This window comes from Phyllostomus hastatus, unplaced genomic scaffold, assembly GCF_019186645.2.
Source record: "Phyllostomus hastatus isolate PE091 unplaced genomic scaffold, TTU_PhHast_1.1 phas_contig_17, whole genome shotgun sequence".
Classification (NCBI taxonomy): Eukaryota; Metazoa; Chordata; class Mammalia; order Chiroptera; family Phyllostomidae; genus Phyllostomus; species Phyllostomus hastatus.
In genome coordinates, this window is record NW_025333664.1 from 18745898 (window position 1) to 18871415 (window position 125518).

The following is a 125518-nucleotide window of genomic DNA, read 5'->3' on the forward strand; positions in this document are numbered from 1 at the left end:
GTCAGAGACACTCATCCGATTTCTATGGAAAAGGTCAGCAGGACAGAGATGAAGTGGAAAAAGTGTCTTTACGTAGAGGTGTCTGGGAATCTTTTTCCTTACTTGCTAGTCACATAGTGACCTCAATGACTGGATTTGACGTAATAATTTTTGACTCAGTGAATCACCAGCTTTGAGGAGTGCCTGGGCCAGGCTGGACTGAGGAAGTTACTAATTTAGGAATGGAAATGGGATATCTCTAGTTGAGTCAAAGCTGAGGTGGGAAGACTTGTCCCCAGCATGGGTGCCACAGGAAATGTGGAGGGCCGTATGAGCTCACGAGGATCCTTCTTCCTCGCTGTGACAAGAGCGAGGGCCTCAGGACAAGCTGTGATGGGAATCCCGGGGCTGTGACTGCCCAGAGAAGGAGGGCTCCCGGCCAGACAGCGCACCAGCGCTCAGCTTCGTATCCCTTTCCTTTTTCTTAATTTCTAACATTAAAAGATCTTTTTTCACCCGAGTTTAAAAATGATACAGGGCCCATGTAAAAAAATATGAAAAATATAAATGAAGTTAGAATCGCCTGAAATCTATTTACATTGTGATAACCACAGCTGACATTTTGAGATGACTTTTCTTTCAGGTAATCCTGTGCGTATAACCACATAGGATAAGAATGTCTAGCTATACATTAATAGGATCACAATACACATATTCCTGTATAACTTGCTTTACTTTTCTTTCCATCCAGGTATAGATATATATAATTTAAATTTAAAAAATTAAAGTATTGAAGTTACAGATGTTTATAATAAAATGCAAATATGTAATAGTATAAAAGTTAGGAAAATGGCCCTGGCCAGTGGCTTAGTTGGTTAGAGCATCATCCCCATATGCCAAGGTTGTGGGTTGGATCCCCAGTCAGGGCACGTACGATAGTCAACCAATAAGTGCATGAATGAGTGGAATAATGAATCAATGCCTGTCTCTTTGTCTCCATCTCTCTCTCTCTCTCTTCCCCTTTTCCCCTCTCTCTAAATCAATTTTAGAAAAGGTTAAGAAAATTAACATTCCCCCCGCTCCTCATTCCATTCTTCAGTAGTAATTGCTTTTAATTATTTTGTGCACAATCTCCCAGATTTTGTAATGTAAATACACATGCAATATAAGTAGATCATTTTTTAATATTAATTCTTTTTTTAAGATTTTATTTATTTATTTTTAGAGAGGGAAGGAGGGAGAAAGAGAGAGAGAGAGACATCAATGTGTGGTTGCTGGGGGCCATGGCCTGCAACCTAGGCATGTGCCCTGACTGGGAATTGAACCTATGATGCCTGGTTCGTAGCCCATGCTCAATCCACTGAGCTATGCCAGCCAGGGCTAAGTAGATCATTTTTATACAAATTGGATGACATAACACATCCTGGTGTCTTCCATGAGCTTTTTTCACTTAACTGTGTCATGAACATCTTCCCATACCAGGGTATGTGTGTTTGTGCATGGGTCCTATTCCTATGCAGTGTCTGCACCGTATTCCACTGTAGAGATGGACCATGGTTCATGTAACCAGTTGCCTACTAATGGACATTTAGGTTGCTTTTAGTATATTGATATATTAATACTTCACTGCATATTTTAGTAATACATCTCGGTATACTTGTTTAGCTGTTGCTAAAACATAAATTCCTAGAAGCACATAAAAGTATATGTATGTCTAATTTTATTTGAAATATTATTAATTTATTTACTAAACAATAACTGATTGCTCAAATATTCTATTATATTGAAATGCTAGAATTTATTTAAAATGATCCTATTTTATGGTTATAGAGTTCCTGTTTTGCTATCACAAATAATACAATAAACATTTTTGCATGTAAGTCATCATCCTATCAAATAGTATTATTAGGATAGATTTCTAAAGGAGTAATCATTGAGTCAAAAAGTTTGGGTTTCTTTAGGACTTAATTCATATTACTAAAACATTGCTTTCCAGAAAAGCATATCAATTTATATTCTCACCATCAGTATTCTACTATCAGTAAAATTGAGGATGGGTATCTTTTTACACATTTACTGGCCATTCATTTTTCTTCTGTGAATTGCCTGTTTCTTTATACCTGTTTTTCTATTGAGTTGTTTGGCTTTTCCTTGTAATTTTGTAGGAGTTCATGCATCTGTTTATTAATTCATCAAGTCAATTAACACATATTGATCACCTATTATGTGCCAAGTACTATCTTAGGTGCTGGCGATAAATGCAGCAATGAAACAAAACAGACCAAAATTATACTCCTGTCAGGGCAAGGGGTACAGAAAGTAAATAGCTATATGTCTGGTGGTGGAGGCAGCACTATAAAAACAAACGAACAAAGCAGGTAATACAATGGAGAGTATAAAGCATGCTATTTTATATGGATGGTCAGGGAAGGTCTCTCCTTGAACGGAAACCTGGAGTACATGCTGAAGCAAGCCAATTAGAGAACTTCCTGGGGATGAGAACTTCAAGCAGAGGGCACAATACATTCTTCAAAAGTTCTTCATATTGACTCTTTCCCAGAATAGTACTTGTTTTTTATGGTTGTTTACAGTGTCTTATACGGAGGGTTTTGTTGTTGAGGTCAAACTTGTCAATCTTTTACTATTCATGACTTCTGAGTTTTATGACTGAAAGGAACTTTCCTACCTCTGAATCAAAAGTATTTTCATAGATTAATTTCTACCAATTTTATAATTTGATTTTAACAGCTTTACTGATGTATAATTTACAAAAAATTCACCCATTTTGAATGTACAATCCAATGATGTTTTGAGTTGTATAACATCACCACAATCCAGTTTTAGAACTACACTTTGATTTTGTTATATAGCCTTCAATATGTCTGAGGTTTATTGTAGCTTTTGGTGTGAAGTTAAAGATCGAACTTTTTCTCTTTCCCCATTGATTCGAAATATCTCCCTCACCACATACTAAACTTCAAGTATACCTGGATCTGTTCTGATCTCCCTGTTTGAGGGGTCACAAAGATATGGGGTTTTACTTGGCCCATGAAGTTTTCAAAATGGGGAATTTCACATAAAAACCCAGATTTTTGTTTTTTTTTTCTGAAAAAACTAGAAAACTCTGCAACAACTTGATGGAGGCGATAGAGACCACTCATTTTAAGTGGGCATGAGGGTGGAGACTTTAATCCCGGTTTTTCTGTGACAGTCCCCATATATGCCTGCTGTCCTGGTGTAAATTAATACCGTCCTTTCATTCTTAAAATTTTCTGGCTTGGGCGATAATTTATGAGCCACAGTCTCCATCATTCCTTATTGCATCATAACCAGCATTCTACTTTCATTTATAAGACCCCTCCCAAGAAAGGAAAAGGGAAGGGAGCAACGTGGTCCTATCACAGAAATTAGCCAAAAGAATGATCTCGTGGGCTGGGAGTAGAGAGAACATACTATCTGGTGGGTTAAATGAGGACAAATTTCTTCTGACAGATATGATATCGCAATCTACCAATCCCTTTCCCTTCCATTATTTCGTTTAACTTGACAACAATCTACCCAGTGTCACAAATTACCCCGTTATTGTGCTATTGCTAGAATATAAAGACTATTTGTGTATAGATTTGCTGTCTTCCCGTTTAACCTGCATTCTAAAGCAGGGACTTACTAGTCTGCTCTGCTCACCACTATTTTCAGTGACCTGCTCCGTGCCGGGCGCAGAGCAGGCCCCTAAGAACTATTTATTGGCTGAATAGGCTCCCAGGAACCAGTTATTGACTTAACTAACGAGGAAATTAACGCGCAGGTTGTCGAGGTCCGCGGTGGGTCAAGGGCAAAGAGGCAGGCAAAGGTTAGACCGAGTGGCTTCATTCTTGGCCTGGAGCCTAGGATCTTTTCCAGGCCAGGTGGCTGTAAACTCCCCAAAGAGACAAGAAATGGAAGAGTGAGCACTCAGACCTCGACCTTGACCTGGGGGACCTCGCCGAGACCTCGGATCCAAGATCCTGAAAAACAACTGGTGCAGAAAAGCCCTCACCGCACCTGCTCCGCTGGAGACCAAGACTACATTTCCCAGCAGCCCCCGCGGCTCACACTGTCCCTGCCACGCGGCTTGTGCCTCCGCCGAAGGTCCGCTGGGGGCGCTGTGGGGACCCATCTGCTGCCCCGTAGAAATCTCCGCGGCCCTGGGGCCGCTTGCTTCCTGTTTGTCGGACGAGGAGACATGGCGGCGGCGCCGGCGGCTGCTGGGTCTGGGGCCGGCCGAGGGCGATGGGCGGCGGCAACGGTTGCGGCTTGGGGCGGATGGGGCGGCCGGCCGCGGCCCGCTAACATTCTGCTGCAGCTGCGGCAGGGCCAGCTGACCGGCCGGGGCCTGGTCCGAGCCGTGCAGGTACGAAGCCAGCCCGGAGGGGCGGGGCGGACCAGGCGGGAGCTGGCGGGGGGCCGGGGAAGAGGCCTTTCCGGGCCGCCGCAGTATGGGCGCGACCCCCTTTGGCGGACCGCGAGACCACCCCGTGGGCTGCACGGAAGCTGTCAGCCGCGGTGGGGTGGTGGGCAGCGCCCGTCTACAGGCCCCCGGTAAGGGGCCGAGCGGGGCTGGGCTGCAGCGGGCATTAATGGCGTGTACGAGCCCTGGGCCCAGCTCCTGGATCCTGCCTTCCCTGCGCCACGTCTACACGTCTGGGGGACCCTGGGCGAGTTTGCTTTAGTCTCTGCGTACTTCGAGTTTCTCCCCTGTGAACTGGGCGGTGGGTCATCATTGCAGTCCCCAAACGGTTCTTAAGCTTATCATATGTCATCCTCTCAGAGAGCCTTTTCTTGACCCCCTTCCCCCCGTAGGCCCCCATTGTTACTCAGTCAGAGCCCTGAATTTGTTTCGTTCACATTACTTTCTTAGTGTGCAATTAAATATTTCTTTGTTGTCTACCCGTTTTTCTCGCCAGTTTCTCACATTAGGCTATGCTACAACGGGTGCAGGGACTGTATCTGTTTTGCCAATGTAGAGCGTCATGGTTAAGAGTGAGGAATTTGGAGAGCAGGCCTTGCTGCTCTCTCTTGCTTGGGCAAGTTCCCTTCTGTGCCTTAGTTTCCCCATTTGTAATATGTAGATAATAATTAGTAGCCTATCTCTTAAGGTGTTTTGAGGGTCAAAGGAGACGATTGTGCAAAGCATTAAGTGCATTTCTGGTGCATAGTAAGGGTAGAAGAGTAATCAGGTAATATTAATACTATATTTGGTATCTAGGGGCGCCCAATATATGATTGTTTTTCGTTTTTTGTTTTGAATGGACAAGGCCATTGCTTTAGGGTAAAGCAGGACAAATAAACCTAGGCTTCTTCCTCCTTCCCTTCCCCCTCCGTGTTCTCAGAACTTACGTTGTCAATACACCTGTAAAGCATCAGCTTAATTTAAAGACAGTTTTTGCATAAAGAAACTTTTGAAGGATACACAAGTAAGTAATGAAGTGGTTGGTGGGAGTGTGGTGTCAATTGTGTAGATGGAGGAGAAAATGGAAGTGAGACTTTTCACAGTATAATTATATATGTACGTTAATCTTGAAACATTTCAGTATTATTGGTATGATTAAAAGGACAGAATGAAATAAAGATCAGGTGGTCTCTTTGGAGGTTTACAACTGAAGAAGCAATGCTGGGTGAGCAGTATTTTCCTGGACATTGGGATAAGCATAGATGAGTAACTTTTTCCCCACTGGCATTCTCTATCTGCCTTGAGAAGATCTGGAAATACTTGCTCTGCCCTTTAAACTAAAATACCTTACTGAGCTGGGTATTAGGGACAGGCAGAAAGGGAACTAACTCACCTTCACTGATCAGATGCAGTACTTTGGCTGAAGCATTGTGTAAGGTTCACAATGTTTTTATTTAATCATCCTTCTTTTGAATTTGGTGTCAGCACTCACCCATTAAACCAGATGAGAAAACTGAGGCACAGAGAGGTCAGATAATTTGTTCCTAACCACCATCTTGATAATCCTCTATGTTCTGAGGGCGTTAGGGAGCCACAGGAGTTCTTCAGCATAATGAATGAAGGAATTTTGGACCCTTACTGTTTTTGGTGTTGAATGACTTGGAATGGGAGCAGACTGGAGGAGCTCACTGGCTAGAGGGCTGCTGGAATATTGGTTTAGGCTGGTTATGTGGTGATCGATAGTTGTATACAGGTGTAGGAGCTATATCAGAGGTTGAGATAGAGACACCTTACCAGAACTCCAGTGAGGATAAAGTAGGGAGGGACCTTTATCTTTCAAATGTATCCTTTCTGGGTAACTTTCCTTGATATCGTCTTCCTTGCCACACCTCCCACCTCCTCTCTCCCTCACATTGCAGACTAAATTAGTTCTTCACAGGTGTTTCTGTAGCACAGTAAGCATGTCCATTATGGTATGTGGTATACTGGGAAGGACCAGATTTCAGAAAAAAATATTTTAATTGGGCTTAAAAATATATAATGTAAAATTTACCATCTTAGTGATTTTAAGTGTACAATTCAGCAGTGTTAAGTATATTCACATTGTTGTGAAATAGCTCTCCAGAATTTTTTCATTTTACAAATCTGAAACATGATGCCCATTAAACAACTCCCCTCTCTTCCCCTCCCCATCAGCCACTGGTAACCAACCACCATTTATATGACTTTCTGTTTCTATGAACTTGGTTACTTTAGTTATCTCATATAAGTGGATTGTTCACTTAGAATAATGTCTTCAAGTTTCATCCATGTTATAGCATATAACAGGAAATCCTTGGAAAAGACCAGATTTGCGGGAGGGACCTGGATTGAACCCTAGTTCTGCCACTAGCCGAGTGACCTACATTATGTTATTTGACTTCAGTTTCCTTATTTCTAAAATGGCAGTAACATCTACCTCATAGTGTTTTTGGGAGGAGTAAGTGAAATAATGTGTATAAAATGCTTGGCAATCGTGTGGCTCATAGTACATGTCCATGAAATAGTTGTTATCAGGTTGTAGCTATTAGACTGGGCTTCTTGAGGGACTTTGTCTTATTTTTCTAAGGATCTGCAGAGGCAGAAACGGTGCCAGGCACTTGACAGGTACTCAGATCTCAGTAAATTGTTTGAAGTGAAATACGTACTGTTTATGAGGGCACAGTCTTTCTCCTGCTCGGTCCTGTTCTGTCTGTATTCCCAAATAGTCCTGTGACTTTAAAGAATTCTGGAATCAGATTACCTAGGTTTGAGTCCCAGCTCTGATACATGCTTGCTGTGTGTCTCTCGGCAAGTTGCTTAATTTCTTTAAGTTTCAGTTTGTTCGTTTGTAAAATAGGGACAGTCATGGGGACTAACATCCTAAGGTTAGGAACAAGTGAGTTAATACATATAAAGCACCTAAAATCATGTCCGAAACACAATAATCATGCTATAAAGTTTAGTGAATATTGTTTTTAACAAACACTCTATATTCTGATGGATTCTAAAGCTGTATTTCCATCCCGATTTTTCCTGTTTACTCCTGATGGGTGTATCCAGGTAGCTTCTCCAGTTAGATATCTAATGGGCATCTCAAACTTAATATGTCAGAAATACCGTAGTACTCTTCCACCAAACCTGATCTCCCCCAAGTCTTGCCCATTTCCCTAAATGGAACTTAAGAGAAGCCTGGAAAAAGACTCCTGGCCACATGGCTTAGAATGGGCCTGTCCTACTTAGATTGTAGTGTGCCTTATTTCCATTTCCCTTTCAGTTTGCCCTCTGTCCAGGTAATAAAATATGCTGGCATGATGCTTAAGCATTTACAGAGTCTGTTCATACTTATCCTTAAAGCACATCAGATCTTAGAACTCTCTTGCTTAAAACCCTCCAAGGCTATCCCATTGCAGTTGGAATCAAATCCAGGTTTCTTACCATGGACATACAAGACCCTGCATGATCAGTAGGAATTGACAGAAGGGGGTAGACTAGGTAAATCTTAGACTCTAAGGCAGAATAACTAATACAGGTCATATCCAGCACCGCTAGAGATACTCCTTCAGATACTCCTGGGTCAGGACATCCTTGTTCTGTTTTCTAAATGCCAGTCATTGTTTCCTTGATGATTATTACCATATTGAAATTCCTGTTTTCCTGAGTGTAACTTCATGTTTTTCCCTTAGATGGAATCCTCCCTTTAAAAAAATATTTCAATAGGTAATATTGAAAGTCTTGTTTTAACTTTGTTTTAATGAGCATTAGTATTTGTGCTACCTTAGGGATTTAAGTGAAATATAATCTTTCCTTGCCTGTCAAGGGTAATTTGATACTAAAAAACCCCTGGGTAGGATAAATTCTCATAAATTAAAAATGTGAATATTGCCCTGACTTGTGTGGCTCAGTTGGTTGGGTGTCATCCTGCTAAGCAGTTGCCAGTTTGATTCCTGGTCAGGGCATGTGCCTGGGATATGAGAGGCAACCGATGGATGTTTTTCTCCCTCTCTTGCTCCCTCCCTTTCCCTCTCTCTAAACATAAGTAAAATCTTTAAAATGTATATATATAAATGTAATTAATCTTAACAGGAAGTTTTCATAATCACAGGGCATAAAATTCACTCCTAATTTTATTGAAACAAAACAAATCCTATTAAAGTTGACACAAGTATTCATGGTTCCCATTTTTCATCAGAGTAACCTAACAGAATTTAACCTTCATTAATTATCCTTTACGATAGCTATTTCCTTGCACTTAATATTTGAGGTATTAGATATCTTAAACTTAGGACTTAACAAACAAGGTATACATTGATGTATGTGGAATCCAGCCTTTAATTATTTAAAAAGAAAAGTGTGGTAAAGACAAAATAAGTCAATGAAAATGGGAAATGTCAACATTCACTAAACAGGTCGATAGCCCAGGCAGCATGATGTAAGAGATTATCACTGGTATAAACTGTCAAACCACAAGTACTCCGAGAGAAAAACCCATACGACACCTGCCAACAATTCACACTTTGAAGATGACTGGATGATGGCTCTTTCATCACAGTACTCAGCTGTTCACAAGGAAAACAAAATCCAAATGATAATTTTAAAATGAGAGTCAATGCCTTGCAAGACAGTGTAGAAGTAGTAAAGAAACTCCTTGTGAATTTGAATATCTGGAATGTGATTGGGAGGATCTCTCGGTATCATGAGCCTCATAACAAGAAACAGCAGTGCCCTGCCCCACTTTTCACCCCATGTTCGACCCCCCGGAGTCAACCACTGTCCACGATGTAGCTGGGTTTGGGGTTTTTTTTTGTTTTGTTTTTTTGCTTTTACAGGGAAGGGTCCAGGAAATAGGAGAGCCAGTATTTATTAATGACATGCTTATAAGGCTGTTTACTGGCTTTAAAATTTCCGTTCCCCCTCCTGTCCCCTCTCCTCCCCTGAGGACATGCTCATTGATGGAGAGGGGAAGAGAGGGAGAGAAACATCATTGGGTTGCCCCCACGCACACACTTTACTGGGCACCAGACATGCAACCCAGGCACGTACCCTAACTGGGAATTGAACTTGCAACCTTTCTGTTTATGGGATGACACTCCAACCAACTGAGTCAAAACAGCTAGGGCACTGATTTTTTAATTTTAGACATTACTATTTTCATCCTCCTGTAGATTAGAATTTAATCCATAGCCACCTCCATCACATGTTTTGTGTCCATCATTCTCCTGTTGTAGCTGTATTACAGCTTTGGGTGGGGTGTTAAGTATTTAAATTATGATAGTGAGGATGGTATGATTGCTTACCGCAGAGCCCTATTGTATTCGATGGTTATTTTTGTGTGGTATAATTTTTTTGTTTTTGTTTGAGTTAAAAGCCACCCTTCCCCCCCTATATTTTAAATCAAGAAAAATATAAGGAGTACAATTCACCCTTTCTGGTGTATAGTTCTATATGTAGGTGTTGATAAATGCATAGTTGTGACCACCACTGCAGTTGGGATATAGAAAATTTCCTCATAGTAGTCAGCCCCGCTCCCACCCCATCCTCTGGCAATTGCTCATCCGTTTTCTGTCCTGTTCTTATGTCCTTTTACACACTGTCATAGAAATGGAATCATACCTATACCCAAGTGTAGCCTTTTGAGTCTGGCTTTTAAAATTAGAATAGTCATCTTTTGAAATTTGCTTTGCTTTTTGTGCCCTCACAATTTATTTCTCAGTTCTAAAACTTTTTTTTTTTTTAAGAAATCCTTCTTAGAACTTTCCATCTTTCTCCTGTAGTTTGAACTACTTGTTGGGATCTGAACAGCTGAATTCTTGGGATTTCCTGTCACCAAATTCAGAGCATTTTATTTTTCTCATGTGTTAGATCCTATTTCCTGAATCCTGTCTTCCTTTTTCTTGGGGAGTACATTTTCTATTAGCTTCCTAAGAAAGAGTAAATGGGAGGTAACTTTTTTTTTTAAAGTTTGTATGTCTGAAAAGATCTTTTATTCTTATACTTGTATGTTTAGTTTAGTTGGGTATAGATTCTAGACTAGAAGTTATTTTCCCTTAAATTTTTAATGGTGGAGAGGATCACTTCCTGTCGGAGATGCAGCCCAGAAAGCTGCTAAAAAGTTAAAGCGACAGGCTATCTTAGTGGCTGAACTGCCTTGAGACACTCTGGCTCAAAGCTGTCCACTACCTCTTCCTAATCATGGAGTTCCCCTTTCTGATTCTCTGTGGCAGAATAAGGAAGTACTTGTTTCCAAGTTTGCTGAGAGATTTTTTAAATCATGTAAGGATAGACCCCCAGTCAAGATGGAGGCATAAGGTAAACATGTGGAGGAGCAGGCGCCTCCTCACATAACTACAGCAAAAAGTGCAACTAGACTTCACAACAGATATCACCCAGAATCATCAGAAAATCAAGCTGTATGGAGGTCCAACAACCAGGGATTTAAAGATGCCATATCCCTCCAGGCGTGTAGGAGGGGTAGAAACATTGAGAGGTGTGGAGCGGTGGAGATGCAGAGAGGCGTGGAGATGCAGAATAGGGGTCCCATAGCCATAGGTGGTGGATAAAAATTGGGAGGGATACCTCAGAAGCTAGGGATCCCAGCCCCAGACCAGACCACCCAGCCCAGGGTTCCAGCACCAGGAAGATAAGTCCCCATAACTTCTGGCTGTAAAATCCTGTGGAGATTGGGGTGGCGGAAGAAATTGCAGGATTTGCAGGAGACTACTCTTAAAGGGCCTGCAAGGGTCTTAGAACTTACGCAAACCCATCCCCTCTGGGATTCTGTACCAGGGCAGCAGCTGGAAGGGCACCAGTGGCACACAGGAAGAAATTGAAGTGATTGGCAATAGGGCAGGTGGTAGGAGACAGCTTCCTCCCAGGCAGAACTCCAGAGGCCGGGCAGTGGCATTGTTCCCTCTCCATGCCCTCCCCGACAGAGTCACTGAGCGGTTACGTGGGTTACCCTGCCCTGGCAATTGCCTCAGGCTCTCCAGGCTGCTCCATACAATTTAGAGATTCACTTTTCTACAACAGGTCATGCTACTAAGACAGGGAGTCAGAGCAGCTTTACATAATACACAGAAACAAACCAGGGAGGTTGCCAAATTGAGGAGACAAAGAAATATGGCCCAAATGAAAGAAGAGAGCAAAACTCCAGAAAAAGAACTAAATGAAATGGAGGTAAGCAACCTATCAGATGCAGTGTTGAAAACACTGGTTATCAGGATACTTAAGGAACTCGTTGGATACTTCAACAACATAAAAAAGACCCAGTCAGAAATGAAGTTTACATTAAGTGAAGTAAAGAAAAATCTATAGGGAACCATCATTGGAGGAGATGAAAATGAGAATCAAATCAAAGCTTGGGGACTTAAAGAAGAAAAAAGCATTCAATCAGAACAGTGGGAAGAAAAAAGAATTCAAAAAAATTAGGATAGGTTAAGGAGCCTTTGGGACATTGTCAAACAAACCAACAACCAAATTATAGGGGTGCCAGAAGGATAAGAGGAAGAGCAAGAAATTGAAAACTTATTTGAAGAAATATTGAAGGAGAACTTCCCTAATTTGGTGAAGGAAGTAGAAATACAAGTCCAGGAAGCACAGAGAGTTGCAAGTAAGTTGGACCCGAACAGGACCACACCAAGACACATAATTAAAATGCCAAAGGTTAAAGATAAAGAACCTTAAAAGCAACAAGAGAAAAGAAGATAGTGTCCTACAAAAGAGTTCCCATAAGACTGTCAGCTGATTTCTCAAAAGAAAGTTTGCAGGCTAGAAGGGACTGGCAAGAACCCACTTTTTAAAGTGATGAAAAGCAAGGACCTACAACCAAGATTACTCTATCCAGCAAAGCTGTCATTTAGAATGGAAAGGCAGATAAAGTATTTCCCAGACAAGGTAAAGCTAAAGGAGTTCATCACCAAGCCATTATTATATGAAATGCTAAAAGGAATTATATAAGAAAAAGATCAAAACAATGAACATTAAAATGGCAATAAATTCACAACTATCAATAATTGAATCTAAAAAACTAAGCAAACAAGCAGAACAGAAACAGTCATAGATATGGAGATCATTTGGAGGGTTATCAGTAGGGAGAGGGAAAGAGCAGAATGGGGGGAAAGGTGCAGTGATTAAGAAGCATAAATTGGTACAAAACAGACATGGGGATGTTAAGAACAGTATAGGAAATGGAGTAGCCCAAGACCATAGCCCAGGCTATGTCCAATGACCTATGGACATGAACTAAAGTGGGGGAGGAGTGGTTGTTGGAGGGAATGGGGGCACCAGGCAGAGGGGCAAAGAGGGAAAATTAGGATAACCTTAATAGCATCATCAACAAAATATATTTAAAAATTTTAATGGTGTTACTGCATTATATTTAAGCATCTAGTGTGACTTTGGGAGAGTCTGTTCCAACTCCCAGTCTTTTGTAGGTGACCTATTTCCCCACCCCTCACCTCCTAAAAGCTCTTTAGGATATCTTTCTGTCTGACCACTTCCCCCTCCAACTGTCTCTCTCTTCCCTTTATTCTGAAATTTAGCTGTCATATGCATTGATGAAAGTCTTTATTCACTGTGTCAAATATACAATGTATAGATATACATTAAAATATATAACAACTATAAAATATCATGTCTGTCAGCTGACATGAACCCCCTCTGCAGAATGGTTGCAGAATGTTCTCGAGTTTTATTTTTGAAAGACTTTTTGTCTCCTATGAAGTTTTACTGTCATTGCTTTGGAGAACTTTATGGAATAGGTGAGACTTTGAGTTGGTTCTGAAGAATGAGTAGAATTTGAACAGAGTAACAGATTTCTGGCACTAAGACCAATGCTGAGAAAGTCTTCATAATCGACCATTAGAAGACTGGGGAAAGTGAAATGCTTGTATGGGAGAGAGGTGAGAGATAAGTTTAGAGAGACTGGGAATAAGGTAGGGAAGGTATTTAAAAAAAACAACAACTTATTGTTAAATATTTGTCCTATAAAAAACAATAGTAATACAATATTATCACAATAACCATATACCAACTGCCAAACTTAAGACATTACCGATATAGTTAATGCCCATTTTGTGTCATTCCCTCCCCACCAGAGGTAATAATGCATTTTGAATAAGTTACATATGCACATGTACAAACAGGTCACAGAGAAAAGTAAGTCTCTCTTGCAAATAGCCCACCACCACCTCTATTAGCACCCTCCAGTTCTACTCCCAGAGTCAGCTATGGTCATTGGGTTCTTGTGTAGCCTCTAGAGGCATTCTAAACCTAGAAAAGCGAATGTGTGTGTATATCTTTTCCTAAAACAGGTTATTATCATATTGTGTACACCATTCTGCATCTGGCTTTTTTTAAACTTAGAATGTATCTTAGAGATCCTTGCATAATCAGTACATACAGATCGTTTTGTTTCAAGGAATTAAAATTCTTCTGTGTTGAAATTTACAAATAAAAATACACAAAAATGAATATACAACTCTGCACAATAACAAAATGATCAACTATGTTGCAACCATCAGATCACCTCTTGTACCACCTGCCAGCCACTCTCTTCTTCCTCTACTCCCAATGAAATTACTAACTAGCTTGACTTCTAACAGTGCATTTAGTTGTGCCAGTTTTTATGCTTCATATAAATAAAATCAATCAATATGTACTGAGTTGGCCTTTTTTTTTTTTAAATTTAACATACACTTTTTTTCTTTTTTTTTAAGATTTTATTTATTTATTTTTAGAGAGGGAAGGGGGGGAGAGAGAGAGAGAGAGAGAGAGAGAAACATCAATGTGTGGTTGCTGGGGGTTATGGCCTGCAACCCAGGAATGTACCCTGGCTGGGAATCGAACCTGGGACACTTTGGTTCCCAGCCCGCGCTCCATTCACTGAGCTACGCCAGCCAGGGCAAGCAATATGTACTGAGTTGGCCTTTTAGTCAACATGGTTAGGATCATCCATAATGTTGAAACTGTATTTCATTTTCTGTATTAACAAACCACAATTAATGTATTCTACTTCTGATGAATATTTGGGAGTTTTCTAGTTTGGGGCTGTTGTAAATGATGCTTACAGGAACATCACGTATATGTCTCTTGATTTGTATATGTACGATTTCTGTTGGGTATATACTTAGAATTGCTGGGTTAGAGGATACAGGTTCAGCATCAGTAGCCATTACAGAACAATTTTCCTAGTGTTTGTGCTAATTTACACTTCCACCAGCAGTGTGTGTGTTCCTGTTGTTCCGTGTTCTTGCTAATCCATACTGTTGCCAGTCTTTTGACTTGAACTGTTCTGATGTTTGTGCAATGATCTCATGGTCTTAATTTGTGTTTCCCTGATAGTTAATGAGGTTAATCACCTTTTCAGATGTTTATTGGCCGTTGGGACACCCTGTTTGGTGGGTTGCCTGTTTAAATCTTTTGCATATTTTTTTTTATTGACTTGAATTTTTTTAATTTCTTTTATAGTTTTGTAGATATTTTCTCTCATTTGGTAGCTTGCCTTTTCAGTCTCCAGAAAGATCTTTTGATGAACAGAAGTGCTTAATTTTAATACAACTTATGGTATCACTATTTTCCTTATGTTAGCCCATTTTGTATGTAAAAAATCTTTGCCTAGTTTGAGGACATGAAGATATTCTCTTTATCTCTTAGAACCATTATTGTTTCATCTTTCATATTTAAATATGCACTGATTTGGGACTGATTTTGGGGAGTGGTGTGAGCTTTTCCATATAGATATCCAGTTTGAGCCCATGTTATTCATTGAAAAGTCTCTTTCATCTCCCTCTACTTTTTAGTGCTACCTTTCTCCGTTTTGTGTCTTTTCTGATCTTCTGGTGTGTCTGTCCTTGTACTGATACATTGCCTTATTTTCTGTAACTTCATATGTGTTGATTTTGTCTATAGTACTGAGTGTTTTCGGACTGTAAGATGCACCGGACCATAAGATGCACCTAGGTTTTAGAGGAGGAAAATAGGAAAAAAGTTTTGAAGCAAAAAATGTGGTAAAATATTTAATAACATAAAAACAAACTGCCCCCCCCCCACACACACAGCGAGCCAGATAAGCTACATTTGGACTATAAGACGCACCCCTTCCCCCAAATTTGGGGGAGTGTGTCTTAAAGTCCGAAAAATACTGTATATAGAATAGGAGTAGCTTCTCCTACGTAGTATCTTCAAGGTTCCTTGGTTTTTCTTGGCCCTTTTCCATTTCCATACACATTTTAGAATGAGCATTTACAGTTTGACAACAAAATTTTGATTGAGATTGCATTCAGTATGCATTCAATATATTGAGCGCAGTACATTTATTCTTTCTTCCCGTCTCCCCTACCCCTTTCCCTGTTCCTCTTTTTCTCTGGTTTGGTCTTCCTTAGTTTCTCTTGATAATTTTTTATAGTTTTCTATGTAGTGATCTTGCCTAACTTTTGTTAGACTTATTCCTTAGCATTTGACATTTTCTTATGATACTGTAAATAGTTTTTGAAAATTGCATTTTCTAACTGTAGCTGTAATTTAAAAAGATGGATTTTTATATTGATTCTATATTATTAATATACTACCTTTAGATTCTTTTGGATTATGTATGTGTATAATCATCTGTGAAATCTTTGATTTCTTTTTCTTGCCTAACTGTGCTGCCGACGCAGTGAATGGAAATGGTATATTCCTGATCTAAAAGGAAAAGCCTCAAGTGCTTCACCATTGAGTATGATGTTTGCCGAAGGTCTTCTGTAGATACTCTTATTAGCTCACGTTTTCTGAGTTTATGAGTTCATTATGAATGAATGTTGAATTTTATTAAAATGCTTTTCTACATCAATTGAAATGTTCATATAATTGTTCTCCTTTGTTATTAATGCGATGAGTTACATTAAATAAAATTTTCAAATATTAAACCAAATCCAAATTTCTGCTACAAGTTTCCAACCTTTTTATAGATTGCTAAATTTGACCCACAAAGTTTTTATTAGGATTTTTTTTCTATGTTCATGAGTGAGAATGGTCTATATTTTTCCTTTCAGCAGGTTTTGCCATCAGGTTTATGCTGGTCACTAGTCATGACTTTAGTTGCCCCCCACAAGTTTTGAGATGTAGTATTGTTCACTATCATTCATTTCAGAATATCTTCAAATTTCATCTCGGAATTCTTCTTTGTGTCATGCACTTTTTTGAAGTGTATTTTATTTCTAAACATTGGGTTTTATTGTTATCTTTCTGTTGCAGACTTTGGGTTAATTGCACAGTAGTCACAGAACATAGTCTGCATTTTGATACTTTTAAATATGTTGAAAGTTGCTCTGTGGCTTAGTGACTGGTCATTTTGTAAATGTTCTCTGGGTACTTGCAAAGAGTGTGTAGAGAGCAGTTATTACATGTAGTGCTGTAGATTGTCAATTTTGTTTTGCTTATTTTCTTTTTTAAGTATATTTTATTGATTATGCTATTAAACTTATCCCATTTTTTTTCTTTCTCTGCTTTACTCCCCTCCACCCTGCATCGCCCCCCCACCAGCATTCCCTACCTTAGTTCATGTCCATGAGTCATACGTATAAGTTCTTTGGCTTCTCCATTTCCTATACTATTGTTGACCTCCTCCTGTCTATTTTCTACCTACCATTTATGCTTCTTATTTCCTTGTACCTTTTCCCCCATTCCTCCTCTCTCCCTCCTCACTGATAACCCTCCATACAATCTCCATTTCTGTGATTCTGTTCCTATTCTAGTTGCTTAGTTTGGGTTTTTTTTTAGGTTCAGTTGATAGTTGTGAGTTTGTTATCATTTTAATGATCATCTTTTTCTTAGATAAGTCCCTTTCACATTTCATATTAATAAGGGCCTGGTGATGATGAACTCCTTTAAGTTTATCTTACTTTATCTGACCTCCCATTCTGTATGATAGCTTTGCTGGATAGAGTAATCTTGGATGTAGGTCCTTGCCTTTCATGACTTGGAATACTTCTTTCCAGCCCCTTCTTGCCTGCAAGGTTTCTTTTGAGAAATCAGCTGATAGTCTTATGGGAACTTCTTTGTAGGTAACTGTCTCCTTTCCTTTTGCTTTTTTTAAGATTCCTTATTTTAATCTTGGGTAATATAATTAGGATGTGCCTTGGCGTGTTCTTCCTTGGGTCCAACTTCTTTGGAACTCTCTGAGCTTCCTGGACTTCCTGGAAGTCTTATTTCCTTGGCCAGATTAGGGAAGTTCTCCTTCATGAATTGTTCAAATAAGTTTTCAATTTCTTGTTCAGTAAGTTTTCAATTTCTCGTTCTTCCTCTTTTTCTTCTGGCACCCCTAATACTCAGGGGTTAGAACATTTAAAGTTGTCTTGGAGATTCCTAAGCCTCTCCTCATTTTTTTGAATTCTTGTTTCTTCATTCTGTTCCTGTTGAATGTTTATTTCTTCTTTCTGCTCCAAATCATTGATTTAAGTCCTGGTTTCCTTCCCATCACTGTTGGTTCCCTGTATATTATTTTTTATTTCACTTTGTATAGCCTTCACTGCTTCCTCTATTTTGCAACCATACTGAGCCATTTCTGTGAGCATCCTGATTACCAGAGTTTTGATCTAGCATCTGATAGGTTGGCTGTCTCTTCGTTGCTTATTTCTGTTTTTGGAGCTTTGATCTGTTCTTTCATTGGCCATATTTTTTTTGTCTTGGCACACCTGTTATGTAGTAAGGGGAGGGGCCTTAGGTATTCGCCAGGGCAGGGCAACCCACATTGCTTTGTGGTGGTGCTGAATGTAGGTGATGGGTCAAAGGGAACAATGCTGCTTGCTCATCTCTCATCAGTCTTTCAGTCACTTCCCCCGCTACCCACAAGCAAATTGGCCCTTCTGATGCTGATTCCTGGGTGGGTGGGCTTGTGTATGTTCTAGGACCCTGTGGGTCTCTCCCATAAACTTTCTTATGAGACTGGGAGTTTCTCTCACCTCTATAAGCCCCACAGGTTTTTACAGCCAGAGGTTTTGAGGCTTTCTTTACCTGTGCTGGAATCCTGGATTGTACAGTCTGTCTCTCTCCCCAGTTGTTCCTCCCAGTTTATCAGCATGCAAATGTGGGACCATTGGTCTGCCAGCTGCCACCTTGCCAGGGTATCCTCTCCACCCTGGCTGCCTGTCTCAGCCCCTCCTACCAGTCTAAATGAATGTTTCTTCTTTAACTCCTGTGTTGTCAGACTTCCATACAGTTTGATTTTCTGGCAGTTCTGGTTATTTTTTTGTTCTTAAATTAGTTTTTGTCCTTATTTTGGTTACAAGGAGGCAAAATGTACCTACCTATGCCTTCATCTTCAATTTTGTTTATCTTCAATATCCTTACTAATTTTGTATCTACATATATCAACTTCTGAGAGAAATTATGATTGTGAATTTGCCTGTTTTTTTTTTTTTAGCCCTGTCAGTTTTTGCTCTATGCATGTTGAAGCTGTTTATTCAGTACATTGAAATTTAGAACTGTTACATTGTCCTGGCTGACCTTTCTGCCCTTACAGAGCATCTCTATCTCTGGTAAGACTTTTTGCTTTAAGTGTCTTATACTAATTCTAGAAACACTTATACCACCTTATTTTTGGTTTGTGTTTACATTGTGTATTTACATTTACAAAATGTTGCTTTTAAAAAACAGCTTTATGGAGGTATAACTTATATACCGTAAAATGTACCCATTGTAAATATACAATTTAATGCTTTTTAGCAAATTTATTGAGTTAGGCAAACATCACCAGTTATTTTAAAACATTTTCGTTACTCCAAAAAGTTTCCTTATGCCTATAATTTAGTTTTTTTTTTTTGAAATCATGGATGTGAGGGCAACCTGGCTACGACATCTGGCTATGATCATCCCATTGAAAGCCAGGGTTGAAATCATTTTTATTTTTCAATTACAGTAGACATACATTATTATCTTAGTTTCAGATGTGCACCCCAGTGATTCAACATTATACAACTTACTAAGTGATCATGCCAATAAATCCCTCACCCATCTGACACTATAAATGAATATTATTGACTATATTCCCTATGCTGTATTTGCATCCCTGTGACTATTTCGTAACTACCAATTTGTACTTAATCATTTCACCTTTTTCACCCATGCCCCCAAACCACTCTCCATCTGGCAGTCATCAAAATGTTCTTTGTATCTATGAGTCTGTTTCTGTTCATTTGTTTCTGTTTCTGTTACTTGTTCATTTATTTTGTATTTTAGATTCAATTGATGATACATATGTATTTATTGCCATTTTATTGTTTGTATTTTTTATCTTTTTTTCTTCTTCCTCTTCTTAAAGATGACCCTTTAACATTTCGTGTAATACAGATTTGGTGGTGATCAACTTCTTTAGCTTTTTCTTGTCTGGGAAGCTCTTTATCTGTCCTTTAACTCTAAATGATAGCTTTGCTGGGTAGAGTAATCTTGGTCATAGGGCCTGCTTTTCATCACTTTGAGCAATTCTTGCCAGTCCCTTCCGGCCTGCAGAGTTTCTGTTGATAAATTATCTGGCAGTCTTGTGGGAGCTCCCTTGTAAGGTAAGAGAAATGGCTTTTTTCTCTTGCTGCTTTTAAGATTCTCTCTTTGTCCTTAACCTTTGGCATTTTAATTATGATGTGTCTTTGTGTGGGCCTCTTTTAGTTCATCTTGTTTGGGACTCTGTGCTTCCTGAACTTGTATGTCTATTTCCTTCACTAAGTTAGGGAAGTTTTGTCATTTTTTTTCAAATAGGTTTTCAGTTTTTTGCTGTCTCCTTCCAACAACCCCATGATGCAAATATTAGCACGCTTGAAGCTGTCCCAGAGGCTTCTTATACTATCCTCATTTTTTAAATTCTTTTTTTTCTTTGCTGTTCTGATTGGGTGTTTTCTACTTCCTTATTTTCCAAATCTCTTATTCGATCCTCTCCTTCGTCTGCTCTACTGGTGATTCCCATAATGTATTCATTTCAGTGAGTGTATTCTTTATTTCTGACTTGTTCTTTTTTGTTTTCTTTTTAAAGATTTTATGTGTTTTTTTCAGAGAGAGGGGAAGGGAAAGAGAAATAGAGCAAAACATGAATGTGTGGTTGCCCCTCATATCCCCCCAACTGGGGCCTGGCTCGCAACCCAGGCATGTGCCCTGACTGGGAATCGAACCGGCGACCCTTTGGTTTACCTGTGCTCAGTCCACTGAGCTACACCAGCCAGGGCTTGTTCTTTTTTGTTTTCTATCCATGTTTTATGTTTGCTGTCTCTTTGTTGAAGTTCTAACAGCTTTATTGAGATATAATTCACATTCTATACAGGTCAGCCATCTAAAGTGTACAAGTCAGTGTTTTTTACTGTACACATGAGTTATGCAGCTATCGCCACACTCAATTTTGTGTAGAACATTTCATTACCCTTAAAGAAACACCATATCCAGTTAGTAATCTCTCCTCAATACCCTTCACCATCACCTTCTCTCAGCCCTAGACACCCACTAATCTACCTTTTGTCTTTATGGATTTACAATCTATTCTGGGCATTTCATGTTAATAGAATCCAGCAATATGTGGCTTTTTGTGGCTGGCTTCTTTCACTTTACACAATGTTCTCAAGATTTGTCCATGTTGTAGCAAGTATTAGTTCTTTATTCCTTTTTATTGCCAAATAATATACCATTATACGTGTATATTATATATTTTTTATTCATTCATCAGTTGGTAGGCTTGTTTTTTTTTCACTTTTGTGTTATGAATAATGCTGCTTTGAATATTTGTGTACAGGTTTTTATGTGGACATCTGTTTTCATTTCTTTGGCTCTCTACATAGGAGTGAGATTGCTGGGTCATGTGATAATTCTCCATTTAACTTTTTGGGAAACTGCCAACACTTTTTCCAACATGGCTGTACCATTTTACATTCCCTCCAGTAATTTATGAGGGTTCCAATTTCCCCACACCCTCATCAACACTTGCTATTATTTGTCTTTTTAACTATAGCCATCCTAGTGGTAAAAAGTGAATTCTCATTTCAGATTTGATTTGCATTTTCCTGATGACTAATGATGCTGAGCATCTTTTCCTGTGCTTATTGGATGTCTGTGTATCTGCTTTGGGAAAGTGTAAATTCAGAGACTTTTCCATTCTTGAAATTATTAACTCAATATCTTTAGCAGATACAGATTTATCCGCATAGCTATTTCTCTTCATATTAGTTTTGATCATTTGTGTCTTAAAGGAATAGTCTGTTTAAGAGATAGGTGATTTTCAAGCCAGTGTGCTGCAAGAATTTATAAAACATGCAATACCTAACTATTTAGTCAGGGACACTGACCTTTTTTCCCTTAGATTTTCAAATAAAAGAATGAAATAGGACTACTGGCCAAGATGGAGGTGTGGATAGACACACTGGGCCTCCTCACACAGCCAAGATAGGGACAACAACAACTTAGAAACAGAATAACAACCAGAAATGACATAAAATTGAACTGTATGGAAGTCAGACAACCAAAGAGTTAAAATAGACATATTCATACAGACCTGTAGGAGGAGCGGAGTCAGGCGCCGGGCAGAGAGGGGTTGTAGAACAGAGCGTTGGGACCTCCATAAGGCACCTGGGCGCACAAGCAGCGGCTGGCAGACACAGTGAGGGGGCGGTTGTGATGCAAGGCACTGTGAGCAAGGCAGCTGGCTGACCAAGCAGTCCCAGGGTCCCAGCGCCAGGAAATAGACCCTCGGGTCGCTGATTAAAAACACCTGTGGGGGTTGAGGTGCAGGGAGAGGCTCCCAGCCTCACAGGAGAGGTCCTCGGAAAGACCCACGGTGTGCATTAAGCCCACCCACACGGGAATTAGCACCAGAAAGGCCCAGTTTGCTTGCAGGAAGCGGCGGAAGGGACTGAAGTCTGACGGAGAATGGAGCAAGCGCCATTGTTCTCTCTCGACCCCGCCCCCACATACAATGTCACAACCCAGCAACTGGGGTGACCCGCCCTGGTGAACACCTAAGGCTCCGCCCCTCATACGTAACAGGCGTGACCAGACCAAAGGGGGAAAAAAACCCAGAAAGATGGCTCAAACAGAAGAACAAATGAAAACCCCAGAACCAATACTTTTAAGCAACTGAGAGATAGCCAACCTACCAGGTACATAGTTCAAAACACTGGTGATCAGGATGCTCACAGAATGGGTTGATTTTGGTCACAAATTAGATGAAAAAATGAAGGCTACAATAAGTGAAATGAAGAAAAATGCACAGGGAACCAATAGTGATGGAATGAAAGCTGGGTCTCACATCAATGGAGTGGACCAGAAGGAAGTAAACAACATACAATCAGAAAAGAATGAAGAAATAAGAATCCAGCAAAATGAGGAGAGACTTAGGAGCGGCCAGGACATCTTTAAACATTCCAACATCCGAATTACAGGGGTACCAGAAGGGGAAGAGGAAGAGCCAGAAATTGAAAACTTATTTGAACAAATAATAAAGGAGAACTTCCCCATTCTGGCAAAGGAAATAGACTTCCAGGAAGTCCAGGAAGCTCAGGGAGTCCCAAAGAAGTTGGACCCAAGGAGGAACACACCAAGGCACATCATAATTACATTAGCCAAGGTAAAAATGAAGGAGAGAATCCTAGAATCAGCAAGAGATAAGGACACAGTCACCTCCAAAGGAGTTCGCATCAGACTGTCAGCTGATTTCTCAAAAGAGACCTTGCAGGCAAGAAGGGGCTGGAAAGAAGTGTTCCAAGTCATGAAAGGCAAGGACCTACGTCCCAGATTGCTCTGTCCAGCAAAGCTTTTGTTTAGAATGGAAGGGCAGACAAAGTGCTTCTCAGATAAGGTCAAGTTAAAGGAGTTCATCATCACCAAGCCCTTATTCTGTGAAATGTTAAAGGGACTTATCTAAGAAAAAGAAGGTAAAAAACATGTGTAGGCCCAGTAAAATGACAGCAAACTCACAATTATTAACAACCACACCTAAAACCAAAAGAAACTAAGCAAACAACTAGAACAGGAACAGACCCACAGAAATGGAGATCACATGGAGGGTTAGCAACAGGGGAGTGGGAGGAGAGAGGGGGAAAAGGTACAGAGAATAAGTAGCATAGATGGTAGGTAGAAAATAGACAGGGGGAGGGCAAGAATAGTATGGAAAGTGTAGAAGCTAAAGAACTTACGACACATGGGCATGAACTTAAAGGGGGGAATGTGGGTGGGAGAGGGTGTGCAGGGTGGAGGGGAATGAAGGGGGTAATGGGACAACTGTAATAGCATAATCAATAAAATATATTTTTAAAAATGACATAGCCAATACAATAGCTGTCCAGTGTGAATGAAAGTTGTAGCTATTTTTTGTCAGATCCACAAAATATATAGTATTTTGGTGTGCCACAGAATTTTAGGAATTAGTTTATATGTGCAGTGAGGTGAAAAGGTTGAAAATTAGTGATCTGGGTAATCATATTTGTGGGCATAGTTAGTCATAGTATTCTTTATTGTCCTTTTAATGGCCAAGGGATCAGTAATGATGAGCCATCTTATGTTTCCTTTTTTTAAAAAATGATGGCAGCCCTGGCCAGTTTGGCTTAGTTGGTTGGGCACTGTTCTGCAGACGAGGGGTTGCTGGTTTGATTCCTGTGTGGGGCGTATGCCTGCGTTGTGGACTAGGTCCCCAGTCAGGGCCTGTGCAGGAGGCAGCGACCAGTGTTTCTCTCTCATGTCGATGTTGCTCTCCTTCCTTTTCTCTTTCCCTTCCCCTGTCTTTGGAACCAATAAAATAAATTTATTTTTTAATTGTGGTAGCCCGGGGTGATGTGGCTCAGTTGATTGGAGTGTCGTTCCATAACAAAAGATGGTGGTTTCCATTCCTGGTCAGGGCATATACCTAAGTTGCAGGTTTGATCCCTGGTCTGGGTGTGTATGAGGAATGTAGGCGCGGGTGGGGCATGTAGTGGGGGTGGACAGGGGGAGGTTGGTGGCAACCAAACGATGCTTCTCTTTTACATCAATGTTTCTCTCTCCCTACCTCTCTAAAAGCCATGAAAAAATGTCCTTGGGTGACTGTGAAATAAATAAATACAAAACTGTGGTAAAATAACATAAGTTTACCATCTGGCTTCTTTCAGGACTTGTCTCTCTGATTTTCTCTGGTTTGGATATGATATGTGTAGAGGTAACTATTTATCCTGCTTGTTGTTTCCTGAATTTTCTGGATCTGTAGTTTGGTGTCATTAATTTTGGAAAAATTCCAGCCATTTTATTTTCACTCAAAGTGTCAATTTTATTTATCAGAATCTTCTGTTTGGCAGCTTGTAGCATCACTAAACACGCCCATAGAAACATTTAAAGTGCCCACAACAGAACTGTTTCCTTGATCAAAATTCCACCAAATTAAAATGAGAGGTACAAGGGAATAAGAAGCATAAATGGTTGGCACAAAGTAGAGAGGGGGAGTTGAGAATAGTATAGGAAATGGGGAAGCCAAAGAGTTTATGTGTATGACCCATGGACATGAACTAAGGTGGGCGAATGCTGGTGGGAGAGGGACGCAGGGAGGAGGGGAGTTAAGGGGAGACAAAAAGGGGGAAAACTGTAATAGCATCATCATAAAATATAGTTTTTTAAAAAACAAGGTACAGTTTTCTTTCAACTAAAATTTACTTTGCAGCTGTGTTGTCCGGATGTACAGCATTTTTGACGGTTTGTTTATGGAATGTACAGAAGTGCTGCTTTGGAAGACAGAGAAGCTGTTGTTTTGGCAGTTGACTGGCAATGCACTTGGAATAGTTTGTGGGACCTTGATTGGAAATCGGAACATCTGACTGACTCAGATGAAAAAGGTTGAAAATCAAAGATCTAGGTAATCAGATTTGTGGGCATATAGTTACCCATAAAATTCCTTACTTATCCCTTTAATGTCCAAGGGATCAGTAATGATGGCCCCTCTTTCAGATGGCTTTGTAAGGTTCTTTGCCAGTCATTATCCTCCTAAGCCCTCAGAATCTTTTACACAGCTTTATTTCCTGTCATGTTTCATTATGATACAGCTCTGGTTTGGGGAGTGTTATGACATTTCAATTATACATTATAAGAATGGCATGTTCAAGTTTATTAGTTATGATTCTGGGCCTTGTTCTGGATATCAATTATTTTCTTGCGGAAAAAGGAGAAAAAATGCGTGTTTTCCCACTGTGTTCTCACTGCTGGTGAGTTTGGGCATTACACCATAAGTCATTTAGAATCATCTTGTTTTTTTCTAAAGATTCAATTATCTATCTATCTATCTACCTACCTACCTACCTATATATATATTGCTAAAGAGGACTATTCAGCATTGTGCAGAGTCATCTCCCTGAGTGAAAAGTTTTTCTTCATTAAGATCTGTTATCTGAAGAGAAGATAATTAAATTACCATTGGCTCCATATCACTTTATCTTTTGTTAAATCTCTGTTGATTTTTTTATATCAATAACAGGAAAAATGTTACATGTAGAATTTGTTATTATTTCGATATAAAAGGGAGTCTGATTACCACCATACTTTTGAATGGGGATAGCAGCAGTTACTATGGTTGCTTGGCTTATACATGATTTTATGTTAGAGGTCATCACAGCAAACCTATGGTAAACCTTTACATCCAGAAAAGACAGCCCCAAGGTAGCATGTGGTTTTCACACAGATTTGGTGAGATAAAGCTGTGTGCTTGCTTTTGGAGATCAAAAGTTCTTATTCTGTAATGAATCTCACATAAAACACAGTAAAGCTCAGCTATTTTTCTCCCTCCCTCCCTCCCTCCCTCCCTTCCTTCCTTCCTTCTTTCTTTCCCAATACAAAAATTTAACAAAAGTTCAAAGTGAAAATGTACAAGACTCGATTTTCATATTGTAAAACAGGAGATGTGGAAAGGGGACACGGAAGCAGTTGGTTTCTCTGGTGAACACAGCCATTCTTTATACTCGTTCCAAGGCTTCTAACATGATGATACAATCTCCTTGTATTGCCACCATTCCAATATTGTTCTGTTGCGTACTAGTTACCATGTCCACACATTCATCTATCCCAAGATTCATAAAGGGGTCAAATCCCTGCAAGATTCCTTGGACATGTCTGCCACCATTTCATTTCAACAATAACTTCTTGTCCATAAATTTTTTTTAGCTCAGGGGGGTGAGCTTTGCTCATGGTGTCTGTTCAGTGAGCTCAAAGATACCTCCAAAAGGAATTCTTCGCCTCTTACTCTCCCCTCTTTTTTCTTCTCTTACTCCAGTTACACAATTACATATATATTATACTCTTTATAATTGTCTCAGGTTTTTAGATATTCTTTTCTGGGTTGGGTTTTTTGCTGGGGAGATGCTCATTTTTTTTCTTTGTACTTCAGTTTGGGAAGTTTTTATTGACTTATCTTCAGGAGTGATGTTTCTTTCCTTGGCCATTCACGTCCATCTACTGATGAGCCTATCAAAGGCATTCTTCATTTCTCGTGTATTTTTTTTTAATTTTTAGCCCACTGTTTATTTATTTATTTTATCTTTATTGATTTTTAGAGGGAGGAAGTATGAGAGAGAGGAGCATCAATTTGTTGTTCCACTTATTTATGCATTCATTGATTGATTCTTCTATGTGTGCCCTGACCAGGGATCAAACCCACAGCTTTGGCATATTGGAACAGTGCTCTAACCAACTGAGCTACCCAGCCAAAGGCCCATTGTTTATGTTTTAACTGGGTTATTTGTCTTTATTATTGAGTCATAAGAGTTCTTTATATTGTCTGGATATTAGGCCCTCATCAGACACTTAGGATTTACAAATGTTTTCTCCCATTCTGTGGATTGTCTTTTCACTTTCTTTATAGTGTTCTTTAAAGTGTAATTGTTCTTTTTTTTTAGTATTTTATTGATTATGCTATTACAGCTATCCCATTGCCCCCTCCATCCCCCTCCACCCTCTCCCCCACCCACATTCCCCCCTTTAGTTCATGTCCATGTGTCATAATTTCTTTTTTTAATATATTTTATTGATTATGCTATTACAGTTGTCCCATTTCCCCCCTTCACTCCCCTCCACCCTGCACACCCTCCCCCACCCACGTTCCCCCCTTTAGTTCATGTCCATGTGTCATAATTTCTTTTTTAACATACTCTATTGATTATGCTATTACAGTTGTCCCATTGCCCCCTTCACTCCCCTCCACCCTGCACACCCTCTCCCACCCACATTCCCCCCTTTAGTTCATGTCCATGTGTCGTAAGTTCTTTAGCTTCTACATTTCCCATACTATTCTTGCCCTCCCCCTGTCTATTTTCTACCTATAATCTATGCTACTTATTCTCTGTACCTTTTCCCCCCCTCTCCTCCTCCCACTCCCCTGTTGCTAACCCTCCATGTGATCTCCATTTCTGTGGGTCTGTTCCTGTTCTAGTTGTTTGCTTAGTTTCTTTTGGTTTTAGGTGTGGTTGTTAATAATTGTGTTTGCTGTCATTTTACTGGGCCTACACATGTTTTTTACCTTCTTTTTCTTAGATAAGTCCCTTTAACATTTCACAAAATAAGGGCTTGGTGATGATGAACTCCTTTAACTTGACCTTATCTGAGAAGCACTTTGTCTGCCCTTCCATTCTAAACAAAAGCTTTGCTGGACAGAGCAATCTGGGACGTAGGTCCTTGCCTTTCATGACTTGGAACACTTCTTTCCAGCCCCTTCTTGCCTGCAAGGTCTCTTTTGAGAAATCAGCTGACAGTCTGATGCGAACTCCTTTGGAGGTGACTGTGTCCTTATCTCTTGCTGATTCTAGGATTCTCTCCTTCATTTTTACCTTGGCTAATGTAATTATGATGTGCCTTGGTGTGTTCCTCCTTGGGTCCAACTTCTTTGGGACTCCCTGAGCTTCCTGGACTTCCTGGAAGTCTATTTCCTTTGCCAGAATGGGGGAAGTTCTCCTTTATTATTTGTTCAAATAAGTTTTCAATTTCTGGCTCTTCCTCTTCCCCTTCTGGTACCCCTGTAATTCGGATGTTGGAATGTTTAAAGATGTCCTGGCCGCTCCTAAGTCTCTCCTCATTTTGCTGGATTCTTATTTCTTCATTCTTTTCTGATTGTATGTTGTTTACTTCCTTCTGGTCCACTCCATTGATGTGAGACCCAGCTTTCATTCCATCACTATTGGTTCCCTGTGCATTTTTCTTCATTTCACTTATTGTAGCCTTCATTTTTTCATCTAATTTGTGACCAAAATCAACCCATTCTGTGAGCATCCTGATCACCAGTGTTTTGAACTATGTACCTGGTAGGTTGGCTATCTCTCGGTTGCTTAAAAGTATTGGTTCTGGGGTTTTCATTTGTTCTTCTGTTTGAGCCATCTTTCTGGGTTTTTTTCCCCCTTTGGTCTGGTCACGCCTGTTACGTATGAGGGGCGGAGCCTTAGGTGTTCACCAGGGCGGGTCACCCCAGTCACTGGGTTGTGACATTGTATGTGGGGGCGGGGTCGAGAGAGAACAATGGCGCTTGCTCCATTCTCCGTCAGACTTCAGTCCCTTCCGCCGCTTCCTGCAAGCAAACTGGGCCTTTCTGGTGCTAATTCCCGTGTGGGTGGGCTTAATGCACACCGTGGGTCTTTCCGAGGACCTCTCCTGTGAGGCTGGGAGCCTCTCCCTGCACCTCAACCCCCACAGGTGTTTTTAATCAGTGACTCGAGGGTCTATTTCCTGGCGCTGGGACCCTGGGACTGCTTGGTCAGCCAGCTGCCTTGCTCACAGTGCCTTGCATCACAACCGCCGCCTCACTGGGTCTGCCAGTTGCCACCCCTCGCGGAGGTCTGCCTGCTGCAGTCTTACGGCCTGGTTCCAACGCTCTCTGTATAGTGCGATCCCTCCCTGCCTGCTTCCCGGCTTCGCCCCTCCTACCAGTCTGGATGAACGTGTCTGTTTTAAGTCTGTGGTTGTCTGACTTCCATACAGTTCAGTTTTCCGTCATTTCTGGTTGTTACTCTGTTTCTAAATTGTTGTTGTCCCTATCTTGGTTGTGAGGAGACACAGTGTATCTACCTATACCTCCACCTTGGCCGGAGGTCTTCTGAAGTTTTTAATATTAAAGAAGTTTAGTTTATTTTTCCTTTGCCTGAATATGCTTTAGGTGTCATCTGTGAGACCATTGCTTAATCTAAGATTATGAAATTTATACAGTGTTTTCTTTTTAGTTTTAGCCCTTACATTTAGGGGTTTGATTTTGGTTTTATTTATTTATTAAGATTTTATTTATTTATTTTTAGAGAGGGAAGGGACGCAGAGAGAGAGAGAGAAACATCAGTGTGCGTTGCTGTGGGCCGTGGCCTGCACCCAGGCATGTGCCCTGACTAGGAATCGAACCTGCAATGCTTTGGTTTGCAGCCCGTGCTCAATCCACTGAGCTACACCAGCCAGGGCTATTTTTTTTTTTAAATGATGTGAAAAAGGGTGTCCATCTTCATTCTTTTACTTATAGATGCCAGTTGTCCCAGCAGCATTTGTTTAAAGGACTTTTTTCTTCACTGAATTGCCTTGACACCATTGTTAAAAACCCATAAATGTTAAGTGTTTATTTTTGGAGTCTCAGTCCAATTACTCAGTAGACAATTGATCTAAGTGTCTACCCTCAGGCCAGTCACAGTCTTATTGTAAACTTGGAAATCAGGAAGTGTGATTTTTTTTCTCCAATTTCATTCTTCCTTTTCAAGGTTATTTTGGCTATCCTGAGTCCCTTACACTTCTATATGAATTTTAGGATTTGCTTGTCAATTTCCGCAGTGGGGCCAGCTTGGATTTTTATAGAAACTACATTTGAATCAATATGGGGAGTATTGCCATGTTAGCAATATTAAGTCTTCCAATCCATGAACGTTGATGTCTTTCCATTTATTTAGGCCTCCTTCCTTTTGTTAAATTTACTCCTAAGTATTTTGTTCTTATTAATGCTATTATAACTGGAGTTGTTTTCTAAACTGTTTTTGTGTTGTTCATTGCAAGTGAATAGAAATTCTTCTGATTTTTGTATATTGATTTTGTATCTTGCAGTCTGCTGAACTTATTAGCTCTAAAAGTTTGTATGTGTTCCCTAATATACAGGTGGGACAGGAATAGGTTTCAGTTGTGCATGAAACACAGTTTATTCTTGTACTATTATTTATTAATTATTGTATTATTTTCCATATGAACAACTGTAAACCTACTTTGCCCCACTCTGTATTCTATATACAAGATCATGCCATCGCAAAAATAGTTTTGCTTTTCCTTTTCAATCCAGATGCTTTTATTTCTTTTTCTTGTCTAATTGTCCTGACTAGAATTTCTACTACAATGTTAAATAAAAGTGGTGACAGTCAACATCCTTGTCTTTTTCCTGATCTTAGTAGTAAGTCATTCAGGCTTTCACCATTAATTTTGAAGATAGCTGTGGTTTTTGGTAAATAACGCTTTATCAGATTAATTAAATTGATTGATCATTGTACTTTGAACCAACTTTACATTCCTGGGATATATCTTGCTTGGTCTTGGTGTGTAGTTGTTTTTATATGTTGCTGGATTTGGTTTGTTAGTATTTTTCTGGGGATTGTGTCTGTTCTCATAAGAGACGTTAGTCTGTAGTTTTCTTGTGATGTCTTTGATTTTGGTGTCAGGGTAATACTGGCCTCATAGAGTGAGTTGGGAAGTATTCCCTTGTATTTAATAGAAGGACCTGGACTTGCGCTTTTTGTGTTGGGTGGTTCTCTTTGTTTTCTATTGAATCACTAATTTGATCTCTTGTGAGCCATGAGATGTTCTGTTTTTTACCTTGAGTCAGTTTCTTTTGTTTGCATCTTTCTAGGAACTGGGCTATTTTTACTAAGTTATCTATTTTGTTGGCATACAGTTGTTTCTGGCACTCACTAATAAACTTTATTTCTGTAAGGTTGGTAGTAATGTCCTTTCCTTCATTCCCGAATTTAGCGATTTGAGTCAGTGTAAGTAAAGTGTTTATTTTTATTGCTCTATTCAAAGAACCAACTTTTGATTGTGTTGATTTTTCTGTATTATTTTCCTGTTTGGCAATTTTACAGTAATCTTTTTAATTTCCTTGTGCTTGCTTTCTGTTTGGTTTACTCCTTTTTTTCCTAGTTTCTCTTGGTGGAAGTTTGAATAAGTGATCTAAGATCTCTCCCTTTTTAAAATATGAATGTTTACAGCTATAAATTTGTCTGTAAGCACTGCTTTTGCTAAGTCCCATAAAATGATGTTTGTTTTCTTTGATTTCCTTCAAGGAAAGGAAAGAGGTTTGTCCATTGTTTTCGGACTTGGATTGATTTGAGCTTACTTGATGGTATGAAATTGCTAATAGTTGATCATTTTTTACTTGTAGAAATTGTAATTTCCCATGGTTCATACTAATACAAATTACTGTCAAAAACATCACCTCCCATTACCTTAGAATTATCTTGTTTTTACAGTTAAACAAAACGTGCTCAGGAAGGATAATGGGACTTGTCTAGGTTGCTAGGACCGATGTGTCAGGATAGACTAAGACATTATTGAATACCTGCATATCCTATAATAACAGTTACAAGGAACTTCTAATCTGATTGAGGGACAGGCGCACATGAAAATAATTGACATCCAGCCCCAGATAATGGTTGTCCCACTAGTGTTAGTGGAAATTGTGCCATAATTGATTAATGTATCTGTTATTAAACTAATGCCTGGCATTCTTTGAGAGAAAGAAGGCATGCATGACAAACAGTTTGGTACCCTCTGAAGGAGCTTGTGTTCTACAGGAGGAGGTGAAGAAATGAACTGTTAGTTATGGTACAGTAGGATAAATATTAGATGAGGGCCCAGCGGAAGGGTGCCAACTTACTCTTTTAGAAAGAAGAGGTGAAGGCCAGTCAAGGAAAATTTTGGGCCATTTGGATTGCATTTTGAAGATGGAGAAGGAGCTTCCAGATAGAAAAGACAGGGAGAGGGTATTTTAGGGGAAGAACATGTGCAGAGGGGCACAGAGAGGGAATATATTTATTTGGAGCCTAGAGTGTGCATTGGGCAATGGATGAGGCTAGAAAGGAAAGTAGGTAATAGGATGTGAAGGGTGTTGTATCACAAGGCAAGGGGTTGACTTTTAGCTTATAGGCCATTGGGGGAGCCTTTGGAGGTTTCTAGAAAGAGGACTTTGAATTGCTTGTCCTGGGTGGATTTGGGAGACAGCTGCCTTCCTTTGCCCTGTATGCTAGTACAGTTGTCCCTCAGTATCTGTGGGGCATTGGTTCCAAGACCCCTGCAGATAACAAAATCTGCAGATGCTCAAGCCCCTTATATAGAATGGCAGAGAACAATGCGTACAGGCAGTCCTCCACTTCCATGGACTCCCAACCACAGTTCAGAAATACTGTTTTCAGTCCGCAGTTGGTTGAATCTGTGGATGCGAAACCTGGGGATGCAGAGGGCCGACTGTGTATTTACTGAAAAAAAATCCACATGTAGGTGGACCCACACAGTTCAAACTCATGTTGTTCAAAGTCAACTATAGTTCTTTCTTCACTGTAAAATGTTTCTTTCTCTTTTCTTTTTTGACTCACAGTTCACTGAGACTTTTTTGACAGAGAGGGACAAACAGTCCAAATGGAGTGGAATTCCTCAGCTGCTCCTTAAGCTGCATGCAACGAGCCATCTCCACAGTGACTTCGTTGAGTGTCAGAACATCCTCAAGGTAATTCTTTCGGGTCTTGGAGGGACTGCAGTTCAGGGCCTCCAAGTGATACAAGATGTCGGCTTTTTTTTTTTTAGTCTCTCTTTCAGTCTACTTTTCAAAATAGCTTGTTTTTATTACATAAGCTGTAGAACATTTGGGAAGTTCAGAAAAGTGCAGAGGAAAATAAAACTAACCTATAAAGAAAATAAAACCCTCCCACCCAGGGATAATCACCACTGAGTTCCCTGTGTATGTCCTTCTGGGCTTAGCTTTGTGTCAGTGCTTGCTTAATTTGGGAGGTCAGCACTGTGCCCTGGGACTGAGATGGCTTTCTTTTCGAATGGGGTTTAAAAGATCCCATATGGCTGAAGATTCATGGAAGTGGCCTGTGTGGTTGTTGATAATTACAACTCACATAAGAAGATTGAAGGGACTAGACTTGGTGGTTGGGGGAGAGATAGAAAGAATGCCGAGAAATACAATAAAGCTGTTCTCAAACTTGAGCATGTGTCAGAATCACCTGGAAGGCTTGTTCAAACAGCGTGCTGGACCCCACTCCTGGAGTTTCTGATTTAGTAGGTCTGGGGTTACCTTATCTAAACTTCAACTTGCGGAATAGGTCCACATTTGAGTTTAGAGCATGAGCTCTAGCTGCTGTTGAAACCCGTGCAGGTTATATTTGGTCATAATGAAATTTAATGATACAGTGTTCTTCAGAGGTGAAGTTTTGGTTATTCTGTCATATAATAAGTCATTCTAAAATATAATGCGCTCCAGAATAAGCTTAATCTTTACCTTTAAGAAGAGATGTGTTGGGCCTCATCCACTGCGAGGATGAAGACCACTCTCAGCAATTACTGTCGACACTTCAGAAAATGTGGGCATCGCTCTGAAGGGCTACACAGTTACTGTGAAGGGCCCTAGAAGCATGCTGCTAAGGGACTCAATTGTATCAATGTAGAGAACTCAGTCTCTTTGGAAAGAAAAAGAAGAGACTCCAGGTTGATAAGTGGTGGGGAAAAGAAAGGAACTGGCCACTGTTTGTACCACCTGCCGTCATGTACAGAACGGATTGAGGGCGTTAACGCTGGGCTCCCATTACAAGACGAGGCGTGTATGTGCTCACTTCCCCATCCATGTCATTATTCAGGACAATGGTGCTTTTGAAGTCAGAAATTTCTTGGGTGAAAAATAATATCTGCAGGGTTTGGATGAGGTCAGGAGTTCCTTGTTCAGTATCTCAAGCCCAGAAAGGTGAGTTAATTCTTGAAGGAAACAACTTTGAATTTATATCAAATTCAGCTGCTTTGATTCAGCAAAGGCACAACAGTTAAAAACAAGGATATCAGAAAATTTTTGGATGGCATCTATGTTTCTGGAAAAGGAACCAAGCAGGCTGATGAATAAGATCTAAGTTTGTTCAGCTTCAGAAACGGCAGGATGCTGAATGATTCCTCATACTTATTTATGATATTTTAAAGATGCAATAAAAGTCATGTATTGATTTGAGGGGGCAGAAAGATGTTTTGTATTCTTGATCTTCTCATAATCTGATTAGGATAAAAATAATTATAGCCTCTTTCACTTGTTTAAAAACACTTTGCAAAGAGTTATATATTATTTCATTTGATTCCTTTAAAACCTCTGCATTATGAAAGAGGAGGAGGAGAAAGAAGTAGAAGGGAAGGAGGGAAATTAATATTTGTGAATGCTTGTTGTGTGATCATCATTTCTTTATTTCATCCAGCAAATACTTACTTGAAATTTACTGTGTTCCAGGCATATTTAATTCTTACGGTAACTTCATGAGATGGGTGGTACTTTTCTTTGTGTTAGTCTGGAATATTTTGATTGTCAGTAACAGTACCTCCCTCAAATTGGGGGGGGAAAAAGATCTTTTATTGTCTCACATAATTGCCAAGCAAAGGTGTGAATTCAGGAGCTGAACAGAATTAGGTTGTCCATTTCTTATCTTGACATCTGTGTGTGACCTCAAGTTCCTCCACGTAATCATAGGTCCAGGGTGACATTTCTACAACATGGGCTAGCCACCAAGGCGAGAGGAATGAAAGACTATTGGTTAGGCCTGATCACCCGCTCCTGGTGACAGCCCCAGCAGAACCATGTGGAAAGTGGGGAGGGACATTTCCTCTAACGAAACGGGGCTGTTAACCTGAAACAGAGAGAAAGCTGCTGGGCAGGAAAAATTCAGATGCTTTTTATATTCTCCTTTTTCGGTTAGAAAAAAAATGAAACTCAGCCAGAACCCTGTGGCTGTTGTATGATGAGCCCAGCTTTGTCTTGTCTAAAGAGAAGCTTCCACTGTACTAGGCTGCCAGCAGGAAGTGCTTCCTGGCTTTGTAGATTAGAAAAATGAGATCCAGAGAAAGTGGTTCAGTCACTAATTATGTGACCCGAGGCAACTTTGTAAAATGAGTAAAACTGTACTTACTTGATTGAATTATTTTAAGGATTAAGTGAACTAAAATACAAAAGCCCAGTGCCTGGCATATAGCAGGTGATCCGCAAGAGTGAGTTCTGCTTTTGTTGATGTGTGGTACCTGGACCAGCAACATCAGCATCACTTGGGATCTTGTTATAAGTGTACTTTCCCAGACCTCACCATAGACCTATTGAAATCCTGCAGTAGTATGAATTTTAAGAAGCCCTCCAGATGATTCCAGTGCTCACTGGTGTTTGAGCAAACAGCGTTTGCTCTAGCCCTTTGTGATCCATGTTCCCTCACAGGTTCCTGAGGAGACAACATAATGAGGAGGGTTCTGGATTCTTCCTATACTCTCCCCTGTTTCATCCAAAATAGTTTTGTTTTCTTCTGTAAGCACAGACTCTGGAGCCAGACTTCTGTGGTTCAGCCCTGGCTCTACCACAGGTGACACTGACAAGCTTCCTTGTTTGTAAAATTGGGATAAGTTACTGTTGTCTCTCACAGGGTTGTGAGGATTAAAAAAGATAATACATGATGTGCTTAGAAGCAGATATTAAATAAATTAGCTATTACTACTACTATTACAGTTTTCATTATCATCAACTTTTCTATAAGACTTACTTTTTTCTATTGCCCCATTCTCTATGAACAAAGGGTTCTTTGGCCTCTCCCAATCTGACACCCTCTGCACTACATTGGCTGTGTTAAATGGCTGCTATGTCTTGGGACCTGAGGCTCATACAAAGAGGAATCCATTTCAGTCTTCAAGGAACATTTAATCTAGGGGAGAAATAACATATGTTTGTGAAGAGGTACAAAGTCAAAATGCTAAATACCACAATGAATTACAGATTGCTTTGGGGGTTCAGAGGTATGTTAGAATGCCTCTGGCTAAGGGGAATCAGAGAAGACTTCCTGAAAGAGGCGGTACTTGAGCAATGTTTTTGTTATCTGTTGCTGCAGAATCAGCCATCCCAGAGCTTAGTAGCGTGAAATAATAATCACCATTTATCTCTAACAATTTTAGAAGTCGATTGAGTGGTTCTTTTGCTTCATGTGATGTTGGGTTGGGCATTGAATCATCTAGAAGGTCCAAAATGACTTTACTCACATGCCGGTAGGTTGATGCTGACAGTCAGCTGGTGATCAGCTAAGGCTATCAGTCCTGGCCTCAGTTCTCCTCGTGGCCTCTGGAGGTGTCCATGTGGGTCTTTTCAGGGCGTGCTGACTGGGTTCCAAAATGGCAAAAGCCAACTTTGCCAATCTTTCTTAAGACTTAGGCAGGATTGGCATAGTGTCACTTCTGCTGCACTCTACTGGTTGAAGTGAGTCACCCAGACTCAGTGTGGGGGATGATTCTAAAGGGGGTGTGAATACCTGGAAATATGGTTCATTGAGGGCTGTCTTTGGGCTCACGGGGATTTAAGTTGTGATTAAAATGCAGACTGTTGCTTGGGTGTCTGGTTTGTATTAGATACAAAAACTGAATGTCTCTCTGTGCACTTTCTTTAAACTAGGAAATTTCTCCTCTTCTCTCCATGGAGGCTATGGCATTTGTTACTGAAGAGAGGAAACTTACCCAAGAAACCACTTACCCCAATACATATATTTTTGACTTGTTTGGAGGTGTTGATGTAAGTAGTTGTTTATTATTTCTACTGCAATTATTACTACCTAATGGTTTGAGAAGTTAACCCTTGAAATGGAAGACAGGACACATTTCAGAGTATATAGGAAACATTTGAGAATTTTAACTTTTAAAAGCTCAGTAGCACTCACCTGTTGAAATAGCATAGCTTTTACTTTAGAAGATTTGAATTATTTGACTTGATAGCATAGCCACCTTTGCTTTTGTAAAGCACGAAGTTAAAGGAATGTGTCCTACTTCCCCACTGTCTTCTCCTCAAAGGCAGCTGTGATTACTAGTCCTTGCAGATGTCCTTCCGGAGATGGTGTGTGTGTGTGTGTGTGTGTGTGAGTGAATAACCCCACTACCCCCGCTTTAGGTTTCTTTTCTCCCCATACAGAGGTGGCATACACAGGTATACACAAGTACATTGCTTTGTACCCTACTTTTCCATGTAATTTTCTAGCTTGGGGATAGTTTCATTTAAACGTGTAAATCTGCCTCATTTTAAACAGCTCTGTAGTATTCCGTGGTATGACTGTGCGATAATTTATTCACCCAGGCCTCAGGGAATGAGCATTTAGAATTTTCTCACACCTTTCCTATTACAAACAAATTGCAGTAAAGGTTTTTGTACACAGTTTTGTGTACCTGTGAATATATACTATACCTTTGGGATCAAAGCATCTGTGTCTTTTATTGTTTATAAACTTGTCAGTTTACATACTGAAGAGGTTTTTTACAGCTTACATCCCAGTAAGGAAGGGTAAGAGTGTTCGTTCACGCACATCATCACCATCACAGTGTGTGTGTACGTTTTCATGGACTTCGCAACTGAAGTAGAACTTGTACACAGAAAAGCACACCAGTAACACCTGCGGAATAAGTTTACCTTTGCTACTACCACCTGAATCACAGAACAGAACATTACAGGTGCCCACTAGCCTCCTTTACCAAACATAACATTTTAAGTATTTTAAATGTACTCACTAAGTAGGTATGAGGAAATGGTATTTCTTCATAGTATATTTACAGCTTTATTGAGATATAGTTCACATACCACACAATTCAGTCATTTAAAAATGTACAATTCAGGGGTTTAGTGTATTCATAGATATATCCAGCCATCACCACAGCCAGTTTTAGAATATTTTATCACCCCCAAGAAGAAACCCATGTTTTAGCTGTTACTCCCCTAGTCCTCCAGCCCCCACCCCCAGCACAGACAACTGTCACTCCATTTTCTGTCTCTACAGAATTTTCTGTTCTGGACATTTAATAGGAATGGAATCATGTAGTATGTGATCAGTTACAGGCTTTTTTTACTTAGCTTAATATTTTCAAGGTTTATCCGTGTTGCATGTATCAGCACTTTTCCTTTTTATGGCCGAATGATGGTTTATTGTATGGGTATACCACATTTGTATATCCATTCTTCAGTGATGGACATTTGGGTCACTTCTACTTCTTGGCTATTATGAGTAATGAATGGTGCTGTTAACATTTGCGTACAATTTTCTGTGTAGACTTGGATTTTTCATTAATTTGGGGTATGGAAGTGGGATTATGGTGTCATGTGGTAACTCTTAGGTTTAATCCTTTGAGGAACCATTAGATTGTTTTCCAGAGCAGCTGCACCATGCCCACCGGCCATGTGTGGAGGCTCCAGGTTTTCCACGTCCTCATCAGAACTTGCTGTTATATGTGTTTTTGAGTATATCAGTCCATCCTAGTGGGTGTGAAGTGGTACGTCGTGGTTCTGATTGCATTGGCTAATGGTGTTCACATCTTTTTATGCGCTTATATAGTATTCCTATGTCTTTGTTGGAAAAATGTCTCCTTTTCTCATTTTCTTTTTTAAAGAGAGGGAAAGAAACATCAGTGTGTGGTTGCCTCTCACGTGCCCCCCACCACCACCACCACTGGGGACGTGGCCTGCACCCCAGGCATGTGCTCTGAATGGGAATCGAACTGGCAACTCTGTGGTGCGCAGGCTGGTACTCAATCCACTGAGCCATACCAGCCAGGGCTCCTTTTCTCATTTTTGAATTGGGTTATCTTTTCATTATGAGTTCTAAGGGTTCTTTATATATTCTCTCCATAGTTTTTAAAATTTTCATTCTTCTATGAAAGAGATTGAATATCTTTTTGTGTGTTTATAAGTTGTTTCTTTTCTACTGATTGTCTGTTAGTGGCTTTTGCATTCTTTCTATTTAGTTATTAGGCTTTTCTCTTACTGATTTTCTAAGTTCTTTCAGGTTGCTATAATAAATGTTACAGACTGGGTAGCTTATAAACAACAAGGAATTTATTTCTCACACTTGTGGAGCCTGGGCAGTATAAGATCATTGCACTGGCAGGTTTGGTGTCTGGTGAAGGCCCCTTCCAGTGGGTAGGTTGCAGACCACCCACTCCGTGGGAAGGGCTAGGGATCTCTCTGGAGCCTCTTTCATGAGGGTGTAATCCCATTCATGAGGTCTCTGTACTCATGACCTCATTACCCCTGAGGCCATCACATTAGGCAGTAGGGTTTGACATAGGAATTTGGGGTGGTTACAGACATTCAGACCATAGCAAAATGCAACTACTCTTCATTTTTAAAGGTCCTTTGGCTTATCTGTTGTGATTTTTCCTAGTTGGACAATTGAATTTTGACTTTGTTTATGGTCATTTTCAATGTAAAAAGGTTTACTTTTTAGGTTGTCAGATTGATCAATCTTTTCTTTTTATGGCTTCAGAATTTTGTTTCTTGCTTTCCCCACTGTTGGATTATAAACTGTGTCTATGTTTCCTTCTAATATTTTAAAGTTTTTATCATGTATGTTTAAATTTTTGCATTGTTCCCAATTGATTTTGAATGAAGGACTAGGACCCTCCTTTTTCCCCGGGATACCTGTGCTTACACCCGCCACTGGGATGGCGATGAGGGAGGCTTCCGGGGTTGTGCGGTTCTGCATCCTGATGCGGGTGGCGATCGCACAGGGATGGTGTTCACTGTGTGGAAACCAGAGCTGTACCTGCTGCACCGTGTTATACTTCAGTTTTGGAAGAGTTTTCTTTCCTTAGGGATGCCATTTTCTACAAAAGCAAAGATCGAATATTAAACATTTGCATACATATTGTTTACCCATAGACTTTATTCTCGAATTTCTTCTCAGCATTTGCTCTCCTCGGCAGTCCGAGTGGCCCTGTACATTTACTTGCTAGTTGGCTCGAGAGAACCCCCCACCTTCACTTCTGAATCATTCATCAAGGAATTTACTTAATAGAAAGCAATGTGTTTATGGGATGAAAAAGAATAATGTGGGTCTCTAGCCTCATGTCTGTTTTTAGTGAAAATGTGACTTTCTCTAGCAGGTGCCTGTTCCACCTTAGGACATCATTGGATCAATGGTTCTAGACTTCATGGTGGTTTTCTCTCCTACAGTGAGTTAGATTGGCTTCTCCAGGAACCTCAGTCTCTTCATAAATACGGGCTTTTGGGTCATTTTTGCCCATTGCTGACCTCTAGTTGGGTCCACTTTTCTTGACAAACTCCCTCTGTTGTTTATTGTGTTTAAGTCTTCAGTTTTCTTTGCTATTGCTTAGTTGTCTATTATTGAATGTAGGGTATTGAAGTGTTCAGCTAGGACTTTTGAATTGTATTTCCTTGAATTTTGCCAGCTTTTGCTTCATTTATTTTGAGGGTTTGTTACTAAGTACATCTTTGTAATTATTATATCCTCTTGGTGAATTGACCCTTTTAAAGTTGTAAGTTGTCCTCTTTTGTTTCAACAGAATGGGTTTTTAATGTATATGCTCATTGTAAATAGTTTAATCAAAATTGTGTTGTATTTAAATATGTAAAATCAAAAATGAATTCATATCATCCCTAGTCCCTGTAGAAATCAGTATTGGCAATTTATGGTCTCTCTTTTGAGATTCTTTTAATAAAAACTTTATAAGAGAAAACAGATGTTCTTTAAGCAAAAAAAGAATCTTAGTGATATTCTGCAGCTTTTAAAAAATTAAGCCACATTGGATCCCAAAGATTACCTAATCTAAATATGCTTATTTTTTAAAATGAGAAAAGTGAGGCCATTATAGGGGCATTGACTTGCCCAAGTTTTCATGGGGAATAGGAGACTAAGCTGGGACTAGAACCCAGGTTTTCAAATGGTGTCGAGCTCATTGCCCTGAGCCTCGCTGCCATCTGCCTGTGTTGGGAACAAGAGGCTCTTGTAATACTGTTACAGATATTTGGGCTGTGAGTTAGCACAGCAGATTGTTTTATAAGTTGTGCTTTGAATTAATTTTGAAGATTTAATCTTTAAAAAATTTTTTTTGTAGCTCCTTGTAGAAATTCTTATGAGGCCTACAGTCTCCATCCGGGGACAGAAACTGAAAAGTAAGTATACTTGTCAGCCACTTCCTCGTTTTCCAGCCTGCTGATAAATGATGGTGGTTTCCAGGAGTTTCTCTTCGTTCCCTTTCTAACTCTTAACAGTGAGAATGTGCTTTACATCCAGCTGCAGGATGCTCTCTGCAATCCCAGCTAACAGCTCTATTTGTTCAGTTTGTACTAGGTAGAAATATAGGCTGGTGCTTTAAAAGAAAAAGTGTGAAAACCACTGGGATAACAGAATTACATCTTCGTACTTTTCTAATAGTCCTTGGGTCCAGGTTTTCTGTTTTCTTGGAAATTCTTCTCATACATTGTTAATTGAGAGAGTAACCTAATAAGATAAAAAAAATATTTTTATTGTTATGAAAGTGATACATGCTCTTTGTAACAAGTTTCGTCATTACCAGAATGCATATAGTAAAAAGTAAAAGGGTTTTTTGATAGTGCATTATTTCTTAAGTTGGGCAGTAGGCACATGGGTATTATTTTGTTATTCTTCTTTATCATTTATGTGTGTTACAAATACCCTTTTTAGGTATTCAATATTTAATTTTAAAGAAGAGTAAGTGCACTTTACTTAGCATTAAAAGCCAGAGATCGCTTAATATTTGACGAGCACTCTTCTACAAACATCACGTATATATTTTTTAATTAAAACAAAATTTCTTCCCTAACATCAACATGACATACTTTATAAGACCTCATTCATAGGTACAGTAGCAGTGAAGAGGATTCATATTCATCTTTGAATATTCATATTCAGCTTTTTATTCCCATCTGCATTGGTTCTTCTGTTCTCTGTCTACCCACATAATCTTCATAGCAAGTAACATCTGGTAATTATTGTTGGAATACTTATTTATTCTCTCTCTCACTAGATTTATAAGTAAATCTGCTCTAGAGTTGGTGCTGAATAAATACTTGTTGCACTAATGAATTCTAATTCTCTTCAAAAATGAAAGGTCTGGAAATACTGAAATATACTTGTCTGGTTTTCTGCCTGCTTCGAAGTCATAAAATAAATAAACCAAAAAGTCCCAGCAGGCTGAAAGGTAGAGGTGAGAGGTAACAGGACACCTGCAGCATCTCCAGGTCCTCTCAGATAACCCACCTGATCAAGCTAGCTTGTCGGGACTGCCTGTTGAGATGTCATAAGGAGACCCAGCATTTTTAGAGGTTGTAAGAGCATAAGGATAAATGGAAACAGTTTTTGAAAATAAAACGAATGCCAGACAAAACACTTTGTCCATGGCTCATACTCAATTTTATCATTTTCTAGTTTGGGGGGTCATAAAAATTTATTTTTCCTTTTTGTGCTACTCTCCTATTCCCACTCACAGGGAAATAGCTAGTTTTTTATTAGATTGATAGGTCGGGTATTGAAAGCCATTTCCGTAACGTAAATAACTAAAACCAAAACAAAACAAAATACCTGGTGAGTCTGTAGTAAAAATGTTGTAATTGTTTGCTGCTAGTAGAACTTTCTATAGAAATTTATAACAAGAGGTGTCAGTATGCTTATACTTTGGATTCTAATAATTTAGCTTTTGAAAATGTATCTTGAGAAACCAGTTCAACACAAGCATAAAAAGGCTACTCTTACATATTAAATTATTTATTTTTTGCCTATTTAAATAGCAAAATATAAAAAAACAGCTAGAACTAAAGCCTTGGGTATATTCTAAGCAAGCTATTGTACAAAGGGAACATGGCATATTTTAAATGATGATATCACCACAGATTGAAATTATGAAGACCTGGGAGCATAATAAGAAAATGGCTACTATATCAAACCAAAAGCAGCCTACAAATTGGTTTGTAGGTTCTGATGAGCCATGAAAATCTTTGGTAAATAAGGACTGGAATGAGATATGCTTACAAAAAAATAATCATCTTGGAGGAGATTATGAGGAATAGTTGTTTTCAAAAAATTTAATATAAGTATACTGTCTTTTTAATGATAAAAATAACCAGTTATTATCCATTTGCTTGCAGTAAGTGATGAAATGTCCAAGGATTGCTTGAGCATCCTGTATAATACCTGTGTCTGTGTAAGTACCCTGCCTCTGGGCCTGCATTTTTCTCCCCGCCACATTTGCAGTGCATGAGAAGGGAAGATTCAAGTGAGGGTGGTAGACATGAGAGCTGTCTTCAAACATTGGAGGAATGCGGCATATTTATGTGGTGTGAGAACCAGAACTAACAGGTGGAAATTATGGGGAGGCAGTTGACTCCGAAACAACATGAGTTTGCAACTCCACCCATGTGTGACCTGCACATGGTTCAAACCCATGTCATTCAGGGGTCATCTGCGTTTTCAGTTCACAGTTGGCATTGGTGGATGCGGAGAGCTGACTGTGGTTGCACGTGGACTTTCGACTGCATGTAGTCCCTGTGTTGTTTAAGGGTCACTGTAGTTGTTAAGAGCCAAACCCTGGAGGTGTCCAAGCAGAGACTGAACAATTACTTATCAAAGAGGTAGAAGCATTGGAAGAGTGTCTGTGACCTTTAAGATATCTGATTATGCCTATTTTTTTCTCTTTTTAATATATTTTATTGATTATGCTATTACAGTTGTCCCATTTCCCCCCTTCATTTCCCCTCCACCCTGCATACCCTCTCCCACCCACATTTCCCCACTTTAGTTCATGTCCATGTGACATAAGTTCTTTAGCTTCTACATTTTCCATACTATTCTTGCCCTCCCCCTGTCTATTTTCTACCTACCATCTATGCTACTTATTCTCTATACCTTTCCCCCCCCTCCTCCTCCCACTCCCTTGTTGCTAACCCTCCATGTGATCTCCATTTCTGTGGTTCTGTTCCTGTTCTAGTAGTTTGCTTAGTTTGTTTTTGTTTTTGTTTTAGGTGTGGTTGTTAATAATTGTGAGTTTGCTGTCATTTTACTATACATGTTTTTTACCTTCTTTTTCTCAGATAAGTCCCTTTAATATGTCATAAAATAAGGGCTTGGTAATGATGAATTCGTTGAACTTGACCTTATCTGAGAAGCACTTTATCTGCCCTTCCATTCTAAGTGAAAGCTTTGCTGGATAGAGCAATCTTGGTTGTAGGTCCTTGCCTTTCATGACTTGGAATACTTCTTTCTAGCCCCTTCTTGCCTGTAAGGTCTCTTTTGAGAAATCAGCTGACAGTCTGATGGGAACTCCTTTGTAGGTTACTGTCCCCTTATCTTTTGCTGCTTCTAGGATTCTGTCCTTCATTTTTACCTTGGCTAATGTAATTATGATGTGCCTTGGTGTGTTTCTTCTTGGGTCCAATTTCTTTGGGACTCTCTGAGCTTCCTGGACTTCCTGGAAGTCTATTTCCTTTGCCAGATTGGGGAAGTTCTCCTTTATTATTTGTTCAAATAAGATTTCCACTTGTTGCTCTTCCTCTTCTCTTTCGGGCACCCCTATAATTCGGATGTTGGAATGTTTCAAGATGTCCTGGCCGCTCCTAAGCCTCTCCTCATTTTTTTGAATTCTTATTTCTTCATTCTTTTCTGATTGTATGTTGTTTACTTCCTTCTAGTCCACTCCATTGATGTGAGACCCAGCTTTCTTCCCTTCACTATTGGTTCCCTGTGCATTTTTCTTCATTCCACTTATGGTAGCCTTCATTTTTTCATCTAATTTGTGACCAAAATCAACCCATTCTGTTAGCTTCCTGATCACCAGTGTTTTGAACAGTGCATCTGATAGGTTGGCTATCTCTCTGTTGCTTAAAAGTACTGGTTGTGGGACTTTCAATTCTGTTTGAGCCATCTCTTTTTTTTTTTTTCCTTTGGTCTGGTCGCGCTTGTTATGTATGAGGGGCGGAGCCTTAGGTGTTCACCAGGGCGGGTCACCCCAGTCGCTGGGTTGTGATGTTGTATGTGGGGGTGGGGTCGAGAGGGAACAATGGTGCTTGCTCTGTTCTCCCGTCCCTTCTGCTGCTTCTCCCGAGCAAACTGGGCCCCTCTGGTGCCAGTTCTCGTGTGGGTGGGCTTGTGTACGCTGTGGGACTTTCCAACAACCTCTCTTGTGAGGCTGGGAGTCTCTCCATGCGCCTCAACCCCCACAGGTATTTTCAGTCAGTGCCCCAAAGATTTATTTCCCAGCCCTGAGACCCTGGGTTGTGGGCAGTGCCTTGCTTCACAATTGCTGCCTTGCTGGGTCTGCCGGTTGCCACCCCTTGGCCAGGGTCTGCCAGTTGCTGCTTGCACACTCAGGGTCTGTCCGCTGCAGTCTTGTGCGCCCCGGATGCCTTATGCACCTGGTCCCAACACTCTCTGCTCTCTGTGCCACGACCCACGCTCGGCTGCCCGACTCCACCCCTCCTACCAGTCTGGATGAACGGGTCTATTTTAACTCTGTATTAACAACTCTATTTTGTTGTCCAACTTCCATTCAGTTCAGTTTTCTGTCAGTTCTCGTTGTTATTCTGTTTCTAAATTGTTGTTGTCCCCATCTTGGTTGTGCGAGGAGGCACAGTGTGTCTACCTACCTATGCCTCTATCTTGGCCAGACGTCAATTATGCCTATTTCTTCATTCTCCTTGTTGGAAGACAAAACGAAAGAAAACCAAAAGTCCTGCCCACATACTGAGCAGGACACTGCTGTATTGACCACTGAGTGAGAAAGAATGGTGAATAAAGGAAGAAATTTGGTAGAAAGAAAAGAGCACCGTACTTAGTGCTAGAACTTGATTTTGAATTTTAGCCTTTGGCTTAGTGCTTATTAGTTCCTCTCCCTGAGCTGTAGTTTCTTATCGGTAGAGTACAGTTACTAATCATACTAACATCATAGGGTTGTTGTGAGGGCTCAGTGAGATGATAGGTGTAAAAGTACTTTGTAAAGCAGTGTACAAACGTTAGTTTTTATGAGACGTAATACTGTCTTGGGAACCTCTGATAAACTATACACAGTGAATCATAATATGGGGCAGAATGAAGCAGGTGCTGTTAGAGATGTGAAACCTGTATGCTGTGACAATACAAAGGAAGGTTTAATTTCATTTCTTGCCTCATTCAGAAAAAAAGGTTTCAGGCACCTTACAGGAGTATTTGAAATCTACCAAAATCATGAATTTAGACGTAGGTAAGAATGGAAAGGATAAAATAAGGTGAGGATATAACATACATCTAGGAATTGGGCTGATATAAAAATGTAGACCATCTGCAAATGTAGACTCATCTGCATTATGGATGGTGCACAAACTTGGGTTTAAGCTTCTTAGCAACCAACACAGATAGGGGAATGCATTTTAACACTTACACAGCTCACCATCTGTAACAGTGCTGTGCTTGAGAAATACAATACAAGCCACTTCGGTTACTTTAAATTTCCTTGTAGCAGCTTTTATTTTAAAGAAAGAAATAAAAAGCAGTAGGGATAAGTAAAGTTAATTTTAATAAGTTCAGAGTTCAAAATAAATATGAAGATATTTACATTCTCTTTTTTTGAACTGATCGTTCAAAATCTAGTGTTTTTACACTCGGCACATCTCAGTTGAGACTAGCCATATTTCAAGTCCTTAATAGCCACATGTAGCTAGTGGCACAAATAGGCACAGACAGAACTATAAGATAAAAATCAACTCATTGTTCAGGAAATGCACAATGATTCTTGCAGCTAAGGCCACAAAGGAATTGTCCTATTTAAAAAAAAAGGTCTGTATGATGTAATTGACTTTATCATTGATTGGCTTTTAGAGTTGCAAATACCAGTCCTCAGGGACTGGGCAGAAAACAAGAAATGTTTGAAGATGCCTTTTCTGGAGTGGGGATTTGTGTTGTGCAAGTTGTAACAAACCTGGAGTAAGCATGGCCTGCCTGAAAGACATTTAAATTCAGAAATTTAAAAGCACTGTTTGCTGGTCAAATAAAACTTGGCCTACTGTATGCCAGTTTATAGCTCCTGATTTAGGTACCAAGCAGATACTAGGTCCCGAACCTATGAGGATTATCATTGGTGAAAAAAAAAAAAAAAAAGCCCTCTTCAGGGAAAGGCATTTGCACACAGTGTTTTGTGTGTAGCTTTAGGGATTTAAGACCCAAGCCAAGGGTTCCTGATGTAATGTGGAATTGTGTTTCCTAGTAGCTGGAAGGAATATCTTGCCTTTTTTTTAAGGTTTTATTTATTATTTTTTTTTAGAGAGAGGGGAAGGGCAAAAGAAAGAGGGAGTGAAACATCAATTTGAAAGACAAACATCAATTTGAAAGACAAACATCGATCAGTTGCTCTTGTATGCACCCTGACCAGGGACTGAACCCATAACCCAGGATGTGCCCCAACCGGGAATTGAACTGGCTGCCCCTCACCTTGTGAGATGATGCCCAACCACCTGAGCCACGGGTGAAATAATATATATATTTGTATTTATAACTTATTCTCCCTTTTCTCTCCTCCCTTGTGATAGACGGAAGGAGTTACAAAGCGTTTAGCAGAAAAGAATGACTTTGTGATCTTCCTGTTTACACTGATGACGAGTAAGAAGACATTCTTACAAACAGCGACCCTCATCGAAGATATTTTGGGTGTTAAAAAGGTGAGCTATGTCCTCCAGCAGGTGGGTAACCACTTGTGGGGGGGAGGGGGTGACTCAGATGGTTGGATTCTGAAACCAATTTTCTTTAAAAAGAAAAATTGTTCCATACTCCTAGTGTTAAAATATCTTTTTGTGTTACTTAAATATATTCAAGTGAAAACTAGGTTGTACTTTATGTACTTAATGATGGGTCTTAATATGATTATAAAACCTAAACAAATATACAAATTGAAATTAAACTAATTATAAAACTCAAAAGTTCAGATTGATCTCAGGAATTTAATGTGATGGCTAATGTTACTTTGCCAAAATCAAATTGCCCTTCACAAATTATTATAATGCAAGATTTTTTTAGCATTCCTACTGCTGTATGCTGCATGATTTCATTCTCTTGCCACTCCTCTCCGTCTGACCTGCTGCGAAACCTTCATTCATTAGGATGTTTTCCTCTGTGATGCTTGACTCTGACTTTCACTTGCTAAGTTCACCTCTGTTTTTCCCGTCAGTTGTCAACAGTTAATTGGCACCAACACAGGAGACATAAATATGAACACTGAAGTTCAGCCACTTGGTCGTAAGATAGACATTCAGATGATCCAGAATATGCTTTAAAAAACAAACAAACTACAATTGAAATGCAAATACTAAATTAAAAATTTATCATTGAGAACTCACAATCCAAGAAAACACACAGACTTCTGTTAGAGAATCACTGTAGTAGATTTTGGGGGAATTGCTGGCTAGGACCTGAAGCCTGTTTCTCCAGTCTTTGCCCCAGACCTCCATGTTGTTGCAGGTTGGCGGATTCCTTTCTCTTACTACTGAGGAGGCAGGAGCCTTCTAGAGTTGGCATTGCTGGGAAAAGGCACCTGTATGCATTGTGTTTTCCCCAGCTTTTATTTCTGTGCTTCTGCTGCACTTTTCCTCAGGTCCTGTTTGTTATCGCCCAGGCAGAAGATGTATAAGAGGCTCATTGTCTGTAGAAACACATTGGAAATGTGTGCAGGTCCCAGACAGACCCTTTGTGCCCTTTGATGAAAAGACTTTGTTATTTTTCCACCAACTGTGTGTTCTAGCCAGAGTGTGAGAGGGAGCTTCCAGGGTGGAAATTCCAGTCTTCCTGGCAGTATCAGCACAGGAGTTCAGAATGGCTTCTTCTGTGTTGCCAAAAATGTTAATGAGTTCTGCTAGACATTATGGGTACCTTGATGCAGTTTGCAAGGGAGACAGACGCCATAAAGAAGGCGCCCAAGCCACAAACTGGGAAAAGGTATTTGCAACTAACAAAGGATTAGGAGTCAGAATTTATCAAGAATTCTTAGAAATCGGCAAGAAAAAGACAGATAGTTCAGTAGAAAAATGGGCAGTGATATGAACAAGCATTTTGCAGAAGAGAAACAAATGGTCCATAAATATAAGAGAAGATGCTTAACCTTGTCGGTAATCAGGGCAATGCAAATCAAGACCATAGAGAGACAGCAACTTCGGTGAGAATGTACATCATTGATAACACTTCTATACTGATGATACTTTTTTATATCAGCAGAATACCTTCACCTTTCTTTTGTTTTCTATTTGAGTATGCATGTACTCTGTGACCCAGCACTTAGGTATGCACTGCCCTGAGGGCCAAGACAGCAGTATTGTGGCCTGAGTCACCTGTAACCTATGCCCAGGCACAACCGTGGGAAAGCTCATTCCAGAACAGTGCTTTTTAGAGATGGAAACACTAAATTGAAACCAGGAGGTTTTGAAATCAGTTCAGTGGGCCTGCCAGCTCAATAGAAAAGATCAAATTATACCATGTAAGGGTATTGTTTGAAGTTTTTGTATCAGATCCATACACTTATTTATATATTCACTTATGTATGTTTACTGGGTTGTTGTGGAAAATTTATTCCTTATTCTTGGGCCTTGTCCAAATGGTTTGTAATACACTAGCCCAGAAAAACTGCACACGTGCATCGAGAAACACAGAACAAAAAACTGAAACCAAGCCTGTGATCCTTCAACAGGAAAATGGGTAAATGTGCTCTCTTCACACAATAGAGTACAGGCGTACTTTGGAGATATTACAGGTGCTGTAATAAAGTGAGTGTCGCGGTACAGTGAGTGTAATCGTTTTGCTGGTGGAGGTCTTGCCTTCTGTTAAGAATGCAACATCTGTGAAGTGCAGTGAAGCAAAGTGCAATAAAACGAGGTATGCCTGTGTTAGAGAGTGGTGGGAATAAATGAACTGTTGCTAAGGGCAACAGCACAGGTGAATCATAGAAATTATTACTAGAAGTCACTTGCAGAAGAATGTATATAGTATATCATTTTTATAAAGCTCAAAAACAAGCAGACTCAAATCACATGATAAAACTGTTTTGAAAGGCAAGGTGGTGATAAAATTTCAGGATAGTGGTGGTTACCTCTGGCAGAGAGGCATGTACATGTAGTGGAGGCACACTCAGCTGTTCACTTCATGATGTTTCATACCATATGTTGTGTGTATCAAAGAAATAAAAACTAAAATACATTTGAGCCTTGAACAACACAGGCTTGAACTACATGGGTCCATTTATACACAGATTTTTAGTTAATTTTTAATTAAAAATGTTTTTCTTAAAATCTGCAAATGTGTATTACATGAACTTTTCTCCTTTTGAAACATCCTTATATTCCTCAGGTAATACCAGATAACAAAGAGCATTTTAGAAAATTCCTTAAATTGATATAGGATATCTATTCAAACTTACAGCAAACATTAAATTTAATGTTAAACTTTGGATGTATTTCCATTAAAGTCGAGAAAAAGGTGAGAATGCCTGTCATTTTCTCTAGATAATTGGTTACTTGTGCATATACAGGAGATACCTATAGGGATGTTCATTGCAACGTTGTTTAATAGTGAAAAACAGCAGTTCGCCTAAACATATTTATACACAGAATAAATTGTGGAGTAAAACAGTGAAAAACAAGTGAACTTGGCAAGCAGACTTCCAGCCAAGGTGGAGTTGTAGGTAGACACACTGTGCCTCCTCCCACAACCAAAAGAAGGACAACAAATTTAAACACAAAAAAAAACAGCCAGAACTGACAGAAAATTGAACTGTTTGGAAGCCCGACAACCAAGGAGTTAAAAAAAGAAACATTCATCCAGACCGGTAGGAGGAGCGGAGGCGGGCAGCCGGGCACAGAGAACTCGGAGCAAGGCAATGGCTGAAGGACCAGGGTGGGCAAGGTGGCAGCTGGTGGGCAAGGTGGCAGCTGGCAGACCCGGCAAGGCATTGGCTGGCAGAGCGGGCGGTCCCACATTCAAGTGCAGATAAACCTGGAGGGACAACTGGAGAACCAAACAGACCATGCAACCCAGGGTCCCAGTGAGGGGAAATAAAGCCTCAAATCCCTGATTGAAAACACCTGTGGTGGTTGAGGCGGCAGCAGGAGAAACTCCCAGCCTCACAGGAGAGTTCGTTGGAGAGACCCAGAGGGTCCTAGAATGTACACAAACCCACCCACCTGGGAATCAACACCAGAAGAGCCCAATTTGATTGTGGGGGAAGTGACTGAAAACTGGCAGAGAGCAGACCAAGTGCCATTGTTCCCTCTCTGACCCCTCCCCCATATATAGCGTCACAACCCAGCTACATGGGTTGCCTCGCCTTGGTGAACACCTAAGGCTCCGCCCCTCACTATGTAACAGGCAAGACAAGACCAAAAAAAAAAAAAATGGCCCAAATGAAAGATCAAAGCTCCAGAAAAAATACAATTAAGTGAAGAAGAGATAGCCAGCCTATCGGATGCACAGTTCAAAGCACTGGTAATCAGGAAGCTCACAGAATTGGTTGAATATGGTCTCAAATTAAATGAAAAACTGAAGGCTATATGCTAAGTGAAATGAAGGTGCTGTATTTTTCGAACCATAAGATGCACCTAGGTTTTAGAGGAGGAAAATAGGAAAAAAATTTTTTGAAGAAAACAATGTGGTAAAATACTGAATAAAATAAATAACATAGTATTTCACCAATGTAAACAGAACAGCAGCATTAACAACCATTATTCCTCCCAAATTTGGGAGCGGGGAATACATCTTATAGTCCGAAAAATACGGTAAATGTACAGGGAACCAGCAGTGACGGGAAGGAAGCCAGGACTGAAATCAGTGGTGTGGACCAGAAGGAAGAAATAAACAATTACACAGAAAAGAATGAAGAAATAAGAATTCAAAAAAAATGAGGAGAGGCTTAGGAACCTCCAGGACATCTTGAAATGTTCCAATGTCCGAATTATAGGGGTACCAGAAGGGGAAGAGGAAGAGCAACAAGTGGAAAACTTATTTGAACAAATAACAAAGAAGAACTTCCCCAATCTGGCAAAGAAAATAGACTTCCAGGAAATCCAGGAAGCTCAGAGAGTCCCCAAGAAGTTGGACCCAAAGAGGAACACACCAAGGTACATCATAATTACATTAGCCAAGATGAAAGATAAGGAGAGAATCTTAAAAGCAGCAAGAGGAAAGGAGACAGTTACCTACAAAGGAGTGCCCATAAGACTGTCAACTGATTTCTCAAAAGAAACCTTGCAGGCAAGAAGGGGCTAGAAAGAAGTATTCCAAGACATGAAAGGCAAGGACCTACATCCAAGATGACTCTATCCAGCAAAGCTTTCTTTTAGAATGGAAAGGCAGATAAAGTGCTTTCCAGTTAAGGTTAAGTTAAAGGAGTTCATCATCACCAAGCCCTTATTCTGTGAAGTGTTAAAGGGACTTATTTAAGAAAAAGATAAAAAAGTATGAACAGTAAAATGATGACAAACTCACAGCTATTAACAACCACACCTAAAACAAAAACAAGCTAAGCAAACAGCTAGAACAGGAACAGAATCACAGAAATGGAGATCACGTGGGGGGCTATCAGTGGGAGAGTGGGAGGGGGAGAGAGGAGGAAAAGGTACAGAGAATAGACAGGTAGAAATGGTAGGTACAAAATAGGAGGAGGTTAAGAATAATATAGGAAATGTAGAAGCCAAAGAACTTGTATGTATGACCCATGGATATGAACTAAAGTGGGGGAATGTGGGTGGGAGGGAATGTGCAGGGTGGAGGGGAATAAAGGGGGGGAAATGGGACAATTGTAATAGCATAATCAATAAAATATTTTAAAAAACAAGTGAACTAGAGTTACTTGAATCAGTGCAGTTAAATCTCAATGTTGACTAAAAAGTAAGGTGGTATATGATACCATTCATACAACAATACAATATCGTGTTTTTACGGAAATAGTCTTCCATAAGAATCTTCCATGAGTGTAAAAATGTAGGAATAATTGTTCCAAAGTTCAAAATAATGGTTGCCTCTGGGTAGAGAGAAAGAAATGCAACTGGGTGGGGAAACGAGCATTCAGCTATATTTGAAATACATTACTTCTTAAAAACAAAACACCTGTAGCATGATTGGCAGTTTATGACTGGTAGATATTTCTTTTCTTTTTTTAATAGGCAAAATGAGCCCCATGAGCAAAGGTAGAGAATGAGAACAGTGGCGCTCAAAGGGTTTCATCCTCAGACCAGTCCTACGAGGTAGATTAGTTCCATTTGACAAATAAACAGAGACTTAGGAGAAGTTCTATAACTTACTTAAGGTTGCACTGCTGTGCATTGCAGAGCTGGGATTTGAACCAAAGTGGCTGCATTCTTAGGGGAATGCAGAGGAGGAACACATCCAATCTCTAATGAACTGAGAACAGGAATTGTTTTATTTGTGTCTTCTGTAGGAAATGATCCGACTAGACGAAGTCCCCAATCTGAGTTCCTTAGTATCCAATTTTGATCAGCAACAGCTCGCTAATTTCTGCCGGATTCTGGCTGTCACCATCTCAGAGATGGACACGGGGAATGATGACAAGCACACACTTCTTGCCAAAAATGCTCAGCAGAAGAAGAGCTTGAGCTTGGGGCCTTCTGCAGCTGAAATCAACCAAGGTAAAGTCTCTAAAATCACAGACCTTTAAGATTGTAGCTGTAAGATACCTTATTAAATCACCTAGGGTTTTTTTTTTTAGTATCTGTAGAGATTAATCCATGTAAGAGTACTTGGGTCACTTAGAGTATGCAGAATTTGTGTGTATTTGTTCATTATTTGGGGGGCCCAGTCCATAGCCTTCATCAGATTTCTGAATGGATCCAGAACCTAAAAAAAGTTGGGAATCATTGTTTATCAAAGTTACAGATACCTGTACCTTTTGATTCACTAAGCCTCTCTGGGCCTTTACGTTATAGATTATGTATGTACTTACATATATACGAGGTTATTCATTGCAAATGAGACTGCTTAATTTATATAATGGAAAATTGTATAGCTTTTAAGAAAAAAAGCATGAAGAAAATCTCTGTATACTCATACAGAAAAATCTCCAAGGTATACTAATGGTAAAAAGGAAAATGCAGAACCGTGTGTATAATATGATGCTTTTTGCATTAAGGTAGGGAGGGGGGACTAATACCAAATGTATCTGTTTGCTCATATCCAGTTTGTATAAACTGAAAGTATACACAGGAAGTGGCCACCTGTTAGGTGTGGGTATATTATTTTATATATGTTTGATTTTAAAACCATATGGGTATATTCATTATTTAAATTTTTAAAAAATACAGCCCTGGCTGGTGTAGCTCAGTGGATTGAGCGCAGTCTGCAAACCAAAGTGTTGCAGGTTTGATTCCCAGTCAGGGTACATGCCTGGGTTGCAGGCCATGACCCTCAGCAGCTGCACTCTCTCTCTCTCTCTCTCTCTCTCTCTCCCTCCCTCCCTTCCCTCTCTAAAAATAAATAAGTAAAATCTTTTTAAAAAATACTCTTCTAACTCATCTCCCCAACCTGTTGCTTTTGGTAGCAAGTGAATTCTGTTCTATTGTGCTTGCCTATGCAGATTTTGGGGAAATTGGGAATATGTCTGTTTGGTCATAAGAGTATAGATGATTCATATTTGAACTAAAATATTTGTGTCTTAAAAGCTAGCTCTTGAACATTAATAGGCTAGAACCATGGTTGACTGAAACAGATCATGTGTACCATAGGGTAAACCAAATAACCAAGATGAAATAATAAAAATGTATCACTAAAAAAGGCAGCAGGGAACCACAACCATCCTGCAGCAGTCCTAATGATGCTTTGAAAACACTGCTGTTTCTCAAGTCCATTTGACTGGATGTGTGCATTCCCAGGCCTGTCTGCAGAATTGCTAAGGGCTACCCGGCAGCCTTCCTTCTAGATACTGACTGTGAGTCCCTTGTGACCTCCATTAACATGCTAGTTTTAGTTATGAACCCCAGATGGTCATAACTGTACTTGCAGGTTATGAGGGAATGTAATTTTACACTTCGTAGTCATATGCAGAAACAGAAGTGTGTGAACTCCGTAGACCCCAGGTTTGTGGTTCTCTCTTCAGGTTTGTTTTTCTCCTGAGTCCATAGTCTTCCTCGGTCTCTGCAGGCTTTTCTTCCCCCCTCTTTTCTTATGACTTTGGAAAAGTACTCAGGTTAGTAAATCATGAAATATACATCCTTAAAATCATGTGAATTTTATCACAGCTAAAATACACCTCAAAGCTGATTTATTTATTTTTTAATATATTTTATTCATCATGCTATTACAGTTGTCCCATTTTCCCCCCTTCACTCCCCTCCCCCCGCCCATCCCCTCCCACCCACATTCCCCCCCGCTTTAGTTCCTGTCCATGTGTCATAAGTTCTTTATCTTCAACATTTCCCACACTGTTCCTCTCCTCCCCCTGTCTATTTTCTACCTATTGTCCATGCTACTTATTCTCTGTACCTTTTCCCCCTCTCCTCCTCCCACTCCTCTGATGCTAACCCTCCATGTGATCTCCATTTCTGTGGTTCTGTTCCTGTTCTCTTTGTTTGCTTAGTTTGCTTTTGTTTTAGGTATGGTTGTTACTAACTGTGAGTTTGATGTCTTTTTTTACTGTTCATATTTTTTATCTTCTTTTTCTTAGATAAGTCCCTTTAACATTTCACAGAATAAGGGCTTGGTGATGATGAACTCCTTTAACTTGACCTTAACTGGAAAGCACTTTGTCTGCCCTTCCACTCTAAATGAAAGCTTTGCTGGACAGAGCAATCTGGGATGTAGGTCCTTGCCTTTCATGACTTGGAATACTTCTTTCCAGCCCCTTCCTGCCTGTAAGGTCTCTTTTGAGAAATCAGCTGACAGTCTGATGGGAACTCCTTTGTAGGTTACTGTCCCTTTATCTCTTGCTGCTTCTAGGATTCTCTCCTTCATTTTTACCTTGGTTAATGTAATTATGATGTGCATTGGTGTGTTTCTTTGGTCCAATTGGTCCAATTTCTTTGGGACTCTCTGAGCTTCCTGGACTTCCTGGAGGTCTATTTCCCTTGCCATATTTGGGGAAGTTCTCCTTTATTATTTGTTCAAATAACTTTTCCACTTGTTGTATTTCCTCTTCCCCTTCTGGTACCCCTATAATTTGGATATTGGAACGTTTAAAGGTGTCTTGGAGGACCCTAGGACTCTCCTCATTTTTTTGAATTCTTGCTTCTTCATTCTTTTCTGTTTGGTTGTTCCTTTCCTCCTTCTGGTCCCCTCCATTGATTTGAAACCCAGTTTTCTTTCCATCTCTATTGGTTCCCTGTGCATTTTCCTTCATTTCTCTTATTGTCGTCTGCATTTGTTCATCTAATTTATGACCAAAGTCCACCAATTCTGTGAGCATCGTGATCACCAGTGCTTTGAACTGTGCATCTGATAGGTTGGCTATTTCTCGGTCACCTAAAAAAAACGGGCTCTGGGGCTTTTAACTCTGTTTGAGCCATCTTTTTATTTTTTTCCTTTGGTCTGGTTGCGCCTGTTACGTATTAGGGGCGGAGCGTTAGATGTTCACCAGGGCGGGGCACCTCAGTCGCTGGGTTGTAACATTGTATGTGGGGGCAGGGTTCGAGAGAGACCAATGGCACCCACTCCGCTCTCACCAGGACTCCAGTCCCCCTTGCGGCTTCCTACAAGCAAATTGGGCCCTTCTGGTGTTGGCTCCCAGGCAGGTGGGCTTGTGCACTCTCTCAGACTCTGTGGGTTTCTCCAAGGAGCCTCCTGTGAGGCTGAGAGAATCTCCCGGCCTCAACTTCCACAGGTGTTTTCAGTCGGTGCCTTTAGGCCTTGTTTCCCGGCGCTGGGTCCCTGGGTTGCTCAGTCTGTGTCTCTGCCTGTTTTCACTTAGTTTGTCTGCGCGCAAATGTGCGGCTGCAGATGGCCTGCTGCCTTGAGCGCCTCACTGGGTCTGCTCATTGCCTCCCGCTCCCAGGGTCTGCCACTGGTCCGTCAGCTGCCCCTGCACCTCTGGGGTCCGCCAACTGCCGTCTGTGCCCTGCGCGCCCGCGTCTGCCAGCCACCGATTTTTCCTGCCAGGACCCCTCGACCCCTCTCCATAGTCTTCTCATTCCACCCCTCCTTACCGGACTGGGTGTATGGTATTCAGACTTACGTTTGGTTCATTTCTCTCTGTTCTGGTTGTTTTTTGTTTGTAAATTCTTGTTGTCCTTAGTTTTGATTGCGTGAGGAGGTACAGTGCGACCACCTATGCCTCCATCTTGGCCGGAAGACACCTCAAAGCTGATTTAAATGTGCATGTACATACACACTGAACAGAAGTCCACATTTGTTCATCGCCTGCTGTGTGGCAAACATTGAGCCAGAAGAACATTTATCTAGAAGTAATTTTATATAATCCTCTAAGCAGCCCTGTAAAATAAAGATTAGTATTGGGTTGGCCAAAAAGTTCATTTGATTTTTTCCATTAAGATGGCTGTAGTAGCACATAGTTGTCTTTAACTTCACGTGAAACAATTTTGTTAGGTTGTATTGTGACAGCTTTCCTATCAATATGTACTTTTTTAAAAAACTTATCCAAATTGATGAATTTTTGTGTAGTCATTTTAATATTGAAGATGGAAGAAAATATGCAACATTTCTAGCATATTCTTTATTATTTCGAGAAAGGTAAAAATGCAACTATACAAAAGAAAATTTGTGCAGTGTATGAAGAAGGTGCTGTAACTGATCAACCATGTGAAAAGTGGTTTGTGAAGTTCTGTGCTGGAGATTTTTGCTAGAAGATGCTTCATGGTCAGGTAGCCAGTTGAAGCTGTTACTAAGTTAATAGTGATCAAACTGAGACATTGAGAACAATCAACATTATACCACCCAGGAGATAGCTGATACACTCCCAATCAATTAAGTTATTGGTGGAAATGAAAGATGTGTCTTTTATTTTATGGAAAAAACTAAATGAACTTTTTGGCCAACCCAGTATCTCTGTTACACAGCTTTGGAAACTGAAGGTCATAAAGGTTCAGTATTGGAAGCCCTGGCTGGTGTGGCTCAGTGCATTGATTGAGAGCCGGCCTGCGAACCAGTGTTTCCATTCAGTTCCCAGTCTAGGGCACATACCTGGGTGGCAGGCCAGGTCCCCAGTAGGGGGTGTGCGAGAGGCATCCACACATTGATGTTTTTCTCTTTCTCCCTCCCTTCCCTTCTCTAAAAATAAATAAACTCTTTTAAAGCAATAAATAAAATAAAGATTCAGTATTGGATACGTGTGTGTGCCGAGGCACTAAGTTAACTTTCAACTTTTAGTTTCCCATTTAAGGGGTCTGCTTAATCCTGTTAGCATTGATTATCTTCATGTACCTGATTGTGAGCTGACTTCAGTAAAACCAACATTACCCATCACCCTTGGGAAATGAGGTTTTTCTAGTTAATTGGTTTTTTAATTAACTGAGTTTTAAATTTAAGCCAGTTTTCTTTGATTTGGGGGATTAAAAAAGCAAAGCCTTTATGAAATGTCCAGATTCACTTTCATGCCTGTGTAGCACATGATGTAATCTCCACATGGTATCTGCTTGTATCTTTTCGAATAAGGCTTCATTAAATGTTGATTTTAGCACATGATAATATTGTATAGGGTGTGGGCCTTTGCAGCCCTCTGACTATAACTCCTATCTCTGCTCCCCTCTTCTGTACACATTTTTCTCCAGTCAGAGGCACGGGGAAGGCCAAGGTGAATGTAGTTAAATCACAAATAAATGAGAAAGATCTTAGTCCTCAATATTGTTATGCTTTAATTGAATTCCAGTAATGAATACTTTTAAATAGAGGTATGTGTAGTAGTCAGCTCTGGCTGCCATAATAAGATTCCATAGACTGAGTGGCTTAAATAACAAATTGATTTTCTCACAGTTCTGGAGGCTAGAGATCAAGATCAAGGGGCCATCGGTGCTGGTTTCTGGTGAGGCCTCTCTTGTAGACAGCCACCTTCTTGCTGTGTCCCATGTGGCCTTTCCTCTCTGTGTGCACAGAGATCTCTGGAGTCTCTTCCTCTCATATAAGGACATTGGTCCTATTGGATTAAGTCCCCACTCCTGTGACCTCATTTAATTCCCCCCCTAAAGGCTCTGTGTCAAAATACAGTCATAATGTAGATCAGGGCTTTCAGTATATGGATTCAGGAATTGGGCAGGGGAGACACACAATTTAGTCCATAATGGTTTAAAAAACTAAAGCGTGTAGGATGCTGCCGAACATTTTTTTTCCAATATACTGTAACTCTGAGCTAGTTTTCTTGCCCGGCAAAGTAATGCTTTATCCTGTCTTCCTAGAGCATAGATAATTAAAATGTTAAATCCCTTTTTAGGATTCTCAGAACTACTAGTTGTCCTTCTGGCAATTCAGATGGGAACAAATGGCTCCATCTGGGGGGAAAATCATTCAGGGTTTTAAAGATATACATGAAGCCACAGGGCCAGATAATTATCAGTTTATAGGTGACTCCAAGCCGAGAGGGGCTGATTTATGCAACACCTGAGCTAGGGTGGAATTCGGAATCATCTCAGATAACTGGAAAGCAGGGCCTTTCTTGCAAGAGGAAAATGTATGGGAGTATTTGGGAAACACTGGTGTTTTAACAAATAGGAAGACAGAACAGGCCTGCTTTTGCAGAAATTCTTGGATAGAGTGGGTGTTTTATTCGTCAGCCAGTTTAATATTAAACAGCAGTGTGTCAGAGCTACTGATAAGGCTGCGAGAATACAAGGACTGCAGTGCTGGGGTGCCAGTCCCCTGAGACTTATATAAGTTGGTGAATATAATTGAGCCACTGGTTTTTTTGGCGGGGAGTAAGAGGAGTCCATTTTTTTCATCAGCTTTTCAAGAGATGAATGGCTCATAAAAGCTCAAGAATCTGTGGTGGGGAGTCAGTCTCAGGCATTCACATCGGAAGGGCTGTTCAGTGTGCAGGGTTTGAACACTAGGTCTTAGGAACTGTCTTGTGAGGAAAAGCTAAAGAAACTGGAGAAAAGAAATGAGGATTTTCATGTAGAATCCAATCTCATTTATTTATTTTTGGGAAAAATAACATTTCTAAGGTTTAAAAGATTCATAAGGTACAAAAGGAACAGCAGGTGTATAGCAGAAACTTTGTTCCCCTCCTCATGGTCACCTATCATTGTTTTCTCGTGTGTCCATCAGACGAATTGCCCAATTGTGGGGGTCGGGGAGGGGGGAGAGAGATTGGCTCCTCCTTGCTTGTACAAGACGGTAAGGTAAAATAGGCATCGTTCCGCCCCTGACTTTTAGCTTTATCTTGCAAAGCATTCCATTCCAGTACATTTGGAAGATCTGATTCCTAGTTACAGCTACACTGCATTCCTTTATGTGAGCATACCATAATTTGTTTAGCTTCCTATTGATGGAAATTTGGTTTGTTCCAAGTCTTTGTTCCTACAAATAACAACCTTGTGTATGGAATATGATGTGCAGGATATTTGCTTTCTGAACTTTGGTAGATGCTGACAAATCAAACTTCCAAGGAAATGGCTGGTTCATCTTCCCACTCTGTATACTCTTCCCAGTACAAGGGCTTTGTAAACTGCTTGGTGCTTGTCAAACTGATCAGTAAAAATTGTTATCTTAAAAAATACAGTAAATATTAATTTTTTTTTTCAAAAACCAAAAAAAGCTACCTATTTTTTATTAAGGTGAAACTAACATAAAATTAACCATTTAAAATGAACAATTTGGTGGCCTTTACTACATTTACAGCTTGTGCATGTAATTCATGTAATGTGCATTTACATTTATCTGTCTGGTTCCAAAGCAGTTTCATTATTCCAAAAAGAAACCCCATATATACAGTTATCTCCCATTTTCCTCAGCTCCTGGCAATCATCTGCTTTCTCTCTGTGGATTCACTGATATTCTGGATATTTCATATAAATGGGGTCCTGCATTAATGTGACTTTTTATATCATGTATCATGCTTCTTTTACTCAGCATGATGTCTTGCACTGCAGCATGTCACTGCTTCCTTCTTTTTTATGGCTGAATAATACTCATATGTATACACTGCAGTTTGTTTATCCATTTGTTGATAGGCATTTGGGTGGTTTCTACCTTTTATCTATTGTGGATAGTCTGCTGTGAACATGCATGTACATGTATTTGTTTGAAAACCTATTTTCATTTCTTTTGGGTATATATTAAGGAGTAGAATTGCTGGATCACAGGATAATTCTATGGTTACCTTTTCTTTTTTTCTTTTTTCTTTATTCCTTTTTTATTTTATTTTTATTGTATTTTTTCCATTACTGTTTATCCCCCCCCTCTGTGTTTAACCGAGGAAAAGTTAATTTGTAGTTTTAAATAAGGGTTTTTTTTTTTTAATGAGGTCAAACTTTTTTTTCCCCATTATCCTCACCCAAGGACATGCTTTCTGATTCCAGAAAGAGGGGAAGGGCTGGTGGGGGGTGTGGAGGAGAAACAGCAGTGTAAGAGAGAAACATCGATGGATTGCCTTTTGTGCGTGCCTGAACCAGACTGAACCCACAACCTAGGCATGTGCCCTGACTGGAAATCAAACACTCAACCTTTCTATTGACGGGAGGACACTGCAGCCACGTGAGCCACAAGGGTCAGGACAGGTCAAACGTTATTTTATAATCACTCACTAACGTATAGTGGATGGAAAGAGGGCTAAGATTATTCATCTAGCTCTGTGCTGGGAATAAATTTATATGACTACATATAATCCTCCTAAGTACTTTGTATGTTTTTTTGTTTTTTTAATATTTTATTGATTATGCTATTACAGTTGTCCCATTACCCCCCTTCATTCCCCTCCACCCTGCACACCCTCTCCCACCCACATTCTCCCCCCCTTTAGTTCATGTCCATGTTGTAAGGTTTCCTTAGACTCTCCTGAGGAATAAATGCAAATTAGCCATAAAAATAGGAAGAAGAGCTCTCGGGCAACATTTTCTCGGCCTGCACAGCGGGAGCGCTGAGAAAAGACCGCGAGGGAGCAGGGAAAGGAGGGGGTGTATTTTGGGTTGGCTCTCAGAGGGAGCTGAGGATTGGTCTTTTGTGAACAAAGAGGCCGCATATCATTGGTGGTTCGTGGTGTGAGGTCAGCCATCTCTTCCGGGTCATAGTTCAGCCGCCATCTTGGCTGCTCTCGGCATTGGGCGGCAGGCGCTGCCACCTTGGGCGCTTTCCTGGAGAAGACCTTGGTGCAGAGGGCTGAGGTGGCTGGTGGCGGCGGGCTCCGGCCAGGGAGGCGGCAGCAGGGGATGAGGGCGTTACTGGAGCCCAACCTGGGAAATGACGATAGAGGCTGGAAGTGTGCGACGACAACGGTGGCAGCAGCGACCGTGGCAACTACGGAGGTGGCTCCCTTTTGTCCTACCCCACCCATCCTGACACATGTCATAAGTTCTTTAGCTTCTACAATTCCCATACTGTTCTTGCCCTCCCTGTGTCTATTTTCTGCCCACCATCTATGCTACTTGTTCTCTGTACCTTTCCCCCCCTCTCTCCTCCTCCCATTCCCCTGTTGCTAACCCTCCAGGTGATCTCCATTTCTGTGGTTCTGTTCCTGTTCTAGTAGTTTGCTTAGTTTGTTTTTGGTTTTGTTTTTGGTGTGGTTGTTAATAATTGTGAGTTTGCTGTCATTTTACTAGACATGTTTTTTATCTTTTCTTTTTCTTTTAAGATTTTATGTATTTTAGAGAGGGAAGGGAGGGAGAGAGAGAGAGAGAGAAACATCAATGCACGGTTGCTGGGGGCCATGGCCTGCAACCCAGGTATGTACCCTGACTGGGAATCTAACCTGTGATGCCTGGTTCCCAGCCTGCGCTCAATCCACTGAGCTACACCAGCCAGGTCATACTTTCTTTTTCTTAGGTAAGTCCCTTTAACATTTCATAAAATAAGGGCTTGGTGATGATGAACTCCTTTAACTTGACCTTATCTGAGAAGCACTTTGTCTGCCCTTCCATTCTAAACAAAAGCTTTGCTGGATAAAGTAATCTGGGACGTAGGTCCTTGTCTTTCATGAGTTGGAATACTTCTTTCCAGCCCCTTCTTGCCTGCAAGGTCTCTTTTGAGAAATCAGCTGACAGTCTGATGTAGGTAACTGTCCCCTTATCTCTTGCTGCTTCTAGGATTCTGTCCTTCATTTTTACCTTGGCTAATGTAATTATGATGTGCCTTGGTGTGTTTCTTCTTGGGTCCAATTTCTTTGGGACTCTCTGAGCTTCCTGGATTTCCTGGAAGTCTATTTTCTTTGCCAGATTGGGGAAGTTCTTCTTTATTATTTGTTCAAATAAGTTTTCCACTTGTTGCTCTTCCTCTTCCCCTTCTGGTACCCCTATAATTCGGACATTGGAACGTTTCAAGATGTCCTGGAGGTTCCTAAGCCTCTCCTCATTTTTTTTGAATTCTTATTTCTTCATTCTTTTCTGTGTAATTGTTTATTTCTTCCTTCTGGTCCACTCCATTGATGTGAGACCCAGCTTTCATTCCATCACTATTGGTTCCCTGTTGCATTTGTCTTCGTTCCACTTATGGTAGCCTTCATTTTTTCATCTAATTTGTGATCAAAATCAACCCATTCTGTGAGCTTCCTGATCGCCAGTGTTTTGAACAGTGCACCTGATAGGTTGGCTATCTCTCAGTCGCTTAAAAGGATGGATTCTGAGGCTTTCATTTGTTTTTCTGTTTGAGCCATCTTTTTGTTTTGTTTTGTTTTTCCTTTGGTCTGGTCGCGTTTGTTACGTATTAGGGGCGGAGCCTTAGTCGTTGCGGGGGGGGGGGTCACCCCAGTCGCTGGGTTGTGATGTTGTATGTGGGGGCGGGGTTGAGAGGGAACAATGGTGCTTGCTCCGTTCTCCGTGGGACCTCAGTCCTTTCTGCCGCTTCCTCTGAGCAAACTGGGCCCCTCTGGTGCCAGTTCCCGTGTGGTTGGGCTTGTGCATGCCCTGGGACCCTCCAGGGACCTCACCTGTGAGGCTGGGTTTCTCTCCATGCACCTCAATCCCCACAGGTATTTTCAGTCAGTGCCCCGAGGATCTATTTCCCAGCTCTGGGATCCTGGGTTGGGTGCAGTGCCTTGCTTCACAATTGCTGCCTCGCTGGGTCTGCCAGTTGCCGCTTGCGCACTCAGGGTCTGCCTGCTGCGGTCTTGCACGCCCCGGATGCCTTACGCACCCAGTCCTGATGCTCTCTGCTTTTCATGATGTGAGCCGCACCCGACTGCCCGACTCTGCCCCTTCCTACTGGTCTGGATGAACAAGTCTGTTTTAACTCCTTTGTTGTCCGACTTCCATTCAGTTCAGTTTTTTTGTCAGGTCTGGTAGTTATTCTGTTTCTAAATTGTTGTTATCTCTATCTTGGTTGTGCCAGGAGGCACAATGTGTCTACCTGTGCCTCCATCTTGGCCAGAAGTCCGGACTTTGTTTTAATTTATCTTAATTTTTAAAGAATTTTCTTTAATGTATTTTTTTGAATTTTACTGTAAAATTTTTCATTATGGGAAACTTTCTACATATGTAAGTAGAGGCATATATGACACATGTTAACAGTAGGACAGTCCTCATTAGCCTGTCACCTATCTTCCACATTTGTCAGCTGAGGCCTGTCTTTGTCTCTACCCCTATTCGCTTCTCCCTTCTTCACTTTGAATTATTTTGAAGCAAATCCCAGACATCGTAAAATTTCACATATATATTTCAGTGTTTCTAGAAGATGATGACTCTTTTTTTCTAGTAAAGCTTTTTTTTTAAGATTTTATTTGTTTATTTTTAGAGAGGGAAGGAGAAAGCGAGAGAGAGAAACATCAATGAGCGGTTGCTGGGGGTCGTGGCCTGCAACCCAGGCATGTGCCCTGATTGGGAATCGAACCTGCGATGCCTGGTTCGCAGCCCGCGCTCAGTCCTCTGAGCTACGCCAGCCAGGGCGATAATGACTCTTTTTAATACGGTAACTCTGATACCGTATTATACCCTTCCAAATTAATGATGATATCATGATTTCTAAGTAAAAACATAAATGGTGATATCTTGATATTATGAACTATCTAGATATGTATGTTTTTAATTTTGAATTAGATGACATACTTGTATGGCTCAAAAAATGTGCAGATTCAAAAAGGTGTTCATTGAAAAGTTTCCCTCCTAGTCTATTTCCATTGGCCTAATTCTCTCTGCCCTTGGCAACCACTGTTTTTTGTCTTTCTGGGAAGATTTAATACACACACAAGAAAATACCTGCAGATGTTAGCCTTATTTTAAAGAAGGTTGAATAATGTGGCCAAGATTTGAACCCAGACTTGACTACCTTCAACGCTTACTGTCTTCTTGTACGCTGATCAGAGGTTATGCTGATTAGTTTCTAAATTTACAAAAAAAAAAGACCTTTAATAGGTCATCTTTTTTTTCCTGTTTACTACAGGAAAATCAAACTATAGATAAGTAGTTTTAAAAGAAGCATTTATATTCTCTTCTATTCAGAAACAGCCACAATAAATACCTTAGTACATATCTTCTTGTTCTTTGTGTGTATATTATGTAGATATTTTAAAGAAACAAAGTTTTAAACTTTTTAAGGAGAAGGGCCTAGTCGTGTGGCTCAGTCGGTTGGAGCCTTGTTTTGTGAACCAAAATGGTTTGATTCCCAGTCAGGGCACATGCCTAGGTTGCCATTCAATCCCCCATTGGGGCGTGTGCAGGAGGTAACCAGTCAATATTTCTCTCTCACATCGATTTTCTCTCTCTAAAATCATTCAATAATTTTTTTAAAAAGAAAGAAATGGGCCTAAGCCAGTACTGTTTAAGTAACATTTAAGCATCCTTTTGTAAGTGAATTTAAACATCTTTTGAAGTCACTGTATAAAGAAGTGTGTGTCATTTTTCTGAAGTGTCTGTTACATCACATTGTTTGGGTATGTCACATGTACTCAATGTAGTCTCAGTGAACATGTGGCTGTTTCTACCTTTTTGTTATTACAGAAACTGCATTAATGGATATCTATACACAGGTATCTTTGTATATGTAATTGGTTATTTCCTTATGGTAAATTTCCAGAAATGGACCTCCTGGCTCAAAGACACACAGATTGAAGGCATAAGCTATTCTGATTTATATTCCCACCAGTTGATATATAAGAGAGCCTGTTTCTCTGCACTTGCTAAAATTGATGTTTCTATAATTTTATTACTATTTTACCTTGTTCGGTCTTCCATTTTGTTTTACTTTTTTTCATTCTTCAATTAGTTGTCTGCAGTTTTCCCCCATTACTCTCCCCTGCCCCACCCACCTCCCACATTCAGTCCTCCCCCCACCTTGTTGTCCTTGGCCACCAGTCCTTTATATGTGTCCCGTGACTCAACCCTTCCCCTTCTTTCCCCTGTTATCCCCCTCCCCTTTTCCCTCTGGTTGCTGTCAGTTCTCTATTTCCTTGCCTTTAAATTTAAAGGGAAGCTCTGGCTGACTAGCCACTGTCAGGTCAGAAATTGTTCCTGTCGTGCAGGTGAGGAGCAGGTTGTTTGTTGAGGATTTTAGAGCTGGTCTCTGTTGTGAAAATTCCCTCTTTTGTTCTCTCCTTGGCAGCGGCCCTTCTCAGCATCCCTGGCTTTGTCGAACGGCTCTGCAAGCTGGCCACTCGGAAGGTGTCCGAGTCAACGGGCACGGCCAGCTTCCTGCAGGAGTTGGAGGAGTGGTACACGTGGCTTGACAACGCTCTGGTGCTGGATGCCCTGATGCGAGTGGCTAATGAGGAGTCGGAGCACAGTCAAGGTACTTGCGGTGGTTTTCCTGGGAGGTGGGGTGCTTTCCTGTGGATTCCTGGAGCCTTTCTTGACCTGTTTCCCAAGGAGGATAAATTGAAATTTGCTCAAAGTAGAATTTTCCCTCAGGGAATCCTAGATCAAGATTGTTAGGATTCTTTTGCTAGCTAATTACAGAAACTTCTTTGAATTCCCTCTAAAGGAATCTGATTGGAGGGAATAGGGCTTTGTTGCACAGTCGGAGAGACTGTCTGGGGCCAATAACCAGAGCCTTCTTAGGAACCCAGAGAGTTCTTGCGCTCTCCTTTAGTCTTCTCTGTTCTCTTCTCTGGTGGGTAGGCTGCCTTGTAAATGTGTAGGATCCTAGTCTCAGCTCCAGCTACCTGGTGAAGGCCCATCTTGGGTCATTTGCCCAACCCTGAAGCATTTGAGTGGCCAGCAGGGTGGAGTCAGATTGTACAAACCCAGGAGTTCTCACTGTAACCATGCCGATAAAGTTGGAGGGAGGAGATGCTGGGATGGCAGTGTGCAGAGCTCTGTGGACCTGCTACCCCACTGAAACTGGAAACAAAACTGGTGCTTGCTTTGGCAGCATATATACTAAAACTAGAAACAAAACTTAATGAAAAAAACGACAGCCCTGACCCGTGTGGTTCAGTTGGTTGGGCGTCGTCCCACAAAACAAAACACTGCTGGTTTGATTCCTGGTCAGGGCACATTCCTGGGTTACGGGTTCAGTCCCTGGTCAGGGCACATGTGAGAGGCAACCGATTGATGTATCTCTCGCATGTCGACGTTTCTCTCACTGTCTTTCTCCCTCCCTACCCCTCTCTCTAAAAATAAATTTTAAAAATCTTTTTAAAAGATTTGACAAAACCATTGTGACAAAAACCATTTATATAAAGTCTGTAGAAATTGTTCTAAGAGCATACAGCTAATGAAACATTTCATCAAGAAAATCTGCTAAAACTCAGACAGTGAGAGTCTGTGACAGTAGAAGTTACGATTCAAGGAGTTCCACCCTGGACAGGTGTGGCCAAAAAGAGCATTCCTTCGGCTCCCAAAAAAGGAATCTGGTATCTCACTGGGAGGGGCTGGCTGCCAACATTATAACGCCCTCCAACTCCAAGGAAGGGGCTAAATTCTTGATTGAGCATGGCCCACAGAATTGGGGACTCCTTTCTTTCTTCCTCCCAACCTTTTTGAGGTTGACACATAACATCGTAAGTTTAAAGTGTGCAGTGTGTTGGTTTGATATATTTATATATTGCACAACGATTCCTGCTACACTCTTAGCTAATGTCTCCATCCCATCCCATCATGTAATTACTGTTTTCTTTTTCTGGTGAGAACATTTAAGATTTACCCTTAGTAACATTCACAAGTATATGATACAATATTATTAGCTATAGTCATGGTGCTATACATTGGATCCCCAGAACTTGTTAATCTTCTAACTAGAAGATTGTACCCTTTGACCAGTAGCTCCCACCTGGGGACCAGGTTCCCCAGCCCCTGGTAACTACCTCTCTATTCTGCTTCTCTGAGTTTGGACTCTACATGTAAATTCTATGTGGTCAATATATGTATTTCTCTGACTTATTTCACTTAGCATAATGCAAGGGCTCCTTTCCCCTACCCACCTCCATACTACCCTCATAGTATGGAAGCTCTGCTCTGTTCCAGGCCTGGCATGCCAAGAATTCTTTGCTTCTTATCTGTCTTTACTCAGCTAAATAGGACAGAGGTTCCATACACAGAAGGCTAGAAGTTACCGGTTCCACTTGAAGTAGTAGCACCAAGAACTTGCCAGGGGGAGAGGTACTAGGTTAGAACAGAATGTGAGAAGTTGGAATCTAAGGGCATTCTCAATAACAATGTAGGTTTTGGTGTTAAGCAAATAAAAGGAGGCCATTAGCTCTTTTTGAGAATAAAAAGCCAAACCATGTGCTAGCTAGTTTACCGGAAAGAACCAGGGAAAGAGCCAGATAAGAAGAGTCCTTCTGAGATCAAAACAAACCTTATGCTCAAAAACTACTCCTGCCCAAATTTAATTGAGTCAGACTTTGGAGTAGTTTATGCCTCAGGACATTGTCAGAAATTGTAGAGCATTGAGCCAGGAATTAGGGGAGCCTGATAGCTGAGTTGCACACCAGAAGAGGCAGAATGCTTAACAGAAAAATCAGAAAAAGAACCGGTTAAAGAGGATTCTGCTAAAATACTGTCATCCAGGGAGACTGTGCACGATCCCAAGGCTGCACTCTCTGCTCTGCAACATCAGGGCCTCACCAGTCCTTAGAGAAACAAGCTTTTCTGAAATGGGCCAATCAGGACACTAAACAAGCAGAAAACAGCAGCAGGCCCTGAAGGGAAGAAGCAGAATCAGTGTAATGTCTACTTAACGAAAACTAAGGAGCATACAAAAAAACCCCAAACAAACCAAAAAAATGGGAAAGTATGACCCATACACAGGAGAAAGCAGTTAACAGAAATGGTCTATGAGAAAACCCAGATACCACTTAATTGAAAAGAAAGCGTTAAAGGACAAATAAAGGAATTTAAAAAACATGAGATAGAAAACAAAAAGTGAAAAGGCAAAAGTAAATCCAACTTTGTCAATCACATTAAATGTGAATTGATTAAACAGTCCATTCAGAAGACAGATTGTCACATCGGGGTTTTTTTAAAAGATGCAATTAGATACAGCCTCCAGGAGACATACCTTCTATTCCAAGATAGAAACAGGTTGAAAGTAAAGTATATAAAAAGATGTATCATGTAAAGAGCAACCATAAGAAAGTTGGGGTGGCTGTACTAAAAGAGACTGAGATAAAAAGGGACAGTTTATAGTAATAAAAGGGTAAATCTATTGAGAAGATATGTTATATAAACATATGCATCTAACAACAGAGCCCTCAAAAATAAATGAAGCAAAGTCTAGCAGATTTGAAGAGAAATAGACAATTCAGTAGTGATAGTTGAAGACTTTAATATCCCATTTGCAATGATGGATAAAACAGCTCTACAGAAGATCAACAAGGAGATGGAAGGCTTGAGCAGTGCTGTAAGCTAGCCAGACTTAACAGATACAGGTATAGAACTCCTCCCAACCACACATTCTTGTGTTATCTCGAATACCACGTTACCCAGGCATTCCATTCCTGCCTGTATACCCAGGAGAAATGAAAACATGTTTACCAAAAAACTTATACATGAATGTGCACAGCAGCATATTTATAATAGGCAAAGTACAGAGACTATCCAAGCGTCCATCAACTGCTGAATAAATAACAATGTGGTATACAATAGAATATTGTTTAGCAATTTAAAAAATGAAATACTGCCCAGGCTGGTGTGGCTCAGTGGATTGAGTGCCTGCCTGAGAACCAAAGGGTTGCCAGTTCAATTCCCAGTCAGGGCACATGCCTGGGTGGCTGGCCAGGTCCCCAGTAGGGGGTGCTCGAAAAGCAACCACACAAAAGCAACCACACATTGATCTTTCTCTCCCCCTCTTCCTCCTTCCCCTTTCTAAAAATACATAAAATCTTTTTTAAAAAAATAAAATGGAATACTGATAGATGGTACATACAGCTGAATGAACCTTGAAAACATTGTGCTGAGGGAAAGAAGCTGACAAAAGAATATGTATGATTCCATTTATATGAAATGTCCTGACTAGGCAAAGCATAGGGACAGAAGGTAGTTTCTTGGATGCCTGGGGCTGAGGAGGTGGTGGGAAATGGCGAGTGGCTGCTAATAGGTATAGGATTTCTTTTGGGGGCAATGAAAATGCTCTAAAATTGATTGTATTAATAGTTGCACCACTCTGAATATACTAAAACCCTCGGAGTCATACACTTTAAACGGGTGAATTTGTAGTATGTGAATTATAGGTCAATCCTGGTTTTTTGTTGTTTTTTTTGTTTGTTTGTTTTGGTTTTTTGTTTTTTAAAAAGAGTATGCCTCACAGTGCAGTACAGACATGGGGGTGGTGGAGGCCACTTTCATCAGTTTGGTGGAGCCAAAGAGGTCTGGGGGGAAGTGCAGGCCCCTTAATCTAGTTTTCCCATCCTCATCCTTGGGGAGTTACCTTGTTGCTAAGCTCTGGCCATTGCTTTGGGGACTGTGTTCCGTGAAAATACCTGTGCTAGAGGTTCTCGTGAGGCCTGTGCACACCAGACACCAAAGGTTGGCAGCGACTCAGGGAAGAGCCTGAGCTGCCTGCGCCACATTCTCACGTGTTTATCGCTCAGGAGGGCTTGTGGCCATGCGCTGCACCTGCTCCTTCCCGAGACACCCTCTCCTGCAGTCCTCCCGGGACCCCTGATGCTCGGTGATGAGGATGCTTAGGCTCTTGGGGCCACACAAGTATGCAGCAGAAGCAGGATTTTTCTACATGATAGCTCTCTAGGTCCCTTCCATGGGCCATTGGGCTCTTAAATGGCTCTGGGGTCTGGGCCAGTGAATCCCAATGCAGAAATCAATGGTGTTTCTCCCAACCTTCAGGAAAATATGTGGGAAAAAAACAGAATTTTCTCAACTAGATTTTCTCCAGTGAACTTTTCCTAAGTCTTTGTACACTCTAACTTTAGTTGGCATTAAGAACTTTCAGAGTAAAAAGAAAACACAAATAGCAAGTAAGCATTATCAGAAAAACTCAGTGTCTTTTTATTTCTATTTAACATACATGTTGCTGTGTGTGCCGGACATTATTTAAAGCACTTCCAGCACAGTGAGTCCTTCATCCTTCCATCACTGATCAGAGACGAGTACTATTGCCATTATCCCTGCTTTACAGATGAGGATTGATACGGGAGCTCCGTGACATAAACAAATTTATCCAACTAGGGACTGGTACAGCTCAGGTTCAGACTCAACAGTCGGGCCCCACAGCCTGGTCTTAACAACCCTTTCAGTGCCTCCCAGTCACTCCTCATCCAGCAGCTGCTCTTCTTCCAGAGGTGTGACTTTGTATTAGTGATGTAACGTGGCTGGAAAAAGTAGTTCCAGTTTGTAGGGTGGAATAAGTTAGGTTCTCATATCATGATATCAACATGCAGAGGTCACCGTGATTTGTTGGCGTGCTCCTTTCCTGAATATAGGTGATAATCACTGCTCTGTACCAGGGGTTTTTCTGGCCTTTGTAAAAAGCCTCTGGGGCAGCACTTTCAGTAGGATCTTGAAAGTGCCTCAGTAGTACAGACTCACCTTTTCATTTGTAAAATGAGGGGCACTGAGGGGAAGTAACTGCTAAGGTCTCCTGACTCTGACCCATGAGTGACCTTTGAAAATGATAGGGACCTAAGAGGGAGTCTTCCCAAGGATCAGGTGCTGGGTTTTTCCTGTGTTCTCATTCAGTCCCCAGAATAACCCCGGCTACCCATTGGGCCACTACTATCATTACCAGTGTACAGAGTAGCCTGTGGCCTAGTGTGGAGGTGTCTTGCCCAGCCTGCAAGCTGTCATTCCAGAGCCCTCAGTCTTCACCACTTGGCTGTGCTGCCTTCCTCCCACAACACTCCTCTGTGGCCTGCATGACCCACGGAGACTTTCTGTTAATTTGGTAATAGGATAGATGAGCTGGTTCACCTAAAGCCCGAATACAGTGCCTGGCACCTACCCAATGTCCCATAACTGTTAGCTGCTGCTATCGTTACTGACAATGAAACTGGGTAAAATGAAAATCCACCAGTAGATAATATGTTTATCTGTATCAGTAGTAGCAATTGTGATGCCTAGTCTGCCTTAGAAAGTTGAACCTAAGGTTCTTTGAAAAACAGTGTGGAAAAGCCTTCAAAAAGGATTCCTGCCAGTCTTTGAGCAGCGCCCCCTTGTGGAGTCTAGGCAGAGGGACCAAGTACTCAGTCATTTGTGACCTGAAGAGTTTGACACAGTTTGCTGCTAGACACTAGTCTGGGCACCTTCGGGGTGGGGCGGGGCAGGGAGGAGCTGTCAGATGGTGGCATAAGAAAGAAGTGCGGGGGAAGGGATGGATCATGTTGCTGCTTTGGCTGTGTCAGAATATTTTCAGTGTATGTTAACATTGATGAGCTAAAACTACAGTCAATTTTTCTTAAGTTTCTAAGCTTGCCTGGCCCCTGGAGGGAGTTTTGTGTCTTTCAAGAGTCTCTGTCAGGGACTCAGGGCCTGGTCTAATGGCTCTTCAACCTCAAGTCTATTCAGGGCAGGTTGGAGGGACAGAAACATGCTTCCTCGAAAGCAGTGACTCAACTTTCTCTCCTGGTGGCTGTCTCAGCCTCCATTGTCTTCCCTCCTGCAGGGGCCTCTGAGGACAATGGCCTGCCTCACACTTCAACTAGGACCCAGCTGCCTCAGTCAATGAAGATTATGCACGAGATCATGTACAAACTGGAAGTGCTCTACGTCCTCTGCGTGCTACTGATGGGGCGTCAGCGAAACCAGGTGGGCCTCGCCCCCACATCTCAGAACAGGGAGTCTGGGGCGAGTGTTTCCTGGGTGTGTGTTGTGGCGTGCCAAGCACTCCACCTCTCAGAATGAGCCAGCCAGGTGCCAAGTGGTTTTCCTTTTCTCTGTTTTACACATGAGGAAACCAGACTGATTTCAGAGCTCAATCTTTCCACTGTACTTTGCTGTGGGCAGCATCCGTAGGCAAAGCATTGGTGCCCAGGGCAGAGTAGGTGGCTTAACCACGTTACTTGACCTTGTTAACATGAAGAACAAAGGGTCAGTTACTGGCGAGATGTCTGCTCTATAGATGCACTGGAGGAGTTGCTGGTCTGATAAGGGCCAAGGGGGTGGGCCAGCACCCAGCCCTATGTAAAGTTATGAAAACTAGAGAGCTACTGGGGAGACTACAGGTGTGCTGGGGTTCCCTGAGCCTTCCAGTACTTCCAAGAGGGAGGAGCAAGGGCCTATAGCCTACAAAGGGAGGAAGAGGGCTTTGGAAGTCTGCATTATCTTCAAGGGAGAGAAGTGTCCCTCTCTTGCTAGCTACGTAATTCTCCTAGGGATGGAACTAGGCATGGGGAGGGGGTGAGTTAAGGGGAGGGCAGGCTGATTCAGATACTGGACTGTTGCAATAGCTCTGTGTGACAGGTGCGGTGATCCCCACTTTCCAAGTGAGGAGCAATACTCGATGCAGTAGGCAGGGAAAAAACTTCCTGCAAAGGGGGACATCTGGCCTGGCTGTGTCCTGAGGAAAGTGAGGAAACCAGGCATTCTGACACCTGTGGCAACCTACCAGGTAGAGGGAGCAAGGCCCTGAGGTGGGAGCATGCCTGGTGGGTTGGGAGACCAGTAAGGATGCTGGGGTGTGGGGGGGTGGCAATGTAGACTGAAGAGAAGGAGAGGAGGGCTGCAGGGTTGCAAGGACCTATCTCACACAGAGCTGCTGTAACAGTCCAGTGTCTGAATCAGCCTGCCCTCCCCTTAACTTACCCCCTCCCCATGCCTGGTTTCATCCCTAGGAGAATTATGTACCTAGCAGGGGAGGGCAACTTCTCTCCCTTAACGAAGATGATGCTTACTGCACGGGGCTTCCATAGGCCATGTTCAGGACTTTTACAGGCGTTTACTCTGAGTGAAATGGGAAGCCTTCCCTGTGGCTGCCGTGTGAAAGAGATGACGGTAGCTAGAACTGCCTGGTGGTGGTGGGCGTGGTGAGAAAAGTTTGCATTCTGGGTCTGTTTTGAGGGTAGAACAGGTAGGGTTTGCTGAGAGAATGGAGTGGGTCTGAGGTGTCTATTAGAATTGGCCCTGGATACCTGCACCTGCAGTTAGCGGAGAGGTCCGGACCGGAGGTTTCACTTTGGGGGTTATCAGCATATGGTTGTTATTTAAAAACCAGGATCTCTTGCCCTGGCTGGTGTGGTTGAGTGCCGGCCTGCAAACCAAAGGGTAGCCAGTTCAATTCCCAGTCTAGGACACATGCCTGGGCTGCCAGTTAGGTCCCCAGTGGGGGGCACGCAAGAAGCAACCACACATTGATGTTTCTCTCCCTCTCTTTCCCTCTCCCTTCCCCTCTCTAAGAAAGTAAAGTAAATAAAATCTTAAAAAGCAACAACAGACCAGGATCTCATAATGGCTTATATGTGCTGAGTGCTTTTACCTTTTTGAGGCACTTTCGCACTTATCCGTATTGGAATTTTCAGGCATTTGGTAAGTTATACAGCAGGTAGTGGCCCCCCACCCCCTCACTCGATGCTTGCGAAAAAACCAAGGTGCAGAGCGGGCCGTGCCCCCAGTCGCCAAGCATCCTCAGAGCCAGGACTTCAGCTTTGCTGCCCTGACTCTCGTGTCCCTGCACCATAACCGTTCTCTGCTTCCCAAGCCCTCCTGTCACCAGGTTTCTGTGAGTCACTGTGGTCTTCAGTGAGACTGTGACTACACCGCCAATTCCTGGGTGGGACCATCGGTGGGCCTGGGAATCCTGCCCCTGGAAAACGAGTGCCATGCTGGCTCATCCTCGGCACGGTCACATTTCCAGAGTCCTGCTGCGTGCCAGGCGCTGTGGGCACGTGGATTCACAGACCCCACCTAGACCGGGACAGCGAGGAGAAGCGTTTCCTTGGCCAGGCCTCAACAAGGCTGTCCAAGAGTGGCCTTATTACTGTGCCTTTGGGCCACATTCTGCGACCAGTCTTGGCTAAATTGAAATCACTAGACAGAAACACTCCCACATTCATGAATTCCATCCCTCTGATGCTAATGAATGTAATCAATATGGCAGACTTTTTAAGCACGCCCTGTAAGGCAGGCCTGGAGCTTCCCCTGCATACCTCACTGAGTCCTTCCAGCAGTTCATTTCCCACCAAGGGACTCAGGCCCAAAGAAGAAGGTTGCCTGGAGTTCCAGAGCCTTGTCAAATCCTGGTCTTCCATGATAAATGTGTGCCGTGCTGGGCTGGGAAGGGGCAGGCGTTAGGGTCAGGACACCTGCTACGGGTGACATCCTCGCCACTGTCTCGCCCAGGTCGGTCCCGCCGACCTTCCCCTTGTGAGACGGGAATAAGTAAGCACTGGTACCTGTCAGGTACTCACACACATTTTCTGACTTTGTACACCAGTCCCGAGAAGAGGTAGTCATAGCTTCACGTTATGTTACGTGGAACATTATTTTTAGCAGGGAAATAACTTGTGTAGTTTCTATGGTAAGAGGTAGTTCTGTATTAAAATGTATAAGTATCAATGAGGCCTTTCTCCCCTCTGATCCTGAACATTGTGGTTCTGCCACAAGCATCTAATTTTGTCAGTTATTAACATGTACATATATTCTCTATATACAGTGTGTTTCTCTCATCTTTTAAAACATAATCAGTAATGTAGCATGCACACACTTGCTTTATTAATACCACATTTTGGTGAATGTTCAGTTCACTGCATGTAGGAGACCTTGATCCTTTCCCACTGTTGCCGCTCATCCCACTGCACGGACGCGCCACAGTTGAGGCGGCTGCTCCCCACTGATGGAAGTGCAGGCCCAGTCTGTCTTCTGGTGTTACAACTGTGCTGCCCTGAGCGACTTCGCACATGTGCCAACTAGTGCTTATTACTGTGTGGATCTGCCTGGGAACGAGTTCCTGAAAGGAGAATTGCTGGTCACAGGGAATGCGCACTCGTAATTTTTAGAGGTGCTGCATACTGTCCGCATCTCCTGTGGCACCAGTGGCCCCCCCCACCGGCAGCGTGAGGCTTGCTTGAGGCCCCACTCACCAACACAGCATTACGAAACTCCTCCTCTGCCAATCTGAGAAAGTAAAAAATGAGTTGTGATTTGAATTTCTCCTAATATTGTGAGGCTGAGCGCTTTGCATATATTGAAGAGCCTTTTATATTTTCCTGTTTGTGTCCTTCACCCATTTTTTTTCTGTGGTCTTGGTCTTTTGTTTTAAGAGATATGTAGGATTCTTTATAGAGGAAATCAGGTTTTGCCTTTGTGTGACACAGGACTGTCAGTGTGGTCCCATTGGTTATATTTAATTTAGGACTTTGCTTATTGTGAGTTTTGCCATGCGGAATTTTAAAAGGTTTATGTGGTTGAATTCAACAGTTTTCTTTTTTGGCTTCTAGGTTTGGTATAATACTTTAGAAAGTCTTTTTCACTCTGATTATTTTTTTTAAAGCCTTTGCATAGATTTCCCTAGGCTCTTTAGAGTTTTGTTTTATTATATATTTATCTTGCCTCCAATTGAAATCCTACTATGAAGCATGGGGGGCATTTTTATTTTAATGATGTGCAGAGGCAGGCAACAAATTGGAAGGGTTAAGGAACTTGCCTGAGGTCACACAGTTTGAATGTGGTGGAGTTAAGAAACAAGCCCAGGGCCATCTGAATCCAAAACTGGGGTCTTAAAAGAGGACCTCGCAAGGTGTGACACCTGGAATGTTTCGAGGGCAGATGAGCAGAGTTAAAAAGTACATCTGTGTGTGGTGGGGGCAGGGTGTGTGTGGGCATTCACCGTAAACCTCCGCACTCCCTGTCGACTGTGGCTTTCTGTGTCCTGAAGACCATTGTTCTGCCAGCACAAAGCTTTGCGAGATCTCTTCCTCGAGTTAGTCTTTTTTTTTTTTTTAACTATTTTTTAAAGATTTTGTTTATTTATTTTTTAGAGAGGGAAGGGAGGGAGATAGAGAGAGAGAAACATCAATTGCGGTTGCTGGGGGTCATGGCCTGCAACCCAGGCGCATGTACCCTGACTGGGAATTGAACCTGTGACACTTTGGTTCGCAGCCCGCGCTCAATCCACTGAGCTACGCCAGCCAGGGTGTGTTAGTCTTAAAATGCTTTTTCCTCCTGCCCTATCCAGGTCCACAGAATGATCGCAGAGTTCAAGCTGATCCCCGGGCTTAATAATTTGTTCGACAAGCTGATTTGGAGGAAGCATTCAGCATCTGCCCTTGTCCTCCACGGTCACAATCAGAACTGCGACTGCAGCCCGGTGAGCAAGGGACCCCAGGGACAAATGGGCTTGACTTGCCAGAAGTAAGTTTTCAAGACCTGCTCTTGACCCTTTGAAATCTCAGTCTTGGAGAGTAGAGCAGAAACTGAAAGTAATAACCTACTAATTCTATAACTGGAAGCCACCTTGGGGATGGATCTGACCCCACCCCTCCACCTGTGCAGGAGAGCCCCTCTTTGGGGGCCTCCAGCCAGCTTCCCTTTGTATGCCTCGGAGATGGGGCTCACTTCTCTCCAGGTAAGGCCACCCACTCCATTCTCTAACAGCAAGGATTTCCTCCTCCTGGGCTCTGCTGCACTGTAATTATACCCATTAATAGTTTTGCCTTTAAGAACCACATGCCACCAATGTTCTACGTCCAAAAAAGTTTTTCAAATGCCTTATTTTTAAGGGGTGAAGGGGCTTCCTCTATCTTGTCTCTGTCACAGTGTCCTAGAGAGAGCAATGAACTGGGAGTTGGGAGGCCTGTTGTGCTGCTCAGCTAGTTGGAAGACTCTGAATGAGTCACTGAATCTCTGAGCCTGTTTATTGCAAAAAGAAGGTTGCACTTTCTTGCCTGCTGGCCTCACAGGCCATGTGGCGACTGGGCCACCAGCACGAGGGGAAAGTGTTCTGGGACCTTAAAGTGCCACAAGCTGTTCGGGTCTGCTGCCATGGGTCCTTTTGGCTCTGTGCTACATGCTGAGGACTTTCCTCGGTTCCTTATCTTCCAGTTTACCGTGCTTCTTTCTAGCCTTGTCACATGTGTGTTTCAGCCCAATCCACTTGAGGTTTTAACTTCAAGTGAATATATTTTGCATTTCTAGACATTTCATCTGGCTCTTTGTCAAAAACTACCTGGTCTTTATTCAAAATATGTTAATGTTTTGTTCTGTTGCATTTTTTTTCTTTTTAATTATTTGTAACACTTTTTTGTGGTCTCTTGTGGGTTGCTCTTAGGGTTCTAATACTTGTGTTTGAGTCTTTAGACTCAACTTAGGGTGAGCTCTGCCTTGTGTTCTGTCATGGTTATGGAGAGGTCACCTTTAGGGGGCCTGTTTTCCCTGGGAGCACCTGTGTAGCCTGCGCCCTAGAAGTGTGTATTTCCACAGAGCACTGTGCTTTCGTCTGCCGGCTTCTCCTGGGGCTGCCGGGTCCCAGGGCAAGTTCACATTGGTGTCCCGACCCTGCTGCTCTGGTGCACGAGCCCAGCGTCCTGCTCCTCCTGGGGCTCTCCTTCAGTGGCACCCTGGCAGAGACAGGCTCCTTTCCCAGCTCTCTGGGCTGGTAGGTGGGGGTTTTCTAACCCTTCTTTCACCAAATGTATACACTCCCTGGGCTTTATACGGCCCGCAGTTCTGTCTGGTCCCTGCAGGGCGTTAAAACCACAGCCCTGGCCTGAACAAGTCTGCTTCCCCTTTTCCGCCGGCAGTGCTTATGCTCAGCGCCCTGAACTCAGTCCTTCCTTCGTTTCCGAGTCCCGTGGGTTTTCCTTTCTTCCTTATGAACTTAGCCTCACATTTAAAAGAACTTCAGTTAATTTTTAATCCAGTAGGTTGGTGGGTCTTTAGCCCGATGTGGGAGCCCACAAAGTGTTCTCCAACTAAGGAAGGTCCTCGCTGTGCGTGAGGACAGGGGCTCAGAGAAGCGAAGTGACGTGCTGGCTCTCGCAGGGTGTTTTCTTTTGCAACATTGTGACTGTTTTTAACATCGAGGGTGCATGTGTGTTTTAGGACATCACCTTGAAGATTCAGTTTTTGAGGCTTCTCCAGAGTTTCAGCGACCACCACGAGTAAGTACAAACGAGACCATGGGTCCCCCCTGAACTGCCAGATCAGAGGGTACAAGGTATTCGCAGGGGGCGCTCAGATTCCCCCTCTCCACAAGAAAAGGGCAGGGGAGTAGCACAGTGCTGCCCCAGTGCCTGTCCTCAACCCCCTGCAACCCATTTGTTTCAGGAACAAGTACCTGCTGCTCAACAACCAGGAGCTGAACGAGCTCAGTGCCATCTCTCTCAAGGCCAACATCCCCGAGGTGGAAGCTGTCCTCAACACTGACAGGTGAGCATGGATGGGGTGCAGCTCTGGCCCACAGCCCACCTGGCTGCTCATGTGCCCCACAGCACACAGATGGGGCACATGCATGTGTGCAGAGTTGTCCTTTCTCACTCACATGTAGCTACACTGTCCTTAACGCCGCCTGCAGTATATCATTGGAGCCCCCACAACAGCCCTGAGAGGGCAGTGCCATCATCACTTCACTTTACAGATGGGGGAGCAGGGCCTGGGAGAGGTTGCCTGCCAAAGGTCATATGTGCCGGGCCCCCTCCTCTTGTCTCTCACCTTTGCTGGCATCCTTCTCACTGGCATGGTGGCATTTGCAGCCACGCAGGACAGAGGCAGGCCCCTCACCCTCAGTACAGCTTCTTTCGCTGGGTTATGTTTGACTCATCTCCTGGAACCAGGCAAGGAGGTCACAAGCCCATGGGGTCAGGACAGGGAGGGCTGCGTCCAACAACAGGGGTCATAATTCCCCAGCTTACCTTTTTGAGGGATCCGAGCTCTTTGTTCAAATGAAATTGTAGACAGTATCAGCCTCATGTGTAGCGGATACAGTGGAGCTGCCTTATTTGAAGAGAAAGTTTGAGGGCCCAGAGCCCCTGCCTGCCTGCTTCCCATTTCTTCCCCATGACGTGGTCTGAGTCATTTTCTCATCTCCTGCCTTTGCTTCCTAGACCAGGAATCTGAGATCCAGAGGCCCAGGTTCTTATCCAAGGCCAGCAGGAGCTCAGCCAGGGGCCCAGGGTGCTCCCTGCCCTCACCCTATTGGCACAGACTTTGCCCCATCTGGTGGACTCTGTCATGGCCTGTACCCAACCCACTTTTGGTGTAAATGGCCTCCCTCCGTAGGTCTGAGCCCTGTCTGACTGGTGTGTATCTGACTTCTCACCACTTGCCAGTGGGCACAGATGCATTGGGCTGTTCAGTTCTAAGAATGAAGGCGGCCGTGGGGTGCTCTGGACACAGGCAGAGCAAGAGGGCATCCGGGTGGCCTGGAAATGTCCCTGTGTTTCTCCCACCTAAGTCAGCGGAGAAACCAGCCCAAAGGCCCCTCTCAGCCTCTCAGGTCTGCTGCCAGTGTCCCTATCTCTTTTTATTTATTTTTTTAGTATAAAATGTTTGTTTTCAGCATTTAATCTTGCATTTACACGTTTTAGCTGTTAGATGTTGGGTGTAGATTCTTTTTTTATATCATTTTTAATTTTTCAATTAAAGTTAACTAGCAATATTTTCAGGTGTACACTTCAGCAAATTTGTTTTTAAATCCTCACCTAAGAGCATACATCGATGTTAGAGAGAGAGAGAGAAGTATTGATTGGTTGGCTCCCGTATGTGCCCCAGCCAGAGATCAAACCTGTAACCCACGCGTGTGTCCTGACCAGGGATCAAACCCAAAACCGTTTGATGTATAGGATGGTACTCCAGCCAGCTGAGCCGCCCAGCCCGGGCTGCACCCCAGTGATTTGACATCACATAAGTTACTAAGTGATCATGCCAATAAATCTGGCACCCATGTGACACCATACATAGTTACTAGAATATTATTGACTATATTCCTTACGCTGTACTTTACATCCCCATGACTGTTTCGTAACTACCAATTTTCACTTAATCCCTTCACCTTTTTCACCCACGCGTCTAAACCGCCCTTCCATCTGGCAGTCACCAAAATGTTCTCTGTATCTATGAGTCTGTTTCTGTTCTGTTTGTTTGTTTATTTTGGTTTTTAGATTCAGTTATTGATACATATGTATTTATTGCCATTTTATTGTTTGTATTTTTTATCTTTTCCTCTTCCTAAAGAAGACACTTCAACATTTCATATAATACAGATTTGGTGGTGATCAGCTCCTTTAGCTTTTTCTTGTCTGGGAAGCCCTTTATTTGTCCTGTAACTCTAAATGATAGCTTTGCCGGGTAGAGTAATCTTGGCTGTAGGGCCTTGCTCTTTTGATCACTTTGAGTAATTCTTGCCATTCCCTTCCGGCCTGCAGAGTTTGTTGAGAAATCAGCTGACAGTCTTGTGGAAGCTCCTTGTAGGTAACTTAACCACTTTTCTCTTGCTGCTTTTAAGATTCTCTCTTTGTCATTAACCTTTTACATTTTAATTAGGATGTGTCTTGCTCTTGGGCCTCTTTGGGCTTGTTTTGTTTAGGACTCTATGCTTCCTGGACTTGGATGTCTATTTCCAGTTTAGACAAGTTTTATGTAATTTTTTCAAATAGGTTTTCAGTTTCTTGCTCTTTTCTCCTTCCAGCGCCCCCGTGATGTCAATGTTGCAGTTGTCCCAGAGGCTCCTCACACTATTCCCATGTTTTTTTTATTCTTGTTTCTTCTTGCTGTTCTGATTAGGTGGTTTTTGCATCCTTGAATCACTGATTTGATTCTTGACTTCATCAGCTCTACTGTGGGCTCCCTGTAAATCAGTCTTTGTTTCAGTTACTGTATCCTTCATTTGTGACTAGTGTTTTTCATGCTGTCAGCGTTCTCACTGAGTTCACTGACCATCCTTCTAACCCGTGTTTTCAACTCTGCATCTAGTAGATTGCTTGTCTCCATTTTCTTTCATTCTTTTTTCTGGAGTTTCGTTTTGTTCTTTTATTTGGGACGAGGGGTTTTTTTGTCTCCTCACTTTGGCAGCCTCCCCATGTTTGTTTCTGTGTGTTAGGAAGAGCTGCTACATCTCCTGGGCTTGATAGCGTGGCCTAATGTAGTAGGTGTCGTGTAGGATCCGTGGCACAGTCTTCTGTTCACCCGAGCTGGGCACTCCAGGTGTGACCCCTGTGTGGGCTTTGTATACCCTTCTGTTATATTTGAGCCTGATTACTGTTGGCACATCAATGGGAGGGGTTTACCCCTAGGCTGATGAGCTGCAAGGAATGGCTATAACGGATCAGCTGTGCAAGGGCCCGGCCCATGGAGCAGGGCTGACTTCAATGGGGCTCTGGTGCCCACTGAGTCTGCCCCTTGAGTGTGTCGCTTGTGAACATGGTTGATTGGTACTTTGATGTGGTCTGAAGCTGTCCTCCAGGTGCAGTGGCTCTTGGGTGTCCTACCAAGGTCCGGGTTAGCTTCCACCTGTGTTCTGACTGGGGCCTCCCAGCATGAGCTACAAAGCAATCTGAAGAAGGCTGCTGTTTGTGCTGGGCTTGCTTGGTGGTGCTCAGGTGACACCAAGCTGCAAACCAAGGTCACCTGCTGCTAATGCCAGACCTGGGGCCACTTAGCAAGAGGTACCAGCTATACCAAGGCCAGACACTGTGTGCTTGAGAGATTTTAGGAAAGTATGAAGCATGAGCCAAGACAAGCCATTTGTATAGAAAAGGCCACTAGAAAGAGGCTTTTTGGGGTAACCCAAAAGTTGGATGGGGTGGGGTCTCAGGGAATTGTCAGGGTGGGATGAACAGTGTTGGCCGGGTTGACAGAGACTCAGACATGGTGCCTGCCCGCTGGCTCTGTGGGGGGAGGGCACAGAAATGAACAGTGGCCTCTCTGTGCCAGCACTTCTGTCTGAGAGAAAGCTGCCCCTCCAGCCTTTGTCCTGATACCAGACAATTCAGTTTCTCTTCGTATGTCCCCGGTGCCCTTTGCACGGCTGCCACTGTCCTGGAGCACAGAGGGAGTGAGTCCCAGCGAGTCTGTGTTTGGGCCCCTTAGGAGGAACTGCCTGGGACTGCAGGAACCCCCCGTTTCACTCAGCCACTGGAGCCCTGGGCTGGGGGCCTGCTGTGGAGCTGGGACCTGTCACTCCTCACAGGGGACCTCTGCAGCCAAGATACCACTCCCAATTTTTATTTGCCACACCTGGGTGTAGGACCCGCTCATTCCACATTTCTGCCCCTCCTACCAGTCCCAGTGTATCTTCTTCATATCCTTCATTATAGGTCTTCTACTCGGCTAGATTTCAGGCGGATCTGAATGATTGTTGTTCTGTGTATTGTAATTCGGCTGTGGTTGGCGAGTACCATGCTTACCTACGCCGCTATCTTAATTGGAAGCCCATGTCCCTATCTTTTTCCCAGGAGTTTGGTGTGTGATGGGAAGAGGGGCTTATTAACTCGTCTGCTGCAGGTCATGAAGAAGGAGCCAGCCGAGTCGTCATTCAGGTAGGTCTGGGGACAGGCATCTGCCACTTGCAAGGGGGTCCGGGAGCCAAGTGCATCTCCAGTGGTTAGAAATACCTTCTTTAGTCAGCAACTTCCTGCCAGTGTCTGGTTACTGTGCGGGAGAAGGGGACTCAACTGCTGTCTCCCCTGTGCTGACTTAGCAGGTATATGTGTATTAGCTTCTGCCACTGGCCAGCCATGTGTTTTAAGAATTGACCAAGCACTCGCCAAGCACCCATTCTGTGCTGGTGCTGAAAAGGTGGAAGAGAAATAGCAGGTCCAGTCCTGCCCACACAGACTGCCCTGGGTTGTGGGACACAGACACGGAAAGATTGCAGTTCCACGCAATGTGGAAAGACAGAGCCAGGAGCTGCCCCAGGGGCCGTGGGTGCAAAGGAAAGCCTTTGCCCAGCTAGGGGCTGGTGGGTGGGCATGGACAGGGAGGCTTCTTGTCTGAGTCCTGAAGGCTGTGGGCAGGAGTAGAAGGGGAGGGAGGCATTCCACTGGGGCTGGGTGTGAGCCACCAGGAGGCTCCGTGCCCAGATGCACCCCTGTCATTCAGCCTGCCTTATCTGGACCCCCCTTAAGGGTCCCAACTGGAGCGCCGCTCAGGCAGCCTAGGCCCCCTCTTCTCTAGGACAGCCCATCAGGTGTAAGCCCAGCAGCCCATCCACACGTGCCCATCAGGTTCCCTCACGCATTCCTGGCCCCTCCCGTGTCCTCCTGTCCTTCTGAAGGGACAAAGCCTAGAGTGCATTTTCACGTTACTCCCTTGGGAGTAACTCCCTCCCTGAGACACACGCTCCTTCTAGACAGAACCAAAGAGGAATCACGGTTCGTAACTACACTGCTGTCAGCTCCACGAAGTCGGGGGTTCTTGCTGTGTCCCTGGTACCTAGTATGAAGCCTGATGCCTAGCAGATGTTTTATAAATGACTACCGGATAGAGGGAAGGCAGCAGACATCTCCCAGCCCCTTGGGGAATGGAACATGGGCCAGAAGAGGGCAGCTTTAGCCGCCCGGGCCAGGGGTTAACATTTGGGTCGCAGGTTTTGGCAAGCCCGGGCTGTGGAGAGTTTCCTCCGAGGGACCACCTCCTATGCAGACCAGATGTTCCTGCTGAAGCGAGGCCTTCTGGAGGTAATGGCCTGGAGGAGCCAGGGTGTGGGTGTCCCGTCCTCCCCCAGCCCCGTGCGTTGCTCTCCTGTCCTGAGACCTAGACAGCTGGGCAGAAGCACCTGAATCTGTTTTGAAATGACAGTGCAGGCTGCCCTAGTGTTTGCCTGGAGTTTCCAACTGTGGGTTCCTTGTGGTGCTTCACAAGTGATGGAAGGGTCTGGGGGTGGCCACGGAGGAGCAGAAGTGTCTGCGGAGTGACCCAGCAAAGCCTTTTGACCCTGAGGATATTTTGCTGTTGAGTAAAAGTTTGTTTCCCTTAATTGAAAAATGGCCTTCAGGAAAAGCAAGCAAAATGGCCAAAACTACAATTGGTTACACACACACACACACACACACACACAAGAAACTGACCCATGAATCATTGTAAATGTCATATGAACATGATTGATCCAACGTACCTTTAGGAAAATGAAAAGTGGAAACAGTTTAACTGTTGTAGAGAACCTTATCAAGGAGTTAAATTGGCTTTTAGTTCTTGATAAAGTCATTTGTTTTAGTGTAAATGCTTTTATTCATAAACATAGACTAACCATGGGGTCAAAAAGCGTCTCATGACCTTAGACCCTGTGCTTCATTTGTACAAGCGGCCCCAAGCGCTTGGGCAGTGGCCAGTGTTACGTCTGGAGACGCCTCCCTCACCTGCAAGCTGGAGAGCCCTGGCCGTCTCCATGCCCACAGAGCGGGTCACAGTCTTTAGTTCTGAGCCCCGGGCAGACAAGAGGGGCCGTGGCTACATACACCAACCCACCCCCAGCTCCTGTGAGATCCCGGGCCTGGTCTTGCCCGTGAAGCCACCAGCATCCTCAGATGAGAACCTAGACAGGGAAGCAGGTTTCATCTACCTGGATGCTTGCCAAAGCAGATGTCGTGTGGTCTGCGCTACATGCCAGGCCCTGGTGGGAGGCAGCAGAGGGCAGCCTGGGGGTGGCAGCCACAGCTGCCTGTGGGCCCCAGGGCTCAGCCGCCTCCCGGCCCTCACCCCATCGTCTCCCACCCCCAGCACATCCTGTACTGCATTGTGGACAGCGAGTGCAAGTCGAGGGATGTACTCCAGAGTTACTTTGACCTCTTGGGGGAGCTGATGAAATTCAATGTTGATGCATTCAAGAGATTCAATAAATACATCAACACTGATGCAAAGGTAAGACTAACCCAGGGCTCCACAGGATGTGCTGCGTTGTCCAGAAGTTACCTTGGAGCCCTTGTCCTTACCAGCCTCCAGTGCTGGTTTGAAAGTGGAGAATGCTGGGGAGTCAGTGGGCAGTGTTGAACAGGCACTCGTTAGCGTTTCTGTGCCGGGCACGGAAGTGCCAGCAGCTGTGGGCACGTGTGACGGTTGGGAGCAGGAGAGCTGTGAAGACGGCTCTGATGCAGCATGGTGGGTGCCGTGATGGCCCTAGCCTGGTGTGTTCGGGCTCCGAGGGGGCGTGTGAGACAAACGCAGCTCTGACCAGTGAAGTGAGAATGAGGAGCTCATTGTCCTTCAGTGGAAAGACCACAGGAGGTGGTGTCGGAAGGTCTGGGTTGAGCTGCTGCTGGAGCTGCTGCTTGGTGGGTGCAGAGGGCAGGTCCGTCAGTTCGTCTGAGCCTCTTTCGGTCGGGGACACCTGGGCAGGGGTAGATCGGCGCCCGCTGCAGGAGCCCACCACCGCCCGTCTGAGCCTGGTCTCACTCAGTTCCAGGTGTTCCTGAAGCAGGTCAACAGCTCGCTGGTGGACTCCAACATGCTGGTGCGCTGCGTCACTCTGTCACTGGACCGGTTCGAGAACCAGGTGGACATGAAGGGTGAGACAAGGCCAGAACACCAACACAGATCGTCCAGTGTGGCTTTCCTGGGTCAAGGTGGTGGCTCTCAGGGTGGTTTTCTTTGCTGCTTTCACTTTTCTCCGTGGTGCGCGCTTCCTTTAATGAACACATACAACATTTACATGAAGGTGAAAAACCGTTGCCAGCAGAATGCAAAAACGTTCTTCCTCTCCTGGGCTGGGATTGCCGGGGATGAGGACCCAGGTAGTGACACCTGGGGGTGGGCCTCACGGAGGGCTGGTCCCTGGACAAGACTACAGGGACTGGTGGTGAGCTCCCGGCGGGGGTCTCTAGCAAGATGGCAGGTGTGGCCTGGATCGCAGAACCGGGGACATTTATTCTGCTGCAGCCAACCTCTTCGTCAGCTGTCTGACACTTGGGGCTCCCAGCCTCAGAGTCAGGTCCAAAAGGGGACTTAAATGGTGGCCTTGGTGGCAGCTCCTGGGCCTGAGCCACAGACCACCTTCCAGGCCTGCTGCTCACACCTTTGCCTGTCTGTCCCCAGTTGCTGAGGTCCTGTCCGAGTGCCGCCTGCTTGCCTACATATCCCAGGTGCCCACACAGATGTCCTTCCTCTTCCGCCTCATCAACATCATCCACGTGCAGACGCTGACACAGGTGTGAGGCCCTGCAGACGTGCGATGGGAGGAGAGCTTGTCCTGGAGCTTGACAGAGCCGTTCTCCCACTTTCAGCCTAGGAGTGCATCTCCCCGAGACCCATCTCCCAGTTCCTCCCAGGTCCTCGAGGACCTTTCCAGTGAGGGATCAGTGCCCCGTGTCACAGATGGGGCCTTAGGGGGGGAGCGGATCTCTGCGGTCACAGTCTGGCTGGGAGGAGTCAGGGTTGCACTGAGTTCTGACCCCCAGTGCAGTGCTTAGCGCACCCCGCCTGCTGTGCCCGCTTTGGGCTTGGGCCCGAGACTTGCTCCCACTTCCCTCAGCTGGGTAGCCGTCCCATGCTGAGCTTCACGCACCTCTTCTCTAAAATGGGGTAACACTAGTACCCTCTTCATCTGACACACACTTAGTGCGATGAGCCCCTGAGCTGGGGGTGCAGAGTGAACAAAACAGGCCGAGACTCCTGCCTGGTGCCCACAGACTAGTGCCAAATGCAAGTTAGGCACCCAGTCCTGCCCCAGGATCGAAGCTTCTGGAAGACACAGTGCCTGAGCCCATTCGAGAGACAGGGTGTACTCTAACAAGGCAGTTGATGGATGATGTTCCCATCGGGGTGGGGTGGGGACGGGGACCAGGAAGGCGCTCGGGGGAGGGTGCTGGCCATACCGGCCTCATTCCTTGCTCCAGTCCCCTCTCAGGTGTATGCAGGGACAGCTCAGTGCGTGGCCTCACGGCCCTGTGGGGTCTGGGCCTGGGCCCCCCCAACTCACTGCCGAGTGGCAACCCAGGTCCACCAGGGGCTGCTGGGGCTGCCAGCACACCCCTGAGCTGGCTGGCCCGGGGCCTTGCAGGAGAATGTCAGCTGCCTCAACACCAGCCTGGTGATCCTGATGCTGGCCAGACGGAAAGAGAGGCTGCCCCTGTACCTGCGGCTGCTGCAGCGGATGGAGCACAGCAAGAAGTACCCTGGCTTTCTACTCAACAACTTCCACAACCTGCTGCGCTTCTGGCAGCAGCATTACCTGCACAAAGACAAGGACAGCACCTGCCTGGAGAATGTGAGTGCCCCACCCAGCTGGCTGGTGGGCGGGCCCCAGGCATGCAGACCCAGGGCCCCTCAGAGGGGTGTTCGAGGCGCATGGTCCCCACCTGGGCCATGTGGCGGGCAACTCTTTGTCCCCTTACCATGGCCCTCCCCAGAGGGTGCCAGGCTCCTGGAGGACCCGCCCCCTAGCCCCTCTCTCTCTGCCCAGAGCTCCTGCATCAGCTTCTCATACTGGAAAGAGACCGTGTCCATCCTGCTGGACCCAGACCGCCAGTCGCCCTCTGCCCTCGTCAGCTACATTGAGGAGCCTTACATGGACATAGACAGGGACTTCACTGAGGAGTGACCTTGGGCCAGGCCTCGGGAGGCTGCTGGGCCAGGGCCAGTGCGGGTGAGCGTGGTATACGTGCCGCACGCCCTGCCGTGTCCCCACCCCTCCCCTGCCTTCCTGCCGCTCTCTGCCTGCCCCAGGTCTTCAGGTACAGGCTTAGTGGGAGGGAATGGCTAGAAGCCCTCGGGCCCTTGGGTCTGAGGGCCCAAGGTCATTGTGGAACCTTAGTTCCTTCAAGATCCCCATGGTAAGGACAGGGTGCTATGCCCACCCTTCCTTTAGAACCTTGGGGCTCTGGCCCAGCCAGAGGCAAGGGGACTTTTAAAAATAGCTCTGTGGAGCTCCTGCCCAGTCTCTTGGCCGTCAGTCCCGGGATGGGGAGGGAGATAGGGGCACCTTCCCCCAATCTGTGAGCCAAACTTGGCCTGGCCTTTGGGCCCAGGCAAAGGCTTCTGAGCCCTGGGCAGGGGTGGGGGATACCAGAGAACGCTACCTTCCCCCAAGCCTGCCCGTCTACCTGTCCCTCCCTCGTTTCCCTTTAGCTCCTCTGGTTCTGTTTGCTCATTGGCCGCTGTGTTCATCCCAATGGGTGCCCCAGAAGTAGGGGGCCTCTTCCTTCCATCCCTTGGGGCGCAGGACGCTGTGCCCTGCCCCTGCCCCCACCCCAGGGCAGCGTCTCCTGCCTGAGCCCAGACATAGGAACCTGCCTGGAGCACACCCTCAGCTCCTTGTGTTGCCAATTTATTAACAACAAATAAACCAATTAAATGGAGACTATTAAAGAACTTTATTTTAAATGACTGATGTGGACCTGATTTTTGTCTGTGGGACCATGTGCTCCCCTCCTCTCCTGAGCCCCAGAGGAGGAGGAGGACACCGGCTGGCGCTGCGGAGGAAGCGTTTCTTCGGAGGTCAGCCGGTGAGGAGGAGACGGCAGGTGAGGGGCAGACAGCAGGTGTCCCTCCTCAGAGCCCGGGGGCTGGAGCGTCCGTCACTCTTTGTGCTGAGGGGAGAAGGGTGGCTGAGTGAGCCGGCCCACCGGCCCTCCCATCTGTGCAGGGGCAGGCTGGTGCCCGGACCACCGTGTACCTTGTGGCCCAGGGCATCCCGGGTCCGAGCGCGCAGCTTGTTGGCCTGGGTTTCTGCCATGTCTGCCCGCTCCTCTGCGTCATCCAGCTCGTGCTGGGCCTTCCGATACTTGGCCAGGTTAGTGTTGGCCTGCTGCTCCTGGGGGCACAGGCAGGCCGGGTCACCTCTGGGTAACTGAGATGGTCACTGTGGTCCCTGCCCCATCGCAGAAGGGGTGTGGCTTCTCTTGGTGCTCCAGTCTGCTCCCACCACCACTCCCCGTGGCCCTCTCCCCCATCTCTGGCACCCACAGCAGGGAGGAAGGGGTTGAGACGTTACTCCTTCCAGAGGTGCCCACGTGCCAGACCTGGACCAGAAAGGGAACACACACGGGGTCTGTTCGGAGAGCTGGGTTTCACCTCTTGCTGTTAGAGCTGTGAGAAACTCTTCCCACTGGGACAGGCGGGTCACGAGCCAGGTCACTGCCCTTGGAGGCAGCCCGCCTGCGCCCAGTGCCAGCACTGGGAGGTGCCGGGCCAGAGGCGGAGTGGGGCTGATGGCTGCTGGCCTCCCGCCTGGGCCAGCCTTGAAGCTGAGTTACCACAGGCGTCCTGCCCAGGCCCTGGGGACCCAGACCTGGCGCACTCACCGCCTCCTCGAACTGCCGTTTGTAGCTCTTGACCTTGTTCTGCAGCTTGTCCACCAGGTCCTGCATTCGGGCCAGGTTCTTCCTGTCCTCCTCGGCCTGCACAGGTATAGGGGACTCAGGTCTTGCCCGGACCAGATCAGCTCTCAGGCCACTGCCTCTGAGCTGGACCTACTGACTCACCTGGTACGCAAGTTCCTTGACCCGGCGCTCATGTTTCCGCACCCCCTTGAGGGCCTCAGCGTGCTTCTTCTGCTCCGCATCGAGCTCGGCCTCCAGCTCCCGCACCTGTAAGCAGCCATGGCATGAGCCTGACACCTGAGCCTGCCCTTGGGCTGCCCGTGTGCAGGGGATGGGGACACCCTACGCACCTTGGCCTCCAGCTTCTGCACCTGCTTCTTCCCACCCCGGAGGGCAGCTTGTTCCGCTTCCTCAAGCCGTGCCTGTAGCTCCCGCACCGTCTGCTCCAGTGTCTTCTTCATCCGTTCCAGGTGTGCGCTCGTGTCCTGCTCCTTCTTTAGCTCCTCCGCCATCATGGCCGCCTGTGGGGGAGGAGGTGGAATGGTCAGAAGGCGACTGGCCAAAGCGGAAGTCCCTTTGGGCTGTGTACTGCGCCCCGACCCCACCCACTCCCACTCACTGCCTTCGCCCAGCCTCACATCGGTGATGGCCTTTTTGGCCTTCTCCTCAGCTTCCCGCCTCTCCTGGGCTGCCTCCTCCACCTCTCCACTCAGCTGGGCCAAGTCCACCTCTAGCTTCTTTTTCTGGTTCAGGAGGCCTGTGTTCTGGGGGGAAGCGGAGCTTCAGAGTCAGCCAGCAGGCGGCCACCCCACATATCCCAGTGAATTGCTGTCCTCACCTGCGAATGCAGGAGGTTGAGGCGCTCCGTGGCCTCGAGCAGCTCCTGTTCCGCCAGCCTCCGGCTGCGCTCGCCCTGCTCCAGGGCGGCCCGCAGCTCTTCCAGCTCCGTGGCCAGCAGCATGCCCCGTCGCTCCAGGGCTTGTGCCTGCTCCCGGAGCTCTGCCGACAGCCGCTGCTCCTCGTCCCGCCCTGCCTGCTCCTCCTTGAGCTGGGCCTGCAACAGCCGTATGGCTGCCTGTGCCTCTGTGGCCTGGCGGGTGGCGTGGCCCAGCTGCAGCTCCAGGTCGTTGAGGTCACCCTCCATCTTCTTCTTGAGCCGCAGTGCCTCGTTGCGGGCCCGGGTCTCTGCATCCAGAGAGGCTTGTAGGGACTCCACTGCCCGCTGGTGGTTGCGCCTGCGGGGAGAGATGGGAGGGAGTGCGAGGCTCAGCCATGGAAAAGCAGGTAGGCACAGTACCACCCCTGTGCTTACAAATGCCCAGGGAACACTGGAGACGTCCATTTTTGGACTTAGGGTGACATGCAATTTTGGAATCAGGGACTCATCCCTCCCTGGCTTCAAGCCCCTTGTGACTTCCTTGTTCCCCATCAAGCAAGTTCACAGACAAGAGAGAGGCTCTGGAGCAGACAGATGTGGGCTGAACTCTGGCTCTCCCACCCTGGGCAAGTCCTCTGGGCTCTCCAAGGTTCACCTCCAGACTGGACAGTTACCCTGACCTGAGGAAGTCGGGTGGGAGGGGCAGACTAGAGACCCCGCCAGGCTGTGTACACAGCAGGGGCTTGGCAAACACTGCTTTCCTTCCTTTCTCCCACTCAGGTGGCTGGGATGGGAAGGGCTGTTAGGCCTGGGGAGGACCGGCGCCCCCCTGGATGGTGGTAGGCAGGGATGGCCAGAGCTCCCAAACCTCAGGTTAGCGCACTCCTCGTCTTTTTCGGCCAGTTTCCGGTCCACTTCCGCCTTGACCTGGGATAGCTCCAGCTGGATCCGAAGAGTCTTGGTCTCCTCCAACTCAAGGGCCCCCTGAGGTACAGGGTAGGCAGTTTGGCCCTGAGTGCGTCTTCCAGGAGGAGGAACACCCGGGAAGCACTGGGTCACTGTCAACCCCAAGCCACCCCTGTGGCCAGCTCCTGACCTCAGCCTCCTCCAGTGCGGCCTGGAGCTCGCTCTTCTCCCCTTCCAGCGCCTTCTTGGCTTTCTCCAGCTCCTGGATGCTCTTTCCACCGAGGCTGACATGGTCTGAGAGGTCACTGATCTCCTCTGCAAAGTAGACAAGACACTGAGGAGTCACCTCAAGGCTCATGCTCCAACCCAGGTCACATCATTCACCCCTAATTCCAGGGCGACCCCACCAGGGCACCCTGTGTGACTCCAAGGTGCTCCCAGTGACCCCAGAGCAGTTCTCTGACCTCGGGGTGGGTCGTACCCTGTAGGTTCTTGTTCTCCCGCTTGAGCGTCTCCAGGGCCTCCAGAGCCTCCTCGTGTGTGTGCTGCAGCCGGAAGAGCTCGGTGCCCAGGCTGCGGGCCTCCCTCTGGGCCGCCTCCAGCTCCCGCTGGGTCTCCTCTTCCTGCCGCCGCCGCTCCTCCAGGGCCCTCTCCAAATGCCGCTGCTTCTTATCCAGCGCAGCCGCGGCAGAGGTCGCCCGCTCCAGCTCCAGGGTCACGTCCTCTGACTCTGTCTGCAGCCGCAGCTTGGCCTTCTCCAGTGATGAGCACTTGGCGTTGGCGGCCTCTACACCCTCCTCTGCCTCCTGCAGCCGCAGGGCCAGTTTCTTTCTAGGCCACGGGAGCAAACGGTGTGGGGTGTGTCACAGAGCAAGGCTGGCAGAAGCATGGCCCCCGCATCTCCCCTCACCCCATCAGGGCGCAGAGGCTCAGGTGTCATCCTGTGTGGTGATGGCCTGGCCGGCAAGACACTCACTTGGCCTCCTCCAGCTCCTCGGTCCTTTGGATGGCGTCTGCCTCATACTTGCTCCTCCACTGGGCCACCTCGGCATTGGCCTTGGACAGCAACCGCTGCAGCTCAGCCTGTGCCTCGGACTCCTCCTCGTGCTGCTCCCGCAAGAGGTCACAGTCGTGCCGAAGAGCCTGCACAGCGTGGGCCAGCGCGCTCTTGGCCTGCAGGGACACTAGTGACCTCAGCATCGGGCCGGGCCAGTGGCCCTGACACCCATGCTACCCTCTCTGTGGCAGCCAGTGGCCAGCCCACCTTGCTCTCCTCCTCCAGCTGTCTCCGCAGTTCCTCTAGGCTCTGGGTGGCCAAGGCCTTCCCACGGCTCAGCTGGCTAATCAGAGACTCCTTCTCCTCGAGCAGGCGGCTCAGCTCCCCTGCAGCCCAAGGGGTGAAGCAGCCGGTCAGCTGGGCGAGGGGCAGCACGGAGGTCCTGGGGTGGCCCAGCTGAGCCCCCAACCTCACCATTCTCAGTTTGCAGCCGTCCGCGCTGGGTGCTCGCGTCTGCCAACTGCCGCTGCAGCTCCTCCACCTTGATCTTGGCCTCACTCAGCTGATCCTCGTAGGTCCGGCACAGCTTCTCTGCACTGGCCTGAGGTCCAGGGTCACAGGGCAGGACAAGTTTGTCATCAGAGTGTAGGCCCTAGGCTGCCGATTACACTGGGACCTGGGATGGGGAACTAGAAGGCTGGACACAGGCTCAGGAATCGAAGAGCAGTGTCCCACTTCAGGGTCAGAGATGCCACCGCTGGGCTATGGCTTAAAGGATGGACATCGGAAGTGAGAAGGTTGGACTAGTCTTGAGGCCACTGGGTCAGGGTGAAGTCAGGACACTAGTCAGCTAGGTACAGTGGTCAGAGGCCAGCCGTCAGGATTAGGTGGTACAAAGGTCAAGGGTTGAGTTTGGGTGCTGGGATTCAGGACAGAAACAGTTGGGAAAGTTGTTTGGTCAGAGTGCACAGGTCAAGGGCAGAGAAGTTCGAATTGGATGATGGGTCAAAGGTGACTCGGTGTAGAATTTTGGAGTCAGGGTTGGAGGGCAGCACTAGTGTGTGAGGGGTCAGGATCCAGTGTCGGCACGGGGCAGTCAGGGATCAGCAGCTGGAGGCAGAATGGGTCTAGAATCAGGATGGCCTTGGAGTCCGAGCCAGGGGTCGGGAGGGGACGCTGAAGGCAGGTCAGAGTTCAGGATCAGGGAGGAGGCAGGCACCTTGCCACGGGCCAAAGTCTCCACGCTGGTGCCCAGGTCGTCCACCTCCATGCGGAGCTCACTCTTTTCCTTTTCCAGCTTCTGCCGCACGCGCTGCAGACTGTCCACCTGCTCGCCCAGCTCTGCCGCACTGTCTGCCTGCTTGCGCCGCAGGGCGGCCACCGTGGCCTCGTGCCGCAGCGCCGTCTCCTCCAGTTCCCGCCGCAGCCGCCCCAGCTCGGCCTCGCGCTTGCGGCAGCCCTCGCGCTGCCCCGAAGACACGCCGCCGGCCTCCTCCAGCCGCTCACTCAGCTCCTCCAGCTCTCGGGCTGCCTCTGCCCGTTGCTTCTCCACTCGGGCCCGGGCTGCCCGCTCTGCCTCCAGCTCCTCCTCCAGCTCCTCTGCCCGAGCCTGGGGTCAGTGGGCATCGGCTGTTACCTCCTGTTGTCTCCTTGGGTCTATGACACGGGTCCCCACCATCCCCCACACACCTGCAGCTCCTTGATCTTCTTCTGCAGCTGCGCCCCGAGGAGCTGCTCGTCCTCCACCCGCAGGTTCAGCTGACTCAGCTCCGAGTCCTTCCTGGAGGTCACAGAGGAGCATGAGCCCACCCTGGTCAATTCCCACCACCTGCCTGGCCCCTGGCTTCGCCCCAGCACACACCCCGCCCGAGGCGCTCTGCACCCAGAGCAGCCCTGCGTGACCTCCCCACCTTCCCTCTCCAGCCCTGGCCTCAGAGCCTGGCCACGGAGGGCAGGACACTGCCCCAGGCCCCCAGGAACCCCCATCTCTCAACCCTCCATGGTCAGCCTCTGCAGTCACGTGGAACTGACGAGAGTCCAAGGGTGTGAGAAGTGGGGGCAGGCCCAGGAGGCCCCTGCCAGCCGGACGGGCTGCTCTGCTCCCCAGCCCACACCTACTTCTTGAGCTTCTCCTCCAGCTGCTGCTTGTCCTGGGCAGCATCTGTCACCGACTCCTGCGTCAGCTTCAGGTCACCCTCAAGCTTGCGCTTGGCCCGCTCCGTGTCCATGCGCAGCTTCTTCTCCTGCTCCAGGGAGCACTCCAGCTGTGGACGGGGAGGAGCGGACACGCTCAGCCGCCAGGCCCAGCCAGGCACTGCCCCGCTCTCCCAGTGCCACCACACAGCCCCCCGCTGGGGCCCTGACTCACGTCTTCCACCTGCTGTTCCAGCCGAAGCTTGGCCTTGGCCAGCGCGCTCACACGGTCCTCCTCGGCCTGCAGGTCACCCAGGGCCTGCTGGTGGGCCTCCTGCAAAGCCTTCTTCTCCTTGGTCAGCCGGGCCACCGACTCCTCCAGGGCCGCCATCTCCTCTGTCAGGTTCTTCACCTGTGCCACAGCCAGGGTCTCATGGGGATGTCCTCCCACTCCCTGGTCTGAGCAGCCACCCCTTCTGGTGAGCAAGCAGGTCACTTCCTCTGAGCCTCATTCCTTCATCCCCAAGGGATGGCAGTACTGTCCTCCCCGAGTGAACCACCCGGGGCTGCTGCCAGGGTTCAGTGGCAGGCGGCTCTGGGGGATGCAGAGCTGCGGCGGAGGGGTGCAGGAGGGATGGTTCCTGCCCTCAAGGAGCTGGCGGTCCTGGATCGCTAATGTTTGCTGAGCACCTACTGTGTGCTAGGCCCCGAGATGGGGGCTAGCAAAGGCTAGTTACATTCTGACCTTAGGAGGGAAGTGCTCACCCTGGGAGATAAGTGCTGCTGTTAACCCCATTCCTTGGCTGAGGAAGTTTGGGCCCACCGGGAAGAAGCGACCTGCCCAGGGCTCCGTAGCAAGGGCCTGGGCAGAGCCAGGAGAGGCACTTGCAGCCGCCTGGCCCCACCTTGTTCTCAGTGGCCTGCTTCTCCTTCTCGGCCTTGGCCAGTGTCAGCTCCAGGTCATCGATGTCCTTCTTGAGCTCCGTGCACTCGTCCTCCAGCTTGCGCCTGCGGGCGGCCAGGTCAGCGTTCACCTCCTCCTCATCCTCCAGCCGCTCGCTCAGCTCCTTCACCTTTGCCTCCAGCTGCACCTTGGACTTGATTAGCAAGTGGCAGCGCTCCTCGGCATCCGCCAGGTTGTCCTGCTCCTAGAGGGGGCACAGGAACGGGTAAGCCAGCTGAGGGACACCGGCCGGGCCCTGGGGAAGGAGATGCACCTGTCCACACAGAGGTGTGTCTTGCTGGGCTCTGGGGGCCGAGGGACACCTAGGACCTGCTTTTGGCCCTGAAGGGGCTCAGGCGGGATGAAGCCTTGGGTGGAGCGATGGCAGGAGCAGGAGCAGCAACTTCAAGAGGTGAATAGTAGGCCAGGGACAGCCCGGAGTGAGGCCCAAATGGGGGTTCTGGGAGAGAAGCGCTGGGCTGCAGCCTCCTGAGGGGGTGGGGGGTGAGCAGCGGGCCCACTGAGCCCCGCACGGCCATGGAGGGGCTCGGGTGCTCTCTCCCACCTCGCCGCCTCCTCGCCCAGCTGCCTCCCGGTACCCTGCGCCAGCAGGTGAGTTTTGTGACCACGGGCTCATCTCTCTCTTCCCACCAATGTCCCTCCAGAGCCAGCCTGGCATGCAGATGACACAAAGTATTTGCCAAAGGACAGAATGGATTGGATTGCTGGGTTTGGGGAGACTCTAGACCCTTGACCCCCTCCTCTGTGGTTATTACTGTTACCTGCCACCTGGGTTCCCGTGGCCCTAGACTGGAGAAGGGAGCAGAGGGAGGGCGGCAAGGAGGGGAGGGCGGGGCAGACGGGCCCGCTGCAGCTGCAGCAGGAAGCCACGGTGGCAAGGGCGCAGGAGCACCGTGCACGTGGACAACAGCTGTGGCTGGGAAGGCTGGGACCGGGAGGCTGCGCATGGACGTGAGCCCACAGCCTCACCCTGTGGCACCTCTGGAGGAGGAGGGTGGACCCAGGCAAGGCCTGGGCTCCCAGACTGCACCGGGTATGCCCTGGCTGGGGGTCTGGTTGGGTATTTCCTTGGAGCAGCCTGGGGTCCACGGGGGGGTGCTGGGGGGCTGTGCCAGGTCACTGAGGGACCCCCTCCCGCCGCCCCTCCCCCACTCACCGCCTGCAGCTGCAGGGCCAGGTCGTTCTTCTCCTGCGTGACGCTGACGTGCGTCTCCTCCAGCTCCTGTCGCTTGGCCTCCGCGCTGGCCAGTGCCGACCGCAGCCCCCGCAGCTCCGCCCGCAGGGCTGCCAGCTCCTCCTCGGCCTGCGCCGAGCGCAGCAGCGGCTTCATCTTGAAAAAGAGCTTCATCCATGACCAGTTCTTGACGGCATTGAAGGCACGGATGTTCCACTGGATGGTGAACAGGGCGTCCCTGGGGAAGGCAGGGAGAGGCGACCTCAAGCTTCGTGCTGTTCCCTTTGTGGTCCAGTCCTCGTGTTGCCCAGCACCTCCCTGGGGTGGGGCTCTTCGCTGGGGAGCTCCCTTAACCTTCCCAAACGCCCTCCCAAGCAGGCCCCCAAGCCTCCGTTTTCCAGGTGAGACTGAGGGAGGGGCCCGAGGTCACACAGTTACGCCTCCAGGGAGGGGGCTCATGAGCCTTGAATGTCCTGGTGGCACTGTGTTCCAAAGACGCCAGGACGGGTCACCCCTCCCCGCCGGCTCCAGGGTCCGACTGTCTGGGCTCACCCCCCAGGCCCACATCCCAGCCTTGGCCACCCCTCGGCCAGCCGTGGCAGGACGGCGCTGCCTCAGACGCCCCTCCGCTGCATGGAGAGGATCACAGCACCCACGTCCTAGGACTGTCCTGCCCTTCCGACAAGATAACCCACACAAGTTCTCTTGCCTGGCACTTAAGACTCTTGGGAAACACCAGCTGTCATGATAACCACTGCGGGCCATGCTGGGCTGGAGAGACAGGTGTTCTTACCCCTACTTCTGAGGTGGGGAAATGGAAGCCGGGGGGTTGAGGGACGCAAAACAGAACCTCGCCCCTTCAGAGATTTGTCCAAGTAGCCGTGGGGGTAATCTGACCCACAGGGTAGGAGGACAGGGTTCGAAGAGCCTGGTGGTTCCGCGAGCCAGGGAACGCTGGTCCCACCACAACCCCTGTCCCCATCCCCGCCCCACACCCACCTGCCTCCTAGCAGGCGCTGGTACTCAAGGCGCATGAGGCGGCCCCGGCTCCGCGCCTGCAGCAACGTCAGGACCTTGGCCAGGCGCTGGTCGCGAAGCTCCTCCAGGATGCCCAGCAGCCCAGCCTTGAAGAACACCTGGCATGGGGGCAGGGGGAGGGGGGACAGGTGTAACCTCCACCCACCCGCATGCCTCCTGTCCAGGGTGCCCACCCACCCCCGGGTCAGCCCTAACTCCTGTGCGCCCCGACCTTGGTGTGGCCGAACTGGTACTGGGTGTGGTCGATGTCCAGGGAGCCCAGCAGCTTCTCCGTGGCCTTCCTGCTGTCCATGAAGGTGTCGTCCGGGATGGCTCCGGGGTTCAGGATGCGGTACCTGGCGGAGCAGGGAAGGGCTGGTGGGGAGGGGGCTGGGCAGGGGCCACGGACTGGGGAGGTTGTGGGGGGGGCCCCTCCGAGACCAGAGCGGAGGCTCTGGGGGGACACACACAACAAGCTGGCAGGGGAGGCACCGCCGTGCTGGGGGAGTGGGGGTGTCCCGCTGGAAAACCTCAGATTGTGTCTCAGTGCATCCAGGAGTTAAGTTCTGTAAGAGGCTGCAGCTCCTACACAAGGCATGCAGCACTTTTATAATGTTTTTTAAGAAGGGAAAAAATATAAAGCAGGCGATGTGGTACAGCACACCTCAGACTAACGAAGCATATGGGAGAGGACTCTGACCGACAAGGGGCACCCTTGCACGTGTGTGGGGTGTGCAGGCCGGGTGGCTGTGGCCACACTGTGAAGGCAAAGCCCCAGAAACACAAAAGGCCCCGCACTGGGGGCCCGATAAAGAAAGCAGGGTCACTGGACCGCGGGCTATTTCACGGCACGATGCCGCCTGTCGCCCCACATTCGTCCAAAGTCGCAGCAGGTGCGACCCCGAGAGAGAGCCCTGGTGTGAGCTGTGCACTCTGGGTGGTGAGGACCAGTCAGCGGAGGTTCCTCCGTGGTAACAGATGTCCCACTCTGGTGGGCGCTGTTGATAACGGGGGTGGGGGGGACGCTATGTGTCTGTGGGATGGGGAGAAAATGGGAAATTTCTGTACCTTCCACTCAGTTTTGCTATGAACCTAAAACTGCTCTAAAAAATAAAGTCTTAATGTTAAAAGAAGGATGATGATCCAGACTTATCCCTACTGAGAATAATCTCCAAAACGCACTCACAGACTCACGTGTGTGCGCTGAGGGAGCCCACGTGTGCAGTATTTGTGTGAACACAGGTGTGGCGGTCAGCGTGGATGACCAGTTACTTCTGGGAGGACAGGGACTTTGGCAGCTAGTGGCCTGACAGAACCAGGCCGGTAAAGGGCAGGGGAGGGAGCCCGCAAGGTGCCGGCAGGAACACGCAGCCTGGGCCACGTGAACCCTCCTTCAACCCCCACATCCACGTCCAGCTCTGCCTGCCCCCAAGCTCCAGACTAAGAGTCCAGTCCCGCCCATGCCTTCTCCTCTAGGACAGCTGCTGGAGACATTTCAGGTTTGACATGTCGAAGTAGACCTCAATCCACCATCCCCCCAAGCACCCCCAAATCAAAACCCCTGTTTTGGTACCTCAGCAAATCTACCACCAGCTCCCCAGGTGCTCAGGCCAGACACCCGGAGTCACCCCTGTCTGTTCTCTCTCCTCGTCTGTAACCCGCTCATCAGCGAGGCTGTCGGCTGCACCTCCGATCTCTGCTCCAGGCCTGTTTGGTTCTCCCTGACCCCAGCCGGCCCCCAGGTCTCCGCCACCACCGTCTCCACAGGGACTCCCGCCCAGCCCCCTCCCAGTCCCACTGCCTCCTCCTCAGGGGTGGGAACCATCTCTCTGGCTCTGAAATGTGTGCCCTTCCCACCCCCTCAGGGTGGAGGTGGCGGAGGAAGGTGACCGAGCAGGGGAAGCTGCGGAGGAGCCCGGGCTGGGGCAGGGAGACACCCACCGCTGCCGGAAGTCAGCGTAGAGCAGCCTGTTGGGGAACCCTTGGCGGCAGATCCGGATCCCCTCCAGAACCCCATTGCAGCGCAGCTGGTGCAGCACCAAGAAGGCATCCATGACCCCTGCACGGGTGGGAGTTAAAGGAAAAGGTTAGAGGTCAATAGACACACCTTCATGCCTCAAAGAAAGACCCCAAGTCCACACGTGGGCTCTGCAGAAAGGGAGGATCCAGCTTCCAGTCTGCCCAGACCCCTCCCTTCAATGTCCCCCACCCCCACCACCACCCACCTGGCCCCAGGGTGACTACCTGGGGTCTTATTCTCATTGGGGACAATGCACCGGACAAAGTGGGGCTGTGTGGCCCGCAGGTTGGTCATCAGCTTGTTGAGGTTCTCCTGGGAGGAGAGCAGGCACACGGGGCAGAGAAGCCGACTTGGAAACCGCAGTGGACCAGCCGCTGAGGACCGGGGCCAGCGCCTACGCGTGCCCCCACACGTCTGTCCTTCCACTCTGTTCCCGTGCCCTCTGCCCCCTTCTGCTTGACTGGTCCCTGTCACCAGGATCTTCGCTTCCCCGCCTAAACCCCCCCAGCGTCCCCCTCCCCACAAACCCTGCCCAGGCAGCGTGGGGACGGGAAGCAGCACAGACTTGCTGTGATGTTCACGTGGAGACGAGTTAAACATCACTGCAAGTCTTAACGGCCGCCCGCCCAGGGTGCAGGGGACAGAGCGGGGAGCAAGGGCCAGGCTGGAGGCTGCATCAGGGACCAGACCGGGCCTCACCTTGTGCACCTGGGACACCGTCTGGAACGATGCTGCCTTCTTACGCTTCTCTTTCACTCCTGACTTTGGAGGCTCAGCTGGGAGAGACATGAGGACCAGTCACTCCAGGGACATCACTCTGTGAGTCCCCTACAGAGTGGCAGTCTAGTCCCTCAGCACTCACTGGAGCAGGAGCCTGCATAGTTCTCGTAGAGGGTAGCCAAGAGCTTGTTCTGTGACTTTTGGAAGATGGGGACCACTGTCTCATTCAGTGGGTCCTTGTTCTTCTCCAGCCAGCCCACGATGCTGTAAGGCACCTGGAAGAGATGGGGCAGGAGCTGAGCCAAGGCGGAGAAACCCGGAAGAGGGAGGAGAAAGGTCAAGAGCTGGGGTTCCAACAGGCACCTACCACGCCCGCGTAGTGGACCACCTCAAAGTGGGCCTGGTATTTGCGCTTCTTGTCAGGTCTTGGCTGCTGGAAGTTGGGTGACTTCCCTGCGTGGTTATCATAGAGCTTGGCCCGGAAGCTGGCGTCTGAGGCCTTGGGGAACATGCACTCCTCCTCCAGGATGGACAGGATGCCAAGTGGCTGGACAAGCAGAAGGGCCTCCATTGCACCAGCCCAGCCTCCCGGAGCCCCTCCTTCTGGGAGCCTTCCCAGACGCCCCCCCTCCGCCACCTGTCAGAGGGACGAGACCGGACCTGCACCCAGGAACCCAGTCTTCTTAACACAGACAGAAAAATCTGTAGCTTGGCCTCCGGCCTCGTCTGCGCAATCGCAGCTCTTTGTCCCCCTCGGTTATGAGGCCTGTGCAAACTCACTGGTGCCTCTGCGCCCACTGCCCCCTGCACCCCCACATGATCTCACACCCACTCACACACGGCACAAAGAAAGCAGCTGAGTTCAAATGGGTGCTGCCTCACTTACTAGCTGTGAGGCCCTTAGACCTCCCTAAGCTTCAGTTTCCTGACCTGTAAAATGGGGAAATGAATACTTCGTTCTGCTTTAACAGCAAATATATATATATAGATGTATAGATATATAGATATCTATCGACCACCTAAATAAATGTCCAACAGGAGATTCCAGAAATGCGCTGTCTGAAAATCCTCTGCTGCATGAACTATTGTGCCCCCTTCAACAGAGTTCAACGTTCAAACTACGTTTTCAGAGGCAAAGAGGGGGAAGGAGCCTGGGCCCTCCGAGAGAACCGAGGCCCAGGGCGCAGGACGTGCGGGAAACCAGCCAACGTGCCACGGTTCTGATCGTGTTAGGGTCGGGGGGAACTGTCTCCCCCTTCGCTTCTGTCCTTTCACATTTTTCTTTCTTCCGTTCTTTACACAAGGGGAGACATGTGTAATGCTTCACAATCACATGAACAGACAGGTCAGCACGTCCTACTCCGCCCGGCTCGCAGGGCAGTTCTGAGGGTCCAGTGACATTGCGCTGCCACAGGGCCTTGGGAACTGCGGAACTGTGTCCAGCCTCCAGGGGCTGTGGTCAGCAGCGCTGCGATGCACACTCACACACTCGCAGCATTGCTCACACATACTCACCAACATGCTTTCACACGGGCTCCAGCACCCTATCACACACATGCACGCATTCCTATTCATGGCACGTACAGAGACCTGGTCACAGCCAAACACTCACACAAGCTCACTTCAGTGCACAATCACACACACACACACACTCACACGTGCTCGCACAGTGCACCCACAGCTGCCGCCCGCGGCAGCGAGCTTGCGCTGGGCTTCACCTTCTCAATGAGGTCTATGCAGGGCTGCAGGTCCAGGCCAAAGTCGATGAAGACCCAGTCGATGCCCTCCCGCTTGTACTCCTCCTGCTCCAGCACGAACATGTGCTGGTTGAAGAACTGCTGCAGCTTCTCGTTGGTGAAGTTGATGCAGAGCTGCTCGAAGCTGTTGAACTGCAGGAGGAGGCTCCGGCTCAGCACCCACCCCCCACCCCCCCCCCACCCCCCCCACCCCCGCCTTCTTGCAGATGGGGACAGGGGAGGCCCGGGGACAGGGGTGTGCACGAGTTCCCCGGGCACCAGGTGGAAGCCCGGGACTGCTGTCCCTACCCGCCATGGCCCTCCACCCCAGGGAGAACAGAGCTGGGCGGTGGGCCTGCTCTCACCTCAAAGATCTCAAAACCTGCGATATCCAGGACCCCGATGAAGAACTGCCGGGGCAGCTTTGTGTCCAGCGTCTGGTTGATCCGGGACACCAGCCACCGGAACAGCCGGTCGTAGGTGGCCTTGGCCAGAGCCCCCACGGCAAACACCACCTGCAGGGGCGGGGACGCTGGGCTGGGACCGGGCAGTGAGGGGCCCTGCCCCAGCTGTCCCCAGGTGGGCCCTGGCCAGCAAACGGCTCACCTGCTCCACACTCTGGCCCTTGGTCACGTACTCGTTCCCCACACGCACTCGGGGGTGCAGAAGGCCTTTGAGGAGGTCCCCACTGTTGACTCCCATCAGGTAGGCCGCCTTGTCAGCGCCTGGCAGGGCACACAGGTCACAATGAAGAGGAAGAAGCCAAGAATTCGGGCACCTGGGGGCTCAGCTGGCCTCAGCCTGGCATTAGGAGAGGGAGGCTGGGAGGGGTCAAGTTCAGGGCCAGCAAACTGTACAGCTCAGGAAGGAGAGGGTCTAGAGTTGAGAAGTGAGGGGTTACAATCAGAGTCAACTAAGACTGAGATCAAAGACCGTGGACAAGGGTTAGGGTTAATGGTCAAGGGCAGGACATTGGGATCAGGGCCCCTCACTCTCTGTGCCATCAGCCTCGGCCTGCTCCTCCCGCTGCTTCTGCTTGAACTTCATGTTGCCGAAGTGCAGGAGGGCACCCACGATCTTATAGCAGGCGCACTTCTCGTCCACACTGAAGCCTAGGATGTCCATGGCATGCTGTGGTGCAGGACGGTGGGGTCAGGGACGTCTGGGCTCCTCCAGGGTCCGGCCAAGCTGAGGGCACTCGGACCCCTCCCCGATCTCTGCCCAGCCCCGTGCGGCCCCACACTGCAGGCGCTGGCTCTGCTCCCACCCCAGACGTACGTCCGTGGCCATGAGCTCCTCCCCATCATCCATGTTGTCCACAGTGATGACACCCTGACTGCAGAAGTGGTAGTCGTAGGGGTTCATAGACAGAAGCAGCATGTCTAGGGGACACGGGGTGGAGAAAGTGGGTCCGGCTGGGTTCTCCTGGCCATCTTCCACCCCCGTCCCAGTGCGGTGCCCAGTGGGGTCCCAGCCCCGCAGGAGGCAAGGGCCCTCCCAGGACTTCACATAGTCTGTTTTTCATCCCACCCCCACGTCCATGGCTTCTTTATGGTTCTCTGAGGAAGATGTCCCAGTGCCTACATCTCATCCATCCCTCCACCACTGTTCATGGCCAGCCTCTGGCCCAGATCCTGAGTCGAGGCACAGCGAGGACCAGACTCTGCCCTCCAGGGTCTCACAAGAGAGGGGAGCTGGGCCTAGATGGAGTCATTGGTCCTTCCTTGGTGCTGGGTGGGGCCTCTCGTCTCAGGACAGCAGGAGGGGCAGTTCTACAAGGGCAGCGGCACTACAGGGCCAGCTCCCTGCAAGGAGGGGAGGGCTCAACAATAACCAGGAGACCCAGAAAGGGAGTGAGAGGAACAGAAGTGGCTCAGAGGAAAGACGGGATGTCACAGACCCCAGAAGAGTGAGGGAACAGACATCCCAGGCCCTGGTCTGATGGGGGCTGGGCAGCCCTCAAGCCTGCCCAGCCCTACACACTCTGCGTCCCAGCTTATCCATCTGCGGCCCTCACCCTGCAGCTCTGGCTTCTTCCCTGAGAGGATCTGGTAGTAGACATGGTAGCCACGCTCTCCGGGCAGCTGGAAGATCACCCTTGACTTCTCCAGGAGATCTGGGAGAAAGGGAGGCGCTGGCCCACCACCCTTTGCACCTCCCCCGAGCAGGTCGCCCCAGTAGGGCTGGAGGGGCAGGCAGGGGTGTCGGTGAGGGGCAGGGGAGCGTGAAGAGGCACCGTCCGCACACGTCCGCCTATACTAAGGGTGTCTCTCCATCTGTGCACACGTCACAATGGGGGAATGTGTGTGTATCTGTCTGTACACCCGTGTGTAACTATGTGTGGGTGTGTGAACGTGGGTGTCTGCTGGGGGGCGTTCATCTCTCCATTCTTCCAGCTGTGCTTTCATTCCTTCTTCCCCGACCACATTCCTTTCCTCCAGGGCAGGCTGGTGAGTCTGCCCGTGGTCAGTCGGGGCATGGACTAAGATGTTCCCTACCCATCCCCATGTGCCTGAGCTTATCCATCAGGACCTGGCCATGAATCCCACGGTGGGGAGTAGCCACTGTGGGGGCTCCTCTGTGCATGTGGCCTGTGCAGCTGGGCTGGGCGAGGCGGAATGGGCGACAACCTCAGATGGGCGTTAGGAGGGGCTCCTATCCCAGGAAGGATGGGGACTCGATGTGTAGAGAGAGAGGAGGCTGAGGCAGGACGGGGCACAGGCCTCTCTGGGGGCCAGAGGAAAGACTGGGATGGTGTAAGGGCACAATCATAAACAGCCTAACTAGCCAAATAAGGATTTGGGTCTCCATCTTAAGGTGATAGGATCTAGAAAAGATTTCTAAGCAGGGACACAATGTGGTCAGTTAACATCCACGGAAAGGTCACTCTGGATGGAAGATCAAGCAGAGGAATGGAGGCTGGGAGACCACCCGGAGGCTGGTGGGATGTTCCAGGTGACAGGTGAGGCGGCCTGAGCTGGGCAGTGGCCCGGGGATGGAGAGAAGTGCATGCAACAGGCGGGAGCCCCAGGACTTGAGGGGCGCTCAGTCAGAGCAGAGAGCCTCAGGCCAGGCCTCTGTCCCCATCCCCGCCCACCCTCTCTCTCACTGGGCCAGACTCACAGCTGTCAATATCCGCAGACGCCAGCTTCCCAGTGGGCCCGAAGTGAATGCGGATGAACTTGCCCTGTGGGCAGAGGTGCGGGCTCAGCCAGCAGGCCCAGCCAGGGCTGCCCCAGCCGCTGAAGGCTCCCCACTGCTGGTCCCACCCCACCACCCGCCTCTCCCACCGTGGCCACTCACAAAGCGGGACGAGTTGTCATTCCGCAGGGTTTTGGCGTTGCCAAAAGCCTCCATCGCAGGGTTAGCCTCAATGATTTGATCCTCGAGGGTGCCCTGGTGGGGTGAGGGGAGCTCACTGACTGGGACCCCAGATCAACCCATCCCAGACAACCTGTGGTTGGGAAGGGGAAGGGCAGGGTCTCCAGGACCTCATAACTGTCGCCTGTCCCGCTCACACTGGCCCCACACTTACCCCAGTCTTTGTGGCCAGAAATTGCTGGGGGGAGAAGGAAGACCATGTTAGAGGGTGTGAGGTCTCACCAGGCTGGGGTGGCAGTGGTTAGCAGGACAGTGAACATGAGTCCCCACCCCACTCCCCGTGCCTCACCCTCCCAGGACTGTTACGAGGAGAAACACTAGAAAGTAGGAGCAAGCGTGGCAGGGGGCTGAGTCTGGGGGAGGGAGTCTCCCACCGGCATCTCCCTCCCCCTCCCCCAGCTGTCTCTGGCCTCTTCCATATCCCTTTATTTCCCGCACTCCAGGAAGTAGCCCTTGCCCCAGGCCCTAGAGGTTCCTGACTAAAATCTACTTCCCTTCAGAGCCCAATTCAAATGCCCCCCTCCTCTAGGAAGCCTTCCCTGATGCTCTTTGACTGGAGGAGATCTCTTTTCCCTGAACCCTCTTACCCTCACCTCCCTCCGTGATAGCCCTTCTCCACACTTCTCCTTTGTATTGTGATTAGACACATCTGCGTTGCACCTACTATTATTCAAAGTGGCCCTGCCACTCTGCCCTGCTAGATGCCTACTATTACCCTGCTTTGCAAATGAAGAAACTAAGCCTCACAGGTGGGGTGGGGGTGGCGCAGAGCAGGCACTGAGCCGAGGCATCTCCCTCCCGCAGCACCCAGAGCCACCCGTGTGTCTCCCCTAGAGAGACTTACTGAATGGAGAGATTCCCCCTGCCACTTTCCTCCCCTAGCCTCACCCTTGTCTTCCCTCTATTGCCCTTTCCTTCTCTTAGCCACCCTGGATCCTAGCAGCCTGGGGGGGGGAAGGAGAGGAGGAGGAATGGGTTCTAGAGTGACAGATGTCGTGCCACCAAGGGACTTTGGTTATTCACTCACCTCCAGAGATGCCTGGACTCAAGCAATCCCCCCAGAGACACTGGTGGGGCGACAGAGGCAGGAGAGGAATGGCAGGAGCCCATCCCCCCAGCTCCACTCCACATAATCTCAGCCAAAGATTTGGAACAGGGCTCTCTCCGGAAGGTATGGTCAAGTTTGAGGCCATGGGACCGGAAGGTTGATAAGCACTTTAAGTTCCAGAACCCACGGCCCCTGTGGGACAGCCTCCCCCACTCCACACCGTACCTGATGAGGGATCCTTTCTGACCCCGGCCCTCCTGCCCCGGCCCTGCCAGCTCCGGCCTCTTCCTACCCTCCCTTCCTGCTACTGGACCGAACCCCAGCTCTCTGCAGCACCCTCACAGACACTTCGGGGGTTCGGAAAACGGGGTGGGGAGAGGAAGGAGGAAAAAGTACCAAAAAGGCAACAGCAAAAACAAAACAACAAAAACGACCACCACCACAACAACAAAAAACCAAAACAAAACTGAAAATAAAAATCAAAAGCCAAGAAATTCAAATGGGGAAAAAGGAAAAGGCAAAAAGAAAAAAAAAACTTAAAATGGAGAAAAGAAAAGAAAACCAGAAAAAAGAAAAATGCCCCAGATAAAGCAAGGCTCAACAGGACCTGGGAGTGGGGACTGTGTGGGCGGGGCTTGGCTGCTGGAAAGAAAAGGCCGCCAGTTTCCGGGGTGGGTTCAGGGAGGGGCACGCAGAGATCTGAACCACTGGCCTGAGGTATAGGAATGAATATTGCACCTCAAAACACCAAAAAAAAAAAAAAAAAAAAGAAAGCCCAATACAAAACAAAACAAAAACTGGCCCCCCCATTGCTTCATAAATTTTCAAAAACTATCCAGAAATCACAGGGTACAAAACTGCCCCTCCCCTGGCCGCTGGGAAAGCCAGGTGCGTCCGGCTCTGGCCCAACTCCACGTAAGCCTGCTGGTTTGATTGGCAGCAGGTCGCTCGTGCCTGACAGCCAAGAAAACAATCACTTCTTAGCAACAGCAGCCTTTCTGGTAAACTCTCAAAATGTGAAGGTCATAATGGGAGGGAAAAACTAAATAAAAAGTTTAGGGGCAGCGATGCTGCCCCGCCCCCCTCTCTGGTACAGACGGGAGCGCTGAGACAGGACCGGGCGGGGCCGGCAGCGCGGCAGAGGCGGCCGCGGCCTCTCTGGTCAAGCCTTGCTCAGGCCAGAGTCCCCCACCAGGGTGGAAGGCTCAGGCAGGGCTGAGAGCTCTTGGGAATCAACTTAAAAAGAAAAAGGAAAAAAAAAAGAGAGAAAGAGAAAAGGGAAAAAAAAGGAGGAGAAAGACACAAAAAGAAAAACAGTGAGAAGCAGCGGCGAGCAGCGCCCAAGTGGGCGAGTCTTACGGCCTTCTTGCCCGGCCCGTCTCCCAGGGCAGCGACGATGGCAAAGTACTGAATGACCCGCTTGGTGTTAACCGTCTTACCGGCCCCCGACTCTCCGCTTGGACAACACAAACATGAGTCACCAATGCCCATCTGCCCACTGCGATTCCTCCCTTCCCCCCGCCCCGCCCTGGTGCCCCACCCCACAAGGGGGCCCCTCTGCCCTCCCCCAACCCAGCTTCCAAGTTAGGACCCCCAACTCAAAACCTCCCCTGAAGGACTCAGCCCTCGGAAGTGCTGAGCAGTTTACAAAGCAAAGCCAGTGCAGCTCCCCCTGGTCAGGTGAGAACACACAGAACGCGACTGCTCCTGAGCACAAACTTAGTGCCAGGCGCTGGGCCAGGTGCTGTGCCTATGTTGGCGCATCTAAGCCTTAGAAACCTGTCAGGTGGGCACCATTACCACCTCCATTTTATGGATAAGAAAATGGGCTCAGGGAAGCTATGTGGCTGTCCCTGGTGTGGACATTGCTGACTCCTTATGGCTCTGCAGGGTGGGTGGATAGGACTGCTCTGCCTTTACTGATGGGACTCCGAGGCCTGAGGGCACCAGCAGGAGGAAGTGAACGTAGAACATGAACCCAGGTCTTTCTGGTTCCCAAGGCCATGCCCTTAACCACAGCCTGCACACACACACACACACACACACACACACACATAAACAATGTTCATATTGGCCTGGTGGGACGTGAACTTGGCATGTTAGAATTCGACCACTTGCCCATGGAGGCGAAGAAAGGATCAGAAATAAGACCCAGAGGTAAGGAGATGGTAAGGAGGAGGAAACGGAAGGGAATCCCCCACCCTCCTTGAACCAGAATGGGAACTCCCAAAAGGTCAGTGTGGGAGAAGATTCCAGGCCCTGGGGAGAGGGGTCTTGGGGCTGGCGATCATTCTGGTGCTTGGGTGTCTCTTCCCTGCTCACGTCTGTAACCCGTCTGCCCAGAATGGGAGCAGAGAACGTGCTCTAATGTAGTGTCAGCTGACACACTGGCACCAAGTGGTAAAAGTCCTATCCTAAGCAATTTTAAACGAAGTTTTTTATCCCCACCCAAAGATATTTTTTCATTGATTTTTAGAGAAAAAGGCAGGGAGAGAAACATTAATAAGATAGAGAAGCATCAGTTGGCTGCCTCCCACACACGCCCAGACCTGGGATCGTATGTGCCAGGATGAGGCCAAACCCACAACCTAGGCGGGTGCCCTGACCAGGAATCGGACCTGCAACCTTTCAGCTAGGGGATGACGCTCCAACCACCTGAGCCACTCGGGCCAGGGCTAAGCACTTTGGAATCAACCCTGGGAAATGATTTTAGCTCCACTCTCTTCCCGCCCCAGGGCCAGCATGCCCCACCCCTTCCCCAGAGCCCCACACTTACGTGATCAGCATGGACTGGTTTTCTCGGTCTGGAGGAAAGGGAAGGAGACACAGAAGTTAGCCAAGGTGAGAGATCAGCCAGAAGTGGAACACACTGGGCATCCATGGCGCCGGGGCAGCCCCTCCACCAGCCAGAGCCAGAAGTGAGAGGGACCAGATGGAACCCTCCAGCGGACAGCCAGTTCCCACGAGGAGAGACAGAACAGTTATGCTAAGGCAGGGCACTGCAAGTGCGGGAAGGGGGTCCTTTACAGAGGCTTCTCTGGAGCTGGGGTGGGGGTCTTGGCGGGAATTGGAAAAGGAGGAGTGGGGGCAGCCCTTACTTCGCAGCATATCATTGTAGGCGTTGTCTGCCACCGAGTATATGTGGGGTGGGGCCTCTGAGCGGCGCTTTCCCTTGTAAGCAGCCACCACGGAGGGCGTGTAGACCGGGAGCCATTTGTAGGGGTTGATGGTGACACAGAAGAGGCCGGAGTAGGTCTGAGGAGAAAGAGTGGAGATGGGTTGTTGGAAGCTAACGTCCCATTCCCAGGCCCCAGCTCTTACAAAACCATGACCTTTGCATTATTTCCCAGGGAGTCTCTTAACTGTGGCACATGATACCCTCAGTGGCTGCCCTAGCCCGAACCCAACCCTTACTCCTGCCCGCAGCCCAGGTCTCCATCTCCACGGCCCCACTGCGGGCCTCTAGCCTCACCCTCCAGGCTGAAGCTCCACCCCATACACTCCCAGAACCAAAACTCCAGCCCAACACTACACAGCACCAGGACATCGCCCTGCCCCACCGCCAGTCCCTCCCCTTCTCCATAGCCCTGTCCCCACAGTGCCTTGGCCCTCCCTTTAGCCCGGCTCCTGCTGCTACGACCCCACCCCAACCACACACAGCCCCGCCCCACCCGTGGCCCCTCCTGACTCCTGGCTCACGTAGATCATCCAGCGAGCATAACGTTGGCGCAGGTTGTGCAGCACCGAGGCCTCGTTGAGGTGCGTCATCATGGCCATGTCCTCCAGCAAGTCGAACCTGGGCGGGTTCATGGGCTGCAGCTCCGATTCCCGTACCATCAGCACCTGCCGGGAGGCCGTACCGTGGAGTGGAGGCGGTATGGTGGAGTGGCAGGCAGGCGGGTATCCACTGACCTCCGCCTCTCACCCCTGTAAGCGCCCAGACCCCCTTTCATACAGAGTGCGCTCACCAGGTGCAGCACCCCGGGGTGGGGGGTGGGGGGTAGAGGAGCTAACACAGGGAAAAGGTGCAGCCAAACCTTCTGGTCTTTGGTCTCCACGCTGACTCTGCCCCCGGTAGCCTCTGACTTGACCTCCGCCTCCACGTAGGCATCCTGTTCATCAGGTACCCAGACCCGCTTCTTCCCTGGGTTGAGGAGAGAGCACTGGGCTTTGAGAGCACCTAGGCATATGCAGAGGGTCCCGAACCGTGACCACAGAGCTGTGCCCCTCCCAGTATCCCCTCTGTCAGGTCGCAGGAACACCCAGAGTAGATCCTTCCAGACTCAGGCTCCTGGCAGGGCAGAGCTGAGAGGGACTCTACCCATCTTCTCAGGGGACTCCCTGACTGGGGCAAAGTCCTTCACTGCCCTGACTACACACTTGGGTTCAGATTCCTGCTTCTGCCATATGTGCCCTATGACCTCAGGAAAACCCCTCATTGTCCCTGGGCCTGTTCCCTCAAAGGCAAAATGTTCTGGGCGTCTCCTGAGGTCGCATGTGGAGCGGCCCTTCATGTCAGACACCTAATCCCCAGGGGGATTCTGTCTCCTCCATTTCACCGAAGACTCAAACCCAGCTCTTGTGCCCCTTCCTGCCTGGCCCGCTGGCCCCAGGGCTTCAGCCAGCCCGTATTTCATGCTGGTTAAAGGCAGGGACCCAGGGTGCAGACCACCGGGTTCTGTTCCCCGTCCTGCCACTTACTAGCTGAGTGCTTTAGTCAGGACCAGTGACATAATTTACAGGCCTCAGTGTTAAAGCTCAGACCCCTTGTTTTAAAAAAATTATTAGAAACTTCAAGAGGGTGATAGAGTGATAAATCAAACACAAGGCCCTCCGGAGGGTAGCGCCCATTGCAGATGCAGAGATGGCACACCCACAAAGCTGGCGCCCTGGTCCCCGCCTCCCCAGGCTGTTGAAATCATGCATGGAAGGTCATATGGGCTGGGCCTGGCACACAATAAGCGCTTGATACACATTGCCTATTGTTATTATTGTCCCATGAACAAACCAGGTCATAAATAGTCGTCTTTATTCCTGTCCCCGGTAAACAGAGGTTTTGGCTCTATGGAAAGCACTAAAAATAACTGCAGGACAGGTTTTTGGACACGTGGAAGCCGCCTGCACCCATACCAGTCACTCTCACCAAAGCGGTCTCAGGCTCTGGCCACAGGCTGCCGCTCTGGGATGCAGCCGATACTGTCCCATTTCTCAGAGGAGCAAACGGAGGCTTGTTCACAAACACAGTGATGTGCACAGAGCTTAGCCTCAGGGCCCCAGACTCTGAGGGAAAGGTCCAGAGCTGAAGCTGTCAGGCCAGCTCCCCCGAGCTCGGAGTCCACCCCCCTCCCTGCTCCTGCTCTGCGTCCATAAAGGCTTCTCTGTGGCTGCACCCCTGCCTGCACTTACCATCCCAAGGCACAGTGTGCACCTTCATCATATCCTGGTAGCCCTGGCGGAGGTAGCGGGCGGACTCCCCGAGCTCACTCACATCCATCATGGTGGCAGCACTGAGAGGCAGAGGACCAGGGACTAAGAATCTTGGAGGTTTCAGGCGGTCCAAGGCAGCAGGCACTGGAAAATGGCAGTGACGGAGGAACTGAGGGACCCGGGGCCCCAAACTGGGGCAACTCTAGGTGATTCCCTGCGGCTCCCCACAGGCTCCTCACCTCGGCCTCCCCGGTGAACCCCCGAGACACACGTACACTCACTCGCAAACCCCAGAGCATCCTCTCCCACAGACACGGAGAGACTCAGACCGACTCTCACCCTCACCCACTGGCCCACCTGTCTGCCCTCTAGCTCCAGCCCTGGCCCTGATCACCCACCTCAGCACCACGGTGAGGGCTGGGAGCCGGGCTACCCCTTTTATTGCCGCCGTCAAGGTCAGCGAGGAGGAGAGCTATGTCAGCAATCTCCACGTGTCACAGCCCCCCCAGCCTGGCCGCAGGACACAAAAGTCAAATTCCCTTTTATCTCCACCAGCACAGCCCCTGGGCTATTTTTACCTCCCATTGTCAGGGGAGTACAAAGGCTGAAGAGAGACACTCCACTGAGAGACAGGCAGCCAGGGATTCAGAGGCTGACACCGTGGCGGGGACTAAGCAGGGAGAGACTGGGGAAAACTGAGGTGCTTGGGAGAGAAACTGAGTCACAGGGAATATGATCGACGCAGAAGAAGACCCACAACCCCAGAATGGAGGGCAAGGAGACTCAGAAAGGGGGAACTATAAAATGCCCTCTGACATCCTTTAGTCCAACTCTCTTTACACATCCAGGGAAACTGAGGCCCAGAGTGAGGAAAACACTGGCCAAATTCCACAGATAAGCAGTGTCAGAAACCAGGTCAAAGGGGAAGAGAGAGAGAGAGACATCCTTCTGCAAGCACCTGGATGCCGTCTCTCTCCCAGCCTCTATCCCCATCTCTCCGGAGTTCCCTAGGGAAATTAACACATAAAGAAAACCAGACTTGAGACCATAGACATAAAGGAATGCTTTGGCTGAAGAGGAAGCAAATCGAGGAAATTTAGACCAATTAGAAGCCCTTTCATACTGTGACATGCAAGATTCACAGGAAGCCAACTTTCCGCTCTTAGCCCTGTCCCACACCCCACTTGCAACAGGGGCTGAGGGTGCTGGCACTTGGTCAGCCTGATACAGGCCTCGGAATGTGTCGGGCACTGCCAGGCCCTCCTGTCCATCATCCCATTCAGGCCCTGGTGACACCACAGAATTGTAGAGTCGGAGAACCAGAGGATCCAGGGGCCTCAGACACTGCACATCTAGAACAACAGGGGCCCAGAGCCGGGGGTCCACACAGGTGTCAGGCCGAGCTCACACAGAGAAATCCTCTATGCCAACGGGCTACCATTCCAAACACAGAGACGCGTCTGTATGCCATAAAATACATAGAAATAACTTCAAAGATATATTCTCAACTACACATAGTTTAAAACCAGCAAAACTAATGTGTGATGATGGAAATGGAAGGGTGGTCCTTGGAGGAAGGGTAATGACCGCAGGGGGCACGGGGGCAGCCTCTGGAATGTAGAAAACTCTGGGTGTACTGAGCCGAGGGATGGTTACCCAGGTGTGCTCATTTGGTACAACTGACTGAGCTGTATGCTTAGGATGAACTTTACTGTGTGTATATTCCATGAAGACTGTGTTATAAATGCATGCCATATTTGGCAATATCTATCCAAATTGCAAATTCCCAGACTCTTGTAGGAATTCATCCTACAGATATTTTCCCATGTTGTGGAATGACACCAGTCTCCTTTGGGTGGACATATAGATTGCTCTCAGTCATTCTGCCATAACATGACAATCAGGGCTGTGGTGACTATTCCGTACAGCCTGATGAACTTTCACAAGGAAAACAAACACACCCCGTTTGAGAAATGAGATCGCCAGCATCCCACTCACATCCTCTTCCGCCAGCACTCCCTCACCTGCTGTCTCGACTTCCGGTGTCACAGATTAGTCTTCCTCCTCTCTATGAATGGAATCCTACGCTACGTATTCCTTTCTTCTTTCTCTCCATGCTATATTTGTGAGAACATCATTCTGTTTTAATTCTCTTCATAGACCTGAGGCTGTTTCTTGCCTGCCTCCCGGCACTAAAATACAAGAGCTTGGTCTAGATGCCCAGCACCTTGCAAAATACCTGCACATAGCAGAAAGTCAATAAATACCTGTTGAGTAAGAAAATGAACTGCTCTGATTGGTGTGGCTCAGTGGACTGAGTGCTGGACTGTGAGCAAAAGGGTCGCCGGTTCGATTCCCAGTTAGGGCACGTGCCTGGGTTGCAGGCCAGGTCCCCAGTAGGGGGCATATGAAAGGCAACCACACATTGATGTTTCTCTACCTTTCTTTCTTCCTTCCTTCCCCTCTCTCTAAAAATAAATAAAATCTAAAAAAAGAAAAGAAAAGAAAATGAACCAAAATTGATAGATCATTTATATTTTAGGGTTTTAACATCCTTACGGGGTCAGAGGCTAAGGATGTGGGCTTGAGCTATTTACAGGAAGTCCTCGGGGACTGTAGGGGAAACTCTGCCCACTGTTCAGACGTGCTCAGAAAGCAGGGCTTTGTGCCTAGGGCCCAAGCAAACAATTAGCCCGGAGACTCAGAACTTCTAAACAGCTTAGCTGATACCAAGAATAATGTTGGTCTGAATTCTAGAATTACCTGCTCAGTGTAAAAACCTGGAGCTGAGAAACCAACCAAAACAAATGGGTCTATAGCTGCCCTTAAATTCGCGTTTACCACCCAGGGTGCACCTTTCTGCTGAGATGAGCTTACAGACGAACATGACAAAGCAACGAAGAAGCCCAAGATGCACCTGAGAGATGCAACAAATGCTACAATCGTAAGGACTTAAGGTCCTGACTTTAGATACTTAAAGAGCCTATGTGACTGGTGTGACCTCAAGAGCAGACCAATGGGCAGTTACAAGGAAGCAGAGTTTGGACATACACACAAAAAATAACTTTTTCACACTTGCAGCCAGTCGGCAATTAAAGAGGCGGCCTTGGGAGAAAGAAAGCCCGAGTACAGCGAGGAAGAGCCGAGCAGGGGTTGCACAGGGCCTGAGGCCGTGGACTGGGCAACCGCTGAGATCTGCTCCAACTGTAGGACCCTAGGATTCTAGGATTTTAGTATTTTAGCACCTTTGGAAGCTTTGTTTCTTTTTTTTTTTAAGATTTTATTTATTTATTTTTAGAGAGAGAAGAAAGGGAAATAGAGAGAGAGAGAAACATCAATGTGTGGTTGCTGGGGGTTATGGCCTGCAACCCAGGAATGTACCCTGGCTGGGAATCGAACCTACGACACTTTGGTTCACAGCCCGCGCTCAATCCACTGAGCTACGCCAGCCAGGGCGAAGCTTTGTTTCTTGATAACCACCCTCCCATTCCAATTAACCCATCCACTGAGCAGCGACTGCAGACAGCCCAAAGCCTTGCTTCCTGCCTTCTCTTCCCACCATCATCAGTATAGAGCCAACACATGTGTGTGCCTATGTTTAGAATTCTGGGGTGTTGGAATCCTGGGTCATTAGAATTCTGAGGTGTTGGAATCTGGGACCATTAGAACTCTGTAAGGCTAGAATCCTGGTGCAAAGGATGAAGCAAATATGACATGTGTACAATGTTGTGTTAATTATTCTCTGTACTTCCCTGTATCTTTTACATTACTCCCTCCATTTTCTTTTTTGAAGGCTTCCAAAGCATCCAGAATCAGAAGCATCAGCGCTGGAAGGGAAATTGTCTCATCCAGGCCCTCAGCTTAGCTGAGGACACCGAGGCCCTGATGGGGAGAGCGGGAGGCCCAGGCCAGACTGCCGATCCCACTCTTGAGGGGCCGACCCCACTCCCTCAGCACAGGAAAGCCAGGAACAGAAAGCAGCTTGTCAGGACCAGCACAAAGGCAGCTGAGTTACCTGCAGCCTGGCCTACAGTGCACCCACCCTACTGGGCTGGAAATGTTCTCTCCAGAAACCATTCAAAAAACCACAGTCTTCTAGGCACTTAGGGTACTGACAGTGCTGGGAAGGGCTGTCAGGGAGGGCTGGGCCTCAGGGGCTCTGGACGGGCCTATCACTGCCCTCAATGACTGAAATGTCATCTGCCCACCCCCACATCCACTCCCCACGGCACGTGGGCCTAGCTAGGAACGGAGTTGGAGGGAAGGGGCGGGATCCAGGGTGAAGGATAAAGTGGCCAAAAACAGAGACTGGAAGTCTTAGGATGAAGGGGGACGGAGCCAAGCTAGACATCAGGGTCTTGGTGTCCCCAGCTCCTCTCCACCAAAGGCTTCATTCAGATCAGCAAGCAGTTGCCAAGAGTCCTGAGCCTACAGCTTAGTATCAGCCGGACCTGGAGGCAGCTGCTGAGCCGGGGCTGTTTTGGAGGAGATTTCCATGAGCAATGAGTGGATGGGGCAAAGCCCAAAAGGAGCCTAGCCCCTCTGGCCTCCCCTCTTCTAGCCTGAGAGGCCAGGCAGGTGGGCAGAGAAGATGTGATTTGGAAACTGACCCCAGCCCAAAATATATCTGCCACCAATGCACCCCAGTGCCTGGAAGTCCTTCTTTGGAAAAGACATTGAAGGACTCCGCTAAAATGGTACTCCAGCTAGGAGGGACACAAGCATTCAATTCACTTTGCCCCTGACAGCTTCTAATCTGTGTCCAGGATGGGAACACGACACTCGTCATCCAGAATAGGAAAGGCACTTAAGGAAGATGTTAGAATGGAAGAGTTTAAAGGATAAAAGCAAGTTTGACACTCAGACTGGCAAGGACAGGGGCATGATAAGAAGGTCCCTCCCCTCACAGAGTGGCAGTAAATAAAGAGCAAATGTGGTTTCTCGGGTGATGGAAGAGCATGGCGCATGCTGGGGGAGAACGGCAGAGTAATGCTGTGGGGGTGATGTGGGCGAACTCTGTTCAAGTTGGTCAGGGAGGGCCTCTTTGAGGAGGTGAGTTTCAAGGTGAGACCTGCAGGATGAGAAGGAGACGGTCAGGCTAAGAGCCAAAGGAAGAACATTCCAAGCAGAAAGAACAGTAAAGAAAAAGCCTCGAGGCAGAAATACTTGGTGGTGTGCTTGAGGCTGCGTCATAACCCTAGTGCCGCTGGCGTGGGGGCAAGGGGAGAGCGTTACACGGTGTGAAGAGACAGGTAGGCAGGGGCTGGATCACTGAATCTTGAGGGACTGGGCAGGGGCTCTGAGCTTTGTCGCCCTTGCGACAGGAAGTTGTGACGGCAAGAGAGTAAGCGGTCTGAAGTTTAATAATGATCGTTCTGGCTGCCACATACAGAATGTACTGGAAGGGGCAAGAGATGGGGAGGCCGTGGCCATCCAGGTGGGAGAGGTGGCGCCTGGCCAGAGAGAGGCACTGAAGGTAGACAGAGAGGGGGGCAGAGAGAGCACAAACCCAAACTCCCCGGCCAGAGCAGCCACCCTGGGTTGGGGTTGGGCCACAGGTGGCATAAAGGGAGGTAAGGCTGGACAGAGCAGTTGGGACTGCACTGTGAAGGGCTTCAAAAGCCAGATTAGGATTTGGTGCTTTATCCTGCAGGAGCTGGGGAGCCATCAAAGACATTTTTATTTTATATTTTTTCATCAAAGAGCTCTGAGCGAGGGCATCTGACAGTGCGGTCAGATTTATGCGTTCACAAGATCCCCGCGGCAGCTGGTGTGGAGGACGGACCGAAGGGGCGAGACCGGTGGCAGGAAGACCGACTCAGGGGGCGGCTGCCATAACGGTCCGCCCGCGAGGTGGTGAGGCCCAAAGCGGGGGCCCTCTCCCCTGGCACCCTGGGGGTGGTGGGGCCCCTGCTCGTCCAAGGCTCGTCCCCCTCCTGGGGCCCTGGGCAGCTGCAGAGGGCCCAAGTGGGCCCCAGCTCTGATGCTTCGAGCAGAAAATAGGATGAGGGCAGCCAAAAGGCATCAGGACTGTTTATCCGGAGGAGCCTCGCCTCAGCGTGGATTTATGGCTAAAAGGTTACTAGGGGGAGGGAATGGGGACCAGCTGTCCCCCATCCTCACGAAGGGCAAATAAAGGAGGAGACTGTGGCCTCAGCTGCAGCAAGTGGGAGGAGGTCAGACACATGAGGGGAGATGTCCCGGCAAGCATCAGAGGATGAAAGGAACCTTCAGTGATCATGCAAACCAACTCTCTCAGTGAATAGCTGGGAAAGCCGAGGCACAGAGTGGGGGGCAGTTCCTCGCTGAAAGTCACAGTGAATTAAAGCCATGACTAGACCCAGCAGCATAACCTCCCCCTTTCAAAGACCCCAGGGCCTTCCAGAGCACTCCGCCTCCTAGGATGTCCCAGATTCTTTCGGGACGTGGCTGCTGCAGAGAGAAGTATGTAAACGTAGTCCTCCCAGAGACAGAAGGGGCAAGACCGGTGGAAAGATCTTTGGCGGACTGAGCTGGCCTGGGTCTCCCTTTGCTGCATCCTTGAGTTTGGCCTTAGTCTTAGGCCCTCACTTTCTCCATAGCTGTGTGTCTGCCCTCACCCCCAACCAATCTCAGTGTTTTGGCTGTTTGGTGAGAGTTATCTTTTCTCTCTCAAGGGTGTTGGTCTTTCTCTGTCATCCTGTCCCTCTCTGCCCTGTGAGACTCTGTATTTCTCTGACTTGGCCTCTAACTTGGTCTCCTTAGAGCAGAGCTGAGCTGACCTCCCACCCCCAAGCGGGCCCTCACTGGTTCCGCGCCCCCACGTAGACAATGCCCAGGCCCAGTGCCCAAGCTGGAACAGGTGACAGCAGCTGCGGATCTATCTATAGCTCCCTTGCCCTCCGATTGTTCCTGACTTCAAACAATGGTTGGGCTCTGGATTAGAGACTCCCCCCACCAGCCCTGCTGAAATGGATCCGGGGGGCAGGGGATGAGGCTCACAAGGGCCTGTCTGGACCTCTGTGTCCCCACCTGTAGCTCTGGGACCTGAGGCCTTCTTCCTGCTCAGAGGCGGTGTGAGTGAAGGAGCGGTGGATAAAGGAGCAGGGCGTGTGCGAACAGCAGGCCTGTAGATGGGAATGCGAGTATGTGATGTGTGGGTTCCCTCCTCCTGCCTTGGTTGACAGACACTCCTGGGCGCTGGGATGCCATTTCCACAAAGGCAGAGGCCTAGTCTCTCTTATTCTCTGCTGGATCCCAGCCTGAGCTTGGCCATGGCAAGTATTCAACATGCATTTCTTACTTTGACCCTCAGGGAGAGTAAAGGGGTGCTGCGTTAGCGATATGACTCACGCGTGAGCGGCAGTATAGAGCAGGGACCGAGAACACTTCATCTAAAGTCAGACTGCCTGAGACCGAATCCTGGCTCTGTCAATCACCAGCTGTGAAATCTTGGAAATTTACTTAATCTCTTCACAATGGAGATCTGTAAACAGCACCTGCCACACGGGATTCTGATGAGCATGATATGAGTTAAATTAACATTTGCAGTGCCTGGCACATAATGGAGACTCAGCAAATTGCCGTTGCTATTCCCATGATGTATCACTAGGTGAAAAAGCGAGGAGAAGCATGTACGGGATATATTAAAGTGCAGAGAAAGGAGTTGTGTGTTCGTGTGCTCACCTGTGGAGGGACCACCTTTGAGTGGCAGTAGCAAGAAGCTGCCAAGGGTGGTTGCCTCTGCAGAGGGGAACAGGTGGCTGGGGACTAGGGGAAAATGGGAGACTTGTTTTTCCTTGCATACCCTTGTTTACCTTTGAGTTTTGAATCGTGTATACATATTGCCCATTTCTTAAGGGTTTGCTAAATAAATAAGGGTCACCTCCAACATGATGCTTGAGAAACAAGGTCCTACTCCCTGTCCGTGGGGCACGCCTGGTTAGAGCCGGCCCTCAGCATGTGGGCTCATTGCCCTCAGCCATGGGTCTGAGTCCCGGGATACCTTCTTTCCTCTAGCCCAGTGGCTGACCAGGTGTGTCCATAAAACCATTCCAGGGCAAATGGTAAGCCAGAGGGAGACTTCCTAGTTTCTAGGCCAACCAGCAGGGATGGAGGGGGTGGTGGAAACAGGCTCCTGCCCTCTTCCCTGGCCCCAGCCCCCAACTCTCCAGTCCAAGCTATTCTTAGAGCCCAGATAATGCCAGCAGTTGCTGCTGCTCATATCAGCTTCCAGAACCCCCCGCCCCGAGAGGCCCAGGGCTGCCCCCACCCTCTGGCGTGCCGGCCTCCCTGCCAGGTATGGGCATGCTGCCGGCTGGCTCTGTCCTCTGTGCTGCACGGGCTACACACATTCTGGCCACAGCAGGTAGGTCAGGGGACTGGGGCGTGAGCCCCTCCAGACTCCTCTTGCCAGGCAGCTGCGTGGACAAGGAAGGGCTGCAGGACATCCTCGAGTATGAAGCGTCCCCCTAGGGGGTCACCACCCAGATAGTCTGGCCCAACCCCAGGCTCCAATCTAAGCTCAGAATATGAATGACAGGGGTGGGGGCCATGGACCTGGGCAGGCCCTGGAAGCTGGGGTGAGGGGAGGGTGGGGGGAGGGGGCCAGGAGGGCCAGTGTTGGGAGGACGGAGGACGCCAAAAATAGGTGGTCGGGGGGAGAGATGGCAGAAGAGGGTCTGATAGCGCTGGCTCCAGAGTCAGACTGCCTAGCTCTGTTCCGTACGTGTGATGTGACCTTGCACAGGTCTGTTCTCTTAAAGCCTCGGTTTCCATCATAAAACAGGCATGATCTTATTTCATTGGGTTGTTACGTGGAGTCAGTATATACATACACTCATGTGTGTGTGTGTGTGTGTGTGCATGCATGTGTGTGTATGTTCCACAATGTCATCACCTGTGTAGATTCGTGGATCCACCACCACAGTTGAGGCAACTGAGCAGCTCCAACAGGATCCCATCCTTCACCCCGGCCACCTCTCATCTGCCCTCCGTTTTTAAAACTGCCAATTCAAAAATGTTATGTAAATGAGATCGTACGGTGTGTAATCTTCTGAGATTGGCTTTTTCCACTCAGCATAACTCCCTGGAGAAATGCAAGTTGTTGCTCATATCTGCGGTTTGTTCCTTTTCGTTGTGAGAACTCCACTTTGCAGCTGCACCACCGTGTGTTTAACCCTTTACCTACTGAAGGCTATTTGGTCAGCCCACAGTTCGGGTTGTCATCTTATGCCAAGAACTCTCCCCACCCTTTCTACCCTCTTTCTCAGACCTGGTATTTGGATTCAGTCACTCCCAAGTATGCCAACCACCAATTCTTAGGGACAGACAAGAACAGAGTCTCTCTGGAGCCTGCTGACCCCGGCCTAGAGGTCCTGCCCCCTCCCGTTTCATCTCCTGCCACTCCACCCTCTCACTAGTTCCACTCCTGACACAACCCCCTTCTGAGAGTTTATTGTAAACTACACCAAACTCCTTGCTGCCTCAGGGACCTGGCCTCTGCCGTTCCCTCCACCCAGAACACTCCTTCCCCAAACGAGGGCATGGCTACCTCCTTCTTGTCCTTCAAGTCTCAGCTCCAATGTCACCTCATCAAAGAGGTCTCCCTTGACTACACCGTACTAGCTACATTAGGTCCCTTCTATAAATGTTATCTCTTCCCCATAGGTATTGCGTATTTAGATTTTTTAATTTATTACAATTATTGGTAGGTTTGCTGTTTTGCATCCTCTCTCCACCCAAGACAAGGTCTTTCTTCAGACCTGAGAGCAGAGTGCTCCCACTCTGCCTCCCCAGCAGCTAGAAAACTGGGCCCAGACGTGCCCGTGCGTGAGGGCTGTGTCCACCGGGATAGGCGCGTTTGCCTCTCAGGAGCCGTCTTTCCCAGGGGCCTCTGCGTCTCCTCCCAGCAGCCCCTCCATGCCAGGCCCAGTGGGTATTGTGACTCTTGTTTCTCACCCACCCAAACCTGGACAAGCCTCTCCACTCTTTGCACCCCTGGGTTTAGCTGAACCAAGCTAACAATACAGTACAGTGCTTAAGAGTCCCAGAGTCAGACTGCTCGAGTGCAGCCCCTCAGTGACTCTGTTCCTCATCTGTAAAGCGTGGTTAATAAGAGCACCTACTCCACAGGGACTTACATGAAATGATATGTGTGTATAGAAAAAAACCCCACAATGCCTTGCACATGAGTGTTCAGTCCGTGGGCATTACTGTTATTTTTCTTATTAGCATTATTTTCACCCCCAAACTCAGTAGAATAAACGAGGGAAATACATACGACCAATGCAGACGCCATGATAAGGTTCCCCCAAAAGGCTCAACCCTAAGACTGTGGAACCCTGTTCTCATCCTGACACAATTCTCACTGCCTCCTCTCTCTCCCGCCCCCTCCCTCCATGGTGAAAGTCTGGGGAGATGGAAGGGCAGGAGGACCACAGCCTCTCCCTGGGGAAAGGCTCCCATCGCCAGTTTCCGGGTGACAGCTGCCTTCTCCCACACAGAGAGTTCTCAGTGTCACCCAGCACCACCTAGCTCCATGGCCTCCCTGCATACAGCCCATACAGGTTAGGCCCGGGGCCTTGCCATCCTCTGGCCACACGCAAAGTAAAGCATCGTCTCCTCATCCATGAGCTGCATCCATTCCGTCTTCACACATCCATCCATCCATCCATCCATCCAACCATGCATATACTTACTGAAAATAAACTTTGCTTATTAATCTGGAAAATCTCAGTGGGATATCATTTCACTCTCTCTAGATTGGCAAAAACAAACAAAGCCTGACAACACTGAGTCTCGGTGAGGATGCAGAACAAGGGCAACCCTAATACACTGCCGGAAGGAGTGCAACTTTGCAAACCACTTAGAAGAGACATTTTGCATTTTCTAGCAGATCTGAATGTGCTCGTGACGTCCAACACACCGCACAGGGAGGCATATGATAGGCTGTTTACCATGGGCGACAGTAAAGTACTAGAGACAATCCAAAGGACCTTCGCAGGGGACAAGGTAAATGAAATGTGGTATTCTCATGTAATGTAACCTGTAACACAGTGAAAACGAGTGAACTAGGTACTTTTCTCAGCATGGGTGACGCCCCAACACGAGGCTGAATAAGCTGCACAAGAATACGCACACTGCATTACCATTTAAAGCCCCCCAAACAGGAAAAATAATATCATGTGTTGTTTAAAAACACACACCCAGTGAAAGGATTAAAAATGCATTGGACCTGCCCTACCCTATATATAAAACTTAACTAAAAATTAATAAAAAACCTAAATGTAAGAGTGAAAACTATGAGAGTCTTAGAAGACACAGGTGTAAATCTTTGTGATCTTGGATTAGGCAATGGTTTCTTAGATACGACACTCAAAGCACAAGCAGCCAAAGGGAAAGCAGGTGAACTGGACTTCATTAAAAATCTGTGCTTCAAAGGACACTGTAAAAAAACCCAGCAAGACACCCCACACAATTGGAGAAACTACTTGCATATCGAACATCTGCTAAGGGTCTGGTATCCAGAATCTATAAAGAATTCTTTTTTTTTAATTGACTGGATTTGGAGAAAGAGAGGAAGGGAAAAGGAGAGAGGGAAACATTGATTTGTTCACTTATTTATGCATTCATTGGTTGATTCTTGTATGTGCCTTGACTGGGGATCAAACCCGCAACCTTGGCATATCAGGATGATGCTCTAACCAACTGAGCTACCTGGCCAGGAAGAGAATGTATAAAGAATTCTTATAACTCAACAATAAAAAGACAAATAACCCAATTTGTAAATGGGCAGAAGACTTCAACAGACATTTTCCCAAAGGAGATATACAAATGGCCGATAAGCACATGAAAAATGCTCATGATTAGTCATTAGGAAAATGCAAATTGAAATCATAATGTTTATGATTTATCATAATGTTTAATGTTTATTATGATAGCACTCAGTCGGGTGGTGGGTGCAAGGGTGTTTGTCATACTCATCGTCATCCCTTTCTCAGTGTCTTCACAACAAATAAAATTTAAGAGTATTTACTGAGTGCTGACCTAGACCAGGCACTGGGCCACCTGGGTGGTGTAATGGTAATAAAATCAGATCCCACCCTGCTCCAAAGTGGATAAGGATAAGTAGTAAGCAGAG

The 125518-nt window shown here is 46.8% G+C and overlaps 2 protein-coding genes and 1 pseudogene across 4 annotated transcripts; 1 reads left to right on the top strand and 2 right to left on the bottom strand.

Moving 5' to 3' along the window:
* Positions 1 to 4158: 4158 nt before the first annotated feature.
* On the top strand, positions 4159 to 90059 carry LOC123815134 (transient receptor potential cation channel subfamily C member 4 associated protein). Its single transcript, XM_045833337.1, has 19 exons — positions 4159 to 4369; positions 32970 to 33098; positions 37044 to 37160; positions 41483 to 41540; positions 43533 to 43588; positions 47940 to 48068; positions 53825 to 54032; positions 67024 to 67209; positions 73456 to 73622; positions 77986 to 78117; positions 79851 to 79909; positions 80076 to 80177; positions 84200 to 84283; positions 85333 to 85423; positions 86463 to 86603; positions 87139 to 87247; positions 87774 to 87886; positions 88738 to 88944; positions 89140 to 90059. The coding sequence occupies exons 1-19, from the start codon at positions 4202 to 4204 to the stop codon at positions 89275 to 89277; spliced, it is 2394 nt and encodes a 797-aa protein (XP_045689293.1). The 5' UTR covers positions 4159 to 4201; the 3' UTR covers positions 89278 to 90059.
* On the bottom strand, positions 26338 to 26569 carry LOC123815135 (annotated as a pseudogene).
* MYH7B (myosin heavy chain 7B) lies at positions 90031 to 113504 on the bottom strand. 3 transcript variants are annotated; one of them, XM_045833336.1, is made up of 41 exons: positions 113377 to 113504; positions 112008 to 112114; positions 111670 to 111813; positions 111069 to 111225; positions 110747 to 110774; positions 109330 to 109426; positions 107077 to 107100; positions 106845 to 106937; positions 106665 to 106728; positions 105559 to 105657; positions 104820 to 104923; positions 104534 to 104672; positions 104148 to 104266; positions 103907 to 104056; positions 103524 to 103694; positions 102173 to 102352; positions 101948 to 102080; positions 101785 to 101861; positions 101310 to 101397; positions 101007 to 101124; positions 99298 to 99421; positions 99048 to 99184; positions 98031 to 98286; positions 96816 to 97058; positions 96146 to 96322; positions 95896 to 96041; positions 95467 to 95557; positions 94997 to 95386; positions 94252 to 94378; positions 94045 to 94163; positions 93757 to 93953; positions 93262 to 93611; positions 92971 to 93095; positions 92743 to 92858; positions 91836 to 92232; positions 91636 to 91761; positions 91348 to 91518; positions 91160 to 91264; positions 90980 to 91075; positions 90352 to 90489; positions 90031 to 90265 (listed from the first exon to the last, which is right to left on the bottom strand). In XM_045833336.1, exons 1-41 carry the CDS (start codon positions 113465 to 113467, stop codon positions 90254 to 90256), a joined length of 5826 nt encoding a protein of 1941 aa, XP_045689292.1. In that variant the 5' UTR covers positions 113468 to 113504; the 3' UTR covers positions 90031 to 90253. The 3 variants fall into 3 exon arrangements, with proteins under 3 accessions (XP_045689292.1, XP_045689291.1, XP_045689290.1); XM_045833335.1 differs by lacking the exons at positions 109330 to 109426; positions 110747 to 110774; positions 111069 to 111225; ... (1 more) ...; positions 112008 to 112114; positions 113377 to 113504 and adding an exon at positions 107950 to 108381; XM_045833334.1 differs by lacking the exons at positions 90031 to 90265; positions 90352 to 90489; positions 109330 to 109426; ... (3 more) ...; positions 112008 to 112114; positions 113377 to 113504 and adding exons at positions 90507 to 90697; positions 107950 to 108381.
* Positions 113505 to 125518: the final 12014 nt, after the last annotated feature.

Excerpts from the sequence above, each read along its gene's own strand:
- LOC123815134 (XM_045833337.1), top strand. The coding sequence starts at position 4,202 with ATGGCGGCGGCGCCGGCGGCTGCTGGGTCTGGGGCCGGCCGAGGGCGA. Across the intron at positions 41,541-43,532 it reads CCGGGGACAGAAACTGAAAA|TAAGTGATGAAATGTCCAAG; the intron begins GTAAGTATACTT and ends ATTTGCTTGCAG. Across the intron at positions 88,945-89,139 it reads ACAGCACCTGCCTGGAGAAT|AGCTCCTGCATCAGCTTCTC; the intron begins GTGAGTGCCCCA and ends CTCTCTGCCCAG.
- MYH7B (XM_045833336.1), bottom strand. The coding sequence starts at position 113,467 with ATGATGGATGTGAGTGAGCTCGGGGAGTCCGCCCGCTACCTCCGCCAG. Across the intron at positions 104,924-105,558 it reads GAAGAAGCCAGAGCTGCAGG|ACATGCTGCTTCTGTCTATG; the intron begins GTGAGGGCCGCA and ends CGTGTCCCCTAG. Across the intron at positions 91,519-91,635 it reads CCAAAAAGGCCATCACCGAT|GCGGCCATGATGGCGGAGGA; the intron begins GTGAGGCTGGGC and ends CCTCCCCCACAG.